Here is a 117,994-nt window from a genome sequence, read left to right as displayed (position 1 = left end):
TTTTTGTCAACAATTTATTCAAAATACTCTGTCAAAGTGGAAGAAAAATTCTAACATCGTTTAAAGATTAATTAAAATTAAAACACTAATATGCCTTGATTACATAAGTATTCACCCCCCATGAGTAAATACTCGTTAGAAACACCTTTGGTAGTGATTACAGCTGTGAGTCTTCTTGGGTAAGTCTCATGAGAGCTTTGCACACCTGTCGGCTATTGTGCAATATTTGCCCATTATTCTTCTTAAAATTATTCAACCTCTGTCATGGTGTTGGGGATCATGGCTAGACAGCAATTTACAAATCTTCCCCTATGTTTTCAAGCAGATTTAAGTCAAAACTGTAACTTCGCCACTCAGGAACGTTCACTGTCTTCTTGGTAAGCAACTTATGTGTAGATTTGGCTTTGTGTTTTGGGTTATTGTCCTGCTGAAAGGTGAATTCCTCTCCGAGTGTCAGACTGAAGCAGGTTTTCCTCTAGGATTTTGCCTGTGCTTAGCGCCATCCTGTTTCTTTTAATCCTGAAAACCCCCAGTCTTTGCTGATGTCAAGCATATCCATACCATGATGCAGCCACCACCATGCTTGAATATAAGGAGGCAGTTACTCAGTCATGTGTTGTATTTGCACCAAACATAAGGCTTTGCATTTAGGCCAAAAAATGTATTCCTTTCCTGTGTTTTTTTTTTTTTACAGTATTACGTTAGTGCCTTGTTGCATATAAGATGCATGTTTTGGAATATTTGTATTCTTCTTTTCATTCTGTCATTTAGGTCAATATTGTGGAGTTACTACAGTGTTGATCCATCCTCAATTCTCCCATCTCAGCCATTAAACTCACCAATGAGTTTTAAAATCACCAATGGCCTCATGGTAACATCCCTGAGCATTTATTCCTGTCCTGCAACTCAGTTCAGAAGGATGACTATATTTGATGTGTCTGGGTGGGTTAATACATAATCCACAGCATAATTATTAACTTGACCATGCTTAAAGAGATATTCAATATCTGATTTGTTATTGTTACCCATCTACCAAATCACTGCCCTTCTTTACGAGGCTTTCGAAATTCAATACTTGACTGAGGGGACCTTACATATATGTTGTATGTATTGGGGACAGAGGAAGGGTTAGTCATAAAAAAAGAATGTAATCCCCTTGTAACTTGTGATTTGTCAAGCGACATTTTTACTTCTGAACTAATTTATGCTTGACTAAACAAAGGGGCTGAATACTTATGCAATGATTACTGTATATTTTAGTTATCTAATTTTTAAATTTATAAAAAAAATCTTCCACTTTGACAGAGTATTGAGTAGATTGTTGACAATTTAAAAAAATTAAATCAATTTTAATTCCAGGTTGTAACAATAAAATGTGGAAGTCTGAAGGGGGGTGAATGTTTAGTTGACCCCTTCTTTCTTTACCTTTATTTAACTAGGCAAGTCAGTTAAGAACAAATTCTTATTTACAATGACGGCCTACACCGGCCAAACCCGGACGCGCGCCGCCCTATGGGACTCCAATCACGGCCGGTTGTGATAAAGCCTGGAATCGAACCAGGGGGTCTGTAGTGACGCCTCAAGCACTGAGATGCAGTGCCTTAGACCGCTGTGCCACTCAGGAGCCCTCTGTGCATTCAAATTGCCATCAATTGTGTTCGTTGTCCGTAGCTTATGCCTGCCCATAACATAACCCCACCACCACAGGGCACTCTGTTCACAACATTGACATCAGCAAATCGCTCGCCCACATACACGTAGTCTGCGGTTGTGAGGCCGGTTGGACGTACAGGAAAATTCTCGAAAATGACGTTTGAGGCGGCTTATGGTAGAGAAAGGAACATTCAATTCTCTGGCAACAGCGCTGGTGGACATTCCTGCAGTCAGCATGCCAATTGCACACTCCCTCAAAACTTGAGACATCTGTGGCATTGTGTTGTGTGACAAAACTGTACATTTTAGAGTGGCCTTTTATTGTCGCCAGCACAAGGTGCACCTGTGTAATGATCACGCTGTTTAATCAGCTTCTTGATATGCCACACCTGTCAGGTGGATGGATAATCTTGGCAAAGGAGAAATGCTCACTAACATGGATGTAAACAAATTTGTGCACAACATTTGAGAGAAATACGCTTTTTGTGTGTATGGAACATTTCTGGGATCTTTTATTTCAGCTCTTGACCAACAAGTTACGTTTATATTTTTGTTCAGTGTATGAAATGGTTGAAAAACATTACACCTATAATAAGAATGAATATTGTGCATCAGTTTACATCACTTTCTATTTATTTTATAAAATTTAAAAACATCAACCTGAGTTTGTAAAACATGAAAATAGATTATTTGGATATTGTTGCTAGCAAATTACATTACTAATTATATATGCACATTTCATTACAATTACTTACATTAGGCTATGTAACTGTAATTCGTAATTTGCAACAAATATGTATCTAAATATACATAAAATATATTTTTCAAATTCAAATAGATATTGACATTAGTCATTTATTTGCCATCTTTTCTAACAACATTTAACCACAGTTAGGTGTATAATCCTAACAGGGTGGACATTTTGAGCCTCCATATCTCAGTGGGTGATTGAGATTGAGCTAGCATAATGGTAAACACTTCAAGAGGATTTTAACTTCTATATCAAAAGTATACAGTACCAGTCAAAAGTTTGGACACCTACTCATTCAAGGGCTTTTCTTAATATTTACACTGTAGAATAATAGTGAAGACATCAAAACTATGAAATAACACATATGGAATCATGTAGTAACCAAATAAGTGTTAAACAAGTCAAAATATATTTTATATTGAGATTCTTCAAATAGCCGCCTTTTGCCTTGATGACAGCTTTGCACACTCTTGGCATTCTCTCAGCCAGCTTCATGAGGTAGTCACCTGGAATACATTTTAAGTAACAGGTGTGCCTTAGGTTAATTTGTGGAATTTCTTTCCTTCTTAATGCGTTTGAGCCAATCAGTTGTGTTGTGACAAGGTAGGGGGGGTATACAGAAGATAGCCCTATTTGGTAAAAGACCAAGTCCATATTATGGCAAGAACAGCTCAAATAAGCAAAGAGAAACGACGGTCCATCATTACTTTAAGACATGAAGGACAGTCAATACGGAACATTTCAAGAACTTTGAAAGTTTCTTAAAGTGCAGTCGCAAAAACCATCAAGCGCTATGATGAAACTGGCTCTCATGAGGACCGCCACCGTAATGGAAGACCCAGAGTTACCTCTGCTGCAGAGGATAAGTTCATTAGAGTTACCTGCCCAAATAAATGCTTCACAGAGTTGAAGTAATAGACACATCTCAACATCAACTGTTCAGAGGAGACTGTGTGAATCAGGCCTTCGTGGTCGAATTGCTGCAAAGAAACCACTACTAAAAGGACACCAATAATAAGAAGAGACTTGCTTGGGCCAAGAAACACGAGCAATGGACATTAGACCGGTGGAAATGTGTCCTTTGGTCTGGAGTCCAAATTTGAGATTTTTGGTTCCAACCGCCGTGTCTTTGTGAGATGTGGTGTGAGTGAACGGGTGATCTCTGCATGTGTATTTCCCACCGTAAAGCATGGAAGAGGAGATGTTATGGTGTGGGGGTGCTTTGCTGGTGACACTGTCTGTGATTTATTTAGAATTCAAGGCACACTTAACCAGCATGGCTACCACAGCATTCTGCAGCGATACGCCATCCCATCTGGTTTTGGCTTAGTGGGGCTATCATTTGTTTTTCAACAGGACAATGACCCAACACACCTCCAGGCTGTGGAAGGGCTATTTGACCAAGAAGGAGAGTGATGGAGTGCTGAATCAGATGACCTGGCCTCCACAATCCCCCGACCTCAACCGAATTGAGATGGTTTGGGATGAGTCGGACCGCAGAGTGAAGGAAAATCAGCCAACAAGTGCTCAGCATATGTGGGAACTCCTTCAAGACTGTTGGAAAAGCATTCCAGGTGAAGCTATTGAGAGAATGCCAAGAGTGTGCAAAGCTGTCATCAAGGGAAAGGGAGGCTATTTGAAGAATCTCAAATATATTTTGTTTTGTTTAACTCTTTTGGTTACTACATGATTCCATGTGTTATTTCATAGTTTTGATGTCTTTACTATTATTCTACAATGTAGTAAATAGTAAAAATAAAGAAACTCTTGAATGAGTAGGTGTGTCTAAACTTTTGACTGGTACTGTGTAAACATTTCAAAATGTAAAATGTTCTCTATAATTTAGCTTAAGTGGGTGGAAATGTATGAGTGAGACAAACAGACTAACACCATGACACAAAATAGATAAAACCGAGAGTTTATAATTTTGCTTTACACCGTTTTTTTCCCACCAACAAATTATGACATTTCCTGAACGTGGTTCCATTGTGGGAATGGGCTGTTTTAAAAAAAGGGGAATTCAGTGTTTCCTCTATATTCATTTAGCAGCGGTGGCTGCTAAATTCTTGCCACCTCCGCAAAATATATGATGTACATTTATATCTTTTTGCAGAGACAAGCTTTTAAATGGATAGTTGTTGGCTCAATGACTAGAAGTCTACGGGAAGAGCTAGCATGTATTTGCGCTAACGCTAGTAGCAATGCATCCCCTGTTTCAAATGACAAGTTAACAAAAGGGTTAATGAGGGGTATGTGGTTAATTACTCTCTTACCTCAAGACACTTCATATGATAACTATATTTCATCTAAATACTAGTTCCCAGACATCCCCTGCGTACATCTCAAGTGACACGATTTCTTCCAATTATTAGACACTTATATGTCTGATAAGGCTACTCCTGCAGTGCATACAGCGAAACGGCATCTCCGGTGTGGACCTTCAGGTGCACTTTCATATTGTGCTGGTGGGAGAACCTCTTCGCACACTGGGGGCAGCTGTAGGGTTTCTCCCCTGTGTGGACCCTCTGGTGCCTCTTCAGGTTGGACGATCGGGAGAAACTGGCCGGGCACAGGTGGCAGCCGAACGCTTTCTCCCCCGTATGCATCCTCTGGTGGATCTCCACCTGTTTGGGGAAACTGAAGGCTTTCCCAGAGAACGAACACGGGAAGCGCTTCTCTTTGGCGCTGCCAACTTTACTGATTCTGCCTCTACTACTGTCATTTGTCAATGGGCTTGTGTAGCCATTTAGTGTTGAGGCACTGGCATTGTCTGAGGTTTGATTTAACATTAGGAGATTGTGAGGAGGCTGAAGGCCAGGAAGTGTCTGTGTTGTCACAGGGTCCATGTTCCAGTTGATAGATCCTATAGAAGGCAGGCTGAAGGCAGCACCTGTTAGGGGGGTAACCTGAGGTGCAATCAGTCTCTCTGAATCACAACTATAGGAGCAGGACGGAGCATCGCTAGCCGAGTCTGTTCTCTTCAGCCGCATACGGACACCTGCCAGTCCCCGTAGACCAATTCTACGCCTTGGCCTGGTCTCAGCCAGTCTGTTGTCGTGGAGACTAAATTCAGTTGTTGTTTTGTGTTCGATTGCCTGTTTCTGGTTGTGGTTAACAGAGTTGATCCCAGGCCCAGAGTTGAGTACACTGTCCCATCCACTGACCTCCACTATGTCGCCTCTGGTCCTGACCTGCTCAGTGACATTGTCCCCTGGGCCCTCGGCTGCACCGGTCTGGGTCTTGGAATCCAAGATGGCCACCCAGTCTCCTCTGTTAGCCTCCAGCCAACCACCTACAGGAAGAGGTTACAAAATACTTTCCAAACATGGCAGATAAAACGTATCGTTATGACTATAACTACTGGTCCCTGAAGGAGGGAAACAAGATACAACATACTATGGGGAGTCGCACATTCGCGACTTCGGTTGACAAGGTCAATGAAATCCGCACCTCGCCTTCCACAAGATTAATTATTTCAATTTAATACCGCTCTCAGGGCTTGACATTAACTTTTTTAGCCACTTGTCCTTTGGACAAGTAGGACAGATTTTTTACTTGTCCGAAAGCTCAAGTCACTTGTCCCCCACCCATCACAAAAAAGTTCTAACACTATGTTGTATGATGCAAGGAACCAATTCACAAAATAACATTCAATATTATCACTGGTATTGACAATGGAAGGCTGCTGGTCTCTGGTCCCATGTATTATACAGTATATCTTGCGGTTGTGGCCTTGAGCAAGGCACTTAACCCCCCACAAAGTAAAATACTGCACTGATAGGCTACTGTTTAAAACACATGTGGTCCGTCAACCCTCCATCTGGAGAGCTACTGGATGTGCAGGCTTTTGATCCAACCCTGCTCAAACACACCAGTCAGCTTATCAAGGTCCTGTTGAGCAGCTGATTTTTTTACAATGTGGTGCGTTCGAGCAGGGCTGGAGCAAAAGCCTGCACCCCCAGTAGCTCTCCTGGAATCTCCTGGAGGATGGTTGGCCACCCTGCAACATTACAATTACAACCAAATATTGATGTCTTTAAAAAATAATTCCCTCATTCAATGAACCAGGGATCAAATGGCTAAGGTTGGCGAGGTAACTAACAAAGATGTATATCTATTTGTACGGTTATTCAGTATTCAGGGGAGATATTGACAGCATAGGAGTTACTTGTCAATTAGGCTATTCCAGCGGTTTCCAAACTAGGGGTCGCCTGATATGAAAACGGGGTCGCGGAATAATTTCCAAAGCCCCCCCCCCCCCCCCAAATATATATAAATATATTATAATATTGTCTTTGTATCTCAAAATCATTGTAATGTGGTTCATTTTAAAAATGAAAATGATTCATTTTTGAAAACGCATAGGGGATGTGCTGCGTGTCTACATTGACGAAAAACATATTTCATATGGGATCAAATGGTGGGCTTTTGCACAGATGGGGCTCCAGCTATGGCGGGACGGCAGGCAGGCCTCTGCACTCTAGTTATGAATGTGTCTCCCTCTGCCATATGAACGTGTTGTAAGATACACCGAGAGCAACTGGCGACAAAAGAGCTGAGCACAGAACTCTGAAATATTCTGCAGCAGGTAACTTCGATTGTAAACTACATCAAACCACATCCATTGCGAGCACGCCTGTTCGCAAAACTACAGTTGAAGTCGGAAGATTACATACACTTAGGAGTTGGAGTCATTAAAACTCGTTTTTCAACCACTCCACAAATTTCTTGTTAACAAACTATAGTTTTGGCAAGTCGGTTTGGACATCTACTTTGTGCATGACAAGTAATTTTTCCAACAATTGTTTACAGACAGATTATTTCACTTATAATTTACTGTATCACAATTCCAGTTGGTCAGAAGTTTACATACACTAAGTTGACTGTGCCTTAAAACAGCTTGGAAAATTCCAGAAAATGATGTCATGGCTTTAGAAGCTACTGATAGGCTAATTGAAATCATTTGAGTCAATTGGAGATGTACCTGTGGATGTATTTCAAGGCCTACCTTCAAACTCAGTGCCACTTTGTATGACATTATGGGAAAATCAAAAGAAATCAGCCAAGACCTCAGAAAAATAATTGTAGACCTCCACAAGTCTGGTTCATCCTTGGGAGCAATTTCCAAATGCCTGAAGGTACCACATTCATCTGTACAAACAATAGTACGCAAGTATAAACACCATGGGACCACGCAGCCGTCATACCGCTCAGGAAGGAGACGCGTTCTGTCTCCTAGAGATGAACGTACTTTGGTGCGAAAAGTGCAAATCAATCCCAGAAAAACAGCAAAGGACGATGTGAAGATGCTGGAGGAAACAGGTATAAAATTATCTATATGCACAGTAAAACGAGTCCTATATCGACATAACCTGAAAGGCCGCTCAGCAAGGAAGAAGCCACTGCTCCAAAACCGCCATATAAAAGCAAGACTACGGTTTGCAACTGCACATGGGGACAAAGATCGTACTTTTTGGAGAAATGTCCTCTGGTCTGATGAAACAAAAATAGAACTGTTTGGCCATAATGACCATCGTTATGTTTGGAGGAAAAAGGAGGATCGCTTGCAAGCTGAAGAACACCATCCCAACCGTGAAGCACGGGGGTGGCAGCATCATGCTGTGGGGGTGCTTTGCTGCAGGAGGGACTGATGCACTTCACAAAATAGATGGCATCATGAGGAAGGAAAATGATGTGGATATATTGAAGCAACATCTCAAAACATCAGTCAGGAAGTTAATGCTTGGTCGCAAATGGGTCTTCAAAATGGACAATGACCCCAAGCATACTTCCAAAGTTGTGGCAAAATGGCTTAAGGACAACAAAGTCAAGGTATTGGAGTGGCCATCACAAAGCCCTGACCTCAATCCTATAGAAAATGTGTGGGCAAAACTGAAAAAGCGTGTGCGAGCAAGGAGGCCTACAAACCTGACTCAGTTACACCAGCTCTGTCAGGAGGAATGGGCCAAAATTCACCCAACTAATTGTGGGAAGCTTGTGGAAGGCTACCCGAAACATTTGACCCAAGTGAAACAATTTAAAGGCAATGCTACCAAATACTAATTGAGTGTATGTAAACTTCTGACCCACTGGGAATGTGATGAAAGAAATAAAAGCTGAAATAAATCATTCTCTCTACTATTATTCTGACATTTCACATTCTTAAAATAAAGTGGTGATCCTAACTGACCTAAGACAGGGAATTTTTACTAGGATTAAATGTCAGGAATTGTGAAAAACTGAGTTTAAATGTATATGGCTAAGGTGTACAGTGAGGGAAAACAGTATTTGATCCCCTGCTGATTTTGTACGTTTGCCCACTGACAAAGACATGATCAGTCTATAATTTTAATGGTAGGTTTATTTGAACAGTCCAGAAAAACGCATGTCAAAAATGTTATATATTGATTTGCATTTTAATGAGGGAAATAAGTATTTGACCCCTCTGCAAAACATGACATAGTACTTGGTGGCAAAACCATTGTTGGCAATCACAGAGGTCAGACGTTTCTTGTAGTTGGCCACCAGGTTTGCACACCTCAGGAGGGATTTTGTTCCACTCCTCTTTGCAGATCTTCTCCAAGTCATTAAGGTTTCGAGGCTGACGTTTGGCAACTCGAACATTCAGCTCCCTCCACAGATTTTCTATGGGATTAAGGTCTGGAGACTGGCTAGGCCACTCCAGGACCTTAATGTGCTTCTTCTTGAGCCACTTCTTTGTTGCCTTGGCCGTGTGTTTTCGGTCATTGTCATGCTGGAATACCCATCCACGACCCATTTTCAATGCCCTGGCTGAGGGAAGGAGGTTCTCACCCAAGATTTGACGGTACATGGCCCCGTCCATCGTCCCTTTGATGCGGTGAAGTTGTCCTGTCCCCTTAGCAGAAAAACACCCCCAAAGCATAATGTTTCCACCTCCATGTTTGACGGTGGGGATGGTGTTCCTGGGGTCATAGGCAGCATTCCTCCTCCTCCAAACACGGCGATTTGAGTTGATGCCAAAGAGTTCGATTTTGGTCTCATCTGACCACAACACTTTCACCCAGTTCTCCTCTGAATCATTCAGATGTTCATTGGCAAACTTCAGACAGGCCTGTATATGTGCCTTCTTGAGCAGGGGGACCTTGCGGGCGCTGCAGGATTTCAGTCCTTCACGGCGTAGTGTGTTACCAATTGTTTTCTTGGTGACTATGGTCCCAGCTGCCTTGAGATCATTGATAAGATCCTGCCGTGTAGTTCTGGGCTGATTCTTCACCGTTCTCATGATCATTGCAACTCCACGAGGTGAGATCTTGCATGGAGCCCCAGGCCGAGGGAGATTGACAGTTCTTTTGTGTTTCTTCCATTTGCGAATAATCGCACCAACTGTTGTCACCTTCTCACCAAGCTGCTTGGTGATGGTCTTGTAGCCCATTCCAGCCTTGTGTAGGTCTACAATCTTGTCCCTGACATCCTTGGAGAGCTCTTTGGTCTTGGCCATGGTGGAGAGTTTGGAATCTGATTGATCGATTGCTTCTGTGGACAGGTGTCTTTTATACAGGTAACAAGCTGAGATTAGGAGCACTTCCTTTAAGAGTGTGCTCCTAATCTCAGCTCGTTACATGTATAAAAGACACCTGGGAGCCAGATATCTTTCTGATTGAGAGGGGGTCAAATACTTATTTCCCAGTTTCAGTTTATAACATTTTTGACATGCGTTTTTCTGGATTTTTTGTTGTTGTTATTCTGTCTCTCACTGTTCAAATAAACCTACCATTAAAATTATAGACTGATCATTTCTTTGTCAGTGGGCAAACGTACAAAATCAGCAGAGGATCAAATACTTTTTCCCCATTGTATGTAAACTTCCGACTTCAACTGTATGTGGAGATATGGGATCAGAGCATGACAATGTTCTATTTCACACAGAGGCTTGGTGGTTATCAAGGGGGAGTGTTGGAATGATTTTTCGCATTGAGAGAGGAACTGTTGTCATTCACAATTGATGTAAAAAAAATAAAAAATTAAAATTCTGGACTTGGTTGACTTTCTGTGTAATGAAAAGAAAATAATAGAAAACAGCATCAGTAAGTGTCCAACAAGAGTGATGACTGCTCACCTCCAACGCTTGGAAGAGCACTTTGGGACCTACTTCCCAATCCGTTTGACTGTGGCTCAGGATCACAGTCAAATGCTGGTAAGTGAAATCGAACAGCTGATCGAGCTGCCATGTGACCAAATGCTGCAGACAATGCATTCACGAGTCACTACAGAGGAGTTTTTGGTTCCTGACTCAAAGGGAATACCCTGCCGTCTCCCTCTGAGTATTAATGCCGCATTCAAAACAACTAGGAACTCGGAAATCTCAGACTTCAGTGCATTCAAGACAAGCCGCAGCACAAATATCTCCTATATTCAACCCTTTAAACAACGCCCAAGACGCTGCCAGACCCCTGGTGAAGTGGGCGCGTAACCCTTGCCCCTTGCTGCTATATGCCAGGGAGATAGCTTCCACAATCCAGTGGGAGTGGCGCTGCTTAGAGAGCGCCCTGCCGCGAGCTGGATTAGCAAAACAGGCAAAAAGCTGGTCACATAACCGGATCTCCATAAAGCTCACACCGGACACAGGGCATGTGACCTCTGTTGGTGTCAGAAAGCTCCTTTCCTGGTTTACAATAAAACCTAAAGAATGAACATGGGGCACTAGCTTCGATGTGTGTAACACTGCTTGTTCCCTTGACTGCTATTAGCAAATTGTCCAGATAGGCCAACACCATCAGCCCCTGGCCCCTCATGGAGTACCAAAAACGATGCGTTGGATACCAGGGTTTCCCCCGCTACTGTCGAAGCATGATGAGGTGGCTCTTCATCACCCGAGAAACCCCCGGAGCCGTCCAGAGACACCAAGTAGTCATCTGAACATGGGCCCTGTATGTCACCGTAGGAGACCGAACCAACCGGCTCCCTGGCAATGCGCACATGGAATGGTTCGAACTAGTATAACCGTATGACTGGCGGCATGTTCGCGACCCCGAACCCGGCTTAGTTATCGTCGTCTCGGTCGCTTTCTTAGCCATCTTACTCATTGCTCCAGCAAACTGAAGAATAATGAATTGTTTGTGATTAGGAAACTTATGATAACAAATACAAACTTCAGCACACAACGTCCAGGGGGTGAGCACGCTCTACCAGTATGGGACAGTTTAAGACAGTCTCGTTATCCAATTGTTTGCTTTAGTAGCGTGAATCGTTCCTGTTCACACCAAGGTAAAGAGTGGAATAGTTGAAGGAATGAATTCGAGCCTCACGATCATCACCTGTGGAAGGCGGGGCTTCCAGCGAGGTGCAGATTTCAATGGCCTTGTCAGGCGTGATTGTAGATCCTTCAACCGGTCACGAGAGTGTGACTCCCCATAGTATGTTGTACCGAAGTTGACTGACTGAAGGGGAACTCGTATACATTTTTTTTGTCAATTACCTGGTGAAGTTCATACATTATAATGTGTGTTTTTGTATGTCAACATAAGTTATATTCATTTAAATTTTATGAATGAAGAAAATGAAGAAAGAAAATATCTAGGCGCATCACTATTCCCATTGAACAGGACTCTACGCTGAACTTTTTTTTTACAATATGCGCCTAAGTTGAAAAATGTAGGCACACAAAGAAATGTAGGATCACAATGACAAATATTTCAGGTATTAAAGCTAGAATCTTTCATTTTTCTAAGCACACTGGTGCTCCTAAATTAAAATTCCAGGTCGCACAGCAACATTTTCTGAAACATATGCGAGTAAAATGGACGCACTGTAGAACCCTATTGAAGATCTATAGGTTATACGTATTTCTTCCTTACCTTGCTCCCCCATCTTTAGTCCACTCAGCAGGTCAATGCTCTCTGGTCCATCTTCTATGGTCTCCTCTTTGACCAGCAGCAGATCAGGCTTCCCATCATCCATGTCTACTGACTGTAAGAGATACAGAGAGAGAGGATGTTGGATCAAGAAATCTGATATGAGCACCCTGCTATGGAGCATCTTCTGCAATGAAGGATTGCTATGAGTACTATGCAAACATGTTAGTTGATTTGATAAAATGCAAACATGTTAGTTGATTTAATTTGATACTGTTTAAAATGGTTTGATAATTCAAAAGGCATGGTCCCACCCGTCTGACAAAATTAATCAAGACCTGGGCCCATATCCACAAAGAATCTGAGTAGAAGTGATGATAGAGGATCAGGTCCCCACCTGTCTACATAATCTTATTTATTATGATCTAAAAGGCTAAACTGATCATAGATCAGCACTCCTACTCTGAGAGGCTTTGTGGATACGGGCCCTGACCTAATACCATTCAGACAGTAGTTCACAGTGGGCTCACCTCATTGAGACTGTGTGTGGTCCTGTGCTGCTCAGCTGGTTCCTCTGTGGGTTCAGGAGGTGGTGTAGTCTGGTTGTCCTCCATGACCATGGTCCCCTCAGGGTTCCCCAGACCCTCCCCACACCCCTCCTCCTTCACCAGCAGCACCTCTGGACCCTCCTCCTCCTGGAAGAGAGAGGTGATACAGATTACACAGACATACACTCCCTCAGGTACGTACACACAGATAAAAACATGTTCAATATGGAGTGTTTACCCATCCCCACTACATGAATCCTATACTGTAGTTACAGAATTACTTAATTGTTGTTAAACCCATCATGGTGGACATAAGAGATGTGGGTAAAAAGTCAGCTATGATAAGTCAAAAGTCATCATCAGACAAACCTGACTAAACTATTTTGAAGTGTTCAGTAGGTATTTCTTAGTGTGTGGATAGGTGTAGGTATATTTATAGTCCTTAAGTGTGTATTGATTATAAAGCGCTGTCGGGTGTATGCAGAATAGGGTGAGATCAGATGTATACTAAAAGAGAGTCTCAATGAAAGTCTTAGAATGAAAAGTCCCATTGTGTTTATTAAACATAAACAAGTGTTAAATACACCATATGAAAACCACACATACACACGTCTCAACTAACAATCTGCATTCACTTGATAAACTGCATTCATTTTCTCATGAAAAGTGTCTTGGGGGGAAAAAAATAAGTAGTTGAATGAAAGTAATTAAATAGGCATTTGTGAACATCATATAGCCTACACAGATGACTTCCTGCCATCCAGGACCTCTATACCAGGCGGTGTCAGAGGAAGGCCCTCAATTGTCAAAGACTCCAGCCACCCTAGTCATAGACTGTTCTCTCTGCTACCGCACGGCAAGCGGTACCGGAGTGCCAAGTCTAGGTCCAAAAGACTTCTCAACAGCTTCTACCCCCAAGCCATAAGACTCCTGAACAGCTAATCATGGCTACCCGGACTATTTGCACTGCCCCCCCACCCCATTTTACGCTGCTGCTACTCTGTTAATTATTAATGCATAGTCACTTTAACTCTACCCACATGTACATATTACTTCAACTACCTCAACTAGCCGGTGCCCCCGCACATTGACTCTGCACCGGTACCCCCCTGTATATATAGCCTCCCTACTGTTATTTTATTTTACTTCTGCTCTTTTTTTTCTCAACACTTTTTTTTGTTGTTGTTTTATTTTTTACTTTTTTTGTTAAAAATAAAATGCACTGTTGGTTAAGGGCTGTAAGTAAGCATTTCACTGTAATGTCTGCACCTGTTGTATTCGGCGCATGTGGCCAATAAAATGTGATTTGATTTGACAGTACAAACACAATTTGTAACAGAATTTGTAGGCATATATATATATATAGTATCTCACAAAAGTGAGTACACCCCTCACATTTTTGTAAATATTTGAGTATATCTTTTCATGTGACAACACTGAAGAAATGACACTTTGCTACAATGTAAAGTAGTGAGTGTACAGCTTGTATAACAGTGTAAATTTGCTGTCCCCTCAAAATAACAACACACAGCCATTAATGTCTAAACCGCTGGCAGCAAAAGTGAGTACACCCCTAAGTGAAAATGTCCAAATTGGGCCCAGTGTCAATATTTTGTGTGGCCACCATAATTTTCCAGCACTGCCTTAACCCTCTTGGGCATGGAGTTCACCAGAGCTTCACAGGTTGCCACTGGAGTCCTCTTCCACTCCTCCATGACGACATTACGGAGCTGGTGGATGTTAGAGACCTTGCACTCCTCCACCTTCTGTTTGAGGATGCCCCACAGATGCTCAATAGGGTTTAGGTCTGGAGATATGCTTGGCCAGTCCATCACCTTTACCCTCAGCTTCTTTAGCAAGGCAGTGGTCGTCTTGGAGGTGTGTTTGGGGTCGTTATCATGTTGGAATACAGCCCTGCGGCCCAGTCTCCGAAGGGAGTGGATCATGCTCTGCTTCAGTATGTCACAGTACATGTTGGCATTTATGGTTCCCTCAATGAACTGTAGCTCCCCAATGCCGGCAGAACTCATGCAGCCCCAGACCATGACACTCCCATCACCATGCTTGACTGTAGGCAAGACACACTTGTCTTTGTACTCCTCACCTGGTTGCCGCCACACACGCTTGACACCATCTGAACCAAATAAGTTTATCCTGGTCTCATCAGACCACAGGACATGGTTCCAGTAATCCATGTCCTTAGTCTGCTTGTCTTCAGCAAACTGTTTGCAGGCTTTCTTGTGCATCATCTTTAGAAGAGGCTTCCTTCTGGGACGACAGCCATGCAGACCAATTTGATGCAGTGTGCGGCGTATGGTCTGAGCACTGACAGGCTGACCCCCCACCCCTTCAACCGCCGCAGCAATGCTGGCAGCACTCATACGTCTATTTCCCAAAGACAACCTCTGGATATGACGCTGAGCACGTGCACTCAACTTCTTTGGTCGACCATTGCGAGGCCTGTTCTGAGTGGCAATCTTCTTATAGCCCAGGCCATCTTTATGTAGAGCAACAATTCTTTTTTTCAGATCCTCAGAGAGTTCTTTGCCATGAGGTGCCATGTTGAACTTCCAGTGACCAGTATGAGGGAGTGTGAGAGCGATGACACCAATTTTAACACACCTGCTCCCCATTCACACCTGAGACCTTGTAACACTAACGAGTCACATGACACCGGGGAGGGAAAATGGCTAATTGGGCCCACTTTTGTTGCCAGCGGTTTAGACATTAATGGCTGTGTGTTGAGTTATTTTGAGGGGACAGCAAATTTACACCGTTATACAAGCTGTACACTCACTACTTTACATTGTAGCAAAGTGTCGTTTCTTCAGTGTTGTCACATGAAAAAATATACTCAAATATTTACAAAAATGTGAGGGGGTGTACTCACTTTTGTGAGATATATATATATATATGTATGTGTGTGTGTATATGTATATGTATATGGGTGCGTCACACAATATCTGGATGCAATATTCTACCCAGGAACATTCAACACTGAAATCTGTGGATATTTTCTGCTGACAATAATGAAAATTCATCTTTCACTTTAATGCAGGGTTTGCTCTAAACGTCAGAAGCTATAGAGTGGAATGGTTACTTTCTATGTTATAGAGTGGAATGGTTTTTCAGTTGGTGTATCCTGAGGTATCTCCTCTCTGAGAACCTCTTTCCGCAGTCCGTACAGGCGAAAGGCCTTTCTCCTGTGTGGACCTTCAGGTGCATCTTCAGCTGGTTCTGGTGGGAGAACATCTTCTCACATTGGGGGCAGCTGTAGGATTTTTCCCCTGTGTGGACCCTCTGGTGCCTATTCAGGCTGGACGAGTGGGAGAAGCGCATATGACACTGGCTACAGCTGAAGGGTTTAACTCCTGTGTGGACCCTCTGGTGGATCTTCAGGTTGCCAGCCTGGGCGAAACGCATGTGACACTGGGTACAGCTGAAGGGTTTCACCCCTGTGTGGACCCTCTGGTGGATCTTCAGGTTGCCTGCCTGGGCGAAACGCATGTGACACTGGGTACAGCTGAAGGGTTTCTCCCCTGTGTGGACCCTCTGGTGGATCTCCACCTTCTGGAGGCAGCTGAAGTCTTTGTTACAGAACATGCAGAGGAACAGTTTCTCTTTACGATTGCCTGATGCTGCTCCCCCTCCCAGAGCCTTGGCCCTTTGGTCCTTTGAGTTCAATACTTGATTGTGTGAATCGGAAGGCCCCATCGAAGTGGACACTGGGTTGCAATCCCTGAGAATGTGTAAAGGGGACTGGGTCGCAACATTTGGATTTGTCTCTAAGCTTTCGCTATAATCTAAGAAATCTCTGCCTTGTGAGTGTCCTTCTCCTAAGTGAGTCTCATCTGCATTCCATGTGGGAGGAGCGTCGCCCTCCACTTTCACACGACGCTCCTCCACTTTCACAGTCACCTCATCTACAAACACACCCTCCCTTTTCTTATCTAGGCACCCTTCAGTGTATACACTACTACTGTACTGGTTCCAGTCCCCTCTAGACAGATCAGTTTGTGTCTCTAAACCAAAGGATATGTTGCCAGGGTCCACCTCTGTAGCGTAAGAACAAGACAGATCATCACCAACAGTGTCTAACGTGGCACCATCTCTAAGGGAATGAACCGTCCTCGGGCTCTGGTGAAATACCGGAAAGTACTCTGAGCCGGGAGCAGGAGGACAGCCCAGTGGCCCCAGCTCCAGTCTCTCTGGGTCTGATCTGTGGTCAGATCCTGTGTGTAAGAGCCTGTGTGTTACAGTTAAAGTCTCCGTGTCTGTCTCTGACTTGAGGACCGCGTTCGGCATTCCACTGACCTCCGTGATGCTACATTGGGTCCTGGGCAGCGCTGGGGCGGTGGTGGAGTCCCCCATGGCTACATGGGGTGCTCCCGCCGCTCCAGTCTGGATGTCTCCGCTTTGCAGTGGGTCCTCCTCTCCTTCAGACCCCTCCAGCTTCACCCCAGGACCTGCAGCCTCTGCATCTGCAGACTGACAAGAAGAGAGAAGGTGATTATTATTACCGGCACATGAGTTGAACTGGATAACAATGTCATAGGGAAGTCTCACAAGCTCCCCTATGGCAGATAAATCAAATCAAATCAAATGTTATTTGCCACATGTGCCGAATACAACAGGTGTAGACATTACAGTGAAATGCTTACTTACAAGCCCTTAACCAACAATGTAAAAAAATATATAAAAAGCAAATAATTAAAGAGCAGCAGTAAAATAAAATAACAGTAGGGAGGTTATATACAGGGGGTACCTGTACAGAGTCAATGTGCGGGTGCACCGGTTAGGGAGAGTGAGAATGTACATGTAAGCAAGTGAATAGCTGAGGGGAGCCTTTCTGAAATAAACTGGCCACATTTGATGTACTGTCATTTTGTTGTAATACTATTACACTAACCTCTATCACGATAACGTGCTGGGTTGAGGTTCCACTCCCCTCATCAACAGTGATTGGTTGGTCATCTCTCCATGTATTGTGTCCTGCTGGCTTCACAAAGCTCCTGTGGCCTCCAATGAGATGTCCTTCACCCGAGAGTGTGATTGGGGGAAAAGACGTGGTTAGGTTAGCTACTGTCAATGCTCAACGGTATAGTGTACACTATTGACACTGTCTAGAATTGGCATGAATGTAACGTAACACTTCTCATAACTTCTTGATATACTATTATTCATCTATGTATTATGTTCCATGTATCACATTGTTTTTAATGAGTAAATAATAGGACATGTAGTAAATCAAATATCTAGTTAGAATATTATATTTTGTCTTTATGCAAGATAGCGAAGTAATCAGGGGAATTCTTACAGACTATCCAAAAACGGACCAAAAACAATTATGGTTAACACAGCGTTTCCAAGACTCGGCCCTCGGGACCCTAAGTGGTGCCCTTCTTTGTTTTTGCCATAACAGTACACAGCTGATTAAAATTATCAAAGCTTGATGATTGGTTGACTATTTGAATCAGCTGTGTAGTGCTAGGGCAAAAACCAAAACGTGCACCGAGTTCGGGAAACGCTGGGTTAACACATCTAAAGTCACACATGCGCATAGGAGAACGGGGCGACAGGCCCCGCAGCCTCGGTCTTCTGCAAAATGTACCTCTTCCCATTCCTCTGTTTCGGTCGTGGATCTTGACGCTACTGGGCCGACTGGCGAGGACGCGCTCTCGCATTGTCCTTTCTGCGCGCTCCCGTGCCACCTTCAGTTCCTGTAGCTGTAGTTTCCTCCGCAATGAGCTGTTTTCTTTCCGGCTTTGTGTTATTTCCAAACGAAACACTGCATAGTCGTCGTCTACGAGTTTACATATCTCTGCCACGGCTGCATTCGCTAGCACCTCCATGATGGAGGCAATTTGAGTGTGAAAAACCATACAGTTAGCCATTGTTAGCAGCTAGCTAGCGTTACCTAGATAACATCTACCAACCAAGTCCTGTCTCCAACGCGAATTAAACACTACCTGGGAAAAGTATGTGATGTGCATTTGAATGTCATATTTTGAGTTCCGTGGTGTTAATAAACGTCTAAATAACAACAATAAAAACGGAAATTGTTCTTAGTCACTGTTCACTTCCGTTTAAACTGAAGGGAAATGATCTTATTGGTTTGCGTCTTCTTCTTCTTTGATGAGGTTTAACGGCAGTTGTCATCCAATTTGTTTCATTACCGACTCCTACTAGACTGGAGTACAACTCCCTTATGTTTTGCTTGAAAAATCAAATAAAGAAATACCCTACCATCTAACACTACACTCACAAATTCAAAAATGTTGTTAATAATTAACACCACCCTACTCCACTATTTAAATATATTAATTCCTACCTCATGCCCTCAACCTGAAATGATGGGACATCACCACTTAACACTCCCTGTAACTTTTACATTTTTAGTCATTTAGCAGATGCTCTTATCCAGAGCGACTTACAGTTAGTGAGTGCATACATTTACTCTTCTGATGTCAAGTCTCGCACACCCAAATACCTATCTGCAGCTGCCACCACAACCTCAATTTTCTTCGACTTACGTTCCATCACTGCAGTACAATTAATAACCATTGCTATAAATGCTAAAAATCCAATCTTACTGAAACATATATCACTTGTTGGCCTATCCCTCTGTACTGGTACTACTCTCACCACTCCTCCCCCTTCACCCATCTTCCTCTACTTTCTTCACTGCCTCAGCATATGACAACTTCTTCACTACTCTTACCCTGGAAACCTCAACCTGCCTCTCTCGCACGGGACAGTTCTGATCCCCAGCCCCATGGCCACCCCTACAATTAGCACATACCACTACTTTCCCCAATGCTACACATTCCTTTGTCTCATGCCCTTCTGCACACTTCTCACACCTTGGAACCTCCCTCCTACACACTGCTGCCACATGCCCATAAGTTTGACACCTGTAACATCGTAATGTATTCGGCACATAAGCTGGTACAGGATAACTTATATATCCTAACTTCACTTTGTCAGGCAAAGACTCAACTTCAAAACTCAAAAGAACAGACAATGACTCTTCTGTTTACCCAATCTCACCACCCTGTTTGCGTCGCACCAAAAACGACGAGCATCACAAACACCGAGAATCTTACCCTTCAGTTGGTCAACTTTTACATTTACTGCTACCCCAGTAATCACTCCTTTCAATGGCGCCCTTTCCTTGAGAGCAAAACAATTCACAATTGTTTTTGGTTTGGGTCATAGGTTTGGGTGTGGTTAAATGAAAAATGTTGGTGCGCTGTTCTTTGAATTACGGTACTGTTTTGACGTTACACATCAAATCTCCTATGATCAGTATCGTTCAAGCTGAGAGCAGACTTGTTTAGAAAGATCAGTGTGTTAGCAAGAATAGCATAGAAAATAATAGAATGGAAGGACTTTATTCCACCTACATCACCTCAGTAAGGTAAATATTCAACTGTCCGTGTTCTAGCCTAGATCCGTCCTAATATACGTTTGTCAAAATGTTTATGTTTAGTTGACCGCTTATATCTCTACAAGTTACCACAGAAATATACACAATATTTGGTATTGTTAAATTATTATTTTAAAATACCGACCAAGGTAGCTAGATAGCACTCACTCACATGGCTAACTTTAGTGCTGTCATGAAAAGGGGCATGAGGGAAGCCCTACAATATTAAGTTTTTCTAAGTATTGAGAATGCTTGGAAGCAGGCAATGTTGAAAAGTAATCTTTAGACATGTTGTAAGTATGCATGCGCCTGCAACCCATATTCTCCGCAAAATGCTCTCATGGTCAACAGAGTTGATCATGAACTGTTGGATATCAGACAAACAGCAGCAATACACAATTGCATTTCTATTGTTTTGTAACTAATTACAGAATACAAATCACTGATACACTTCTTCACAAGAATTAGCAAAGCCTGAGTCACATTAGAAGCTTAGACATAAGGAAATGTACATGAAAACAGCATACAATAAGTGTACTGGACAATTTATCGGTGCTCCTGCATTAGCATTATAAATGACAATGTGTTCAGAATTGTATGTATTGATCAGACATTTATTTGATCATTTACAGTACGCCAGCATAGCCAAAATATTGATCAACATGAACACTCATGAGAAATAAAGGTGAGAAATAATGTTGAGACGTTTGACATAAAAAACAGTGTGCAGGATCCCATTGATTCGTACAATTTGTAACACTCATCTCCCATCCGAATGCTTGAAAAAAACAATACAAAGTAACAAAATGTGATATGATATCACGTAAAAGTGAATGACTTAGTCTTTAGGAAATGCAACCAACTACAGAGATTGATGGGGAGGGGAGGGGAGCAGGAGAGGTGGGGGACCCATGTACCCTGCTTCAATCAAGCAGGCTTCAGTCACGCCCAAGATTGAAGCGGGAGACAAATCCAGCCATGGCCTCCTCCTTGTCAGGCCTCTCACTCTGGGCAGGCAGGGGTCCTGGGATGGACAGCTCACACAGCTTCCCCACACACGGCGTTGGATCAAAGGTGATCTCGTTGAAGAGCAGATCCAGGAGCCTGTCTACGTATCCTGTAATGTTTTTGAAAAGGGAAATGTTTGTTGAATGGGTAGTGAATTTAATTTACTTTTATTTAGTTATGATGCTATCAATTTCTTGATGTAGTGATCTACCCATTCTACAATGTGTTTTCTGGTGTTTTTGAAATACTCAATTAGAAATATGCAGTATTTGGTCGTGCACTTTTTTGTGAAACTTTTCAATGTTTATATTTGGAATTTTTGTGTGGCTAAAATGCTCAATTAATTTGAGATTAATAACTATGACTTGTAGTATGTTGGGTCTGTCTTCACAGGCTTCACAGCATACTCCTCTTCTTTGCCTTGGGAAAGCTGAGGTCTCCAACCTTTTCTAACATGAGAACTACTTTTAAAACATGAAACATGCAACTCTTCCCCGGGTCCTTAGTGTACAAGAGAAAGTAGTGCACCGTTTTTTTGTCAATATACCTGGTAAAATAATAGTTAATAAATAACTCTAAGGGGGCCCCTATAAAATCTGCAATTTGTTCCCCCAAGATTTTTTTATATTTTCCCAAATTTTGTATTTCTCAGTTGTATTTTTCCTGGTTTTTGATTTTTTTTCACTCTCAAAATTACAATTGTTCATAGAGAAACAACAAAATTGGATGTTCTGAGTCCATGTCAATTTTTATTTTGGTCAGGAAGTAGTGTATCTGGCCCTTTAATTGCGCATCTAGCGAGTGAGGATTGTGCCATCTAGGGATGGTTCTGTACTGCTGCTGCTCATTTCATGACAAAACTTGCAAATAACAAATAATAGATACAAGTTCTATACTTACTCATTATATACTTCTGCCAGGTAAGCCTACTTTGCAGTTAACATTTAATTGAGAAGGCTTTGGGGGAAGTATTTCTGTCAACCCACAAGACAGCTATCACACCAACTGGCTACACACAGAGTGATAGACAAACCTGTGCACCACACAGACAGACAGACGGGCAATATTGCTGGAAATTAATTGGCAGATATTGTGTTAGGTTTGGCTTTTCTTTCACCAGGGGTGGGATAATGTCAATGTGGCATTGATTAGTTAGTTGCTGGGTGCTTGCAGTGTCTGATACTTGTGAGTTTTGTTTATGACAGTTTGTGGTGGAACACGTGAAAATTGCATGTACTTTCAGAATTGTTTGGCAAGCTACTCATAGGTCGGCTGCGAGCTACTGGTAGCTTGAGATAGACCTGTTGTAGACCCCTGCTCTAAGGTGCACGGAAGAGTCCCGGATGGTAGCCGGCTAATGACAGTGTCTAAGGTTCAGGGCATGGTACCAGGCGAAGGAGATAGAAGCTGTTTTTCAGTCTCTTGGATTTACCTATACGGTTTCCGCCTTCTAGATGGTAGGGGGGTGAACAGTTCGTGGCTTGGGTGGCTGAGGTCCTTCATCTTGGCCTTCCTGTGACACCGGATGCTGTAGATGTCCTGGAGGGCAGGCAGTGTGCCCCCAGTGATGTGTTGGGCTTGCCTGACGACTCAAACTGAATTCTTCCCTTGCTCTATCATTTGCTACATACTTCAGTCCGAGACCGAGTCATTTGTGGTGAAGTCAAAATGAGAGGTGTTGTTCAATACAAAGTCATCAGCAGTTGGATCATCTCCAACCAATCAGAGTATCAAAGTCAATTACACATTTTCTAAATGTTGCATTATCCACGTGTTCTGTCTCTGGCCCAATCCCTCAGTTTCTGGGACCAATCAGACAGTCTAGAACGTATTTAGATTCTAGAAATCGTAGGGGAGGTACTCGGATCCAAACTCATTGCGGAGAAGAAACAAACGTCCGTGGGCGTGGCGTAACGTTTGGCCGGAGCAAGGAATTTGGGTAGCCAGGCAAGTGTTTGGCTGACTGCACCACCCTCTGGAGAGCCCTGTGGTTGCAGAAGGTGCAGTTGCCATACCAGGCGGTGATACAGCCCGACAGAATGCTCTCGCTGGTGCATCTGTGGAATTTGTGAGGGTCTTAGGGGCCAAGCAGAATTTCTTCAGCCTCTTTCTTCACCACGCTGTCGGTGTGGAGGGACCATTTCGGGTCCTCAGTGAGGATGTACATGCTGAGGAACTTAAAGGTCCTGAACAGCCATTCTGATTCCCATGTAAAATAGCCTTTTGAGTGACAAAAATGTCACCCATAATATTTTTAGGGGATGGAAATGCTAAAAATTTTAGACAAAGTCATTTCTCTCTCATGGCTAACTACCAGGAGGTTTGAAAAGACAGGCTGAGTGAGCAGGGAGCATATATTAATGAGCTCGCCTTACTGACAGTTCTTTGAAACGCCTATGTCAAGAAACTTGGATGCAGTGAGCAGTGTTGCAGTAAAGTCATCTCCAGCTAATTTGGTGATACACAAAGCAATGATGTCATTTTTTTTACACATCTCCTGTTTGGCATGTCTCTTGTGATGTGGTTCACAGCAGCACTGACAGATGTGTTGACATGACAACTGCGTCAGAGTTTTGAACAACCAATCCCTTTTGTTCCATGCTGGCTGAAGACCTAGCTAGCCAGTAACTAGCTAACACCAGACACAGGTGAAAGGGGAAACATATAAGTATCTTTGCCATAGATGAATAGGGTAAACTTTTAATTATATTTGCTGAAACCCTACAGTCAAATTTTGGCACCAGCAGAGTAGCTATCTAGCAGTGGAGGCTGCTGAGGGGAGGACGGCTCATAATAATGTCTGGAACGGCGCAAATGGAATGGCATCAAACCAGGTGTTTGCTGTATTGGATACCATTCCACTGATTCCGCTCCAGTCATTACCACGAGCCCGTTCTCCCCAATTAAGGTGCCACCAACCTCCTGTGCTATCTAGGTATATAAACCTCGCCCCTCTGCAAAGAAGCCTTCTCCAATGTTGGTTACAAGGCGGTACTTATTTAAATTAGGTAAGTGAATATCATGTTACCATTGGTGTATTAAAATGAAAGTTTGGGTGATGATGACACCCTATCACCTTAATAATCCCGCTTCTAAATCCAAGTGTTTGATATGGGGGAGGGGATCAGTAACTTTATGATCAAACTTGATCAATGTAGAAGCAACAGTCATTTTTCACACTTTGGTCATCATACTTTGATCTGGTTTTATCCAAATATCATCCAATTTCATGAAAAACAATGATTTTGACTGTTCATGACCTTTAAAGCTTTTGACTCTCTCCACCTCAACCTTTGACTGAGGTTGTTCAGTTCACCTGTCCGCTGGTTGTGTTCTGTACGGTGGTGGAGTCTCTGTCCCTCATGGTTCGGTCCCGGTTCGGGAAGGTATAGCGATGGCTCCTGATCCAGGGACCTGATCCGGGGTCAGGGTTTGTGACCAGCCGCTTAAGAGGTCCAGTCTTTCCTGTCAGCAACACTTGGATATCAGCAGGTCCTCATGGACTGCAGAATGTAAACACAAATTGTACAGAAAAGCATATAAAAGGTTTTGTCCGGCTACCCAGACTCCTTGCTCCAGCCAAACGCTACGCCACGCCCAAGGACATTAGTTTCTTCTCCGCAATGAGTCTGGATCTGAGTACCTCTGAGTACCTTTCCAACCCTTCACCAATGCGAACGCATTCGGTTCCATCTGATTTGCCCAGAAACTGATGGGTTGGGCCAGAGCCAGAACACACTTGGGTAAAGCCATGGTTTGAAAATGTATCATTGGCTTTGATACTCTGGTTATATCCACTCGCTAAGGAGTTTTGTTTTGTAATACTTTCCTCATCACCACAAACAAATTCATTGACGGCAGTCTCAGACTAAAGTATGTAGCGAACGACAGAGCATCGAAATAATTATTAGTGAGTCGTCAGGCTAAGGTTTATATAAGAAACTCGTTGCTGTACACACAGAAACATTACAAGATATTATGAAATATTAACCACAGTCAAGCCTGTTACAAATGCACAGAGGCTTGTTGTGCAATTAAACTGAACATCTTTACTTCAGATCAACATGTTAACAACTCATACCAAACTCACTCATCCAATCCTCACTCCTCCGTTCATGCACAACGTGCCTGATACATTCTTAAAGCAACAGTATTTAATTCTCAACTGAGCCACGACACCATATTACTGAACACAACATCCCCCCCTCTAGTTCACATAGTCTTTAAGCCACAAGGGAGGAGCTATGACCCGTTGGGGTCTCCCAGTGTTCAGAGGTGCGGCTGGTGGCAGGGGAACTGCAAGCATTTGAGGCCTGACTGGTGGAAGGGCCCTGAACTGAGCCTGGTGTAGGGTTGGAGGTGCGTGAGCCCATTGACCTTGCTCCTGCCCATGGTGAGTTGTGGACAGACGGGTCAGGAAAGGATCCCCCACAGGCGAATGGACCTTTCTGAGGCAATTTGCATGCCAGCGGGATCCATCCTGAAGTTGGAATGTTGCAGGCCCTAGCTGTCATTCCACTCTCAGGGGCTTGGACCAAAATGAGGAGAACTTGTTCCGATGGTTGTCAGTCCTGATCCGCACCAAGTCCTGGGCCTTCAGGCTTGGTTGTTTCACTGTGTGAGACGTGTCATAACGTTGTTTCATCCGTTGCTGTGCCGCTCCAACATAAGCTTGCCTTGCTGCAGCAGGCTTGTTCTTTTGTTTTGGGCAGAGGCAGTCCAAAGGGAGTTTCAGTTCCCTGCCAATCATCAGGGAGGCAGGAGACACCCCAGTTGTGGAGTGCTTGGTAGCCTTTATGTGAAGTAGTGTAAGGCACAGAGCCACATCAAAGGGTCGTCCCTCAGCCAAGTAGGCCCATATTCCTTCCTTCAGGGTCCTGTTCAAGCGTTCCATCCCCCCGTTTGCTTGAGGGTGGTACACAGCCGCCCGGATGTGCTTGATGGATTGCTTTTCAAGGTACACAGACAGATCATTCAAGACAAACTGGGGGCCATTGTCTGTTGTAATGGTGCTGGGCAACCCCCACTGACAGAACAGCTTATCCAGTGTCCTCTACCACCTCACAGATGGTCATCCAAACAACGGCACGGCTTCTGCACATTTCGAATGCAAGTCATGAATGACCAGTAGGTATCTTGCATGTGCTGGGGCCCCGTGCAACTCTCCACAGATATCCACCTCCAGGTGGTCCCAGGGAGCCTTTGGCCATTCCACTGGTGTCAAGGGTGGAGGAGTGGGTCTGCCCAATTTCCCACTCATCAGGCATGCTGTGCAGTCCTTCACAAGGGTCTCAATGTCTCTGTCAATATTTTGCCACCAGACAGTGTCCCTGCATCGTTGCTTCACCTTAACGATGTCCTCTGGAATCAGTGTGCGATGTCCTCTGGCGATGCACACTTCCTCCGAGCATGAGATCTCATCTCTCACCCTGTAGAATGGCAGTAGGTCTCCATCCACCATAGCAGGCCATCCTTCTCTGATGTAGGTGCGAAGCCTTGTGAGCAGTTCATCATCCTGTGATGCCTGTCTGAGTTCCTGCATTGTGACTGTAGCTTTCAGTGGGCCATGTAGCATGTGGACCCAGTTGTCGTCGTCCCCCTCTGTTGCCATGCACACCATTGATGCAGGTGAGATCGCCCTGGACAGCAGGTCAGCCACAACGTTGTGTCATCCCGGGGTGAACTCAAGATCAAAATAATACTGGTTCAGATGGTCTGCCCATCTGAAAAGCCGTAGAGGCTTGTGTCCAGAGCCCTGTGTGGCCAGCAGTGCTGTGAGAGCTTGATGGTCTGTGCAGAGTTTGAATGGTCTGCTGTACAAGTACAATTGCCAGTGCTCGCATGCCCACATGCAAGCCAGGGACTCCCGCTCTCAAACAGAGTACTTTTGTTCAGTCGGAGACAAGGCCTGTGAGGCAAAAGCCACTGGCCGTTCCACGCCTCCATTCAGTTGAGACAAAACAGCTCCAAGGGCGAGTGCCAAGGCATCACAGGTGACAATTGTTTGTGCTGATGTGTCGATATGAGCTGCACCTTGAGCTCCTGCACAGCATCCCGACAGTCCTGAGTCCATGTCCATGGTGCGTCTTTTTTCAGAAGCCGTCGAAGAGGAGCAGTTGTCTCAGCATAGTTTGGAAGAAACTGTAAGTAGTATGTTGCCATGGCGAGGAATTATGCCAGCTGTGCTGCGGACTGAGACTCAGGCAAGGTGAGAATGGCATCCACATGGGACAGGTTGGGGGTGATGCCCTGGCTGGAGAGCCTGTATCCAAGAAACTCAACGTCTGACACCCCAAACACACACTTTTCAGTGTTGAGTCTGGCCCCGTTCTCGAAGAGCTGACGAAACACCTGCTGCAAGCGAGAATCGTGCTCTGTCTGTGATGCACCGTGCACCACAATGTCATCCAGATAGATTGACACTCCAGGGATGCCTGCCAGGAGAAGAGTCATAATCTTCTGGAAACAGCTGAGCGCAGAGCTGAGTCCGAATAGCATGCATTTTACCTGAACAGCCCCCTGTGTGCTATGAACGCAGTGAGATCTCGACTCTCATGTGCCATGGGAACCTGGAGGTATCCCTGCCTCAGGTCTAGTTTGCTGAATACTGTGGACCCATAAAAATAAGTTGTGAGCCCCTCAGAGGTTGGTAGCGGGTACTTGAACAACCTATGGGAAGATAGTGTAGTTTCACAGAAACAACATTTTAAACCATAGCCAGGATTATATATTGTGCCTATGCTAGTGTCGGATCCCAAATTCCTGTCCCTACCTGCACTAGCATTGACGTACTAGAAAATGAAAAAAATCAGAGATAAATAAGGTGTCCAGTAGAGGTCGGTGTATGAAAGCAACTTTGTATTGACAGAAATCAGTGAGATTGCGCATTTTGCAACGCATGGTTCGAAAAAGCACCTGACCAAACGAAGCATCGGACGTCATTGATCACGTAGTAATGTTACTTTGAAACTTCAGAAAGATTGTGAGAAAAAAAAAGTTGTTTCCAGTCATTCCTATTATAGTTTTTATTTGCTCAAGATACAAGAACTTTCAACTGGAATGATAAGTGGATCATTTATTTTGGCATGTCCATGCGAAGTCGTGACAAAAAGAGAAAGGAAGAAGCTAGCCGTTCTATTGCTAATCAACAAGAGAGGAACGTGTTTATAGACAACTTGTCACGTCTCCCGTTGCTCCCCTCCGGCGCTCTGAGTCGCCGGGCTACTGAGCCACGGGTCTGAGCGCGCCACCTCGGCAAATACAGGAATGGAAACCCAGCGCACCCTAATCACCTCCAGCGCACCTGCACCTCATCACCAACACTATGTAGCCCTGGACTGTTCGTTCGTTGTTGTGTGTGATTGTTAGCGTTGTGTCGTTTACGCACTCTTTGTTATTCTCTTTCTCATTGTTAAGTAAACCTTTACCTTGTTTATTCCTGCCTCTTCGTATACTCAGTACTCGTCACACAACTGCCATAACTACGCATGCCCTATGGATAATCTCACGCTTTCGAAGGCTGTTGAAGATGACGAGTTCCCCTCTTTACCGGTTACTCCGTTACCTCCACCCTCCAAAAAACCCAACATGGACTCTGACATCGTGGCTACCCACTCCTTACTCATCAACTCCAGGTTGGACGCCATTGAGAAAATGGTAGGCGCAAACACCATGGTAATCAAAGGCTTGAAAAAGACTGGAGTTTGCATGTGGTGAAATCAAGGATGTGAAAATGAGGGTGGCTAAAGTTGAAAAGGTGGAACAGAATAACAATGTCTACCGTAGACGTCTCACTGATCTGGAGCAAAACACAAGAAGATGGATCCTGAGACTCTACGACATGCCCGAGGTGGAGAATGAGAATGAGGATGTGCGACGCGAGGCTATCCGCATCTGCCAAGAAGTAATGCCTGCAGAGAAGAACAAAGTTGGTGATACCGTCGACGTTGTGCATCGCCTCGGCAAGAAGAAACAGAAAAACGATTCAAGACCAAGGGGTATCATCATCCTCTTCACTGCCAGATTCTACAGGGATGCTGTCTGGAAAGCTGCTAGGAAGAACGCGTTCCTTCAGAGCCATTATCTGCGTTTCGCCGAGCATCGCAGCTCGGAGGACATACAGTGAGGGAAAAGGTATTCGATCCCCTGCTGATTTTGTACGTTTGCCCACTGACAAAGACATGATCAGTCTATAATTTTAATGGTAGGTTTATTTGAACAGTGCGAGACAGAATAACAACAAAAAAATCCAGAAAACCACATGTCAAAAATGTTATAAATTGATTTGCATTTTAATTAGGGAAATAAGTATTTGACCCCTCTGCAAAACATGACTTAGTACTTGGTGGCAAAACCCTTGTTGGCAATCACAGAGGTCAGATGTTTCTTGTAGATGGCCACCAGGTTTGCACACATCTCAGGAGGGATTTTGTCCCACTCCTCTTTGCAGATCTTCTCCAAGTCATTAAGGTTTCGAGGCTGACATTTGGCACAGATCTTGCATGGAGCCCCAGGCCGAGGGAGATTGACAGTTATTTTGTGTTTCTTCCATTTGCGAATAATCGCACCAACTGTTGTCACCTTCTCACCAAGCTGCTTCGCGATGGTCTTGTAGCCCATTCCAGCCTTGTGTAAGTCTACAATCTTGTCCCTGACATCCTTGGAGAGCTCTTTGGACTTGGCCATGGTGGAGAGTTTGGAATCTGATTGATTGATTGCTTCTGTGGACAGGTGTCTTTTATACAGGTAACAAGCTGAGATTAGGAGCACTCCCTTTAAGAGTGTGCTCCTAATCTCATCTTGTTACCTGTATAAAAGACACCTGGGAGCCAGAAATCTTTCTGATTGAGAGGTGGTCAAATACTTATTTCCCTCATTAAAATGCAAATCAATTTATAACATTTATGACATGCGTTTTTCTGGATTTTTTTGTTGTCATTCCGTCTCTCACTGTTCAAATAAACCTACCATTAAAATTATAGACTGATCATTTCTTTGTCAGTGGGCAAATGTACAAAATCAGCAGGGGATCAAATACTTTTTTACCTCACTGTAGTTGAAGAGATTAACGAGTCTATCAAACATCTAAAGAACAATAAATCCCCAAGTATTGATGAAATTACGTCAGAATTTTACAAGTTATTTTCTGAACAAGTAGCTCCCTTCCTACTTGAAGTATTTTTTAGAGAGTATTAAAAACAATGTTCTCCCTCCTACAATGAGTCAGGGGTTAATAAGACTGATACCTAAGCCTAAAAAATAAGTACTGCTCATCGATAACTGCCATCCAATTTGTCTTCTTAATAATGACTATAGGATATTAGCCTTACTACTTGCAAAAAATAATTAAAGAAGTCCTGAATGCAATCATTGATGAAACTGTCTGTCTTTATGAGGAACAGACATATTTCTAACAATATCAGACTAGTATTAGACATACTTGACTACTCAGACCTAATAACCGAGGATAGCTTAATTTTAGTTTCAGATTTTTATAAAGCATTTGACACAGTAGAGCATCAGTTCCTCTTCCACTCCCTTGAGAAATGTGGCTTTGGGGACTTTTTCTGTAAGGCTATTAAGACTCTATACGAATGGTAACAGCTCTATCAAACTGAAACATGGCACCTCACCTAGATTTGAGTTAGGACAACATTGCTTAATTTTTCTCTCTCACCGTATCTGTTTTTATTAATCATCCAACTTCTTACAAATTCTTTAAATAATAATCCTGTACAAGGTATTTCCATAGCTGGTAAATAAATTATTATAAGCCAGCTGGCTGACGATACTACACTTTTTCTGAAAGACGCTAGTCTGATTCCCATATCAATCAATGTGATAGACCAGATGTTTTGGAAAAGGATTCTATGTCTTAATATTAATACATGTGAACTCATGGCTGTCAAAGATTGTGTGACACCTTCATATTATGGTATTCCAGTGAAAGGCGAACTTACATATTTAGGCATAAACATTACTAAGGATCAGAAGTCTATAGGCTTACTACATTTGAACCCTCTTATTAAAAAACCCCAGAAGAAGCTAAACCAATGGCTGCAGAGGGACATCTTTAAAAGGAAGAGTCCTAATAACGAAGGCTAAGGGTATCTCTAGGCTAACATATGACAGTAAAAAAAGCAAAGAGATAGACCAGATGCTTTTCAACTTTCTGTGGCGAAACCATACTCATTACATTAGGATAACTGTTGTAATGAACACTTATGAGTATGGTGGGCTGAAGTTTCTGGACTTTACTACCTTAAATAATACTTATAAGATCAATTGGATAAAACAATTCCTAAGAAGACCCACTTCTATGTGGAACTTTATTCCTCATCGTGTCTTCTCTACTTTTGGTGGCATTAACTTCATGTAGGTTTGCAATTATAATATTGACAAAGTTCCAGTGACACTCTGCTTTTCATCAGCAGGTCCTTAATTTATAAGCATAATTTTTCTCCACACAGATATTAAACTCAGCAAAAAAATAAACGTCCTCTCACTGTCAACTGTGTTTATTTTCAGCAAACTTAACATGTGTAAATATTTGTATGAACATAAGATTCAACAACTGAGACATAAACTGAACAAGTTGCACAGGCATGTTGTCACGGTTTCGGCCGAGGCTGCTCCTCCTCCTTGTTCGGGCAGGCTTCGGCGGTCGTCGTCCCCGGAGTACTAGCTACCACCGTTCGATGTTTCATGTTTGTTTGGTTTTGTCTGTTTGTACACCTGTCCCTTGTTAGTGTTTGATTTTGTTTCCTATTTAGTTATCGTGTGTTGGGTCAGGTGTTATGTGTGATTGTTATGTCAGCTGTTGCTGTTGATGGGTTTTCTCTCTCGTGTTGTTTGTGTCGAGAGTCCGCACTGCGTGCGCCTTTTCTTGTTTTTACGCACTGTTGTGTGTGTGCGTAATTTGTTCATGCCTCCCGGTTGGGTTGGCTATTCACCTGTTTGGAGATACTTTTGGATTACTAAAGTCTGTTGACGAACACCCTTGTTCCTGCGCTTGATTCCCTGCACCACATCCACACTCAGCGTTCTGACAGAATCACACATCTACCCATGGAATCAGCAGGAGCAACCGCGCCAACGGACATTATGGAGGACCGTCTTCGTGGGCAGGAGGACAGGATCAACCAGATCGGTCACGCCCTGGATCGGGTGATGAACACTCTCCACCGATGGGAAAGCAGCGGGGTACCCACGCCCCCACCTACCGGACCATCCCCATCGGTCAGTCCTCCTGTCCCCCTTCCGGAACCCAGCGGGATTCGGCTCTCGCTCCCGAGGGCGTACGACGGCTCCGCTGCCGGGTGTCAAGGGTTCCTGCTGCAAGTGGAGCTCTACCTCGCCACCGTACACCCGGCGCCCTCGGGACACGAGAGCGTCTCCGCCCTCATCTCCTGTCTCACCGGCAAGGCGTTGGAGTGGGCCAACGCCGAATGGAGGAGAATAGACGCCGCTACTATTACCTATGCGGAGTTCTCCCGCCGCTTCCGTGCCGTGTTTGACCATCCACCAGAAGGGAAGGCGGCGGGGGAGCGTCTGTTCTACCTCCGACAGGGGATGAGGAGCGCACAGGATTTTGCTTTGGAGTTCCGGACTCTAGCGGCAGATGCAGGGTGGAATGAGCGGGCCCTCATAGACCACTTCCGCTGCAGCCTCCGGGAGGAAGTCCAGAGAGAGTTGGCGTGCAGGGATACCACGTTGTCGTTTGACCAACTGGTCGACATGGCCATTCGGCTGGACACCCTGCTCGCCACCCGTGGACGTCCCGGGTGGGGGTTGCCCATTCCACCTTCCGGCACCTCCGAGCCGAGCCCTATGGAGCTCGGAGGTGCTGGCGCTAGAGAACGGAGGAGTAGGAACCCGAGGGGGGCCGTTCCCTGCACCAACTGTGGCCGTGGAGGGCACACCGCGGCTAGGTGTTGGGGAAGGTCCCCCGGTGGAGGTGAAGGCAGGCCACGCATTGGGGAGTCCTCCCAGGTGAGTAGGCGCCCTACTTACCCAGAGCTTTCTGTCGTTCACATAACCTTGCCTGTTTGTTTTCCACAGGTTGCACCTCGTTCCCAGCATAAGGCGCTAGTAGATTCAGGCGCAGCTGGGAATTTTGTAGATCGCCAGTTCTGTGTAGAGTTAGGGATTCCTCTCCTTCCCGTTGATAAGCCTTTCCCTGTACATGCCCTAGATAGCCGTCCGTTAGGATCTGGGTTGATTAGGGAGGTCACAGCGCCCCTTAAGATGGTGACGCAGGGGGGTCATGAGGAGACGATTCAGCTCTATCTGATTGACTCTCCTGCGTATCCGGTGGTGCTGGGGCTTCCCTGGTTGATTACCCATGACCCTACTATTTCGTGGCGAGAGAAGGCTCTTAAAGGGTGGTCTGCTCAGTGTGAGGGGCTGTGTCTGGGTGTTTCCATAGAGGCGACCTCGGTGGAAAGTCCGAATCTAATGCCAGCACTGCATATTCCCCCCGAGTATGAGGATTTGAAACTGGTGTTTAGTAAGACTAGGGCGGCGCAGCTGCCGCCTCATAGACAGGGGGATTGTGCGATAGATCTCCAGTCAGGAGCAGCCCTCCCGCGGAGCCATGTGTATCCCTTGTCTCAAGAGGAGAGGAAGGCGATGGAAACTTACATCGCCGAGTCTCTGAGACAGGGATACATACGGGCCTCCACTTCACCCGCTTCCTCAAGCTTCTTTTTTGTGAAGAAAAAAGATGGAGGTTTGCGCCCGTGTATTGATTACCGCGGTCTCAATCAGATTACGGTGAAGTACAGTTATCCACTTCCTCTGATTGCGACTATGACGGAGTCATTACACGGTGCTCAGTTCTTCACAAAATTGGATCTCAGGAGCGCAAATAACTTGGTGCGCATTAGAGAGGGCGATGAATGGAAGACAGCATTTAGCACGACCTCCGGTCATTACGAGTATCTCGTCATGCCATATGGGTTAATGAATGCTCCCTCAGTCTTCCAATCCTTTATAGATGAGATTTTCCGGGACATGCAGGGGCAGGGAGTAGTCGTGTACATAGACGATATTCTGGTGTACAGTTCTACCCGAGCTGAGCATGTAGCCCTGGTGCGCCGAGTGTTGAGGAGACTGTTGGAGCATGACCTATATGTCAAGGCAGAGAAATGTATATTCTTTCAGAAGTCGGTCTCCTTTTTGGGTTATCAGTTGTCTGCGTCAGGGATGAAGATGGAGGTTGACCGGGTGTCAGCTGTGCGTAATTGGCAAACCCCAACCACTGTGAAAGAGGTGCAACAGTTCTTGGGTTTTGCGAATTATTACCGGAGGTTTATTCGGGGTTTTGGACAGGTGGCAGCTCCCATAACGTCTCTGTTGAAGGGGGGTCCGGTGCGCTTGCGGTGGTCTGCTGAGGCGGACAGGGCTTTTGGGAGACTGAAGGACCTGTTTACCTCGGCGCCGGTGTTGGCACATCCGGATCCCGCTTTACCATTCCAGGTAGAGGTAGACGCGTCCGAGGCCGGTATTGGGGCCGTCCTCTCACAACGGTCTGGCACACCACCTAAGCTCCGCCCCTGTGCCTTTTATTCTAAGAAGCTCAGTCCGGCGGAGCGGAATTATGACGTAGGGGACAGGGAGCTGTTAGCCGTGGTACAGGCCCTAAAGGTGTGGAGGCATTGGCTTGAGGGGGCTCAACACCCTTTCCTCATTTTGACGGACCACCGTAACCTGGAGTACATCCGGGCAGCTAGGAGACTGAATCCTCGCCAGGCCCGCTGGACTATGTTTCTAGCCCGGTTTGTGTTTAAAATCACTTACATCCCTGGGTCCCAGAACGGGAAGGCAGATGCCCTGTCTCGGCGGTATGACACGGAGGAGAGGTCCGTTGAGCCCACTCCCATACTACCAAAGTCTTGTCTGGTGGCACCGGTGGTATGGGAGGTCGATGCAGAGATCGAGCGGGCGTTACGCACCGACCCAAGTCCTCCACAGTGTCCAGTGGGTCGGACGTACGTTCCGCTCGAGGTACGCGATCGCCTCATTTATTGGGCTCATACGTCCCCCTCCTCTGGACATCCAGGTATCGGCCGGACAGTTCACTGCCTTAGCACTAAGTACTGGTGGCCAACGTTAGCCAGGGATGTGAGGGTTTATGTCTCCTCCTGTTCGGTGTGTGCACAGTGTAAGGCGCCCAGACATTTGCCCAGGGGTAAGCTACAACCCCTGCCCGTTCCACAACGACCCTGGTCCCACCTCTCGGTGGACTTTGTTACAGACCTTCCCCCCTCACAGGGGAATACTACCATCCTAGTCGTTGTGGATCGGTTCTCGAAGGCCTGTCGTCTCCTTCCCATGCCGGGTCTCCCTACTGCCCTACAGACCGCTGAGGCTCTGTTTACCCATGTCTTCCGGCATTACGGGGTACCCGAGGATATAGTGTCTGATCGAGGCCCCCAGTTCACCTCCAGAGTGTGGAGAGCCTTTATGGAACGGTTGGGGGTTTCGGTGAGCCTTACCTCGGGTTACCACCCGGAGAGTAATGGGCAGGTTGAACGTGTCAACCAGGATGTGGGTAGGTTTCTGAGGTCTTATTGCCAGGGCCGGCCGGAGGAGTGGGCGAGATACGTTCCGTGGGCCGAGATGGCGCAGAACTCTCTCCGCCACTCCTCCACCCAACTAACCCCTTTCCAGTGTGTGTTAGGGTACCAGCCGGTTCTGGCACCTTGGCACGAGAGCCAGATCGAGGCCCCTGCGGTGGATGAGTGGGTGCGGTGCTCGGAGGAGACATGGAACGCTGCCCACGTCCATCTGCAGCGGGCCATCCGTCGGCATAAGACGAGCGCCGATCTCCACCGCAGTGAGGGGCCTGTATACGCACCTGGAGATCGAGTCTGGCTCTCGACCAGAAACCTGCCCCTCCGCCTGCCCTGCCGGAAGCTGGGTCGGCGGTTTGTGGGGCCATTCAAAGTCCTGAGGAGGTTGAACGAGGTGTGTTACAGGTTAGAACTGCCTATTGATTACAGGAATATTAACCCCTCGTTCCATGTGTCTCTCCTCAGGCCGGTGGTAGCTGGTCCACTCCAGGACTATGAGATAGAGGAGACTCCTCCGCCCCCGTTGGACATCGAGGGGGCTCCGGCGTACACTGTGAGGTCCATCCTTGATTCGAGACGCCGGATGGGGGGTCTCCAATATCTCGTGGAGTGGGAGGGGTACGGCCCGGAGGAGCGGTGCTGGGTGCCGAGGAGGGACATATTAGACCTGTCCCTGCTGACCGAGTTCCATCGGGGTCATCCTACGCGCCCTGCTCCGCGTCGTCCTGGTCGGACCCGAGGCCGGGATCGGCGCACGGCTGGGGCCGCGCGTCAAGGGGGGGGTACTGTCACGGTTTCGGCCGAGGCTGCTCCTCCTCCTTGTTCGGGCAGGCTTCGGCGGTCATCGTCCCCGGAGTACTAGCTACCACCGTTCGATGTTTCATGTTTGTTTGGTTTTGTCTGTTTGTACACCTGTCCCTTGTTAGTGTTTGATTTTGTTTCCTATTTAGTTATCGTGTGTTGGGTCAGGTGTTATGTGTGATTGTTATGTCAGCTGTTGCTGTTGATGGGTTTTCTCTCTCGTGTTGTTTGTGTCGAGAGTCCGCACTGCGTGCGCCTTTTCTTGTTTTTACGCACTGTTGTGTGTGTGCGTAATTTGTTCATGCCTCCCGGTTGGGTTGGCTATTCACCTGTTTGGAGTTACTTTTGGATTACTAAAGTCTGTTGACGAACACCCTTGTTCCTGCGCTTGATTCCCTGCACCACATCCACACTCAGCGTTCTGACACATGTGACAAACATAACTGGAATAATGTGTCCCTGAACAAAGGGGAGGTCAAAATCAAAAGTAATAGTCAGTATCTGGTGTGCCCACCAGCTGCATTAAGTACTGCAGTGCATCTCCTCCTCATGGACTGCACCAGATTTGCCAGTTGTTGCTGTGAGATGTTACCCCACTCTTCCACCAATGCACCTGCAAGTTCCCAGACATTTCTGAGGAGAATGGCCCTAGCCCTCACCCTCCAATCCAACAGGTCCCAGACGTGCTCAATGGGATTGAGATCCGGGCTCTTCGCTGGCCATGGCAGAACACTGACATTCCTGTCTTGCAGGAAATCACGCACAGAACGATATCTTCCCTGTAACGCACAGCATTGAGATTGCCTGCAATGACAACAAGCTCAGTTCAATAATGCTGTGACACAACACCCCAGACCATGACGGACCCTCCACCTCCACCTCCAAATCGATCTCGCTCTAGAGTACAGGCCTCGGTGTAACGCTCATTCCTTCGACGATAAACGCGAATCCGACCATCACCCCTGGTGAGACAAAACCGTGACTCGTCAGTGAAGAGCACTTTTTGCCAGTCCTGTCTGGTTCAGCGACAGTGGGTTTGTGCCCATAGGCGACGTTGTTGCCGGTGATATCTGGTGAGGACCTGCCTTACAACAGGCCTACAAGCCCTCAGTCCACCCTCTCTCAGCCTATTGCGGACAGTCTGAGCACTGAGGGAGGGATTGTGCGTTCCTGGTGTAACTCGGGCAGTTATTGTTGCCATCCTGTACCTGTCCCGCAGGTGTGATGTTCAGATGTACCGATCCTGTGCAGGTGTTGTTACACGTGGTCTGCCACTGCAAGGACAATCAGCTGTCCGTCCTGTCTCCCTGTAGCGCTGTCTTAGGCGTCTCACAGTATGGACATTTTGGCCAAATGTCATATTAGAAAATGTAAATTTACAAACAAAACACATTTTCTTACCTTACAAAATTTAATTTAACTATATTTTAGTCTCTTAAGGTCCTTGTGTAATGTGATATTGTACCCCCTAGCCCAATTGTCCTTTTGTATATTTTTTAAAATATATACTTGTGTTCCCCCATGTACTTTTTGTATTAATTTGTTGTTAATAATCATAAAAAATATATAAGAATAATAATAAAACAATTAAAAATACAATTAACAAAAATGTGTGAAACTTTTTTTTTTTAATTGCAACTTTAGAAAAGATGGGGGCTCTGTTGATTTAGGATGTTAAATAAAAAACGGAACAGCCTATGCTTATCTAAACTCAGAATTTAAAAGTTAGAAATACAATGTAGCCAGTGTTTGAAATAAAACTATTTACAAAAAAAATAATTTTATAGGGGAATTAAATCCTGTGCCTTCAGAAGATGAGAGACTTGCACTGCTCTACAGGCTGAGACACCTGTCAGGTGACAAAAGTAGAATAATGTCTAGACAGCTGGGTTTGAATCCTCATACTAACTGCACTAACCATACTATTTGTGACTTAAATTGAGTATGTAGTATGCTTATTGGTCATAGTATGGATATAGTTAGTATGCCAAAAGATCCCAGATATCGTACTAAATTTGCCAAAATACTAAGGATACAAGTCAAATGGGATTGGTGTCTAGCTAGTCATTTGTTATGCTAACAATTTAGCAAGAGGCTGCATAGCAACAGCATCAACTTCCGGTAGACAAGCGACGCGCCAGTATGCTCAACTAAAACGATACCGTTCGTTTACAGTATACTAAAATGAACTAATAGTATATAGTATGTAGTATATACTCATTAAGTATGTAGTATAAAATGTAATGTAAATGTAAAAATGTAGTATACAGTATGTTGGTATGGGTATTCGAACACAGTTTATGTCTGTAAGTACTGTCCAGCAGAGGTCGCTGTTTTCGAAGCTACTGACTGAGGGATCAAACAAAGCTTTGTACGTCATTTATCACGTGGTAACTGCTTGCCAACTTTGCCTTGGGTTTGAATTAAACTTTTTAAACTCAATTTTACATATTGACAACAAACTTTGGATACATAATTAGGTCATTATCAATAACAACTATGATAGGTGTTTCATTTACAATCAATGTTTTGAGAAATAAAAAAGGCTCTCAAGATTCGATACTGTGTTATGGTTTCAGGATAGATTCATCTGCCATGTGGCTCTATGTCCTGAACTATCTTTCCATCTGATAAGACTGAATTATCTAGACAAAATGCAAAGATTTTTGAAAGCTTCCAGCAGAGGTCGGCGCTCTCATGCCTTGTTCAGAACAACCGGAAACTCGAAACTGGGAAAAAACGTCAGACTTCAGTGCATTCAAGATAAATGGGTACTCTGGAACAAAACATGCTCCGACTGGAAATCCAAGTTGAGAACTTGGGCCTCTTTCTACAGCACCGACTTTCCGACCTGAAGATCACTGACGTCCTGATTAGACCTATTCTTTTTCTCAGAGTTCCCAGTTGTCTTGAAGGCACCGTCAGTTCCAAGTTCCGACACCTGTCAGATGGTACTGTGACGTCCGAAGCTTTGAACGTCATCATCACGTGGTATTGTTACTTTGATACAAGCAGCGATACGTTGTCGAATCAGTAGTGCTTTGAAAACGGCATCGGAGCTCTTGTATCAATCATCCCATCACTACCCTCAGGGATCCCCAGACCCCTCTTCCTTCACCAGCAGCACTTCTAGACCCTCCTGGAAGAGACAGGTGATAGAGATTACACAGACTAAGGTACATACACACCCGCACACACAGATAATAAACACACTTTCAACATGGAGTGTTTACCTATCCTCACATTTGAGTCCTATAATGTCGTTAAATAATGACTTAATTGATGCTAAACCCATTATGGTGGACATAAATATGTTGTGGGTAAAAATAACTATTGTTATGATAAGTCAAAAGTCATCATCAGACAAACCTGTACAGTAAGTGTTTGTTAGTGTGTGGGTATGTGTATGTATATTTAGTATGTGTATATTGGTTATAAAGTGATGTCGGGTGTATCCAGAATAGGGTGAGATCAGAAGTGATATATACTAAAGAGCGTCTCAATGAAAGTCTTAGAATGAAAAGTCCCATTTTGTGTTTATTAAACATTAACAAGTGTTAAATATACCATATGACAACCACACATCTATGTGTGCCTAGCAGACATCTCAGCTTGGATGTCGGCCCACCACCTCAAGCTCAACCTCGACAAGACATAACTGCTCTTCCTTCCGGGGAAGGCCTGCCCGCTCCAAGACCTCTCCATCACGATTGACATCTCCACGGTGTCCCCCTCCCAGAGTGCAAAGAACCTTGGCATGACCTTGGACAACACCCTGTAATCCTCTGCAAACATCAAAGCAGTGACTAGCTTCTGCAGGTTCATGTTCTACAACAGTAGAGCACAATCCTTCCTCACACAGGAAGCGGCGCAGGTCCTAATCCAGGCTCTTGTCATGTCCTGTCTAGACTACAGCAGCTCTCTGTTGGCTGGGCTCCCTGCTTGTGCCATCAAACCCCTGCAACTTATCCAGAATGCCACAGCCCGCCTGGTGTTCAACCTTCCCAAAGTGTTCAACCGCTCCTCGGCACACTCCACTGGCTTCCAGTCGAAGCTCGCATCCACTCAAAGACCATGGTGCTTGCCTACAGAGCAGAAAGGGGAACTGCCCCACCCTACCTTCAGCCTATGCTCAAACCCTACACCCCAACCCGAGCATTCTGTTCTACCATCTCTGGTCTCTTGGCCGTCCCACCCCGATGTGGGATCAGCTCCCGCTCAGCCCAGTCAAAGCTCTTCTCTGTCCTGGCACCCCAATGATGGAACCAGCTTCCCACTGATGTAAAAACAGAAGAGTCCCTGCAACCAACCCCACCCCCCACCCAAACTAGGGGCAGCTGTATCGTTTCTTCCCTGTGTGGACCCTCTGGTGCCTCTTCAAGCTGGACGTGTGGGAGAAGCGCATGTGACACTGGGTACAGCTGAAGGGTTTCTCCCCTGTATGGACCCTCTGGTGGCTCTTCAGGTTCCAAGCCTGGGAGAAGCACATGTGACACTGGGTACAGCTGAAGGGTTTCACCCCTATGTGGACCCTCTGGTGGATCTTCAGGTTGCCAGACTGTGTGAAGCGCATGTGACACTGGGTACACCTGAAGGGTTTCTCCCCTGTGTGGACCCTCTGGTGTCTCTTCAGGGTGCCAGCCTGGGTGAAGCGCATGTGACACTGGGTACAGCTGAATAATTTCTCCCTTGTGTGGACCCTCTGGTGGATCTCCACCTTCTGGGGGCAGCTGAAGCCTTTGTTACAGAACATGCAGAGGAACTGTTTCTCTTTACTATTGCCTGATGTTGCTCCCCCTCCCCGAGTCTTGGCCCTTTGGTCCTTTGAATTCAATACCTGATCAAAAAGGACGCAGCCGTGTGAATTGGAAGGTGCCATCAACGTGGACTCTGGGTCGCGATCCCTGAGCGTGTGTAAAGGGGAGTGGGTTGCGACATTTAGATTTGTCTCTAAGCTTTCCCTGTAGTCTATGAAGTCACTAGTGCTGCCCTGCGAGTGTCCTTTTCCTAAGTGAGTCTCATCTACATTCCATGTCAGAGGAGCGTCGCATTCCACTTTCACCTCATCTATAACCAGACCCTCCCCTTTCTTATCTAGGCACCCTTCAGAGTATACACTACTACTGTACCGGTTCCAGTCCCCTCTCATTGGATTAGTCTGTGTATCTAAGCCCACAGGCATGTCACCAGGTATCATCTCTGTCTCTGTAGCGTATGAATAGGATGGATCATTGCCATTCTGTAATGTGTCACTTGAGTCCTGATGGGACAGAACCGTCCTCGGTCTCCCATAAAGTAAATACTCTGAGTGGCGAGCAGGAGGACAGCTCTGTCGCTCCAGCACCGTTAAAGTCTTATTGTCTGTCTCTGACTTGAGGACGTCGTTCAGCATTCCACTGACCTCCGTAATGCTGCTTTGGGTCCTGGGCGGCGCTGGTGCAATGGTGGGGTCCTCTGTTGCTACGGGGGGCGCTCCAGCCACTCCAGTCTGGATGTCTCTGCTGTGCCGTGGGTCCTCCTCTCCTTCAGACCTCTCCAGCTTGACCCCAGGACTTGCAGCCTCTGCATCTGCAGACTGACACAAGAAGAGAGGAGGTTATTACCGGTACATGAGTAGAATTGGATAACAATGTCATAGGGAAGTCTCACAAGCTCCCCTATGGCAGATAACTGAGGATGTACATGTAAGCAAGTGAATAGCTGAGGGGAGCCTTTCTGAAATAAACTGGCCACATTTTATGTACTGTCATTTTTTATGTTAAACTATGACACTAACCTCTTTCACGATAACATGCTGGGTTGAGGTTCCACTCCCCTCATCTATAGCTATGGGTTGGTCATCTCTCCACGCGTTGTCCCCCGCTGGCTTCACAAAGCTCCTGTGGCCTCCAGTGAGATATCCTTCACCTAAGATAGTGATTGGGGGAAAAGGGGTGGTTAAGTTAGCTACTGTCAATGCTCAACGCTATATTGTACACTTTTGACACTGTCTAGAATTGACAAGGATGTAAGGTAACACTTCTCATAACATCTTGATATACTATTTATTGATTGATTGATTGATCATGTTCCTTGCATCACATTATTTTAATTGAGCATGACAATTAGAATATGGTATTGTGTTTTTGTGCAAGAATTTGTTCTTAATTGACCTGCCTGGTAAAATTAAAATGTTTTACAAGATCAGGGAAGTATTGCATACTATCCAAACACTGACCAAGACCCAATTCTGGGTAACACATCTGAACACATGCGCTGAGGGGAACGGGGCGACAGGCCCCAGAGCCTCTGCCTTCTGCAAAATCAAAATGTACCTCTTGCCATTCCTCTGTACTGGTCGAGGATCTTGACACTACAAGGACTACTAGCAAGGACGCGCTCTTGCGCTGTCCTTTCTCCGCGTTCCCGTGCCACCTTAAGTTCCAGTAGCTGTAGTTTGCTCCGCAATGCCCTGTTTTCTTTCTGGCTTTGAGTTATTTCCAAACGAAACACTGCATAGTCGTCGTCTACGAGTTTACAGATCTCTGCCACGGCTGCATTCGCTAGCACCTCCATAATAGAGGCTATTTGAGTGTGAAAAAACATCAATTTAGCCTTTGTTAGCAGCTAGCTTGCATTACCTAGATAACACCTATCAACCAAATCCCGTCTCCAACGGTAATTAAATATGTGATTCTTTGCTGATCAATTAGTCATATGTTGAGTTCCAGGGTGTTAATAAACGTCTTAATAACAACAAAAACACTAACATACAAAATTGTTCTTGTTAATGTTCACTTCCGTTAACACTGGAGAGAAAGGATCCAATTGGGAGGCGTCATAGCTCAAAGGGTGTGGTTAAATGAAAAATGTATGAGCGCTGTTCTTTGAAATGCGGTACTGACACATCAAAGATCCTATTCATGATCAGTATCTTATCGTTCAAGCTCAGAGCAGACTTGATTAGAAAGAAGTGTGTTAGCAAGAATATAGTAGAAAAGAATAGAATGACTTTATTCCATCTACATCACGTCAGTAAGGTAAATATTAAACTGTCCTTGTTCTAACCTAGGTTTACTGTCTCTATAAAAACGGTTATTTACACAAGCCTGTTTCAAATGACAAGTTAACAAAGGGTTAATGAGGGGTATGTGGTTAATTATCCTCTTAGCCCTAGTGTTAGATGCTAGGTACCTTTTGTGGTGAATGCCCATACTGACCCTGTCTGTATTCATATGGTAACCATGAGGTAGCTAAGGAAGGCTAGACCTAGTTCCAGGCCCTTCTATGAACCCAGTCACCAGGCATTAAACACAAGACTCTGAAGGAGAAGACAGACCTGCTGATAGACTACCATCAGGGGGGTCTCCCACCACTTTCTGTGAAGTCTGAAGCCCAGGATGACCTGCTCTGTTCATCATGGATACTGTGGTGTTTGTATCATAGGAACAGGAGGGTCTATCTCTATCAGCCCCAGGCCCTGCTCCATCCCTGCACTGAGACTGTGAAGAGAAGAGTCTGGGCTGCAGACTGGATCCCTGACTGGAACCTCGGTCTCTCTGATGACTAGCAGGACTGAGGATCTGTCTACTTGTTGTGTGGTGGTGGAGTCTCTGTCCCTCGTGGTTGGGTCCTGGTTTTGACTTGGGAAGGAAGAGCAAAGGCTTCTGATCCAGGGTTCTGATCCAGGGCCTGGGTTTGTGACAAGGATCCCAGAGGTCCAGTCTTTCACGCCAGCAACACTGGATATCAGCAGGTCCTCATGGACTGCAGACTGTAAACACAAATTGAACAGAAAAGCATATAGGTTTGTATAAGAAACTCTTTGCTGTACACAGAAACATGTTGCCCACAGTCAAGCCCATCTCTAACACTGTGGTTCAATTACCTAACAATATGGAGCTATTGGAGTTTATTAAATGTGTTGATTCAAGAATTAAGTATAATGTTTTGGTTTGACTGAGATCAGGGAAGCTCAGTCCCTGCAATGATACAAAAATAACTAAGTCAGTCAGCACAGAGTCCATTTTGTATTTCAATTTCAATAAAATGGTCATATACTCATAACTTTGAAGTACAGTACTTTTATTGCACAAAACGATACGAAAAAAACAAAAAGTAGAATAATCTTTCTCACTATGGTAACACTACATTTTCTGTAAATCTGGTATCCTCGCTTTGATAAAATCAATTTTAGAAAACGTTGGAAATTATTCAACATTACATTACACAGCTTCACTACATTATGTCAAGTAAACATGAATTAAGGCACTATCATTTCCTCATTATAAAACACCAGCATCAAACAACAGGACAAGGTTGTCACTTTTCATCAATGAAGACCCCATCACACCAACCATCACCATATCATCTACTCTGCCTCATCATACTCATTCTTTCCTCAGTTCTCCTCATCCAGTTCTCTACTACATCCATAACCAACATAATTAACTACAAACAAACTAGTCCTACATTACATATCAGTATAGTCTGAGTAGATATTCACGTAATAATAAGCAATTCCCCTAGACCGTGCCCACAAATTGGGGAAAACAAACATTCTTTCCCATTCACCCCCATTGTGAAAGAGACGATTTCGTCGTCGATTTTGTTGTTATACAGAAATGAACAAAATATGCCAAAAAGTTGCTGTGTTTAACTGGCCAAAAATCCTGACCTACGGATTGCAATGCTCCCACATAGGGAAATAGAGCCTGCGAGAAGAGCCCTATATGGCTTCTGGCTATTCGGTGTGGGAAATGTGGGGGCCCGGTGTCCAAGCAGGCTACACGTAGCCAGATATGTGTGTGGAAAACATGTAATCACAGGTTAGACATTTAACTTGTTTAGTATAGTCAATTTGTAAATCCACTCACTACTTGTAGCTGTTTGTTTGTGTTGTTGGTCTTGGCTAGTTTAATGTTCCGGTCGGTAGCTAGCAAGCACTCACTCACGTGGCTGGTATCACCGTTATGAAAAGGGGCATGAGGGAAGACCTACAATATTACATTTTTCTAAGTAGTGAGAACGCTCTGGAGGAGGAAATGTTGAAAAGTAATCTTTAGACATGTTGTACTTTTCTTGAATGTAGTTTTGTAATTCACTAAAACAAGCAGACAACAAGAAAATTGCGTTTGAACCTAGGTTGTTTTCCCCACAGGCGGGCGTTCTATCTAAAACTGACTGGAACTATACACTATACATGGGCCGTGTGCACTTTCTGCTGGTATATCTTGAGGTAGCTCCTCTCTGAGAACCTCTGCCAGCAGTGCTTACAGGCAAATGGCCTCTCTCCTGTATGGATCTTCAGGTACATCTTCAGTTGGTGCTGGTGGGAGAACCTCTTCTCACACTGGGGCAGCTGCAATATTTCTCCCCTGTGTAAGAAATCCTTTGGTGCCTCTTCAGGTTGGACGAGTCGGAGAAACTGTCCGGGCAAATGTGGCAGCCGATTGCTTTCTCCCCATGTGCATCCTCTAGTGGATCACCACCTGTTTGTGGAAACTGAAGGCTTTCCAACAGAACGAACACGTGAAGCGCTTCTCTTTGCCACTGGATCTACTGATAGCGTTACTACTAGTGTTAAGGCACTGGCATTGTCTGAGGTCTGGTTTAACATTAGGAGATTGTGAGGAGGATGAAGGCCAGGGAGTGTCTGTGTTGTCACAGGGTCCATGTTCCAGTTGATAGATCCTATAGAAGGCAGGCTGAAGGCAGCACCTGTTAGGGGGTTAACCTGAGGTGCAATCAGTCTCTCTGAATCACAACTATAGGAGCAAGATGGAGCATCGATAGCAGAGTCTGTGTCTGTTCTCTACAGCCGCATACAGAAATCTCCCAGTCCCCGCAGACCAATTCTACACCTCGCCCAGGTCTCAGCCAGTCTGTTGTCATGGAGACTAAGTTCAGTTGTTGTTTTGTGTTCGACTGCCTGAGTCTACAATCACGCCTGACAAGGCCAATGAAATCTGTGCCTTGCTGGAAGCCCCGCCTTCCACAGGATTAATTCCTTCAATTTAATATCGCTCTTTAGGAATGGGCGGCCCGGGTCTGAACAGGTGTTTTACCTCGTTTCCCTCCTTCAGGGAACAGTAGTTATAGTCATAACGTTACGTTCCCTTTCAGTCAGTCAACTTCGGTAAAACAAACTATGGGGAAATATAATCACTCCCCAAGTGACCCCAACAGATACTAAATGAAACGGCCCATGGCAGACCGCCTAGGCCTGACCCTGCCACATGCGGCAGTCTGGGTATTGTACACACAGCGCACTGCCTAGTGACTTTCCCCTGTCCCAGCCGTAAGCACATTGTGGGCTACACTGGGAGCAGTGACATCCAAGCGATAAAACCAAAACAAATGTGTGGTGTTGCCCAACTCGCTGCAGCACAAATATCTTCTATTGTCAACCCTTTAAACTATGCCCGAGACGCTGCCAGACCCCTGGTGAAGTGGGTGTGTACACCGCTAGGTAACCCTTGCCGCTATATGCCAGGGAGTTAGCTTCCACAATCCAGTGGGAGAGACGCTGCTTAGAGAGCGCCCTGCCGCGAGCTGGATTAGCAAAACAGGCAAAAAGTCTGTTCAATTTACAAGCATAAAGCTCACACCGGACACAGGGCATGTAACCTCTGTTGATCTTCAGAAGCAAAAGGAGGAGGTGAAAAGGGAAATGGCTCGAAGGATAAGGACCTGTAGGACATAGCCATGACTTTCGGGGCGAAGGCCGTGTAATATTCATATGTGTCACCATACTGAATTGTAATTGGATGCATCATACTGTGCAATGATTGGTTAAGACCACCCAGGTGGTGAGGTCATTCTAGGATGATCATGGCCAGAGACACATGGACATGCACGTTATAGCTAGTTAATAAAGAGCTACGTTTATAAATATCCTGTCGTCCTGCATTTTATTATTGTGTACAAAGCGTACAAAACAAGACATGGTGTCAGAGTAAAAGGACTAAAAGATGGATTTTGCTGGAGTTCCTTCACCTCGAATGGATTGGGGGTCTACAAATCTACCCGATGCATGGCGTAAGTTCAAACAGCATGTGGAGCTGATGTTCACAGGTCCTCTGAAGGAAAGAGGAGAAGAGGGAAAGTGCAGCTACCTGCTCCTCTGGATCGGTGAAAAAGGGAGAGACATTTACAACACATGGACACTTACCGAGGCTGAATCAAAGGTACTGAAAACATACTACGATCGTTTTGAAGCATATGTTTTGCCAAAGACCAATACAATTTTCGCTAGGTACAAATTCCATGAGAAAGTACAAGGCGCTAGTGAATCGTTTGAACAGTTTGTCACTGAGCTGCGTCTGCTTGTGAAAGACTGTGATTATGCAAACAAGGATGAGATGGTCAGGGACCGTATTGTATTTGGAATACAATCACCGCGAGTGAGAGAGAAACTTTTGAATGTTGGATCAGAGTTAACGCTGGACAAAGCTATCGACATAGCCAGATCTCACGAGCTAGCACAGGTTCAGATGAAAACCATTTCAGGCGGCAGCATGAGCGCATCACGTGAACAAGCAGTGCACGCAGTCAGGCAGACATCAAAGCACACCTCCAGTGCCCAGAGAGCATGTTTCAGAGCGGAGACAGACAGAACTCCAAAACAGAGCGACACAGACTCCAAACGCCCCAAAACATGTGGATATTGTGGATACAAAGTGCATGGCGAACAGGGGAATTGCCCAGCTAAAGGCAAACAGTGTACTAAATGTGGAAAATGGAATCACTTTGCAAAAGTGTGCAGAGTTTACCGTGGAAAAACAGTACATACAGTGAGTGAAGATGAAATGTCAATCAAAGAGTCAAATGCTGATGAACTGTTTATTGATTCAGTGACACAGAAAAGTCAGATATCAGAGACAGAGCAAGCCTTTGCTGACATTGAGATAGGAAGACAAGGCACAGAGCTAAAATTCAAACTAGACACTGGTGCACAAGTAAACATTATTCCTCTGAGTAAGTACAGAAGCTTGACATCTGAGTGTGAGCTACAGCCCACCACGCGCAGACTGACTGGTTATGGTGGTGAACAGCTCCCAGTAAAAGGCACATGCACTCTCAAATGCAAATACAAGGAAAGGGACATGATGTTGGACTTTTACGTTGTTGACACTCGAGCACCTGCAGTGCTAGGTCTTAAAGCATGTTTAGACATGGACCTTATCAAGCTAGTTTTATCAGTGACAGCACCAGTAGAGATAGAGAATGTCATGGAGGAGTTTGCTGATGTTTTTACAGGAATAGGACTATTCCCAGGAGAATGTACCATTCACCTTAACCCAGACGCAACCCCTGTGATCTACCCACCGAGAAAGATTCCACTTGCTCTCCGCGCCCGTCTGAAGAAAGAGTTGGAGAGCATGGAGCAATCTGACATCGTCACCAAGGTTACAGAACCGACGGATTGGGTCAACGCGTTAGTGGTGGTGGAGAAACCACGGACAGGCAAGCTCAGAGTATGTCTCGACCCAAGAGACTTGAACAAGGCTATCAAACGCCCCCATTACCCCTTACCGACGCTAGATGGCATCACACACAAGCTAGCGGGTGCACGCTACTTCAGTGTCATGGACGCCAGATCAGGCTACTGGGCTATCAAGCTCACAGAAGAGTCATCTAAGCTCACAACGTTCAACACACCGTTTGGACGCTACAGGTTCCGTCGCCTGCCTTTCGGGATTATCTCAGCCCAAGACGAGTTTCAGCGAAAGATCGACGAGGTGTACGAAGGCCTCGACGGAGTCGTGGCAATTGTGGACGACATCCTTGTCTATGGTCGAACCAAAGAGGAACACGACAGAAACCTCAGCGCGATGCTGCAAAGGTCCCGCGAGAGAGGAGTCCGGCTCAACCCCGAGAAGAGCACAGTCGGCGCTACAGAGGTCAGCTACTTCGGGCATCTTCTCACAGCGAATGGAATCAAGCCAGATCCGCAGAAGATCTCAGCCATAAAGGAAATGGAGCCACCAAAGAACCGCGCAGAGCTGGAAACAGTGCTTGGCATGGTCAACTACTTAGCCAAGTTCGCACCCAGCCTCTCCAATGCTAATGCACCCCTGCGTCAGCTGCTAAAGCAGTCCAGTGAGTTCCTCTGGGACAACCAACACGACATCGCTTTCCAGAAAGTGAAAGACTTGATCACGAGAGAACCAGGACCAATCCTTGCCTACTACGACCCCAACAAAGAGCTCAGACTCCAGGTGGACGCGTCAAAGTATGGACTAGGGGCAGTGCTACTGCAAGAAGGAAAACCCATCGGCTACGCTTCCAAATCTCTCACAGACTGTGAAATCAACTACGCTCAAATCGAAAAGGAGCTGTACGCCATTCTGTTCGGATGTAAGCGTTTCCATCAGTATGTCTATGGACGACAAGTCATTGTGGAATCAGACCACAAGCCCCTCGAGTCAATCATGAGGAAACCGTTAGCCGCAGCCCCGCCAAGGCTACAGAGAATGATCCTTCAACTACAAAAATACGACTTCACAATCACTCACCGTCCAGGCAAAGACATCCCTGTCGCAGACACACTCTCCAGGAAGTTTCTTACCTACAAGGACAGCAGCCTCAGTGAAGGCATGGACATGCAGGTGCACACTGTGTACAGCAACTTACCAGTTAGTGACACAAAACTGAAGGAGATCCGAGCAGAAACAGAAAAAGACACACAACTCACACAGCTGAGGAAAGTCATACAGTCAGGATGGCCTGAGGAGAGGAGAAAATGCCCTCAGAGCGTCTCAGAGTTCTGGAACCATCGTGACGAACTATCACAGATCAACGGAATCATTTTCAAAGGAGAGAAAATCATCATTCCTACCAGTCTCAGAGAAGAGATTTTGACAAAGATCCATGCTGGACACATGGGCATGGAAAAGTGCAAACAGAGAGCACGGGACATTTTGTTTTGGCCCGGAATGTGCAAACAAATAGAGGACATGGTTGGTAAATGCCCCACCTGTCTTGAACGACGCCCCTCGAACACCAAAGAGCCAATGTTACCTCACCGTATCCCAGACCGACCCTGGCAGGTCGTGGCAACCGATCTGTTCACGTGGAACAACGAGGACTACATTATAACAGTGGACTACTACAGCAGATACTTCGAACTCGACAAGCTTCACAGCACCACATCTGCAGCTGTGATACACAAGCTGAAAGCAGCCTTTGCCAGGCATGGCATTGTAGAGACTTTAATATCTGACAATGGGCCCTGTTACAAATCAAATGAGTTTGAATCCTTCACAAAAGCATGGGAGTTCACACACGTCACCACAAGCCCACATTACCCTCAAAGTAATGGCCTTGCTGAAAAATCTGTGCAGATCGCTAAATCACTCATGGACAAAGCAAAAGCAGACAAGAGAGACCCCTACCTCAGTCTCCTTGAATACCGCAACACTCCAGTTGACAACTTCAAATCACCAGCCCAGCTGTTGATGAGCCGCAGACTTCGCTCAATCCTCCCCAGCACCAACCAGCAGCTGCAACCTGAGGTCGTCAGCTACAAGGAAGTGCATGCAAAACGTGCACAGAGACAGCAACAGCAAAAGCGATACTACGACAGGTCAGCCAGACCACTGCCACCACTGAACGACGGAGAGTCAGTTAGAATCCAGGAGCATGGCTACTGGAAGCCAGCAGTCGTCATCCAACCAGCTGACACTGAACGTTCATATCACGTTCGCACCGCAGAAGGAGCGGTGTACCGCCGCAATCGTCGTCACCTACTGAACACAAAAGAACAACACACTGACGAGATGAACTGTTCCCCTGAAAGAGAACGGGATGGACTAAACACAGACACAACACAACATACACCATACTTACCTGCAACACCACAAGAACTGTTGACTGACACAGAAGCATGCTCAGCTTCATATCACACAAGGTCAGGAAGAGAGGTCAAGCCTAGAGCTGTCCTAGACCTGTGAAATGTCAAAGGGTGTAGGCGGATCGCTGCCCTAAAAGAGTTTCCAGACTGTAAACTTGTTATTGAAAGTTAACTTGAAATGCTTTGGTATTGTATTTGTTTGATATGTTGAGATGTCATTGCTACAGTGAAAAGCTGAGTTGCTGAGAAATATTTGTTCTAAAAATAACAATATGCTGAATCATTGTTTGTCTGTTATGTTGATGCAGTTGGTGCAGTTTAAATGGTTACTTACCTCGAGTTCAAACTACAGAGCATATATTCAAAAGAAACGCTTTATTGTTCCACATATTTTTTCTTTTTTTTTAAAAGAAGGGGGATGTAATATTCATATGTGTCACCATACTGAATTGTAATTGGATGCATCATACTGTGCAATGATTGGTTAAGACCACCCAGGTGGTGAGGTCATTCTAGGATGATCATGGCCAGAGACACATGGACATGCACGTTATAGCTAGTTAATAAAGAGCTACGTTTATAAATATCCTGTCGTCCTGCATTTTATTATTGTGTACAAAGCGTACAAAACAAGACAGGCCGCATTTGGACGCAACGTCACCTTAGTCGCCTGGGGCAAACTGAGTACAGGAAGATTGTATGGAAAACGCGGAGGTCCCCAACACATTTAGCCGAGGCCAAAGCCATGAGCAGGGAGGTTTTGTAGGAGAGGATCTTTAGTTCACCGATTCCAGAGGTTCATTTGGGGCTGCACACAGTGCCTCCAAAACCAGCGGCAAGTCCCATGCTTCCAAAGCGAACCACTCAATTTCGTCCCTACGTTATATCGGCATCGAACATGTCACCCTCCATAGGAGAGGGGGTGACCTCGACAACTTATTGTTCAAACGAGAGGCTGCCTGGATCTTTAATTTAAAGACCCTTGCTCCCGTCGGTCTCAACGTAGACTTTGATCTGAACCCATTCTTGTGATTATTGTGATTTTGCTATTCATTGTAAATGTTTGTAGGCCTATGTGTAGGCCTATGTAGCCAAATTGTATCTATGATCATATGCTATCCGTTCATGTTTTTTGTATGTTCTGTTTATCTGTGAATTAACCAATGATATCAGGCCACAGACACCTGTGTGTGTCCTTTGACACTATATAAACTAGGGACCTGCAGTGTTTGTCATTATATCCTGATGAAGACAGCTTGTCTATCAAAACGTTGGTTATTAAATTATTGCATCTGAGCTCCTAGAGTGTTCGGTTCTCCTTTTATTTTTCAAGTGTTCTACTCCGTTAGCCAGCACCTCGCCTAAACAGGTGTGCGTTTCTTTCACCTCCAAATCAATCAATTGAATTTACCACAGGTGGACTCCAATGAAGTTGTAGAAACATCTCAAGGATGATAAATGGAAACAGGATGCACCTGAGCTCAATTTCTAGTCTCATAACAAAGGGTCTGAATACTTATGTATCTGTTTTCTATTTTTTATTAATTTGCAAACATTTCTAAAAACCTGTTTTCGCTTTGTCATTATGGGGTATTTTGTGTAGATTGATGAGGAAAAATAATAATTCAATCAATTTTAGAATAAGGCTGTAACGTAACAAAATGTGGAAAAAGTCAAGGGGTCTGAATACATTCCGAATGCACTGTATGACCCTAAGCATAATGGGATATTAATTGCTTAATTAACTCAGGAACCACACCTGTGTGGAAGCACCTGCTTTCAATATGCTTTGTATCCCTCATTTACTCAAGTGTTTCCATTACTTTGGCAGTTACCTGTACATACAGTACAATTCCTACTGAACTTAAAACACAAAACAAAAATCATTGAGTTAAACAACTTATCTTGTCGCGTCTTCCAAGCTTTGGAAATAAAATTTGCAACCAGGAACATTTATTTTCTGAATAGCATTTCAAGTCTTTCTTCATCACTACTCCAGAATAGTTCTGGTTTCTGTCGTTGCATTTTTTCAATCAAGGTTACTATTAACTCAGCATATAAAGTTCAGTAAAATAGAAAGTGCCCTTCATTCTCAACCTAAATTTCCAACAGAACGAACACGTGAAGCGCTTCTCTTTGCCACTGGATCTACTGACTGTACATAGTCACTCTTCTTCACCTATTGCGTTGAATCTACTTAAATTGCCAGAGGCAGTAACCCGGTTCTCAACTGGGCACACAAGTGACATAGGGTGGTTTTAACCATGTATCGTTTGACAATTTTAAATGTTTTCTTTGTAGCTAAGGGTTATCATGTGTTTGATCATGTTGACTTTGCATCGTAACTTATTTTTAAAAAATATGTGTTGTAGATCAGCTATCTAAATATGTCATTGAGTTCCTTTGTCCAAGGGTAATTGTATGTTTTATTCCAGTTGAAAACCTTCCATCAAATCATGCTAAAATAAGTAAATGTCAGAGAAATATAAAATTAGAGTTTATATGCAAATTAATCTGAGACTTTATATAGAAATTAAGAGTTGCTCCTTCTCTCAAATTCACTAAAAACAAAAAATACCTCAAACCTCACTCCTGTATGTAGGGTCAGAGTATTTGTAGAAAGTCAGTTGGCTGGTCCAGAGGATGCTCCAACATGTACCTGGCGACTTCCGTGTTCTCACCTCCCTTGTCACTTCGGACTCGAGAGGGCAAGCCATGCCTCTGCACAGCACTGAGGAAACTTTTAAGCACAGTCATGGGTCTATTGTTGTTTGAGGCTTCCGTGAACATTGTCTTCCGACTGTAGCCGTCAATACCCCAGTATACCACAATCCCCCACCTACAGGTAAACATAGTGCTAACAGTTCTTTAATATTGACACTACAAAAATTACATCTCACAATCTTTAGAAGGACAACAAGGACAAAATACAAATAGTGAAAATCAGATATGCTAAATGTACTTACCGTACCAACTTGTGGTACCCATCGATGTGCCACAGTAACAAGGCAGCAGGTACTGAGTAGGGTTTTCTTTTAACGACAGCAATACCAAGCCTGCATAACGCTGATCCAACTGGATCCACTGCTCTCAGTGTCCAGTGCTCTCGATTGTTGCACCCTATTCAAATGAGAGGTTAGTATTGTACAGCTGATATGCTGTAGAACAAATGTGAACAAAACACTATCCTTAAGCAATTTAGTTGAGGAGAGTAAAGGAAGACTTTCACACACACACGTGTGATTCGAATCATTAGTCCTGTTACCTTTCTGTGCCAACCCAGTAAACTGTGTGTGTGTATGTGTGTTTGTATCTTTCTAACCTCAATACAGCTGTGTGTGTGTCTGGGTATGTCCTGTAGAAAATGGCCCTCATGTTGAACTCTAGAAAGGGAGTTGGCTAAACGTTGCGGTGACATGCTTACTCAGGCGCTCTTCTTAACAGTGACACATCCACCATGATACTGTAATAACAATGTCCCAGTGATGTGTATACCTGTCTGGTTAGGCTGGTTAAGAGGACAGTGGTCACTAGACTGGACTGGGAAAGACACTCATGTATGATGCAGAGACATGTTGTAAGCTTGTGTCTGTAAACTTGTGTGTGACCTGACAAAAGCTAAAGACTGGTTCCCCTGGAAATACTTTAGAAATAATATATTCTATGGATATATATATCCATAGAATATATTATTTCTAAAGTCACATATTGTCCTGAGAACAGAACGACTTTATACTTACAACTGGTATAGTATTAAAGGGGTGTTATACAGATTATCTGTTCTATAAGACATATCTGTATTTCTGCTTCTGTCTACACAGGATTATCCATGCCATCCTACTGCGATAAATGCAATTTTGTCTTGGCTTCAGCTGATGCCCATTCCACCTGTATGATGTGCCTAGACCTAGAGCATGCAATTCAGGCTGTGGATCCACCCCTTCAGCTGCATGTATTGTGCTACTCTTGGCCCACGACTATATGAAGCACGATTAGGTATGATGAAGGAGACAAATGCTAGAGGCTCCGGGTGTGAACTCAAGCGTAAACAACCCTTCTCATTGGTGGGCCCAAGAAGGACAGGGGACCTACCCAGTTTCCCAGTCCCTGCCGATGAAAAATAATCTCAGCTGTGGAGCTTTGCAGCTCCTTCAGGGTAATCTTGGTCTCTTTGTTGCCTCTCTGATTAATGCCCTCTTTGCCTGGTCCGTGAGTTTTGGTGGGCTGCCCTCTCTTGGCAGGTTTGTTGTGGTGCCATATTCTTTCCATTTTATAATAATGGATTTAATGGTGCTCCGTGGGATGTTCAAAGTTTCTGATTTTTTTTATAACCCAACCCTGATCTGTACTTCTCCACAACTTTGTCCCTGACCTGTTTGGAGAGCTCCATGGTCTTCATGGTGCCGCTTGATTGGTGGTGCCCCTTGCTTAGTTGTGTTGCAGACTCTGGGGCCTTTCAGAACAGGTGTATATATACTGAGATCATGTGACAGATCATGTGACACTTAGATTGCACACAGTCCTGTGTAGCTCAGTTGGTAGAGCATGGCGCTTGCAATGCCAGGGTTGTGAGATCGTTTCCCACGGGGGGCCAGTATGAAAAATGTATGCACTCACTAACTGTAACTGTAAGTCGCTCTGGATAAGAGCGTCAGCTAAATGTCTAAAATGTAAAAAAACATTTAACTAATTATGTGACTTATGAAGGTAATTGGTTGCACCAGATCTTATTTAGGGGCTTCATAGCAAAGGGGGTGAATACATCTGCACGCACCACTTTTCTGTTATTTATTTTGTCGAATTTTTTTTAACAAGTTCTTTTTTTCATTTCACTTCACCAATTTGGACTATATTGTGTATGTCCATTACATGAAATCCAAATAAAAATCCATTTAAATTACAGGTTGTAATGCAACAAAATAGGAAAAACGCCAAGAGGGTGAATACTTTTGCAAGGCACAGTATTATGCAACTCTATTGTGACATTGCCTTATCAGTTGTTAGTTGAATATTACATGTTAAAATGTACAATATGGCTTCATACATAATGGCTCAATGGATTGGTGTGAGAATTGGTCAACTACATTTAGTTAGAACGAGGGAACACTGGGGATTTGCATCCCACATCCTACCTATTCTTTTTGCCGCCAGTTAAAAAAATAAAATACAACTGTGCATCCTTGGTATTATTTAGATTGCTGAAGACAAAAGATGATCATAGGCTACACAAAAAAAGGCAAAAAATGTATACTGAACAAAAATATAAACGCAACATGTAAAGTGTTAATCCCATGTTTCATGAGTTGAAATAAAAGATCCCAGTAATTTTCCATATGCACAAAAGGCTAATTTCTCTAACATTTTGTGCACAAATTTGTTTACATTTCTCCTTTGCCAAGATAATCCATCCATCTGACAGGTGTGGCATATCAAGAAGCTGATTAAACAGAATGATCATTACACAGGTGCATCTTGTACTGGGGACAATAAAAGGCCTCTCTAGAATGTGCAGTTTTGTCACACAACACATTGCCACAGATGTCTCAAGTTTTGAGGGAGCATGCACTTGGCATGCTGACTGCAGGAATGTCCACCAGAGAGGTTGCCAGAGAATTGAATTGATGCCAGTCACCCTTACAGTTGATGAAAATGAGGAGTATTTCTGTCTGTAATAAAGCCCTTTTGTGGGGAAAACCTCATTCGGATTGTCTGGGCCTGCTTCCCCAGTGGGTGGGCCTGGCTCCCAAGTGGGTGGGCCTATTTCCTTCCAGGCCCACCCATGGCTGCACCCCTGCCCAGTCATGTGAAATCCATAGATTATGGCCTAATGAATGTATTTCAATTGACTGATTTCCTTATATGAACTGTAACTCAGTAAACATTTTGAAATTGTTGCATTACATTTTTTTTACATTTAAGTCATTTAGCAGACACTCTTATCCAGAGCAACTTACAGTTAGTGAGTGCATACATTTTTCATACTGGTCCCCCGTGGGAATCGAAACCACAACCCTGGCGTTGCAAGCGCCATGCTCTACCAACGGAGCTACACGGGACAACACTTGCATGTTGCGTTTATATTTTTTTCCAGTGTAGAATAATATCTAGACTAAGTCTGTAAGTACTGTCCAGCAGAGGGCACTGTTTTGGAAGCTTATGACAGGGATCTAACAAAGCTTTGTACTTGCTTGGGTTTGAATTAAAACTTTTTCAACTCACTTTTACATATTAACAAAAAAACTTTGGGTACATAATTTGATAATTATCAATAACAAATACTATAGCTGTTCCATTTACAATCACTGTTGGAGAAAGAGAAAATATCTAAATAGACTCTCTCAAAATGTGATCCTGTGTTATGGTTTCAGGATGGATTCATCTGCCATGTGGCTCTACGCCCTGAACTATCTTTCCACCTGCTAAGAATGTGAAATATCTAGACAAAGATTTTTTAAAGCTTCCAACAGAGATCGCTGCGTTCACATGCTAGTCGAAGCTCTTCTCTGTCCTGGCAGCCCAATGGTGGACCAGCTTTCCCTGAAGCTAAGACAGAAGAGTCCCTAACCATTTTCTGACCGCTGCTGATAACTACTTTAGAGGGAAAATGTACTTGTTATGTGGTTGTCTCACCCAGTTTTCTTAAGATGAATGCACCAATTGTAAGTCCCTCTGGATAAGCGCGTCTGCTAAATGACTAAAATCTCAAATGTAATGTCTCAACAAAAAATCAGCATGAACTTGATAAACTGCATTGATTTTCTAATTAAGAGTGTCTTGGGGGAAAAATTAAGTAGTTGAATGGAAGTAATGAAATAGGCATTTGTGAACATATCATATAGCTACACAGTACAAACACAATATGTAACAGACTTAGGCTTATATATGCCTTATATATCACACAATGGCCGTGTCCGAATACCCATCCTTGCGTACTAAATAGTAAAGTTCTATAGTATGTGAAATGTTGAAAATAGTACGACGAATGCGCCATCTAATGTGCGATTACATTGATTACATTGACTCCCGCCATTTGTTCATTTTGGTACAGTGCGTTAATTTATCTGTTTATCACGTGAGTGGGAAAATATTTGTGAATTCTACTAGATCCAACACCAAAATTAGTATGCAGTTTAAGTATGTAGTACGCTAGTATGGGTATTCGGACATGGCCACTGTCTGGATGCGATATTCTACCCAGGAATATTCAACACTGAAATCTGTTACTCTTGTTATTGCAAATGAAAATGTATCTTTGTCTTTAATGCAAGGTTTGTTCTAAACATCAGATGATATCGAGTGGAATGGTTACTTTCTATGTTATAGAGTGGAATGTTCTTTCTGCTTATGTATCCTGAGGTAGCTCCTCTCTGAGAACCTCTTCCCGCAATGCGTACAGGCAAACGGCCTTTCCCCCATGTGAAGCTTCAACTGCATCTTCAGCTGGTTCTGGTGGGAGAATCTCTTCCCACACTAGGAGCAGCTGTATTGTTTCTTCCCTGTGTGGACCCTCTGGTGCCTCTTCAGGCTGGATGAGTGGGAGAAGCGCACAAGACACTGGCTACAGCTGAAGGGTTTCTCCCCTGTGTGGACCCTCTGGTGGATCTTCAGGTTCCAAGCCTGGGAGAAGCGCATGTGACACTGAGTACAGCTGTAGGGTTTCCCCCCTGTGTGGACCCTCTGGTGGATCTCCACCTTCTGAGGGCTGTTGAAGCCTTTGTTACAGAACATGCAGAAGAACCGTTTTTCTTTATTACCGCCTGATGTTGCCCCCCCTCCCCGAGTCTGGTCTCTAGCCCTGTCGTTTGAGATAAATACCTCATCGAAAAGGATGCGGTCGTGTGAATCGGAAGGTGCCATAGACATGGACACTGGGTCACGATCCCTGAGCGCGTGGGTTGCCATATTTGGATTTGGCTCTAAGCTATCCCTGTAGTCTATGAAGTTACTCTTGTTTCCCTGGGAGTGCCCTTCTCCTAAATGAGTCTCGTCTGCATTCCATGTCAGAGGAGTGTCACCCTCCACTTTCACAGTCACCTCATCTACAACCAGAACCTCCCCTTTCTTATCTAGGAACCCTTCAGAGTATACACCACTACTGTACTGGTTCCATTCCCCTCTCATTGGATTAGTCTGTGTATCTAAGCACACAGGCATGTCACCAGCTATCATCTCTGTCTCTGTAGCATATGAACAGGATGGATCATTGACATTCTGTAATGTGTCACCTGAGTTCTGATGGGACAGAACCGTCCTCTGGCTTGTGTTACCGTAAAGTAAATACTCTGAGAGGGGAGCAGGAGGACTGCCCAGTCGCTCCAGCCCCGTTAAAGTCTCAGTGTCTGTCTCTGACTTGAGGACGGGGTTCAGCGTTCCACTGACCTCCGTGATGCTGCATTGGGCCCTGGGCAGTGCTGGGGCGAGGGTGGGGTCCTCCGTGGCCACAGGAGGCGCTCCAGACCCTCCAGTCTGGATGTCTCTGCAGTGCTGTGGGTCCTCCTTTCCTTCAGACCTCTCCTGCTTGACCCCAGGACCTGCAGCCTCTGCATCTGCAGACTGACACAAGAAGAGAGGAGGTTATTATCGGTACATGAGTAGAATTGGATAACAATGTCATAGGGAAGTCTCACAAGCTCCCCTATGGCAGATAAATGAAGATGTACATGTAAGCAAATGAATAGCTGAGGGTAGCCTTTCTTAAATAAACGGGCCACATTTGTAATTTTTTAAGTTACACTATTACACTAACCTCTATCACAATAACATGCTGGGTTGAGGTTCCACTCCCCTCATCTATAGCTATGGGTTGGTCATCTCTCCATGTATTGTGTCCTGCTGGCTTCACAAAGCTCCTGTGGACTCCAGTGAGATGTCCTTCACCTAAGACAGTGATTGGGGGAAAAGGGGTGGTTAAGTTAGCTACTGTCAATGCTCAATGCTATATTGTACACTATTGACACCGTCTACAATTGGCAAGGATGTAAGGTAACACTTCTCATAACATATTGATATACTATTTATTGATGGATTGATTATGTTCCTTGCATCACATTATTTTAATTAAGTATGACAATAGGAAATTCAGTAAATCAAGAATATGGTATTGTGTCTTTCTGCAAGAATAATTTGTTCTTAATTGACCTGCCTGGTCAAATAAAGGTAAAATAAAATAATTGTGCAAGGTAGCTAAGTAATCAGGGGAAGTATTCCATACTATCCAAAAACTGACCAAGAACCAATTCTGGGTAGCACATCTGAACACATGCACAGAGGGGAACGTGAAGATAGGCCCCACAGCCTCGGCAAAATCAAAATGCACCTCTTGCCATTCCTCTGTATCGATCGAGGATTTTGAAACTGCTGGGACGACTAGTGAGGACTCGCTCTCGCGTTGTCCTCTCTGCGCGCTCCCGTGCCACCTTCAGTTCCAGTAGCTGTAGTTTCCTCTGCAATGCCCTGTTTTCTTTCTGGCTTTGAGTTATTTCCAAACGAAACACTGCATAGTCATCGTCTACGAGTTTACAGATCTCTGCCACGGCTGCATTCGCTAGCACCTCCATAATGGAGGCTATTTGAGAGTGAAAAACCATACATTTAGCCATTGTTAGCAGCTAGCTACCATTACCTTGAGGTTATCTATCAACCAAGTTCTGTCTCCAACGCGAATTAAATACTACCTGGGTGTAAGTATGTGATGCTATGCAGTTAAATTAGTCATGTTCTGAGTTCCAGGGTGTTGATAAACGTCTAAATAACAACAATAAAAACACTAAGGTACGAAATTGTTGTTGGTCAATGTTCACTTCCGTTTACACTGAAGAGAACGTATCTAATTGGTCGGCGTCATAGCTCAAAGGGTGTGGTTAAATAAAAAATGTATGCGCGCTGTTCTTTGATATACGGTACTGCTTATTACATTACATACAAATCTCCTATGATCAGTATCTTTCAAGCTCAGAGCGGACTTGTTTAGAATGAACAGTGTGTTAGCAAGAATAGAGTAGAAAATAAAATTATTACTTTATTCCATCTACATGACCTCAGTAAGGTAAATAAACTCAGCAAAAAAAGAAACATCCTCTCACTGTCAACTGCGTTTATTTTCAGCAAACTTAACGTGTAAATATTTGTATGAACATAACAAGATTCAACAACTGAGACATAATAAACTGAAACACTTCCACAGACATGTGACTAACAGAAATTGAATAATGTGTCCCTGAACAATGGGGGGTCAAAATCAAAAGGAACAGTCAGTATCTGGTGTGGCCACCAGCTGCATTAAGTACTGCAGTGCATCTCCTCATGGACTGCACCAGATGACACACCGCCCCAGACCATGACGGACCCTCCACCTCCAAATCAATCCCACTCCAGAGTACAGGCCTTGGCGTAACGCTCATTCCTTCGACGATAAACGCGAATCCGACCATCACTCCTGGTGAGACAAAACCGCGACTCGTCAGTTACAACAGGCCTACAAGCCCTCAGTCCAGCCTCTCTCAGCCTATTGCGGACAGTCTGAGCACTGATGGAGGGATTGTGCATTCCTGGTGTAACTCGGACAGTTGTTGTTAACATCCTGTACCTGTCCCGCAGGTGTGATGTTCGGATGTACCGATCCTGTGCAGGTGTTGTTACACGTGGTCTGCCACTGCGAGGACGATCAGCTGTCCGTCCTGTCTCCCTGTAGCGCTGTCTTAGGTGTCTCACAGTATGGCGCCGACGAAGATGGCGGCCTCGCGACTAGCTCTTAGGAAACTTTGCAGTATTTTGTTTTTTTTAATCTATTATTCTTTACATTATTAGCTCAGAAAGTGTTTTGTATCATTACATACAGCCAGGAAAACTATTGGATATCAGAGCGGCGGTAACTCACCAGCATTACGAACAGGAATACGACTTTCCCGAAGCAAATCCTTTGTTTGCTCTCCCCAGGGCAACTGAACTGATTACAGCGGCTGACCCAAAACATTGCCGGCGGAGGAGAGGCACTCGGAGCGGCCTGCTGGTTCGACTTAGGAGGCACGCACACCACCCACCGCTTCCAAGTATACTACTCGCTAATGTTCAGTCTTTGGTTAACAAGATCGATGAACTCCGGGCAAGGATTTCTTTCCAGAGAGACATCAAGGCCTGTAAGATACGTTGTTTCACGGAAACATGGCTCTCTTGGGATATTCTGTCGAAATCGGTCCAGCCAGAGGGGTTCTCAGTTCATCGCGCAGACAGGAATAAATATCTCTCTGGGAAGCAGAAGGGCGGAGGTATGTGTTTCATGATTAATAACTCATGGTGTAATTGTAGTAACATACAGGAACTCGAGTCCTTTTGTTCACCCGACCTAGAATATCTCACAATCAAATGCTGACCGTATTATCTCCCAAGATAATTTTCTTCGGTTATAGTCACGGCCGTGTATATCCCCCCTCAAGCCGATACCACGACGGCCCTCAAAGAACTTCACTGGACTTTATGCAAACTGGAAACCACATATCCTGAGGCTGCATTTATTGTAGCCGGGGATTTTAACAAAGCAAATTTGAGGACTAGGCTGCCAAAGTTCTATCAACATATCGACTGTTGTACTCGTGCTGCCAAAATCCTCGACCATTGCTATTTGAACTTCCGGGATGGTTATAAGGCCCTCCCCATCCTCCTTTCGGAAAATCTGACCACGACTCCATTTTGCTCCTCCCTTCCTATAGGCAGAAACTCAAACAGGAAATACCCGTGCTAAGGACTATTCAACACTGGTCTGACCAATCGGAATCCACGCTTCAAGATTGTTTTGATCACGCGGACTGGGATATGTTCCGGGTAGCTTCCGAAAATAATTTAGACAAATGGTGACTGAGTTTATCAGGTAGTGTATAGGTGATGTTGTGCCCACTGTGACTATTAAAACCTACCCTAACCAGAAACTGTGGATAGATGGCAGCATTCACGCCAATCTGAAAGTGCGAACCACCGCATTCAACCATGGCAAGGTGACTGGGAATATGGCAGAATACAAAACAGTGTAGCTACTCACTCCGCAAGGTAATTAAACTATCATAACATCAGTATAGAGACAAAGTGGAGTCGCAATTCAACGGCTCAGACACGAGACCTATGTGGCAGGGTCTACAGACAATCATGGACTACAAAAGGAAAACCAGCCACATCGCCGACACCGACGTCTCGCTTCCAGACAAGCTAAACACCTTCTTTGCCCGCTTTGAGGATAACACAGTGCCACTGACGAGGCCCACTACCAAGGACTGTGGCCTCTCCTTCTCTGTGGCCGACGTGATTAAGACATTTTAAGCATGTTAACCCCCTCAAGGCTGCCGGCCCAGACGGCCCTAGCTGCGTCCTCAGAGCATGCGCAGACCAGCTGGCTGGTGTGTTTATGGACATATTCAATCTCTCCCCTTCCTAGTCTGCTGTTCCCACATGCTTCAAGATGGCCACCATTGTTCCTGTACCCAAGAAAGCAAAGGTAACTGAACTAAATGACTATCGCCCTGTAGCACTCACCTCTGTCATGAAGTGCTTTGAGAGACTAGTCAAGGATCATATCACCTCTACCTTACCTGTCACCCTAGACCCACTTCAATTTGCTTACTGTCCCAACAGATCCACAGACGATGCAATCGCCATCACACTGCACACTGCCCTATCCCATCTGGACAAGAGGAATACCTATGTAAGAATACTGTTCATTGACTATAGCTCAGCATTCAACACCATAGTACCCTCCAAGCTCATCATCAAGCTCGAGGCCCTGGGTCTGAACCCCGCCCTGTCTTCCTGACGGGCCGCCCCCAGGTGGTGAAGGTAGGAAACAACATCTCCACTTCGCTGATCCTCAACACTGGGGCCCCACAAGGGTGCGTGCTCAGCCCCCTCCTGTACTCCCTGTTCACCTATGACTGCGTGGCCAAGCACGCCTCCAACTCAATCATCAAGTTTGCAGATGACACAACAGTAGTAGGCTTGATTACCAACAATGACGAGACCGCCTACAGGGAGGAGGTGAGGGCTCTGGGAGTGTGGTGCCAGGAAAATAACCTCTCACTCAACATCAACAAAACAAAGGAGATGATCGTGGACTTCAGGAAACAGCAGAGGGTGCACCCCCCTATCCACATCGACGGGACAGCAGTGGAGAAGGTGGAAAGCTTCAAGTTCCTTGGCATACACATCACCAACAAACTGAAATGGTCCACCCACGCAGACAGTGTGGGAAAGAAGGCGCAACAGAGCCTCTTCAACCTCAGGAGGCTGAAGAAATTCGGTTTGGCACCTAAAACCCTCACAAACTTTTACAGATGCACAATTGAGAGCATTCTGTCGGGCTGTATCACCACCTGGTACGGCAACTGCACCGCCCACAACCGCAGGGCTCTCCAGAGGGTGGTGCGGTCTGCCGAACGCATTATCGGGGGCAAACTACCCGCCCTCCAAGACACATACAGCACCCGATGTCACAGGAAGGACAAAAAGATCATCAAGGACATCAACCACCCGAGCCACTGCCTGTTCACCCTGCTATCATCCAGAAGGTGAGGTCAGTACAGGTGCGTCAAAGCTGGGACCGAGAGAATGAAAAACAGCTTCTATCTCAAGGCCATCAGACTGTTAAATAGCCATCACTAGCACATTAGAGGCTGCTGCTGCCTATTGAAATCACTGGCCACTTCAAGAAATGGAACACTAGTCACTTTAATAATGTTTACAGTCACTTTAATAATGTTTACATATCTTGCACTACTCATCTCATATGTACAGTGAGGGAAAAAAGTATTTGATCCCCTGCTGATTTTGTACGTTTGCCCACTGACAAAGAAATCATCAGTCTATAATTTTAATGGTAGGTTTATTTGAACAGTGAGAGACAGAATAACAACAACAAAAATCCAGAAAAACGCATGTCAAAAATGTTATAAATTGATTTGAATTTTTATGAGGGAAATAAGTATTTGACCCCTCTGCAAAACATGACTTAGTACTTGGTGGCAAAACCCTTGTTGGCAATCACAGAGGTCAGACGTTTCTTGTAGTTGGCCACCAGGTTTGCACACATCTTTGTACATGGCCCCATCCATCATCCCTTTGATGCGGTGAAGTTGTCCTGTCCCCTTAGCAGAAAAACACCCCCAAAGCATAATGTTTCCACCTCCATGTTTGACGGTGGGGATGGTGTTCTTGGGGTCATATGCAGCATTCCTCCTCCTCCTCCAAACACGGCGAGTTGAGTTGATGCCAAAGAGCTCAGTTTTGGTCTCATCTGACCACAACACTTTCAGGATTTCAGTCCTTCACGGCGTAGTGTGTTACCAATTGTTTTCTTGGTGACTATGGTCCCAGCTGCCTTGAGATCATTGACAAGATCCTCCCGTGTAGTTCTGGGCTGATTCCTTATCGTTCTCATGATCATTGCAACTCCACGAGGTGAGATCTTGCATGGAGCCCCAGGCCGAGGGAGATTGACAGTTATTTTGTGTTTCTTCCATTTGGGAATAATCGCACAAACTGTTGTCACCTTCTCACCAACCTGCTTGGCGATGGTCTTGTAGCCCATTCCAGCCTTGTGTAGGTCTACAATCTTGTCCCTGACATCCTTGGAGAGCTCTTTGGTCATGGCCATGGTGGAGAGTTTGGAATCTGATTGATTGATTGCTTCTGTGGACAGGTCTTCTATACAGGTAACAAACTGAGATTAGGAGCACTCCCTTTAAGAGTGTGCTCCTAATCTCAGCTCGTTACCTGTATAAAAGACACCTGGGAGCCAGAAATCTTTCTGATTGAGAGGGGGTAAAATACTTATTTCCCTCATTAAAATGCAAATCAATTTATAACATTTTTGACATGCGTTTTTCTGGATTTTTTTGCTGCTATTCTGTCTCTCAGTGTTCAAATAAACCTACCATTAAAATTATAGACTTATCATTTCTTTGTCAGTGGGCAAATGTACAAAATCAGCAGGGGATCAAATACTTTTTTCCCTCACTGTATATACTGCATTCTATTCTATACTATTCTACTGTATCTTTGTCCATGCCGCTCTGTCATTGCTTGTCTACATATGTATATTTTCTTAAATTCCATTCCTTACTAGTTTTGTGTGTATTAGGTATATGTTGTGAAATTGTTAGATATTACTTGTTAGATATTACTGCACTTTCGGAGCTAGGAGCTAGAAGCACAAGCATTTCGCTACACTCGCTATAACATCTGCAAATAACATTTGATTTGATCTGATTGATTGCCCTGGCCACATCTGCAGTCCTCATGCCTCCTTGCAGCATGCCTAAGGCACGTTCACGCAGATGAGCGGGGACCCTGGGCATGTTTCTTTTAGTGTTTTTCAGAGTCAGTAGAAAGGTCTCTTTAGTGTCCTAAGTTTTCATAACTGTGACCTTAATTGCCTACCATTTGTAAGCTGTTAGTGTCTTAACGACCGTTCCACAGGTGCATGTTCATTAATTGTTTATGGTTAATTGAACAAGCATGGGAAACTGTGTTTAAACCCTTTACAATGAAGATCTGTGAAGTTATTTTGATTTTTACGAATTATCTTTGAAAGACAGGGTCCTGAAAAAGGGACATTTCTTTTTTTGCTGAGTTTATTAATATTAACATCCCATATCAGCGGTATTCAAAGAGCCTCTGAACAAGCTGATTGGCACGTGTGTTTTTCTGTTGCTCATTAGGAAAAACGAGATTTTGGTCTTAGAGGTGTGTGTCCTGACCTATTCCGCATTTGGTTAATGATTGTCCCCTATGAAACACTGTAGATGCAGAAGGCTATTTCACGTCCTCAAAATCCCCAGAATGAATCTAACTAAGATAACTAAAAAAATATTTAATTCATTTTGACGTTTTTTGCCGAGGGTGTTTAGTTGCACAATTTTACATCTAACTAAGGTGTTTGGTGCAGTATTTCTCAAGTAAAAAAATGAACGAGGTGTTGTCTTATGTAAACAAAGTCGGAGCTGCTGGGCAGGTCTGTCTCAATGTCTAGCTATGCTATTGGATAGAGCGCAGCCACTGCAGCTGTTCACCCCATGTTAGTGGGCAAATGGCCATTGTCAAATCAAAACCCAACCGTTGTGATGCACGGATGTTCCAAACTCCGTTTTAGAAGAGACTGACTTTATGTCCAAAATCATCCTATTTACACTTTGTAGTGCATTTTGACACTAGAATAACGGTTTCAAATCAAATCAAATCAAATTGTATTTGCCACATGCGCCGAATACAACAGGTGTAGACATTACCGTGAAATGCTTACTTACAGCCCTTAACCAACAATGCATTTATTTTTTAATAAAAACGTAAAATAAAACAACAACAACAAAAAAGTGTTGAGAAAAAAAGAGCAGAAGTAAAATAAAATAACAGTAGGGAGGCTATATACAGGGGGATACCGGTGCAGAGTCAATGTGCTGGGGCACTGGCTAGTTGAGGTAGTTGAGGTAATATGTACATGTGGGTAGAGTTAAAGTGACTATGCATAAATAATTAACAGAGTAGCAACAGCGTAAAAAAAGATGGGGTGGGGGTGGGGGGGCAGTGCAAATAGTCCGGGTAGCCATGATTAGCTGTTCAGGAGTCTTATGGCTTGGGGGTAGAAGCTGTTGAGAAGCCTTTTGGACCTAGACTTGGCGCTCCGGTACCGCTTGCCGTGCGGTAGCAGAGAGAACAGTCTATGACTAGGGTGGCTGGAGTCTTTGACAATTTTGAGGGCCTTCCTCTGACACCGCCTGGTATAGAGGTCCTGGATGGCAGGAAGCTTGGCCCCAGTGATGTACTGGGCCGTACGCACTACCCTCTGTAGTGCCTTGCGGTCGGAGGCCGAGCAGTTGCCATACCAGGCGGTGATGCAACGAGTCAGGATGCTCTCGATGGTGCAGCTGTATAACTTTTTGAGGATCTGAGGACCCATGCCAAATCTTTTCAGTCTCCTGAGGGGGAATAGGCTTTGTCGTGCCCTCTTCACGACTGTGTTGGTGTGTTTGGACCATGATAGTTCGTTGGTGATGTGGACACCAACGAACTTGAAGCTCTCAACCTGTTCCACTACAGCCCTGTCGATGAGAATGGGGGCGTGCTCAGTCCTCTTTTTTTCCCTGTAGTCCACAATCATCTCCTTTGTCTTGGTCACGTTGAGGGAGAGGTTGTTATCCTGGCACCACATGGCCAGGTCTCTGACCTCCCTATAGGCTGTCTCATCGTTGTCGGTGATCAGGCCTACCACTGTTGTGTCGTCGGCAAACTTAATGATGGTGTTGGAGTCGTGCCTGGCCATGCAGTCATGGGTGAACAGGGAGTACAGGAGGGAACTGAGCACGCACCCTTGAGGGGCCCCCGTGTTGAGGATCAGCGTGGCAGATGTGTTGTTACCTACCCTTACCACCTGGGGGCGGCCCGTCAGGAAGTCTAGGATCCAGTTGCAGAGGGAGGTGTTTAGTCCCAGGATCCTTAGCTTAGTGATGAGCTTTGAGGGCTCTAAGTCCCCTGTAGCTCAGTTGGTAGAGCATGGCGCTTGCAACACCAGGGTTATGGGTTCGTTTCCCACGGGGGGCCAGTATGAAAATGTATGCACTCACTAACTGTAAGTCGCTCTGGATAAGAGCGTCTGCTAAATGACTAAAAATGTAAAAATTTGTTGAACGCTGAGCTGTAGTCAATGAATAGCATTCTCACGTAGGTGTTCCTCTTGTCCAGGTGGGAAAGGGCAGTGTGGAGTGCAATAGAGATTGCATCATCTGTGGATCTGTTGGGGCGGTATGCAAATTGGAGTGGGTCTAGGGTTTCTGGGATAATGGTGTTGATGTGAGCCATGACCAGCCTTTCAAAGCAGTTCATGGCTACAGACGTCAGTGCTACGGGTCGGTAGTCATTTAGGCAGGTTATCTTAGTGTCCTTGGGCACGGGGACTATGGTGGTCTGCTTGAAACATGTTGGTATTACAGACTCAGTCAGGGACATGTTGAAAATGTCAGTGAAGACACTTGCCAGTTGGTCAGCACATGCTTGGAGTACACGTCCTGGTAATCCGTCTGGCCCTGCGGCCTTTTGAATGTCGACCTGCTTAAAAGTCTTACTCACATCGGCTAAGGAGAGCGTGATCACATAGTCATCCGGAACAGCTGGTGCTCTCATGCATGCTTCAGTGTTGCTTGCCTCGAAGCGAGCATAGAAGTGGTTTAGCTCGTCTGGTAGGCTTGTGTCACTGGGCAGCTCGTGGCTGTGCTTCCCTTTGTAGTCTGTAATAGTTTTCAAGCCCTGCCACATCCGACGAGCGTCAGAGCCGGTGTAGTACGATTCAATCTTAGTCCTGTATTGACTCTTTGCCTGTATGATGGCTCGTCGGAGGGCATAGCGGGATTTCTTATAAGCGTCCGGGTTAGAGTCCCGCTCCTTGAAAGCGGCAGTTTCTGACTCGTATCGATGCCACATAGGCCATTTTCAAAGAGATTCATTGCTTTTTAAAGGAGGTCGCTCTTTAACTCCTACCCTACGAGGTCCGGAGCCTGCTGGTTTTCTGTTCTACCTGATAATTAATTGCACACACTTGGTGTTCCAGGTCTAAATTAGTCCCCAATTAGAGGGTAACAACGAAAAAGCACAGTGGAATTGGCTTCGAGGTCCAGAGTTGAGTTTGAGTGCCCTATATTATAATAATATGCCATTTAGCAGACGCTTTTATCCAAAGCGACTTACAGTCATACGTGCATACATTTTTGTGTATGGGTGGTCCCGGGGATCGAACCCACTACCTTGGCATTACAAGCGCCGTGCTCTACCAGCTGAGCTACAGAGGACCACATTATGTTCTGTATAATGACAGTCACCTCCAAAATTATTAGCACCCTTGATGAAGATGAGCAAAAAAGACTATACAATTAATAATTCAAATGTTGAGCTACAGTGCCTTCAGAAAGTATTCACACTCCTTGACTTTTTACACATTTTATTGTGTTACTAAGTGGGATTAAAATTGATTTAATTTAACGATCTACACAAAATACTCTGTCAAAGTGGAATAAAAATTCTAACTTTTCTTTATTAATGGTAAATAAACAATAATATATATTGATTAGATAGGTATTCAACCCCCTGATTCAATACATGGTAGAATCACCTTTGGCAGTGATTACAGCTGTGAATCTTTCTGGGTAAGTATTTATACATTTTACATTTTAGTCATTTAGCAGATGCTCTTATCCAGAGCGACTTACAATTAGTGAGTGCATACATTTTTCATACTGGCCCCCTGTGGTCTCTAAGAACTTTGCACACCTCGATTGTACAATATTTGCCCATTATTCTTTTTTAAATTCTTCAAGCTCTGTCAAGTAGGTTGTTGATCATTGCTAGATAGCCATTGTCAAGTCTTGCCATAGATTTTCAAGCTGATTTAAGTCAAAACTGTAACTTGGCCACTCAGGAACATTTCATGTCGTCTTGGTAAGCAACTCCAGTGTATAGTTGGCCTTGTGTTTTAGGTAATTGTCCTGCTGAAAGGTGAATTTGTCTCCCAGTGTCTGTTGGAAAGCAGACTTAACCAAGTTTTCCTCTAGGATTTTGCCTGTGCTTAGCTCTATTCTGTTTCTCTTTATCCTACAAAAACTCCCTAGTCCTTGCTGATGACAAGCATACCCATAACATGATACTGCCACCACCATGCTTGAAAATATGAAGAGTGGTACTCAGTGATGTGTTGTGTTGTATTTGCCCCAAACATAATGCTTTGTATTCGGGACAAAAAGTTACTTTCTTTGCCATATTTTGCAATATTACTTTAGTGCCTTAATGCAAACAGGATACATGTTTTTGAATATTTTTTATTCTGTACAGGCTTCCTTCTTTTCACTCTGTCATTTATGTTAGTTCATGATGCCGTGGACCTTAACAAGGGCCCCAGGACCAGTGGAAGCAAATTAGCCCCATAACATCAAAGATCCACTACCATATTTTACAGTAGGTATGAGGTCGTTTTCTGCATATGCTCTATTTTCAAGTCATCTCACCATAGCACCGCCTGGAGTTTGCTAAACGGTATTGGCACTTGGATTGTAACTGGTGCTATGAGGGGGAACGAGCATTGTAAGACTATATGGGCTATATGCATTTCTCCCTTACCTTGCTCCCCCATCTTTAGTCCACTCAGCAGATAAATGGTCTCTGGTCCGTCTTTTACTGTCTCCTCTTTGACCAGCAGCAGATCAGGCTTCCCATCCTCCATGTCTACTGACTGTAAGAGATACAGAGTGAGAAGATGTTGGATCAAGACATCTGGTATGAACACCCTGCTATGGAGCACCATCTGTTTGTGAAATTAGGGATTGCTATGTGTACTATGCAAACATGTTAGTTGATTTGATACTATGCAAACGTGTTAGTTGATTTGATTACTAGACACTCTTTTTAATGGTTTGATAATTCAAAGGCATGGTCCCACACTTAAGACAAAATTAATCAAGACCTGGGCCCATATCCATGAAGAGTCTCAGATTAGGAGTGCTGATCTAAGAAACTAAGGAATTAACATGGTCCACACACACCCACACAGTTGTGAAGAGGGCACGACAGCTCCTCTTCCCCCTCATGAGGTTTACAATATTTTCAGGAGGCCCTCAGATCCTCAAAAAGGTCTACAGCTGCGCCATTGAGAGCATTTTGACTGGCTGCATCACCGCTTGGTACAGGAACTGCAAGGGAGCCAACCACAAAGCGCTACAGAGCGTGATGAGTACGGCCCAATACATCACTGGGGCCGAGCTCGCTGCCATCCAGGACCTCTATACCAGGCGGTGTCACAGAAAGGCCCAGAAACTTTTCAAAGACTCCAGCCCACAAGCCATAGACAGTTCTCTCTGTTATCGCACGGCAAGCGGTACCAGTGCACCAAGTCTGCAACCAACAGTACTAGGGATGGACGATATGGCCTAAAAATCATTGCTCTATTTTTTCCAAACCGATACATGATATACACTACCATTCAAAAGTTTGGGGTCACTTAGACATTTCCTTGTTTTTGAAAGAAAGGCAATTTTTTTGTCCATTAAAATAACATGAAATTGATCAGAAATACAGTGTAGACATTGTTAATGTTGTAAATGGCTATTGTAGCTGGAAACGGCTGATTTTTAATGCAATTTCTACATAGGCCAGTGCTTCTCAATTATTTTCTGTTACGCCCCCCCCTAGGAAGAAATAAACATTTCACGCCCCCCAACTCTCCGCCGCAACTGTAAATAGTATCATTTGTCTATAAAATTGTTATAAGTACACCTCTGCATAACATTGTATCCTTATTAACATTAAAGAAAACAAAAAAACAAATAGAAAGAAATATAGATCAACTTACAAAAAGAATAACTTTATTAACACTGCCCTAAGAGTGGATACTGCCTCTCTACACTCAGCCAGAATTCACTCAGTGTCTGTGATGTGAACCTCAGTCTCAATGTGGAGTCAGACGTCATATCAATGAACTGGTCCTCCTCTGCAGAGCTGAAACCAGTTGGAGCTGGTGCATTGAAAGGATCTCTCACCCAGTTATATTGGGAACTGTTTTCAGGGAAGTACTTTTTAAAGAATCCCATCAGTGATGAAATATGCTCCTTAATATATGGAATCACTGAGGTGGCATCATAGTCAGTAGTGTCAACAAATTCATGCAGGTTCTCGAATGAATCAGTATTTCCTTCATCAAGTCGCCTGCCCCACATTGCAAGCTTTCGAGTGAAAGAGCTGATCTTGTCTGTGACCTGAGGGAGGTGTTTATCTTTCCCTTGAAGCTGTAGATGTAGTTAATTTAGCTTTCCAAATATGTCACTCAGGTAGGCCAGTTTTGCCAGGAAGTTCTCAGCACTAAAATTTTCTGCGAGGTCATACTTGTGCTCCTGCTCCGAAAACATTCTTATCTGCTCACTGAGCTCAAAAACTCGGGACAAGACTTTTCCTCGTGACAGCCACCTTGCTTCACTGTGAAACGGCACAGCTTGATGTTCAGCTACCATCTCCTCACAGATAGCAGAGAAGACTCTTGTTTTTAGTGGTCTGGTCTTTATAAAATTGACTACACCTACAATGTCAGTCATAACCTCACTTAATTCAGAGGAAAGGTGCCTTGATGCCAGTGCTTCTCTGTGTATAACACAGTGTGTCCTCTCAGCATTAGGTGAGGCCTTCTTGATGAGTGCCCGAAGTCCTTTTCTCATCCCTGCCATAGTGTGTGCACCATCACTGCAAACACCAATGCAGTTCTCCCACTTTAGCCCATTCTCAGTCAGGAAGCAGTCCAGCATTTTGAATAGCTCTTCAGCTGTGGCTATGTCTCTGACATATTTACAAAAAAGTAGATCCTCACACAGGGAGTTTGTCATGTCAAAACGTACATAAGCGATAAACAAACAGTCTTTGTTGCTGTCAGTTGCTTCATCGAACTGTAAGGCAAAACGTTTGTCTTTGAGTTTATCTACCAGCTGTTCTTTAAGATCGTTAGCAATGTCATTTATACGTCTGGCGACAGTGTCATTGGACAGAGGGATAGTTTTTATTTTTGCAGCACTTGCGTCATCCAGCATGACAGAGACCATGTCTAATGCTGCAGGCAGTATCAGCTCCTCTGCTATGGAGTGTTTTTTTTTGCACTGAGCAATTTGGTACGCCACCTTATATGATGCTAACAGTGCTCGCTGGTTTACTGAAGTAGCATTCACAAAGCGGGACGATTGTTGGCAATATTCGGCACGTTTTCGCAGAAAAAACTCAAGTGGCTTATCAGTGTGATTGGGGTGTAATGTCTTTAAGTGACGCCTTAATTTATTTGGCTTCATGCTGTCCGCTGCCAACATTTTTAGACACAGTAAACATACCGGTCTTTCCCCGTCTCCCACCGTAGTCACAGTGAAGCCAAGCGCTACATACGCTTCGTCATTTTTCCTTGTCTTAGCTTTCGGGAGACTTACGTTTGTCTCATGATCTCCGTCTCTCTCCGCCTTTCTTTTCATCCCTGTTAAATATTTTTCCATGGTGTCTCTTAAGGGTTTGTTATCTGCACTTCATATCTCCTGCTCTGTGCTGTGTGCTCTTGTTCGGTGCAAAAAAACCCTACTCCCTGCGGCAAAAAAAAGCATGTTCCCCGGAGTCACACGCGCCCCCCCTGGCATCGCTCCGAGCCCCCCAGGGGGGCGCGCCCAACTATTTGAGAAGGACTGATAGGCGTACAGAGGCCCATTATCAGCAACCATCAGTCATGTGTTCCAATGGCACGTTGTGTTTCTAATCCAAGTTTATCATTTTAAAAGGCTAATTGATCATTAGAAAACCCTTTTGCAATTATGTTAGCACAGCTGAAAACTGTTGTGCTGATTAAAGAAGCAATAAAACGGGCCTTCTTGAGACTAGTTGAGTATCTGGAGCATCAGCAATTGTGGGTTCGATTACAGGATCAAAATGGCCAGAAACAAATAACTTTCTTCTGAAACTCGTCAGTCTATTCTTGTTTTGACAAATGAAGGCTATTTCATGTGAGAAATTGCCAAGAAACTGAAGATCTCGTACAACGCTGTGTACTACTCCCTTCACAGAACAGCGCAAACTGGCTCTAACCAGAATAGAAAGAGGAGTGGGAGGCCCCGTTGCACAACTGTGCAAGAGGACAAATACATTAGAGTGTCTAGTTTGAGAAACAGACGCCTCACAGGTCCTCAACTGGCAGCTTCATTAAATTGTACCTGCAAAACACCAGTCTCAACCTCAACAGTGAAGAGGCAACTCCGGGATGCTGACCTAGGCAGAGTTGCAAAGAAAAAGTCCAGTGTCTGTGTTCTTTTGCCCATCTTAATCTTTTCTTTTTATTGGCCAGTCTGAGATATGGCTTTTTTTTTGCAACTCTGCCTAGGTCAGCATCCAGGAGTCGCCTCTTCACTGTTAACGTTGAGACTGGCGACGAACTCCGCATTCATTTTCCAGAATCAATGTTCATTGATACTCTCGTTTTAGTAGTGTCTGCTTTGCGAGCAGTTAGAGTAGTTGAGACATAAAAAGGGTATCGTTTGAAAAGTTAACTTCTCCTCTATTACAGTAAGATAATGTCTCAATGTGTTTTGGTGTACATATGACCGATTCTGGTGTACCAACCCTCAAATGCAAATTGCTAGTTGAAACCGCTTGTCGGTGAGAACAAGCGTACATAAACGCTCATAAAAACGAAAAATAACAAAATCTTGATTCTTGCGATACAGGCATTTGGAATATCGCGCAAAAACGTAACTTCGAATTAATGGAATTAAGTCAATATATCGCTCAGCCCTAAACAGGACCCTGAACAGCTTCTACTCCCGAGTGGCGCAGTGGTCTAAGGCACTGCATCGCAGTTCTAGCTGTGCCACTAGAGATCCTGGTTCGAGTCCAGGCTCTGTCGCAGCTGGCCGCGACCTTGAGACCCATGGGCGGCGCACAATTGGTCCAGCGTCATCCAAGGTAGGGGAGGGTTTGGCCGGCAGGGATGTGGGTTCGTTTCCCACGGGGGGCCAGTATGAAAAAAAAAACATAAAAATAAACATGTATGCATTCACTAACTGTAAGTCGCTCTGGATAAGAGCGTCTGCTAGATGACTAAAATGTAAGCCACAAGACTGCTAAATAGCTATTCAAATGGCTACCTGCTACTGTTTATTATTTATCCTGTTGCCTAGTCACTTTAACCCTACCTAAATGTACATAGGCACATCGGCTCGGTACTGGTACTCCCTGTATATAGCTATATTATTTTTACTCATTGTTATTCACTGTGTAATTATACCTCGTGTCACTATTTCAGTTTTTTATTATATGTTTTATCTTGAACTCTACATTGTTGAAAAAGGACCCGTAAGTAAGCATGTGACAAATGACATTTGATTTGGTTTTGAGTTCACAGTGGGCACACCTCAGTGAGACTGTGTGTGGTCCTGTGCTGCTCAGCTTGTTCCTCTGTGGGTTTAGGAGGAGGTGTAGTCTGGTTGTCCTCCATGATCATGGTCCCCTCAGGGTTCCCCAGACTCTCCTCACACCCCTCCTTCACCAGCCGCACCTCCTCCTCCTGGAAGAGTGATACAGATTGCACAGACGTACACTCCCTCAGGTACATACACATACACACACAGATAAAATACATTTTAAACATGGAGTATTTACCATTTGTGTTTGTATGTGTAGGTATATTTAGTAGGCCTGGGATGGGCAATTTGCAGAACCCCTTTTGTAAGCCCGCGGATAAATCCCCCCCCCCCCCCCCCCCCCCCCCAAAAAAAAAAAAAACAATGAGTGGGGAACTCAGGCGGGTCTCAACTTAATGTTGAGAGTTAGTACAGTAGAATACACGAAGGTTCAATTTCCAAGGTTCAACTTCTCTCCACCCCCATGGCAAAATGTGTAGAAATGCATAAAACATCCTTTAAAACTGCAACATTTTTGTAAATGAACTAGCCTACAGCCTAGGCTGTCGTTGGCATGGCAATTCTGAGTCGGCCTACTGTATGTTACTGATCTGGCTATGCCATGCCAACGACAGCCTAGGCTGTAGGCTAGTTCATTTACAGCAGACAAGATATGCTTATAATTCCCGTGCCATTATTTTATTATATTAAATATATTATATATATTTCATATATATTATATAACTTTATAGTAAGAAGAATAAGTGAACATAGCTGAATAAAATAAAGGATATTTTTATCTAATGATTGCCAAGCGAGTACGCACATGGAGCGGCTATTTATTCTGTGTTGAATGTAAAAAGTGATTATTTGAAACAGGTCCTATACACTCATTTAGAGTTATTTGGATACTTTAGTTGTGGTACAAACCTTAGAATGTCTTACAAATCAAAAGATATGGGCTGCATGATGCGACTATTGTCTGATGATTTGAAAGTCGCAAAAAAGGCATGCGCTCTGTTTCTTGCCTAGACCGTGTACACTGTTCATTAGTCTCTTATTCTGTGCATTCAGATTGCCATCGATAAAATGCAATTGTGTTCGTTGTCTGTAGCTTATGTCTGCCCATACCACAACCCTACCTCCACCATCGGGGCGCTCTGTTCATGACGCCATACTCTGCCATCTGCCTAGTACAGTTGAAACCGCGATTCATCCATGAAGAGCACATTTCTCCAGCGTGCCAATGGTCATCGAAGGTGAGCATTTGCCCACTGAAGTCAGTTACGACGTCGAACTGCAGTCAGGTCAAGACCCTGGTGAGGACTACGAGCACGCACATGAGCTTCCCTGAGACGGTTTCTGACAGTTTGTGCAGAAAGTCTTTGGTTGTGCAAACCCACAGTTTCATCAGCTGTCCAGGTGGCTGGTCTTAGAAGATCCCACAGCTGAAGAAGCCGGATGTGGAGGTCCTGGGATTTGGACGTATTGCCAAATTCTTTAAAATTAGTTTAGAGGTGGCTTATGGTAGAGAAATGAACATTGGTATGTTCTGTGGCAACAGCTCTGGTGGACATTCCTGTGCAGTCACCATGCTAATTTCAGGCTCCCTCAAAACTTGAGACATCTGTGGCATTGTGTTGTGTGACAAAACTGCACATTTTAGAGTGGCCTTTTATTGTCCCCAGCACAAGGTGCATCTGTGTAATGATCTTGCTGTTTAATCAGCTTCTTGATACGCCACACCTGTCAGGTGGATGGATTATCTTGCAAAGGATAAAAGCTCACTAACAGGGATGTAAACAAATTTGTGCACAGAATGAGAGAAATTTTTTAATAAGCTTTTTGTGCTTATGGAACATTTCTGGGATCTTTTATTTCTGCTCATAAAACATGGGACCAACACTTTACATGTTGCGTTTATATTTATGTTCAGTGTATCAATCTGAATGATAGTATAGCCTTAATATGATTGTACTTGACAGTGTTAATGAAATACGAACGCTATAATAGGTGTGTTGGAAAAATGACCAGCTCCCGACACGCATCATTCATTCATTATGAATATGATTTATTTGATTTCATTCTTCATTAATGTGATCACAATGTTCAGTTGAAATGACAGATGCACTCACCAACAGTAGGGACATCTTATTGATAAAATATGGAGTTGGGATAATTCACCATCTGAAACTCAAAGGGACCGATTCAGACATAGGAAATGTACGGCTTTCCTATGCACTTCTGAAGCCTCAATCAGACCGATAGCTCATTACATCAATGCTGCGTAATACATTCTGCAGTCAAACATTTTTCAATATGTAATCCAACATGTTTAGTGGATATGTATGCGTCAAAAGTTCAACATTCACATTTTCCTACTATTTCTGTGAAGTCTAGCATACAATTTGATGCATACATTGGGGTGCACCACCCAGAACGCACTGCAACTGCCTCTGCAATGCAAACTGCAAGGCAAACGCAGCATTCCATTGGAAATTAATGTATTTCTGATGTGCCAAAACGCAATGATGCTGTCGGTGTCAGTATTTGGTATTCAGAGTTACCTTATTCAGTCGCGTAACGCGCTCTGCAGGTGCGGTTACTTTGCACGCTCTGAATACATTTCATTCAACCGCTGAAAACCCTCCCACTTGCTGGCCAACAGCTTTTCTCGTGGAGTTTCCATTCAATAGGGTTTTCAGTACATTTATCTTAAGCCATCTCTTTAAATACGGTGTACTTTTTAGTTAGAACTTTGTCAACAGACTCACTAGAATATATCGAGAGAACGAGTTCAGAATATCAGGGGTCAATGAAAGAAAGCCATCTAAATATGTATATTCGCCTCCGTTTCAGCACCAATTGGTAGATTTAAAAAATACTCAGATCTTGTAGATTATTTAGGGTAAGGAAAGTATTTATGAATCACAAAAAACAGGTTTGGAGAGCCTTTACACACAAAATATTGATGAATAAAAAATTGTGGTTTGATTCATCCTGAAAGTTGCCATATTCAAGTTCAATCGATGAGATATTGGAAGGTGAGAAAATTGTACAATAGGGTTTCAACAGTATTCCTATAAATACGTTATTCCTCACTAATCATGGAACTGTAGCCTAATGACAACAGTCCAGTAATCATGAACCGTGCTCCAGGATTAAACTGCTAAGTGTGGTCTCAGTTCCATAATGATTCAAATAGGCTACATGTCCCACATTATTGCACCACGTTAGCTTAATATGATCCACTATTGATAGCCACTCTCTGGAACAACTACATGGAGGTGACAGAGGAAAGAAAGGTAAATGGAATGGTGTGAAATGTAGCCTACAAATTGAAGGAAACTAACACTGAAGTGACAGTTATAAATGAATGTGGGTATTACTGCCAGTGGTTCCCGATAATGGATAATATTTAACATGATACAAACTGTAAAAATAAAAAAGTAAATGGAGAAAAGCCTGGGCATATAATTAAAACATTCTATAGCGCATAAATCAGGTAAATTGGTAGGTTCGGCGTTACAGAAGCCTATAGCTTGGGTCTCCAAATTTCATCCCCCGAACTAGGAGGACATAGGCCTACAATTAACATGTTGGATAATGACACAGCTATTTTTTAGGTAGGCTAAGTTTTCATGAACCCTTGGCACTCGTGGAAAAAAATTGATTGGAGAGCCTTACCGCACGAAAGAAAGAAAACAGTGCTTTGATTCATTCGAAAAATTGCCACATTCAGTTCTTCAACCCATGGTAATGTTGGAAGATTAGTGTACATAGAATTATAATAGGGAGAATAGTGTACAATAGTAGGCTATACCATCGTCTATTGCCTGCACCCATCATGGGAACTGTATGATGACACGGCCAAGTATTGCGCCATGCGTCGGGTTCAAACTGTTACGGCTTGGTCTGCGCTCCATTCCATAATGATTTAATTAGCCTACATGTCATTTTTAAAAACATGATCAACTGTTACTAATGATCCTCAGCAACAAACACACGGCCGTGATGGTGTTTACAGAGGAAGCAAACGAAGGTAAACGAAACTATGTAATTAAATGGAATGATTATGTAGGCTATACCAATTGAAGGGAACTAACAGTAAATTGGCAGTTGAATATGTGTAGTTATTAGGCCTACTGAGGGTCAATACTGATAGTGGCTAATATTTAACATGATAGAAATAGGAAACAGAAGGTTGGAGTAGCCTATCATATTAAGACATTAGAGAGTGCCCATCTCTGAAAGTTAAAAGGCTGTACAATTTAAATTCTGCATAATGGCACATTTCATCAACTTTACTCTGGGAACGTTGATATGTAGATATGATTCAGTACCGCCATATGACTGGTTTCACATTTGCCTCCAGCGATTATTAGGTCAAATAGATCTAGATGCTATTCTCATACTTAAGGGAATTACATTCCATTCACACGGGCTTAACTGGGGTTGGAATTCCCCCTATTTTGCATTAGCTAGATTGCTAAATATAATATGCTGCTAGTTAGCTGTGTAATTGATTAATCTAACAGTTAATGTAGTTAGTTAACAGTTAATCTAATGTCCTAAAAACATTGCAGCATACCCAATGATGTATATAGGCCTATGCAATCACTGCAAATGGCAGATGTGCACATCCTGCGCACTACTCCATATAAGCTATATCTCAAAGCCATAGCCTACCAGATACTTTGGTTAAAAAACGGTGCTCCAGTGGTCCATATTGAGAGTTGAGAAATAAATGTAATACCTACAGAAAGTTGAGACCCTCCTCTCTCCAACAGTCACAACAGTAGGCCTATTTGGGCGGCAGGTAGCTTAGTGGTTAAGAGCGTTGTGCCAGTAACCGAAAGGTCGCTGGTTCTAATCCCCGAGCCGACTAGGTGAAAAATCTGTCGATGTGCCCTTGAGCAAGGCACTTAACCCTAATTGCTCCTGTAAGTCGCTCTGGATAAGAGCGTCTGCTAAATGACTAATTATAATTATAATATTTGCTTTCAAAACTGTCATTTTCCCACAATTGCAATTTGAAATGTTGCAATCACAATGCATTTTACTCTCCTCTCAGAGAGAGAGTGTGGTTTGGAGGATGGATGAGACGTTTCGGATAACAGCAGCGACTCTATTTAAATATAAAAATGTGGAACTTGAAATTGAATGTCATGGTCAATACACCTGCGTTTTCAGAATGCAAGACTTTATAATTTTTTTGCTGCTATTGTGACCTCTGCTGATTATTCAAATTCAATCATGTTATTTTTCGACTGCATTTCCATTGATGTCAAAGTGATTAGAGGGACACTAGAGCGGTGAGCATCAGGCTATTAGCAAATTGACGGCCGTTAGCAAGTTTGGTAGGCTTCTAACGGCAATCAGCGCCATTAATTTACAGAGCGCAGTTTTGAAGCAGCCTAGTTACCGTGAGAGTCACATGGAAGTAAACTGCGGTCATGACTCGTGACCGCTAGTCTGGGGGTAATACTGGGCCCTCTCTCCCATGTGGACCTTCAGGTGCATCTTCAGCTGGTGCTGGTGGGAGAACCTCTTCTCACACTGGGGGCAGCTGTAGGGTTTCTCCCCTGTGTGGACCCTCTGGTGCCTCTTCAGGTTGCAAGTCTGGGCAAAGCGCATGTGACACTGGCTACAGCTGTAGGGTTTCTCCCCTGTGTGGACCCTCTGGTGGATCTTCAGGTTCCAAGCCTGGGAGAAGCGCATGTGACACTGAGTACAGCTGAAGGGTTTCACCCCTACGTGGACCCTCTGGTGGATCTCCACCTTCTGGGGGCAGTTGAAGCCTTTGTTACAAAACATGCAGAAAAACCGTTTCTCTTTACTACCGCCTGATGTTGCTCCCCCTTCCAGAGCCTGGACTCTAGCCCTGTCGTTTGAGTTCAATACCTGATCGAAAAGGATGCGGCCGTGTGAATCGGAAGGTGCCATCGACGTGGACACTGGGTCGCGATCCCTGAGCGTGTGTAAAGGGGAGTGGGTTGCGATATTTGGATTTGGCTCTAAGCTTTCCCTGTAGTCTAAGAAGTCACTAGTGTTGCCCTGCGACTGTCCTTCTCCTAAGTGAGTCTCGTCTGCATTCCATGTCAGAGGAGCGTCACCCTCCACTTTCACAGTAACCTCATCTACGACCAGACCCTTCCCTTTCTTATCTAGGAACCCTTCAGAGTATACACTACTACTGTACTGGTTCCAGTCACCTCTCATTGGATTAGTCTGTGTATCTAAGCCCACAGGCATGTTACCAGGTATCATCTCTGTCTCTGTAGCGTATGAACAGGATGGATCATTGCCAGTCTGTAACGTGTCACCTGAGTCCCGATGGGACAGAACCGTCCTCAGGCTCGGGTTACCGTAAACTAAATACTCTGAGCGGTGAGCAGGAGGACAGCCCAGTCGCCCCAGCCCCGTTAAAGTCTCTGTCTCAGACTTGAGGACGGCGTTCGGCGTTCTACTGACGTCCCTGGGCTGCGCTGGGGTGGTGGTGGGGTCCTCCGTGACTACATGGGGCTCTCCAGTCTGGATGTCGCTGCTGTGCTGTGGGTCCTCCTCTCCTTCAGACCTCTCCTGCTTGATCCCAGGACCTGCATCATCTGCATCTGCAGACTGACACAAGAAGAGAGGTGGTTATTACCGGTACATGAGTTTAATTAGATAAAAATGTCATAGGGAAGTCTCACAAGCTCCCCTATGGCCAAGGCCGTGCACAGACCCCCCAAATGCTTCGGTAGTGAAAATAAATCAATAATGAGCATAGGCCTATTTATTTCTGCAACGACACACTCATCATCACAAATTGTAAGCAAGCTAGTTACAGTGACTCCTAAAGACATGATTGGCATCGGGAAAAGAGGTTGGGCTATCAGCTGATCATTGATGTTGATGATTGATGTAAATCTGCTAGTTAGCTAGCTCCAGGTAGAGCCCTATCTGTGCACGTGCTTGCTTATGGCAGATAAATGAGGATGTACATGTAAGCAAGTGAATAGATGAGGGGATAAACTGGCCACATTTGATTTACAACTAACATATTTTCAAATCAACACTATTACACTAACCTCTATCACAATAACGTGTTGGGTTGAGGTTCCACTCCCCTCATCAACAGTGATTGGTTGGTCATCTCTCCATGTATTGTGTCCCACTGGCTTCACAAAGCTCCTGTGGCCTCCAGTGTGATGTCCTTCACCTGAAAGAGTGATTGGGGGAAAAGAGGTGGTTAGGTTAGCTACTGTCAATGCTCAACACTATATAGTGGATGTAATGTAACACTTCTCATAAGTTCTTGATATAGGCCTACTATTTATTAATCTATGTATTATGTTCGATGCATCACATTGTTTTCAATGAGTAAATAATAGGAAATGCAGTAAATCAATAATCTGGTTAGAATATGATATTGTGTCTTTGCGCAAGTTAGCTAAGTAATCAGGGGACTGGGGGAATTATTGCATACTTTCCAAAAACGGACCAAAACCCAATTCTGGGTAACACTTCTGAACACATGTGCAGAAGGGAACGGGGTGACAAGCACCGCAGCATCGACCTTCTGCAAAATGTACCTCTTGCCATTCCTCTGCATCTGTCGACGAGCTTGACACTACTGGGACGACTGGCGAGGACGCGCTCTCGCGTTGTCCTCTCTGCGCGATCCCGTGCTACCTTCAGCTCCAGTAGCTGTAATTTCCTCTGCAATGCCCTGTTTTCTTTCTGGCTTTGAGAAATGTCCGAACGAAACACTGCATAGTCGTCGTCTACGAGTTTACAGATCTCTGCCACGGCTGCATTCGCTAGCACCTCCATAATGGAGGCTATTTGAGTGTGGAAAACCATACAGTTAGCCATAGCTAACTTTAGCAGCTAGCTAGCGTCACCTAGATACTATTTATCACCAAGTCCTGTCTCCAACGCAGATTAAAGACTACATGGGGTAAGTATGTGATGCTGTGCAGTTAAATGAGTCATATTTTGAGTTCCATGGTGTTAATAAACGTCTAAATAACAACAAGAAAAACGCTAACGTGGAAATTGTTATTGGTCATGGTTTACTTCCGTTTACACTGAAGAGAAAGGATGTTATTGGTTTGCGTCATAGCTCAAAGGGTGTGGCTAAATGAAAAGGATATGCGTGTTGTTCTTTGAATTACGGTTCTCGTCTGTGCAGTCGGCTATGAATGCCCTCACTCGCTAGTACTAAAATTAAGAAAAAAATATAGGCAGGTGCATCACTACTCCCATTGAAGATCTATTACTGTATGTAGGCTATTTCTCCCTTACCTTGCTCCCCAATCTTTAGTCCACTCAGCAGATCAATGCTCTCTGGTCCATCTTCTATAGTTTCCTCTTTGACCAGCAACAGATCAGGCTTCCCATCCTCCATGTCTACTGACTGTAAGAGATAGAGATTGAGAGGATGTTTGATCAAGAATGATATGAGCACCCTGCTATGGAGCATCTTCTGATTGGGCAATGAGGGAATGCTATGATTACTATGCAAACATGTTAGTTGATTTGATTACTTTACACTCTTTAATGGTTTGATCATTCAAAGGCAGGTATAGACTTAAGACACATTTAATCAAGACCTGGGCCTGTATACACAGAGTATCTCAGAGTAGAAGTGCTGATCGAGGATCAGGTCCCCATCTGTCTGCATAGTCTTATTTATTATTATCTTTTCACTATTAGTCTACACCTGTTGTTTACAAAGCATGTGACAAATTACATTTGATTTGATTTTGAGTTCACAGTGGGCTCACCTCAGTGAGACTGTGTGTGGTCCTGTGATGCTCAGCTGGTTCCTCTGTGGGTTCAAGAGGAGGTGTAGTCTGGTTGTCCTCCATGACCATGGTCCCCTCAGAGTTCCCAAGACCCTCCTCACACCCCTCCTCCTTCACCAGCAGCACATCCTCCTCCTGGAAGAGACAGGTGATACAGATTATACAGACATACACTCCCTCAGGTACGTACATACAGATAATAACCACACTTTAAACATGGAGTTTTCACCCATCCCCACTATGTTTAAGTCCTATACTGTTACAGAATGACTTCATTGTTGTTAAACCCTACACGGTGGACATAAATATGATGTTATGGGTAAATATGAGTCAGCTATGATAAGTCAAAAGTCATCATACAAACCTGACTATTTATGTGTACAGTAGGTGTTTGTTAGTGTGTGGATATGTGTCGGTACAGTACCAGTCAAAAGTTTGGACACCTACCACTCATTCAAGGGTTTTTCTTTATTTTTACTATTTTCTACATTGTAGAATAATAGTGAAGACATCAAAACTATGAAATAACACGTATGAAATCATGTAGTAACCAAAAAAGTGTTAAACAAATCAAAATATATTTTAGATTCTTCAAAGTAGCCACCCTTTGCCTTGATGACAGCTTTGCACACTCTTGGCATTCTCTCAATAGCTTCACCTGGAATGCTTTTCCAACAGTCTTGAAGGAGTTCCCACATATGTTGAGCACTTGTTGGCTGCTTTTCCTTCATTCTGCGGTCCAACTCATCCCAAACCATCTCAATTGGGTTGAGGTCTGGTGATTGTGGAGGCCAGGTCTTCTAATGCAGCACTCCATCACTCTCCTTCTTGGTCAAATAGCCCTTACAAAGCCTGGAGGTGTGTTGGGTCATTGTCCTGTTGAAAAACAAATGATAGTCCCACTAAGCGTGAACCAGATGGGATGGCGTATTGCTGTAGAATACTGTGGTAACCATGCTGGTTAAGTGTGCCTTGAATTCTAAATAAATCACAGACAGTTTCAGCAGCAAAGCACCATCACACCTCCTCCTCCATGCTTCACGGCGGGAACCACACATGCGGAGATCATCCGTTCATCTATTCTGCGTCTCACAAAGACACAGCAGTTGGAACCAAAAATCTCAAATTTGGACTCATCAGACCAAAGGACAGATTTCCACCGGTCTAATGTCCATTGCTCCTGTTTCTTGGCCCAAGCGAGTCTCTTCTTATTATTGGTGTCCTTTAGTAGTGGTTTCTTTGCAGCAATTCGGCCATGAAGGCCGAATTGAACAGTTGATGTTGAGATGTCTGTTACTTGAACTCTGTGAAGCATTTATTTGGGCTGCAATTTCTGAGGCTGGTAACTCTAATGAACTTATCCTCTGCAACAGTGGTAACTCTGGGTCTTCCATTCCTGTGGCGGTCCTCATGAGAGCCAGTTTCATCATAGCGCTTGATGGTTTTTGCGACTGCACTTGAAGAAACTTTCAAAGTTCTTGACATTTTTCGAATTGACTGACCTTCATGTCTTAAAGTAATGATGGACTGTCATTTCTCTTTGCTTATTTGAGCTGTTCTTGCCATAATATAGACTTGGTCTTTTACCAAATAGGGCTATCTTCTGTATAGCACCCCTACCTTGTCACAACACAACTGATTGGCTCAAACACATTAAGAAGGAAAGAAATTCCACAAATTGACTTTTAAGAAGGCACACCTTAATTGAAATGCATTCCAGGTGTCTACCTCATGAAGCTGGTTAAGAGAATGCCAAGAGTGTGCAAAGCTGTCATCAAGGCAAAGGGTGGCTTCTTTGAAGAATCTCAAATATAAAATATATTTGGATTTGTTTAACACTTTTTTATGGTTACTACATGATTCCATATGCATTATTTCATAGTTTTGATGTCTTCACTATTATTCTACAATGTAGAAAATAGTAAAAATAAAGAAAAACCCTGGAATGAAAAGGTATGTCCAAACTTTTGACTGGTACTGTATATTTAGTAAGTGTATATTGGTTATAAAGCGCTGTTGGATGTATGCAGAATAGGGTGAAATCAGATTATGTATACTAAAGAGTCTCAATTAAAGTCTTAGAATGAAAAGTCCCATTTTGTGTTTATTAAACATAAACAAGTGTTAAATACACCATATGAAAACCACACATACACATGTCTCAACTAAAAATCTGCATCAACTTGTTAAACTGCATTAATAGGCATGAAATCAGAATTTGTGAACATCATGTAGCCTACACAGTACAAACACAATATTTAACATACTTTTTATGTTTATATACAATTTCTAAATGCAACACTCTACCCAGGAATATTCAACACTAAAATATGTTACTCTCATTATTCCAAATGCATCTGTGGATCTTTTCTGCTGACAACAATGAAAATTCATATTTTCTTTAAAGGGGAACTCCACCTGCTGATTTGGCCACGTTTTTTGTCCCTCAAGAAATGCTGGCGGCCATTACAAAAGCCAAACATGAGATGGCTTGGGGGTGTGGTTAGATGTGGTTGTTTCTTGGGTGTGTCCTTGCCACCACCAAGACACACCCATATGTCAGAACCTTGCCCGCAGCTCTTTCCCCCCACTCAATCACAACAAACAAACCTCCTGCAGGTTGAGTTCAATAACTACAGGCAGATGTACAGTGGCTTGCGAAAGTATTCACCCCCTTGGCATTTTTCCTATTTTTTTTTGCCTTATAACCTGGAATTTGTATATTTGATTTACACAACATGCCTACCACTTTGAAGATGCAAAATAAACTATATTGTGAAACAAACAAGAAATGAGACAAAAAAACAGAACTTGAGCGTGCATAACTATTCACCCCCCCAAAGTCAATACTTTGTAGAGCCACCTTTTGCAGCAATTACAGCTGCAAGTCTCTTGGGGTATGTCTCTGTAAGCTTGGCACATCTAGCCACTGGGATTTTTGCCCATTCTTCAAGGCAAAACTGCTCCAGCTCCTTCAAGTTGGATGGGTTCCGCTGGTGTACAGCAATCTTTAAGTCATACCACAGATTCTCAATTGGATTGAGGTCTGGGCTTTGACTAGACCATTCCAAGACATTTAAATGTTTCCCCTTAAACCACTCAAGTGTTGCTTTAGCAGTATGCTTAGGCTCGTTGTCCTGCTGGAAGGTGAACCTCCGTCCCAGTCTCAAATCTCTGGAAGACTGAAACAGGTTTCCCTCAAGAATGTCCCTGTATTTAGCACCATCCATCATTCCTTCAATTCTGACCAGTATCCCTGTCCCTGCCGATGAAAAACATCCTCACAGCATGATGCTGCCACCACCATGCTTCACTGTGGGGATGGTGTTCTCGGGGTGATGAGAGATGTTGGGTTTGCGCCAGACATAGCGTTTTCCTTGATGGCCAAAAAGCTCAATTTTAGTCTCATCTGACCAGAGTACCTTCTTCCATATGTTTGGGGAGTCTCGCACAATGCTTTTGGCGAACACCGAACGTGTTGCTTATTTTTTTCTTTAAGCAATGGCTTTTTTTCTGACCACTCTTCCGTAAAGCCCAGCTCTGTGGAGTGTACGGCTTAAAGTGGTCCTATGGACAGATACTCCAATATTACATGTTAAAATTGACAATATGGCACATATAACGCTTCATACATAATGGCGCAATGGATTAGTGTGGGAATTGGTAAACTACATTTAGTTAGAATGAGGGTACACTGGGGATTTGCATCCCACATCCTACCTATCCTTTTTACCGCCAGTAAAAAAAAAAAAATACAACTGTGCATCCTTGGTATTATTTAGGATGCTGAAGACAAAAGATTATCATAGGCTACACAAAAAAAAGAAATATTTGAACAACAATGGGAAGATAGATGCCAAGCAGTTGCTTGGGCAGTATGCATATCAGAGTGAGTCGAAGGTGTCTGGGATGATGGTGTTGATGTGAGCCATGACCAGCCTTTTAAAGTATTTCATGGCTACAGATGTGAGTGCTATGGGGCGATAGTCATTTAGACAGGTTACCTTGGCATTCTTGGGCACAGGGCCTATGGTGGTCTGCTTGAAACATGTAGGTATTACAGACTGGGTCAGGGAGAGGTTGAAAATGTCAGTGAAGACACTTGCCAGCTGGTCAGTGCATGCTCTGAGTACGCATCCTGGTAATCCATCTGGCCCTGCTGCCTTGTGAATGTTAACCCTTTTAAACTCCTAAGGATCGGACCCTTTTTTTCAATTTTTGCCTAAAATGACATACCCAAATCTAACTGCCTGTAGCTCAGGACCTGAAGCAAGGATATGCATATTCTTGATACCATTTGAAAGGAAACACTTTGAAGTTTGTGTAAATGTGAAATTAATGTAGGAGAATATAACACATTAGATCTGGTAAAAGATAATACAAACCAAAAAACATGCGTTTTCAATTTTCTATTTTGTTCTATCATCTTTGAAATGCAAGAGAAAGGCCACAATATAATATTGCAGTTTAGGCGCAAATTAAATTTTGGCCAATAGATGGCAGCAGTGTGTGTGCAAAGTTTCAGATTGATCAAGTGTGCCCAAATGTGCCGAATTGGTCAATTGATACATTTTCAAGTACATAACTATAGAGAACATACAAAAATGATATGGTAATACAAAATGTAAGTTTACACACTCCCAGGAATGTCATACATGATGGATCATTAGCTTATACACTAACTTTCACACATCTAGATGGCCGGGCAGGGTGGGTGTGGAGCCAGAGACAGTATGGGTTCAAACTGTAGAACCCAGTTCCTACAAATTGATTTTATCAAACAAAACTATGCTGCATTTTATCTCTGGGACCCTTAGGATGGCAAATCAGAGCAAGATTACTGAATGTAAGTACATCATTTACCTTCAGAGGTGAATGTATCAAACCAGTTGCCATGATATGTTTTTTGTTGTTGTGCACTCTTCTCAAACAATAGCATGGTATTTTTTCACTGTAATAGCTACTGTAAATTTAACAGTGCAGTTCGATTAACAAGAATGTAAGCTTTCTGCCCATATAAGACATGTCTATGTCCTGAAAAGTTTGCTGTTACTTACAACAGTCATGCTAATCACATTAGCGCATGTTAGCTCAACGGTCCCATATATGGGACACCGATCCTGTAGAGGTTAAAGGTCTTACTCACATCGGCTATGGAGAGTGTGATCACACAGTCGTCCGGAACAGCTGGTGCTCTCATGCATGGTTCAGTGTTGCTAGCCTCGAAGCGAGCATAGAAGGCCTTTAGCTCATCTGGTAGGCTCACATACAGTGGGGGAAAAAGTATTTAGTCAGCCACCAATTGTGCAAGTTCTCCCACTTAAAAAGATGAGAGAGGCCTGTAATTTTCATCATAGGTACACGTCAACTGTGACAGACAAATTGAGGGAAAAAAATCCAGAAAATCACATTGTAGGATTTTTTATGAATTTATTTGCAAATTATGGTGGAAAATAAGTATTTGGTCACCTAATAACAAACAAGCAAGATTTCTGGCTCTCACAGACCTGTAACTTCTTCTTTAAGAGGCTCCTCTGTCCTCCACTCGTTACCTGTATTCATGGCACCTGTTTGAACTATCAGTATAAAAGACACCTGTCCACAACCTCAAACAGTCACACTCCAAACTTCACTATGGCCAAGACCAACGAGCTGTCAAAGGACACCAGAAACAAAATTGTAGACCTGCACCAGGCTGGGAAGACTGAATCTGCAATAGGTAAGCAGCTTGGTTTGAAGAAATCAACTGTGGGAGCAATTATTAGGAAATGGAAGACATACAAGACCACTGATAATCTCCCTCGATCTGGGGCTCCACACAAGATCTCACCCCGTGGGGTCAAAATGATCACAAGAACGGTGAGCAAAAATCCCAGAACCACACAGGGGGACCTAGTGAATGACCTGCAGAGAGCTGGGACCAAAGTAACAAAGCCTACCATCAGTAACACACTACGCCGCCAGGGACTCAAATCCTGCAGTGACAGATGTGTCCCCATGCTTAAGCCAGTACATGTCCAGGCCCGTCTGAAGTTTGCTAGTGCATTTGGATGATCCAGAAGAGGATTGGGAGAATGTCATATGGTCAGATGAAACCAAAATATAACTTTTTGGTAAAAACTCAAATCGTCGTGTTTGGAGGACAAAGAATGCTGAGTTGCATCCAAAGAACACCATACCTACTGTGAAGCATGGGGGTGGAAGCATCATGCCTTGGGGCTGTTTTTCTGCAAAGGGACCAGGACGACTGATCCGTGTAAAGGAAAGAATGAATGGGGCCATGTACCGTGAGATTTTGAGTGAAAACCTCCTTCCAACAGCAAGGGCATTGAAGATGAAACGTGGCTGGGTCTTTCAGCATGACAATGATCCTAAACACACCGCCCGGGCAACGAAGGAGTGGCTTCGTAAGAAGCATTTCAAGGTCCTGGAGTGGCCTAGCCAGTCTCCAGATCTCAACCCCATAGAAAATCTGTGGAGGGAGTTGAAAGTCCGTGTTGCCCAGCGACAGCCCCAAAACATCACTGCTCTAGAGGAGATCTGCATGGAGGAATGGGCCAAAATACCAGCAACAGTGTGTGAAAACCTTGTGAAGACTTACAGAAAACGTTTGACCACTGTCATTGCCAACAAAGGGTATATAACAAAGTATTGAGAAACTTTTGTTATTGACCAAATACTTATTTTCCACCATAATTTGCAAATCAATTCATAAAAAATCCTACAATGTGATTTTCTGGATTTTTTTTTTTACAGGCCTCTCTCATCTTTTTAAGTGGGAGAACTTGCACAATTGGTGGCTGACTAAATACTTTTTTCCCCCACTGTAATTGGGCAGCTCGCGGCTGGGTTTCCCTTTGAAATCCGTGATAGTTTGCAAGCCTTGTAACATCTGACGAGTGTCAGAGCCGTTGTAGTAGGATTCGATCTCAGTCCTGTATTGATGTTTTGCCTGTTTGATGGTTCGTCGGAGGCTGTAGGGGGATTTCTTATAAGCGTCCGGATTAGATTCCAGCTCCTTGAAAGCGGCAGCTCTAGCCTTTAGCTCAGAGCGGATGTTGCCTGTAATCCATGGCTTCTGGTTGGGATATGTACGTACAGTCACTGTGGGGATGATGTCGTTGATGCACTTATTAATAAAGCTGATGACTGATGTGGTAAACTCCTCAATGCCATCGGATGAATCCCAGAACATATTCCAGTCTGTGCTAGCAAAACAGTCCTGTAGCTTAGCATCCACTTCATCGGACCACTTCAGTATTGATATTTCCTGTTTGAGGTACTTCCTGTTTGAGTTTTTGCTTGTAAGCAGGAATCAGGAGAATAGAGTTATGGTAGGCTTTGCCAAATGGAAGGCGAGGGAGAGCTTTGTATGCGTCTTTGTGTGTGGACTAAAATGTAAATGTAATGTAAATGAGTAAATGTGATCTAGAGTGTTTTTGCCTCTAGTTGCACAGGTTACATGCTGTTAAAAATGAGGTAAGATGGATTTCAGTTTTCCTGCGTTAAAATCACTGGCCACTAGGAGCGCCACCTCTAGGGGAGCATTTTCTTGTTTTTTTATGGCTCTATACAGCTCATTGAGTGTGGTCTTAGTGCCAGCATCGGTAACCAATGGTGGTTATTATTAGCCTGGTGGAACCAACCTGATCGCTGCGTTCACCTTTCTATTTCACTTCAGATATCATAAAATGTGAAGTGAAATAGAATGGTGAACACAGCGATCAGGTTGGTTCCACCAGGCTAAGTTATGCCCTGGACATTATATTCATCTAAGAAGTAGAAAATAAGCAACAATTAATGTCAGTTTACATAAATAATGTTTCAAATCAAATGTATTTATAAAGCCCTTTTTACATCAGCAGATGTCACAAAGTGCTTATACAGAAACCCAGCCTAAAACCCCAAACAGCAAGAAATGCAGATGTAGGAGCATGGTGGCTAGGAAAAACTCCCTAGAAAGGCAGGAGCGTAGGAAGAAACCTAGAGAGGAACCAGGCTCTGAGGGGTGGCCAGTCCTCTTCTGGCTGTGCCGGGTGGAGATTATAAGAGTACATGGCCATTAAGGCCAGATTTTTCTTCAAGATTTTCAAACGTTCATAGATGACCAGCAGGGTCCAATAATAATCACACTGGTTGTAGAGGGTGGAACAGGTCAGTACCTCAGGAGTAAATTGGCTTTTCATAGCCGAGCATTCAGAGGTCGAGACAGCAGGTGCGGTAGAGAGAGAGAGAGAGCGAGAGAGAGAGTCGAAAACAGCAGGTCCAGGACAAGGTAGCACGTCCGGTGAACAGGTCAGGGTTCCATAGCAGCAGGCAGAACAGTTGAAACTGGAGCAGCAGCATGACCAGGTGGACTGGGGACAGCCAGGAGTCATCAACCAGTAGTCATTGTGTTATGAAATGTATCAAAGTAATGAAGTGGGTTACCTTCTGTATTTGTACAAATTATGAGCCTGTGAAAGTCATTGCCGCTGACAGGTGAAGGTTGCTGGCCGGATACTTGCCAACATCTGGGATAGGAATGCTCATAGCGAGGGCATGTCTGCATGATGATGATGAGGGCTCCCTTGCTGGTCTTCTCTATGCTGCATGTTCGACTGAAAACTGGACATCTCTCGAACAACTGCAGCAGGCGATCTTATGAGTTGTAGTTGACTTGGAGGGCCTGTGGCATGGCGATATAATAGACAGCCAAGGACAAAGCTTTTTGCTAATGCACTTCTCAACCAAAATGACTCTACTAGTTGTATCTGCTTGGCTGGTGAATTTTATCAAGCTGGGTATTTTTTAATACAACTTTTCACAATTCACATAACACACATTACATGTCGTAGTTGGTGAAGCCATCTGTGTCATCCAAGCAGTAACTCAGGTTACTATCAGAGGCCTCATGCATCCTGCTGGAAGCATGCAATGCATGGTCAATCCGTATATGGCTTTTTAGTCTCAAATGGCCGTGATTTTTTTAACGTGTTGGTTTGGGGTGGCAGGTAGCCTAGCGGTTAAGAGCGTTGGGCCAGTAACCGAAAGGTCGCTGGTTTGAATACCCGGGCTGACTAGATGAAAATCTGTCTGTGCCCTTGATTTGCACGTGGAGCTTGGCAAAAGGGGCTTTTTTTCATAATTGTAATCCTATTCCAACCTCCATTTACTTGTGACTGAGCTTACAAACTCAGTTTTAGACAAGACTGACTTTGACCAAAATTATCCTATTTACACTTTGTAGTACATTTTGAGACTAAAATAAATGTTTGACTCATGTCGATGCCACATATGCCTTTTTCAAAGGGGTTAGTTGGTTTTTAGGGGCAGTCGCTCTTTAAGGTTCTGACTCACTACAAGCTGTCCACCAAGAACAAGCAGATGTGTCCATATCCCCAGTTTTATTGGCTCTTGGTCACCACCACACGTTAGCACACACACAGACTAAAAGTGATCGTCATGGTTACAATTAGGAATGGATGTGAATAGCAGTTGAACTGTTGTGGTTCTATAAGGCAAGAATATGCACAACATGTGAACAGTAGTTAAAGCATTATAAATATGCAATATAAATAGGATATATACACATGAATGAATAACCATAGCATTACACTAATATAACACAGCTATAAACAAGGCTATAAACATAGCAGCATAAACATTAACCTGAACGATAAACACGAGTGGGAAACCAATTACTCAGATAGACAAGAGAAAGATTTATGGCACTCTCTCCAGCCTGGTGAAGCTGTCATCTGAATCTGCCGGGTTAAAGATCTGATCTGCCTGGCGCCACAGAGTCGTAAATGACAGTGCACAACAGCAACAGTAAGTGGCTACATTGAGAAGCACCACGGTATTCTGCTTATATGACACTCTATTTACCAGTACAATCAATAACAGTACACTTGTGCATAACCACCTGTGCAACCAATGCAATAACAGGCACTTACACTGAACAAAAATAGAAAAGCAACATGTAAAGTGTTGGTTGCATGTTTCATGAGCTGAAATAAGATCCCAGACATTTTCCATATGCACAAAAAGCTTATTTCTCTCAAATGTTGTGCACAAATTTGTTTACATCCCTGTTGGTGAGCATTTCTCCTTTGCCAAGATAACCCATCCACCGGACAGGTGTGGCATATTAAAAATCGGATTAAACAGCATGATCATTACACAGGTGCACCTTGTACTGGGGACAATAAAAGGCCACTCTAAAATGTGCAGTTTTGTCACACAACACAATGCCACAGATGTCTCAAGTTTTGAGGGAGTGTGCAATTGGCATGCCGACTGCAGGAATGTCCACCAGAGCTGTTGCCAGAGAATTCAATGTTCATTTCTGTACCATAAGCCGCCTCCAACATCGTTTTAGAGAATTTGGCAGTACGTCCAACCGGCCTCACAACCACAGACCACGTGTAACCACGCCAGCCCAGGACCTCCACATCTGGCTTCTTCCGCTGCGGGATCGTCTGAGAACAAAAACACAGACAGCTGATGAAACTGGGGGTTTACACAACATACATTCTTTTGGCACAAACTGTCAGAAACCGTCTCAGGGAAGCTCATCTACGTGCTCGTCGTCCTCACCAGGGTCTTGACCTGACTGCAGTTTGGCGTCGTAACAGACTTCAGTGGGCAAATGCTCACCTTCAATGGCCACTGGCACACTGGAGAAGTGTGCTCTTCATGGATTAATGCCGGTTTCAACTGTACCGGGCAGATGGCAGACCGCGTGTATGGCGTCGTGTGGGCGAGCGGATTGCTGATGTCAACATTGTGAACAAAGTGCCCTGTGTTGGCGGTGGGGTTATGATATGGGCAGACATAAGCTATGAACAACGAACACAATTGCATTTTATCAATGGCAATTTGAATGCACAGAGATACCGTGATGAGATCCCGAGGCCCATTGTCGTGCCATTCATCCGCCGCCATCACCTCAAGGATCTGTACACAATTCCTGGAAGCTGAAAATGTCCCAGTTCTTCCATGGCCTGCATACTCACCAGACGTCACCCTTTGAGCATGTTTGGGATGCTGTGGATCGACGTGATCCAGTTCCCGCCAATATCCAGCAACTTCGCACAGCCATTGAAGAGGAGTGGAACAGCATTCCACAGGCCACAATCAACAGCCTGATCAACTCTATGTGAAGGAGATGTGTCATGCTACATGAGGCAAATGGTGGTCACACCAGATACTGACAGGTTTTCTGATCCACGCCCCTACCTTTTTTTGTAAGATGCATATCTGTATTCCCAGTCATGTGAAATCCATAGATTAGGGCCTAATGAATGTATTTCAATTGACTGATTTCCTTATATGAACTGTAACTCAGTAAAATCGTTGGAATTGTTAAATATTGCGTTTATATTTTTGTTCAGTGTATCTATAGACAATATGCATAGCAGTTTTGGCAACATACTTACATTACAGACTAGTTTGGTAGTACAGTAGAAAATATGGCTGCAAGCTTATCAAAGTAACTAAGTAATTACTCACTATTACACAGCATGTCAAACCCCCCGATAAGAACCCATGCAACTTACATTTCAATGCACGCACAACATTCAGGTATTCGTGTTAATGTCCACAATAAAAAGTCCTCCGAAAAACGTGCATCTTCTCCCTTTGGACAACGATAACAGTCTTTTGGAGACTGGAACATCTTCACTGTAGCCAGAACCAGGCAATACTTAGGACCCTGAAATAACGGTTAGCTGGAGCTCATCTGAGCGGTCGGCTGTGAATGCCCTCACCCGCTAGTACTTAATGCTGAATGTTAAGGTTCTGACTCACTACAGGCTTTCCGGCAGGAACAAGGCAGATGTTTTATTGGCTCTTGGTCACCACCACACATTAGCACACACACAGACTAAAAGTGATCTTCATGGTTACAATTAGGAATGGACAGCAGTTGAACTGTTGTGGTTCTATAAGGCAAGAATTTGCACATGTAAACAGTATTAGTTAAAGCGTTATAAATATGCAATATAAATAGGATATATACACTAGTCATTCAGAGTATCACAGCAGTTATTCCAAGATCCATTGTTAATAACCGAAGTGTGTGTGCCACATTTGTGGTGGTGACGAAGAAAAGGAATAAAAGCCCTGAAAGGAGAAGCATCCGCCTTGTTCTTACCGGGGATCCTGCAGAGGATCAGACCCCGAGTCAGCATGAAGTTTACTAGCGGGTGAGGGCTCAGAAGCCAACCACTCAGACAAGCTCTAGCTAGCGGTTTTTTAAAGACGGTGTGTTAGCAAGAATGGAGTAGAAAATAAAATACAATACAATTGAATTACTTTATTCCACCTACATCATCTCAGTAAGGTAAATATTAAACTGTCCTTAATCGAGCCTATATTTACTGTCTCTCTAAAAACAGGTATTTACACAGTTAAAAGGGTTAAGGAGGGGTATGTGTTTAATTAACACTCTTAAGATTTCTCCCCATTGTGGACACTCCTATGTCTGATAAGGTTACTCAGGAAGGAGAAGCTCTTGTAACATAGTTTGCACTTCAAGGGCCTCTTCTTGGTGTGAACGGTCTGGGGCGTTATTACATAGTTCGCCACAGCGAAGCGTTTCCCACACGTGGGTCAGGCGTACGGCTAATTGGCGTCCGTCTTAATGCTCGGCCTCCCACGTTGTGACCCAATGACACCAGAGGAGGTAGAAGCAGGAGCCACCACCCTCAGGTGGTTAGTCTTTGAGCTCCCTCCTTGACCTCTAGCCATTGTTTGGGTGTTGTATGATGTGTTATAGGCTAGGTACCTCTTGTGGTGAACGCCCATCCAGACCCTGTCTGTATTCATGGGGTAACCATAAGGTAGCTGTGAAGGCTAGACCAAGGTCCGGGCCCAGGCCTTCTATAAAGCCATTCACCAGGCATTAGAAGACAGACTTCCTGATAGACTCCCCACAGGGGGGGGTCTCCCACCACTCTCTGTGAAGGCTGAAGCCCAGGGTGACCTGCTCTGTTCATCATGGATACTGTGGTGTTTGTATCATAGGAACAGGAGGGTATAGCTCTATCAGCCCCAGGCCCTGCTTCATCCCTGCACTGAGACTGTGAAGAGAAGGGTCTGGGCTGCAGACTGGATCCCTGACTGGAGCCTCTGGGTAAAATCATTTACATTCAATAAATTTTTTAAGCAACCCTTTTGATTTGAACGAAACCATCCATACATATTTGCCCATTGTAGAAGTGTTCAGAAAGTGACTTTTTGAACCTGAATGCCAAAACATTCAAGAGATAAAGGTGCTCAAATTTGACCCATTTTGCATACCCCACCATTCTATGAGACATCCATGTCTTCATCACAGGAAAATATAAACGGTTGAGATGCATATAATTTAAAAGCTTACAAACGGGGTTGTCAAACTATTTCATCGTTTTTATTTTATTTTATAAAAACTGTCTTTTTTAACGTCAATTATCTATCTACTTTACATCATCTAAGGTTTTTGTGTGGTGCCCAACATCGTTTGAGACCAGGCCTGAACTTTCGTGATTTTAGGGGCAAGGCCATTTGGCCTTCAGGAGGTGCCCAATCTGCCAGTTCACCAAGGCCATTAACCAAAACAGCCAATTAAATTGATTTGAAAACCACAAAAAACTAGCTATTCTGTTAAGAAAAACATAAGTATGTAAATGTACATAAATAATTTGCCTACATGTGAAAGTGCAGGTGATCATTATTATTATCTAAAGGCTTGATTCTGTCGACATACTTGAGGCACTGCCTGTTGTGCACTGCAACATCACCCACCTTGCAATCTGAGCGGAGGCAGTCAATATTTTGAAACGATTTAACCATAAACGTAACTGTTTAAAACCTGGATGTTCTTTGTCATTTTATGAGGCATGTCTTACCATGTTCCAACCATAGGAATGTTAAGGGGATTATTTAACAAACACTTACTCATATCCCATTGAAACCAGTAGGACCTATTTCTCTCATGTCCTTAACTTTCATTCATTGTCCAGCAGCCAAAGACACAATCCTAGTCATATTAACAACCCATGCTTGTTGTTGCATCTTTAAATCTTCCCCCTTTCTAAAGGATTTTTCAAAAATATTTTCATCTCTGTCATATGAAACAACTCGCATTTGCAGTGCACTTTTGAGAACAGTGTTTTCCTGCTAAATGCATTTTGGAACATTCACGCTTATAGCCTACTGCTGTGTGCGTATTGCTGCAGTCATAATGTGAAGAAATAGCCTAATAGTTTAGCAACATTTTAAACGAAACCTTCTGATCTGTTGCATCAGCCTCATTGCTTTTAAAAGGGTTTTTAACATCCCACAACATGTTCGGAATATATATTTCTCGCACAGAAGGACAAGCTGACCAATAGAATGTGTCAACTTTTATACTATGTAGGATAGTAGATTGACATATGCTGCTCGTTAGGCCGACTCATCTTGTTGGCTGACGAAAAGTAAATGTGGACAGTTCTAACATCTTCAATATGCGCCTCGGAATTTGATAAGAAGGACGTGCTGTTGCATCCCAAATGTGTCTCTCTGATGACCACCAGGACTGATGTTGTTCTGTCCACTGGTTGTGCTCTGTGTGGTGGTTGTGATGGAGTCTGCCCCTCATGGTTCGGTCCTGGATCTGGGGCCAGGGTTTTCCGCCAGCAACACCGGATATCAGCAGGTCTTCATGGACTGCAGACTGTAAACACAAATTGTACAGAAGAGCATATAAAGGTTTATATAACAAACTCGTTACTGTACACACAGAAACAGGACATGATATTTTAAATGTTAACCACAGTCAAACCCATCTCTAACACTGTGATTCAAGTACCAAACAATATGGAACCATTGGAGTTTATTATAGAAAATGTCCATATGTGTTGATTCAAGAATGAAGTATAATGTTTAGGTTCGACTGAGATAAGGAAAACTCAGTCCCTGCAATGACACAAAAATAACCAAGTCAGTCAGCACTGAGTTCATTTTGTATTTAATTTCAACAAAATAGTCATACACTCACATAACGTAGAATTACACAGAAGTAGAATAACTGTTATCACTATGGTAACAGTTTACGTTTTCTGTAAATCTGGTACCCATGCTTTGATCAAATTAATTATAGAATACTTTGGAAAAGGTTCAACATTACATTACACACATCTTCATCACGTTGTCAAGTAAACATGAATCAAGGCACTCATTTCGCATTATAAAACACTAGCATCAAACAACCGGACAAAGTTGTCACTTTTTATCAGTGAAGCATTTTTACAGACACCATCACACCAACCATCACCATATAATCTACTCTGCCTCATCATACTCATTCTTTTCTCAGTTCACCTCATCCAGTTCCCTACTACATCCAAAACCAACAGAATGAACTACTAAGAAACAAACTTGTACTACACTATGTGCAGGGGTTAAAGCAAAAAGTAATCCCATGACAAAAACTCAAGTCGATCTCAGATCGATTGCCTTGGGCCAAGTTAATCTCCCTTTCATGTAAAAAAGTCACGACCATCATGCTTTTAGGGAAAGAGGATAATTTTGTACATGTATTAAACTGCGAGTTTGACCAATTCCAGTCCCCTTGCTTAGGGGTCCGGGGTCCTCCCTGTGATAATTTGTATGTAGAAAGACTGAGAAGCTCAGTTCTGGTAACTTTTTAAAAGGCCATCCTACTCCAAAATTATATAAAATAAAATGATTCTGACTCCATCTAAAATATAATTCCCACCTCCAGAAATGGCCCAATAACATTTAGGTAAAAATGATATAAATATTTTTACATATTGGACCATGCATTTAGCCTATGCATGGTCTATATTATAAGATGTGCTACCATCAATAAGCATTATTACCTGTAGGCCAACTGATGTAGCATAGAGGCTATAAAATATGCATAGGCTGAAGCATTTTTTAACAAATGCCAAAACTGCTTTGAAAATACATTTTACAAAACTGCTTTCAAAAGTGTTTTCCCGCGATTGCACTAAGAATTGTTGTGCATTGACTGCTTGCCAGAATGCATGTATCCCTCCTATGGCTCTTGCAACTTGAATGAGCCTGGAGAGGAATATGTATCTCGCATAGAAAGGAAAGGGGATACCTAGGCAGTTGTACAACTGAATGCATTCAACTGAAATGTGGCATTTAACCCAACCCCTCTGAATCAGAACACACAAGGTAAATAGGTACAATGCTTAATTTTGGACTGTTTTGTTCGGGAAGCTATTTGGCATGATCCCGTACCTCTCGTGGCATTGCATTTTGTCTCTCATTTTTTTGCATTGTAAAAAAAAAAAGGTAAAAGTTCATTCGAGTTGCCTCTTCGTTAATTCTCCTGCCCCCACAAAGAAACGTAATGTGAAAAAGTAGATTTTCAACCCGGACCTAATATTCTAAGAGTTGATTTGGGTTGGGCCGGCCGGGGTTTATGGTTTGCGCAACATTGTAACCTGTTTGAGACCAACGCTTGGCTGTGTGAGAAGCGCGCCAGTATCTCTCAGATAACTAGAATGAGATTCACTTTCTATAATCTCTCTCCCTGTGCTCTGATAGACATGAGCCTGCAACTCTCATCTCTCAGCGTTGCACTTTTTCATTTATTACCTTATAGAATCATAGCTGCGCGAAGGGTTCTGGGGGAACTGCAGCACCAGTGGCGGCTCCTGAACAAATTCTCAGGGAGGGCAATTTTTCTGATGATTTAGGTGACCTACACACATTTTTAAAAAGATATGTCCAGCAACAACATGAAGACAGGGGCAGCATATAAGTCAATACCAGAAGCATTTATTGACTGATCTCAAAAGTGTTGGCTTACAAAAGCAAAATAAGTTATCACAGTAAAAATAATCAAGGGTGTTCTTTCACATTCCTCAACACTGCATAAACAATATGCATTTCCATAAACAAATGAAATATCAGCTGAAAATACAGCATCTTGGTATTTGTTCAGATTGCAGGATCAACAAGAGCTTTTACCACATTTTTTGATATCTGTTTAATCTTACCTTATGGCCTGCACTTGCTTGTGAAGCTGTCGAGGGCACGTTTGATAGAGACAGCATCGATGTCCTTCTTCTGTAGCTTCTGGTACAGAATGTCGACGTGGGGCATGATTTTGTGAAAAAGCCGCAGGAAAAAAATTAAATCTTCATCATGTAGTATCCTCACGTAGCCAGCTGCCTCTCTCAAGGTGTGCTGGTCAAATGAACCCAATGAACCCGTCCGGATGGCTTCAAAACATTATATGAGGTCGTCTCGATTCTCGTAGACAGTGTTCACGACTCTGCTGTTGCTAACCTCATCGTTGTGGCGGCGGACAGCTAGCCTGTATCCCTCATCCAGTTGAGTGGCAATATTCACTCTCCCAAAAGCAGACAATCTCAAACAGCTATATGTGGGTCTTTGACAGCTAATTTTTCTTAATCTTTTCTGAAAGATGGTGCATGTCGGTTACACCAGTCGCTGTCCAAGCGGTGCTGTCTGCTGTGCCGCCTTCAGGGTGGAAGAGTAAGCAGGGGTAGCAAAAAACTGCATTAGCTACATCGCAGCCTGCTAGCCAGGTTTTCCGTTCATACCAATTTTTGGAAAATCCTCGGGTGTAGGACTTCCCCCCTTTAGTAGACACCTGTTGAATTATTAAATTTGGTCTGGGGGGTCCTAATTGTTTCGTTGCCAATTTATCTTCATTTGTTCGCCGACAAAAAGGAACTTCTTTCAAACACACAATCGAGTTGGACTGAAGCCTAGCCATTTTGATAGTAGTAGTGAATTGAATGAGGCTGCTACCTGGTCTTTTCTTAGTTACGTTCATTCGTGGTTACGTTATGTATGACGAAAGCGCGTAAGTGCAAGCCCACAGACACCCATAGAGAATGTATTGAAAGCTTTGAAATGTGACAAAACTAGATTTTACATGGGAGTCTATGACAGACTTCTGGGCGATTTTCAACCTGACTGAAATCGCCCAAAAAACGGGCGGGGCCATTTGAAGCACGACTTTAGCCTGATTTGACATTTAGTGGCTGGCAGATCAGACGTGAACACTGATAACTGCTGTTGCCGTGATATAATTTTTTATAAATTTATAAAAAAAAAATATTTTTTTTTATTTAATTTTTTTTTTAATAATTGATTAGAAGAAAAATCCCTTCCTTTTCCCGTTTGGCAGTGCGTCGCCCATATCGCCCTATTGAACAAGCCGTCCCTGTGCAGCACCCCTGATAAATTGAAATACATTTGCCAAAAAGTTATAGAATTACTGCTGTCTGTTCAGAAATAAATTAAATCATTCAGAATAGCCTACTACACAATGAGAAGGCCTATAATTTAGCCACAGAGGATCATTAGCTTATGTTTTTAAATAGCCTAGATGTGAATTGTAGCCCAAAAACAAGGAATAGCCTACAGTCGGGAACGCGCGGCAAATCTGTCTGTGAGCAAACAGCATGCAGATAAAACAGGCCTTTCGCAATATTTCAAATACAATCGAAGGAAAACACAGGTTGGAAAGCCAATGGCTCATGCTGAAAAGATAAGACTATGCTGTAGGCTACCAAAATATTCGACCAACTTCCAAATATTGTTTACAAAAGAGAGAGAGAGAGATAGGCTTTTGGCACGAGCACATCGACAATCACCAGCGAGTGAGCTGCGCATCATTGGGTGAGTCAGTGAAACTGGAAAGCATTTTTAGGACTATAATTTCCTCCTCATATAGTAGCCTACAATATGTGTCTCCACACCTAGGCCTAGGCTATTGATGGATTCAAGACAAGGCTGTTTTTATTGATCTCAGATTGTCAGTGTCAAAGTAGCCTGCCATTTCGATAATTTGTGCGGTATTAAAAAAGATTCTGCCAAAGTCTCCAGTCATGTAAAATGACGTAGAATTGCATGAAATGCGTTTATAAAAGGCCAACATTTTCCCGGACCCTAGGCTACTAAAAATGTTTCCCCATGTGTGCAACTTCTGTAAGTGCCTCTACTCTACTGCTCTGTGCCACTACTCAAATGCGATGATATGCTTGCAACGCTTTATTATAAAGGTGATTCTTTTCTCACATGTTCTGGTACCTCAGAACTCCCAAGGTCACCCCCCTTGGGATGGTAGTAGGTACCAGGCACACCGGATTGAGTGTGTCAAGAACTGCAACGCTGCTGGGCTTTTCATGCTCAACAGTTTCCCGTGTGTAACAAGAATGGTCCACCACCCAAAGGACATCCAGCCAAAGACAGGCCATTGGTCGAAAACGGGTCATTGATGAAACGGGACAAAGGAGGATGACACAAATTATGCAGAGCAACAGACGGGCTACAGTTAGTTAACTGACAGTCCAGTACAACATTGGTGCCCAAAGAACCACAAAATAATGCACAGCTCATCGTGTCAAGGTACTAAGGGGTTATGGCTGCCCGACAACCTTACAGAGTTCCACTTCTTTCAGCAAAAAACAAGAAACTGCGGTTGCAATGGGGTAAGGAATGAAAACACTGGACACTGGAGAATTGGAAAAACATTGCCTGGTCTGATGCATCCCCGGTTGCTGCTGTTTTACACTGATGGGAGGACTAGGGTATGGAGAAAACCACATGAGTACATGCATCCATCATACCGCATGTCAACATTGCAGGCTTGTGGTGGTGGTGTGATGGTGTGTTCATGGCACATATTTGGGCCCTTGATAAAAGTGGAGCAACATTTGAATACCACAGGATATCTGAACATCATTGCCAATCAGGTGCATCCCTTCATGGCAGCAGTGTATCCATCTGCAAATAGATTTTTTCAGCAGGATAATGCCCAATGCCACAAGGCTAGGATTGTCTAGGAATGGTGCCATGAACATGACAGTGAATTCAGCTTACTGCAGTGGCCTGCCCAGTCACCAGATCTCAATCCAAGTGAGGATCTGTGGGATGAGATGGAACGAGCTATTCAGAGTAGAGATCCACTACCAGCCAAATTGACACAACTGTGGGAAGCATTGGAGTCAACATGGACCAGCATCCCTGTGGAACGCTTTCGACACCTTGTAGAGTCCATGCCCTGACGAATTGAGGCTGTTCTGAGGGCAAAAGGGGGTGCAACTCAGTATAAGGAAGTTGTTCATAATGTTTTGTACACTCAGTGTATATAGACAGGTGTGTTTCTTTCTAAATCATGTCCAAACAATTGAATTGGTCACAGGTGGACTCCAATCATGTTGTAGTGACATCTCAAGGATGATCGAAGGACAATGGATGCACCTGAGCTCAATTTGGAGTGTCATAGCAAAGGGGTATGAAAACTTACAGTACCAGTTAAAAGGTTGGACACACCTACTCATTCAAGGGTTTTTCTTTATTTTTACTATTTTCTACATTGTAGGATAATAGTGAACACATTAAAACTATGAAATAACACATATGGAATCATGTAGTAACCAAAAAAGTGTTAAACAAATCAGTGTGCAAAGCTGTCATCAAGGCAAAGGGTGGCTATTTGAAATATATTTTGATTTGTTTAACACTTTTTTGGTTACTACATGATTCGATATGTGTTATTTCATTGTTTTGATGTCTTCACTATTATTCTACAATGTAAAAAATAGTAAAAATAAAGAAAATCCCTACACCAGTAGTGTATGTAAATTAGATATTTCTGTATTTCACTTTCAATAAATGTGAAAACAATTCTAAAAACATGTTTTCACTTTGTCATTATGAGGTAGTGTGTGTAGATGGATTAGAAAAATAATCATTTTAATCAATTTACAATTCAGGCTGTAACACAACAAAATGTGGAATAAGTCAAGGGGTATGAATACTTTTTGAAGACACTGTATATTAAGTTCTGCATATGTACATCTCCCTTACCTTGCTCCCCCATCTTTAGTCCACTCAGCAGGTCAATGCTCTCTGGTCCGTCTTCTATGGTCTCCTCTTTGACCAGCAGCAGATCAGGCTTCCCATCCTCCATGTCTACTGACTGTAAGAGATACAGAGTGAGAGGATGTTGGATCAATAAATCTGATATGAGCACCCTGCTATGGAGCATGTTGTGATTGGGAAATTAGGGATTGCTATGAGTATTATGCAAAAATGTTAGTTGATTTGATTACTTGACACTCTTTAATGGATTGATAATTCAAGGGCATGGTCCCACACTTAAGATAAAATGAATCAAGACCTGGGCCCATATCCACAAAGATTCTCAGAGTAGAAGTGCTGATCGAGGATCAGGTCCCCACCTGTCTATATAATCTTATTCATTATGATCTAAAAGGCTAAACTGATCATAGATCAGCACTCCTACTCTGAGAGGCTTTGTGGATACGGGCCCTGACCTAATATCATTCAGACAGTAGTTTACATTGGGTTCACCTCAGTGAGACTGTGTGTGGTCCTGTGCTGCTCAGCTGGTTCCTCTGTGGGTTCAGGTGGTGTAGTCTGGTTGTCCTCCATGACCATGGTCCCCTCAGGGTTCCCCAGACCCTCCCCACACCCCTCCTCCTCCACCAGCAGCACCTCTGGACCCTCCTCCTGGAAGAGAGGTGATACAGATTACACAGACATACACTCCCTCAGGTACGTACACACACACACAGATAATAAACACAGTTTCAACATGGAGTGTTTACCCATCCCCACTACGTTTGAGTCCTATACTGTAGTTACATAATTGTTGTTAAACCCATCATGGTGAACATGAATATGATGTTGTGGGTAAATATGAGTCAGCTATGATAAGTCAAAAGTAATCATCAGACAAACATGACTAAACGATTGTGACGTGTACAGTAGGTGTTTGTTAGTGTGTGGGTATGTGTAGGGATATTTAGTAAGTGTATATTGGTTATAAAGCGCTGTTGGGTGTATGCAGAATAGGGTGAGATCAGATGTGATGTATATTAGACATGCTCCGGTACTTTGGCGACTAGTAAACTTCCCGCTTTGGGCTGGATGTGTCAATGTGTGGTTCAAACATGCATAATCTATGATCAGAATTACTGTCTTACCTCAATTAGCCACGAAATCCCTAGTTTGAAAGCGACAAACAGTTTTCTTGAAGCTGTGCTGCGCCATTTTCCCTACATTTCCCCCCACATGGACCAGCCCCCTAGCAATTCGAGTTCCAGCCAATGACATCCAGCCCCTCGCCATTTGAGTGACAGCTTGCAAGAATCACACACAGCAGAGGAAGAGAGAGAGCAATGACATGGTGCACATAGACTATATATTAAAAAGTATGTGGACACCCCTTACTTACAATTAGTGGATTCGGCTATTTCAGCCTCACCCATTGCTGACAGGTGTATAAAGTCGAGCACAACGCCATGCATCCTCCATAGACAAACACTGGCAGTAGAATGGCTTTACTGAAGAGCTCAGTGACTTTCAACGTGGCACCGTCATAGGATGACACCTTTCCAACTAGTCAGTTCATCAAATGTCTGCCCTGCTAGAGTTGCCCCGGTCACCTGTAAGTTATTGTTATTGTGAAGCGGAAACGTCAAGGAGCAACAACGGCTCAGCAGCGAAGTGGTAGGCCACACAAGCTCACAGAACGGGACTGCTGAAGCATGTACAAATCGTCTGTCCTCGGTTGCAACACTCACTACTGAGTTCCAAATTGCCTCTGGAAGCAACATCAGCACAACAACTGCTCTTCGGGAGCTTCATGAAATGGGTGTCCATGGCCAAGCAGCTGCACACAAGCCTAAGATCATCAGGCGCAATGCCAAGCGTCGGCTGGAGCGGAGTGGTGTAAAGCTCGCCGCCATTTAACTCTGGAGCAGTGGAAACACATTTTCTGGAGTGATGAATCACGCTTCACCATCTGGCAGTCCAACAGACAAATCTGGTTTTGGCGGATGCCAGGAGAACGCTGCCTACCCCAATGCATAGTCCCAACTGTAAAGTTTGGTGGAGGAGGAATAATGGTCTGGGGCAGTTTTTTCATGGTTCGGGCTAGGCCCCTTAGTTCCAGTGAAGGGAAATCTTAATGCTACAGCATACAATGACATTCTAGATGATTTTGTTCTTCCAACTTCGTGGCAACAGTTTGGTGAAGGCCCTTTCCTGTTTCAGCATGACAATGCCCCCATGCACAAAGCGAGGTCCATACAGAATGTTTTGTCGCCTCCCGAGTGGCGCAGCAGTCTAAGGCACTGCATCACAGTGTTGCGGCGTCACTACAGCCGGAGTTCGATCCCAGGCTGTGTCACAACCGGCCGTGACCGGGAATCCCATATGGCGGCGCACAATTGGCCCAGCATCGGGTTAGGGGAGGATTTGGCCGGGGGGGGCTTTACTAGGCTCATCGCACTCTAGCGACTCCTTGTGGCGGGCCGGGCGCCTGCAGGCTGACTTCGGTCGTCAGATGAACAATATTTCCTCCGACACATTGGTGCATCTGGCTTCCGGGTTAAGCGAGCGGGTGGTAAGAAGCACGGCTAGGCGGGTCATGTTTCGGAGGACGCATGACTCGACCGTCGCCTCTCACGAGCCCGTTGGGGAGTTGCAGCGATGATACAAGATCGTAATCACGAAATTGGGGAGAAAAAAATACAAAAAAATGGGGTTTGTCGAGATCGGTGTGGAAGAACTTGACTGGCCTGCACAGAGCCCTGACCTCAACCCCATCGAACACCTTTGGGATGAATTGGAACGCAGACTGCGAGCCAGGCCTAATCGGCCAACATCAGTGGCAGACCTCACTAATGCTCTTGTGGCTGAATGGAAGCAAGTCCCCGCAGCAATGTTCCAACATCTAGTGGAAAACCTTCCCAGAAGAGTGGAGGCTGTTACAGCAGTAAAGGGGGCGACCAACTCCATATTAATGCCCATGATTTTGGAAAGAGATGTTCGACAGGCAGGTGTCCACATACTTTAGGTAATGTAGTGAATGTGAGGTAGTATGCAATTTTAAGGGGACCACTTTTGGCTCGTGGGCGCTACTTTCAGAACTACTGGCTAAAAAGTATAATAAGTCTTAGAATGAAAAGTTCAATTTTGTGTTTATTAAACATAAACAAGTTTTAAATACACCATATGAAAACCACAAATGTCTCAACTAAAAATCTGCATGAACTTGATAAACTGCATACATTTTCTCAATAAAAGTGTCTTGGGAAAAAAATGTAGTAGTTGAATGGAAGCATTTGTGAACATCATATAGCCTACACCAGGGCTCTCCAACCCTGTTCCTGGAGAGCTATCGTCCTGTAGGTTTTCACTCCAACCCTAATCTAGCACACCTGATTCTAATAATTTGCTGGTTGAGAAGCTGAACCAGACTAGAAACAACTGGGCTTGGAGCGAAAACCTACAAGAGACCCCTGGCCTACACAGTACAAACACAATATGTAACAGACTTTTTAGTCTTATATACTGTATGCCTTATATATCTACCCAGGAATATTCAACACTGAAATCTGTTACTCTAATTTTTCCAAATGCATCTGTGGATCTTTTCTGCTGACAACAATTTAAATTAATCTTTGTCTTTAATATAGGGTTTGATCTAAATGTCAGAAGCTATCGGGTGGAATGGTTACTTTCTATATTAGAGTGGAATGTTTTTTCTGCTGGTGTATCCTGAGGTAGCTCCTCTCTGAAAACCTCTTACTGCAGTGCGTACAAGCAAATGGCCTTTCTCCCGTGTGGACCTTCAGGTGCATCTTCAGCTGGTGGTGGCGGGAGAACCTCTTCTCACACTGGGGGCAGCTGAAGGGTTTCTCCCCTGTGTGGACCCTCTGGTGCCTCTTCAGGTTGCCAGCCTGGGCGAAGCGCATGTGACACTGGGTACAGCTGAAGGGTTTCACCCCTGTGTGGACCCTCTGGTGCCTCTTCAGGTCACCAGCCTGGGCGAAGCGCATGTGACACTGGGTACAGCTGAAGGATTTCACCCCTGTGTGGACCCTCTGGTGGATCTCCTCCTTCTGGGGGCAAGGGGAGTTTATCGCGACATTTGAATTTGTCTCTAAGCTTTCCCTATTATCTAAGAAATCTCTGCCTTGTGAGTGTCCTTCTCCTGAGTGAGTCTCGTCTGCATTCCATGTCAGAGGAGCGTCGCCCTCCACTTTCACAGTCACTTCATCTATGACTATAACCTCCCCTTTCTTATCTAGGCACCCTTCAGAGTATACACTACTACTGTACTGGTTCCAGTCCCCTCTAGACAGATCCGTCTGTGTCTCTAAACCAAAGGATATGTTGCCAGGGTCCATCTCTGTAGCGTAAGAACAAGACAGATCATCACCGCTAGTGTCTAACGTGTCACCATCTCCACAGGAATGAACCGTCCTCTGGCTCTGGTAAAATACTGGTACGTATTCTGAGCCGGGAGCAGTAGGACAGCCCAGTGGCCCCAGCCCTAGTCTCTCTGGGTCTGATCGGTGGTCAGATCCTGTGTGTAAGAGTCTGTGTGTTACAGTTAAAGTCTCTGTGTCCGTCAATGACTTGAGGATGGTGTTCGGCGTTCCACTGACCTCCGTGATGCTGCGTCGGGGCCTGGCCTGCGGCACAACGGCGGTGGCGAGGTCCTCCATGGCTACAGGGATCAGCACTCCAGCCACTGCGCCAGTCTGGATGTCTCTGCTGTGTCTTGAGTCCTCCTCTCCTTCAGTTCTCTCCTGCTTGACCCCAGGACCTGCAGCCTCTGTTGACTGACACAAAAAAAGAGGAAGTTATTACACATACATGAGTGGAATTGGATAACAATGTCAGAGCTCTCACAAGCTCCCTTATGGCAGATACATGAGGATGTACATGTAAGCAAATTAATAGCTGAGGGGAGCCTTTCTGAAATAAAATGGGCCACATTTAATGTACTGTCATTTTTTATGTCACACTATGACACAAACCTCTATCACGATAACATGCTGGGTTGAGGTTCCACTCCCCTCATCTATAGCTATGGGTTGGTCATCTCTCCACGAGTTGTGTTCCGCTGGCTTCACAAAGCTCCTGTGGCCTCCAGAGCGATGTCCTTCACCTAAGAGAGTGATTGGGGGGGAAAAGGGTGGTTAAGTTAGGTGCGGTCAATGCTCAACGCTATATTGTACACTGTCTACAATTGGCAAGGATGTAAGGTAACACTTCTCATAACTTCTTGATATACTATTGATGGATTGATTATGTACCATGCATCACATTATTTTAATTGAGTATGATCATAGGAAACTCAGTAAATCAAGAATCTGGTTAGAATATGATATTGTCTTTGTGCAAGAATAATTTGTTCTTAATTGACCTACCTGGTCAAATAAAGCAAAAAAAATAAAAAGCTAGATAATCAGGGGAAGTATTGGATACTATCCAAAATTGTACCAAGACCCAATTCTAGGTAACACATCTGAACACATGCGCAGAGAGGAAAGGGGCGATAGCCCCTGCCTTCTGCTAAATGTACCTCTTGCCATTCCTCTGTATCGGTCGAGGATCTTGACACTACTGGGACGACTGGCGAAGACGCGCTCCCGTGCCACCTTCAGTTCCAGTAGCTGTAGTTTCCTCCGCAATGCCCTGTTTTCTTTCTGGCTTTGAGTTATTTCCAAACGAAACACTGCATAGTCGTCGTCTACGAGTTTACAGATCTCTGCAACGGCTGAATTCGCTAGCACCTCCATGATGGAGGCTAATTGAGTGTGAAAAACCATACAGTTAGCCATTGTTAGCAGCTTCTAGCTAACTAGCGTTACCTAAATAACATCTATCAACCAAGTCCTAATTCCAACGCGAATTAAACATTACCTGGGGAAAAAATAAGTGATTTTGGGCAGTCAAATGAATCATATTTTGAGTTCCAGGGTGTTAATACACGTCTAAATAACAACAATAAAAACGCTAAGGCGGAAATTGTTCTTGGTCACTGTTCTCTTCCGTTTACACTGAAATGAAAGGATCTTATTGGGGCGCGTCATAGCTGGAAGGGTGTGGTTAAAGGGAAAACGTATGCGCGCTGTTCTTTGAAATACGGTACTGCTTATTACATAATGGGGTCTTTTTGGAGGCACAAACTGCGATGTTGGGCAATGCCCAAGGGGAAATTGTCGGGGTTTTGGGTAAACGCCGAAGAAAATAATGTCTGTGGGAAACATGCTTAGGAGATCTTCTACGCCCCCCATTTATCCTCAGAGTTCGTACTGCTTGGTGACCTAAATTGGGATATGCTTAATACCCCGGCCATCCTACAATCCAAACTAGATGCCCTCAACCTCACGCAAATTATCAACGAACCTACCAGGTACAACCCTAAATCCGTAAACATGGGTACCCTCATAGATATCATCCTGACTAACATACCCTCTAAATACACCTCAGCTGTCTTCAACCAGGATCTCAGCGATCACTGCCTTATTGCCTGCGTCCGTAACGGGTCCGCGGTCAAACGACCACCCCTCATCACTGTCAAACGCTCCCTAAAACACTTTAGCGAGCAGGCCTTCCTAATTGACCTGGCCCAGGTATCCTGGATGGATATAGATCTCATTCCGTCAGTAGAGGATGCCTGGTTGTTCCTTAAAAGTAATTTCCTCTCAATCTTAAATAAACATGCCCCATTCAAAAAATACAGAACTAAGAACCGATATAGCCCCCCCCCCCCCCCCCCCCCCCCCCCCCCCCGGTTCTCCTCAGACTTGACTGCCCTTGACCAGCACAAAAACATCCTGTGGCGTACTGCATTAGCATCAAATAGCCCCCGCGATATGCAACTTTTCAGGGAAGTTAGGAACCAATATACACAAGCAGTCAGGAAAGCAAAGGCTAGCTTTTTCAAACAGAAATTTGCATCCTGTAGCACTAACTCCAAAAAGTTTTGGGACACTGTAAAGTCCATGGAGAATAAGAGCACTTCCTCCCAGTTGCCCACTGCACTGAGGCTAGGAAACACTATCACCACCGATAAATCTACAATAATCGAGAATTTCAACAAGCATTTTGCTACAGCTGGCCATGCTTTCCATCTGGCTACCACTACCCCGGCCACCAACTCTGCACCCTCCGCTGAAACTTGCCCATGCCCCCCCCGCTTCTCCTTCACACAAATTCAGACAGCTGACGTTTTGAAAGAGCTGCAAAATCTGGACCCCTACAAATCAGCTGGGCTAGACAATCTGGACCCTTTCTTTCTAAAACTAGCCGCCGAAATTGTCGCAACCCCTATTACTAGTCTGTTCAACCTCTCTTTCATAACGTCTGAGATCCCCAGAGATTGGAAAGCTGCCGCGGTCATCCCCCTCTTCAAAGGGGGTGATACTCTAGATCCAAACTGCTACAGACCTATATCCATCCTGCCCTGCCTTTCGAAAGTATTTGAAAGCCAAGTTAACAAACAGATCACCGACCATTTCGAATACCACCGTACCTTCTCCGCTATGCAATCCGGTTTCCGAGCTGGTCATGGGTGCACTTCAGCCACGCTCAAGGTCCTAAACGATATTATAACCGCGATTGATAATAGACAGTACTGTGCAGCCGTCTTCATCGACCTGGCCAAGGCTTTCGACTCTGTCAACCACCGCATTCTTATTGGCAGACTAAATAGCCTTGGTTTCTCAAATGACTGCCTCGCCTGGTTCACCAACTACTTCTCAGATAGAGTTCAGTGTGTCAAATCGGAGGGCCTGTTGTCTGGACCTATGGCAGTCTCTATGGGGGTGCCACAGGGTTCAATTCTTGGGCCGACACTTTTCTCCGGGTATATCAATGATGTCGCTCTTGCTGCTGGTGACTCTCAGATCCACCTCTAAGCAGACGACACCATTTTGTATACATCTGGCCCTTCATTGGACACTGTGTTAACAAACCTCCAAACGAGCTTCAATGCCATACAACACTCCTTCAGTAGCCTCCAACTGCTCTTAAACACTAGTAAAACTAAATGCATGCTTTTCAATCGAACGCTGCTGGCACCCGCCCACCCGACTAGAATCACCACTCTTGACGGGTCTGACCTAGAGTATGTGGACAACTACAAATACCTAGGTGTCTGGTTAGACTGTAAACTCTCCTTCCAGACTCACATAAAGAATCTCCAATCCAAAGTTAAATCTAGAATCGGCTTCCTATTTCGCAACAAAGCCTCCTTCACTCATGCTGCCAAACATGCCCTCGTAAAACTGACTATCCTACCGATCCTTGACTTCGGCGATGTCATTTACAAAATAGCCTCCAACACTCTACTCAGCAAATTGGATGTAGTCTATCACAGTGCCATCCGTTTTGTCTCCAAAGCCCCATACTCTACCCACCACTGTGACCTGTACGCTCTTGTTGGCTGGTCCTCACTACATGTTCGTCGTCAAACCCACTGGCTCCAGGCCATCTATAAATCACTGCTAGGCAAATCCCCGCCTTATCTTAGCTCATTGGTCACCATAGCAGCACCCACCCGTAGTCATTTACAAAATAGCCTCCAACACTCTACTCAGCAAATTGGATGTAGTCTATCACAGTGCCATCCGTTTTGTCTCCAAAGCCCCAGGACTGGTCAGGACTGGTCAGGACTGGTCATTCAACTGAGACTGCTCTTCTCTGTGTCACTGAGACTCTCCGCACTGCTAAAGCTAACTCTCTCTCCTCTGCTCTTGTCCTTCTAGACCTGTCTGCTGCCTTTGATACTGTGAACCATCAGATCCTCCTCTCCACCCTCTCCGAGCTGGGCATCTCCGGCGCGGCTCACTCCTGGATTGCGTCCTACCTGACCGGTCGCTCCTACCAAGTGGCGTGGCGAGAAGCTGTCTCCGCACCACGTGCTCTCACCACTGGTGTCCCCCAGGGCTCAGTTCTAGGCCCTCTCCTTTTCTCCCTATACACCAAGTCACTTGGCTCTGTCATATCCTCACATGGCCTTTCCTATCATTGCTACGCTGACGATACACAACTAATCTTCTCCTTTCCCCCTTCTGATAACCAGGTGGCGAATCGCATCTCTGCATGTCTGGCAGACATATCAGTATGGATGACGGATCACCACCTCAAGCTGAACCCTGGCAAGACGGAGCTGCTCTTCCTCCCGGGGAAGGACTGCCCGTTCCATGATCTCGCCATCACGGTTGACAACTCCGCTGTGTCCTCCTCCCAGAGTGCGAAGAGCCTAGGCGTGACCCTGGACAACACCCTGTCGTTCTCCGCCAACATCAAGGCGGTGACCCGCTCCTGCAGGTTCATGCTCTACAACATTCGGAGAGTACGACCCTGCCTTACACAGGAAGCGGCACAGGTCCTAATCCAGGCACTTGTCATCTCCCGTCTGGACTACTGCAACTCGCTGTTGGCTGGCCTCCCTGCCTGTGCCATTAAACCCCTACAACTCATCCAGAATGCCGCAGCCCGTCTGGTGTTCAACCTTCCCAAGTTCTCTCACGTCACCCCCCTCCTCCGCACACTCCACTGGCTTCCAGTTGAAGCTCGCATCCGCTACAAGACCATGGTGCTTGCCTATGGAGCAGTGAGGTGAACGGCACCTCTGTACCTTCAGGCTCTGATCAGTCCCTACACCCAAACGAGGGCATTGCGTTCATCCACCTCTGGCCTGCTGGCTCCCCTTCCTCTGCGGAAGCATAGCTCCCGCTCAGCCCAGTCAAAACTGTTCGCTGCTCTGGCACCCCAATGGTGGAACAAGCTCCCTCACGACGCCAGGACAGCGGAGTCACTCACCACCTTCCGGAGACATTTGAAACCCCACCTCTTTAAGGAATACCTGGGATAGGATAAAGTGTTCCTTCTAAACCCCCCCCCCCCCCCCAAATTGTAAAGTGGTTATCCCACTGGCTATAGGGTGAACGCACCAATTTGCGAGTCGCTCTGGCTAAGAGCGTCTGCTAAATGACGTTAATGTGCCCTTGAGCAAGGCACTTAACCCTAATTGCTCCTGTAAGTCGCTCTGGATAAGAGCGTCTGCTAAATGACTAAAATGTAAATGTAAAATGTAGTCTGCGCTCCAGCAGGTATATCTCACTGGTCATTCCCAAAGCCAACACCTCCTTTGGCCGCCATTCCTTCCAGTTCTCTGCTGCCAATGACTGGAACGAATTGCAAAAATCTCTGAAGCTGGAGACTCTTATCTCCCTCACTAACTTTAACCATCAGTTGTCAGAGCACCTTACCGATCACTGCACCTGTACACAGCCCATCTGAAATTAGCCCACCCAACTACCTCATCCCTATATTGTTATTTATTTTGCTCTTTTGCACCCCAGTATCTCTATTTGCACATAATCTCTTGCACATCTAGCATTCCAGTGTTAATACTATTGTAATTATTTTGCACTATAGCCTATTTATTGCCTTACCTCCATAACTTGCTACATTTGCACACACTGTATATATATTTTATGTTGTATTTTTTGACTTTATGTTTTTTACCCCATATGTAACTCTGTGTTGTTTTTATCGCACTGCTTTGCTTTATCTTGGCCAGGTCGCAGTTGTAAATGAGAACTTGTTCTCAACTGGCTTACCTGGTTAAATAAAGGTGAAATAAAAAAATAAAAATAAAAATATTCTTAAATCAGCTAATGTAACTTTTTGTACATTTTAAAGCATTTGAGACTTGAAACATGTATGTAATCAATGCATGCACATTAAGGCTTAATAATTCATAAAGGTCATGTTAACTGACTGATATTATCTCATAGGGGTCGTTCCATGTCATTCAGCAAGCCATGACACACACCATCTCAGATTTTCCAGAAGTCCTTTCTGTAGTTAGAAACATATGATTACCATTCCTGCAACATTATTTTGATTAAATATAATTTGAAATTAAGGTAATTGATTGCACCCAAATTGGCCATTTTAATTTATAGGATTCATATAATATTCAATAAATATAGTACCTAACATCCGATTTGAACCAAACTTTTTTCTAACTCTAACCACGTTTCCATCCACAGTTTTTATGCGAGTAAAGTCATACCATATATATATATATATATATATATATATATAAAACAACAGCTGTGATGGAAGCAGGACGTTTCGGTACAATTTTATAAATGCCACAGATAATTTGTTCGTTTGACATGGTGGGATCTTTTTGTGTCATTCAAATGAATATGTGAGGAAATGCGGTGGAAACAACTTTATGCGCAAATATTAATATAATAACTATCATATCGAAGTAAACTTGGGAGTCACGAGATGATGATGTGGTCCTCCTACTACGACTCGGGAAACCATGCAGTTTATTAAACTACAGATTCAATAAATTATTCTGAACTTCACAGGGTGGTGAAAGTGCATGTTGATACAGTAAGTTTGATGCTCCTTTCCAATAAATATTGAGGGTCTTATTCTGGTGACATGTTGATCGATGCTTGACTGCTGTTTGACAAATAAAAATATTCTGGCTCTTATCCATAATAATCTCATCATGTAGACTCACTAGCCTAAAGGCACTGTATGTAAATCCGAGACACTCCATTTAGTATGATATGTTACGTTTCATATGGTATGTATTAATGTGTGGATTTCCATCACCCATTTGAATGATATGTTACTAATTCGTATTATATGTTACGAATTTGCAAAAACGTACTGTTACGAATTTTCTAAATGTACAATATGTTACGAATTTTCAAAATGTATGATACAGTATGTTACGAATTCTAGCTAGGTGCTAACGTGAGGTAGCTCACTAATGTTAGCTAGGTTAGGGGTTAGGGTTAAGTTTAGGAGTTAGGTTAAAATGTTAGGGGTTAAGGGTTAGGGGAAGGGTTAGCTAACATGCTAAGTAGGTGGCTTAGTGGTTAAGGGCGGCAGGTGGCTTAGTGGTTAAGAGCGTTGTGCCAGTAACCGAAAGGTCGCTGGTTCTAATCCCCGAGCCGACTAGGTTGAAAAATCTGTCGATGT

At 44.1% G+C, this 117,994-nt stretch overlaps 4 protein-coding genes across 7 annotated transcripts; all 4 read right to left on the bottom strand.

The window, feature by feature from the left end:
* Nucleotides 1–4,139: 4,139 nt before the first annotated feature.
* Nucleotides 4,140–112,028, bottom strand: LOC311110283 (uncharacterized protein). 3 transcript variants are annotated; one of them, XM_084188823.1, is made up of 6 exons: nt 111,549–112,028; nt 111,001–111,131; nt 110,626–110,802; nt 12,768–12,932; nt 12,241–12,352; nt 4,140–5,696 (listed from the first exon to the last, which is right to left on the bottom strand). In XM_084188823.1, the coding sequence occupies exons 1-6, from the start codon at nt 111,805–111,807 to the stop codon at nt 4,798–4,800; spliced, it is 1,743 nt and encodes a 580-aa protein (XP_084044949.1). In that variant the 5' UTR covers nt 111,808–112,028; the 3' UTR covers nt 4,140–4,797. The 3 variants fall into 3 exon arrangements, with proteins under 3 accessions (XP_084044949.1, XP_084044948.1, XP_084044950.1); XM_084188822.1 differs by lacking the exons at nt 110,626–110,802; nt 111,001–111,131; nt 111,549–112,028 and adding exons at nt 17,100–17,273; nt 17,695–17,819; nt 18,397–18,888; XM_084188824.1 differs by lacking the exons at nt 4,140–5,696; nt 12,241–12,352; nt 12,768–12,932 and having other exon boundaries at nt 109,135–110,802; nt 111,549–111,773; nt 111,890–112,028.
* On the bottom strand, nt 40,124–43,184 carry LOC311110299 (uncharacterized protein; the record flags this gene model as incomplete). Its single annotated transcript, XM_084188835.1, has 3 exons — nt 40,124–42,174; nt 42,376–42,506; nt 42,914–43,184. 3 exons carry the CDS (start codon nt 43,182–43,184, stop codon nt 40,927–40,929), a joined length of 1,650 nt encoding a protein of 549 aa, XP_084044961.1. The 3' UTR covers nt 40,124–40,926.
* On the bottom strand, nt 56,302–61,248 carry LOC311110288 (uncharacterized protein). Of its 2 annotated transcripts, XM_084188830.1 has the most exons (4): nt 60,752–61,248; nt 60,182–60,312; nt 59,815–59,988; nt 56,302–59,052 (listed from the first exon to the last, which is right to left on the bottom strand). In XM_084188830.1, exons 1-4 carry the CDS (start codon nt 61,032–61,034, stop codon nt 58,906–58,908), a joined length of 735 nt encoding a protein of 244 aa, XP_084044956.1. In that variant the 5' UTR covers nt 61,035–61,248; the 3' UTR covers nt 56,302–58,905. The 2 variants fall into 2 exon arrangements, with proteins under 2 accessions (XP_084044956.1, XP_084044955.1); XM_084188829.1 differs by having other exon boundaries at nt 56,302–59,988.
* Nucleotides 81,362–84,435, bottom strand: LOC311110287 (uncharacterized protein). Its single transcript, XM_084188828.1, has 3 exons — nt 83,936–84,435; nt 83,432–83,562; nt 81,362–82,979 (listed from the first exon to the last, which is right to left on the bottom strand). The coding sequence occupies exons 1-3, from the start codon at nt 84,216–84,218 to the stop codon at nt 81,813–81,815; spliced, it is 1,581 nt and encodes a 526-aa protein (XP_084044954.1). The 5' UTR covers nt 84,219–84,435; the 3' UTR covers nt 81,362–81,812.
* Nucleotides 112,029–117,994: the final 5,966 nt, after the last annotated feature.

This window comes from Coregonus lavaretus (assembly GCF_964263955.1).
Source record: "Coregonus lavaretus genome assembly, contig: SUPER_35_unloc_3, whole genome shotgun sequence".
NCBI lineage: Eukaryota > Metazoa > Chordata > Actinopteri > Salmoniformes > Salmonidae > Coregonus > Coregonus lavaretus.
This window is presented reverse-complemented; position numbering and strand designations above follow the sequence as displayed.

What these genes read in the sequence shown, in the direction of transcription:
- LOC311110287 (XM_084188828.1), bottom strand. Translation starts at nt 84,218, where the DNA reads ATGGCTAACTGTATGGTTTTCCACACTCAAATAGCCTCCATTATGGAG. An exon ending in ATGCAGAGGAATGGCAAGAG is followed by an intron (nt 83,563 to 83,935) that starts GTACATTTTGCA and finishes TCACTCTTTCAG; the next exon opens with GTGAAGGACATCACACTGGA. An exon ending in AACACGTTATTGTGATAGAG is followed by an intron (nt 82,980 to 83,431) that starts GTTAGTGTAATA and finishes TTCTTGTGTCAG; the next exon opens with TCTGCAGATGCAGATGATGC.
- LOC311110283 (XM_084188822.1), bottom strand. Translation starts at nt 18,679, where the DNA reads ATGGCTAACTGTATGGTTTTTCACACTCAAATTGCCTCCATCATGGAG. An exon ending in AAACAGAGGAATGGGAAGAG is followed by an intron (nt 17,820 to 18,396) that starts GTACATTTTGCA and finishes TCTCGGGTGAAG; the next exon opens with GACATCTCATTGGAGGCCAC. An exon ending in CCACACACAGTCTCAATGAG is followed by an intron (nt 12,353 to 12,767) that starts GTGAGCCCACTG and finishes TATCTCTTACAG; the next exon opens with TCAGTAGACATGGATGATGG.
- LOC311110288 (XM_084188829.1), bottom strand. Translation starts at nt 61,034, where the DNA reads ATGGCTAAATGTATGGTTTTTCACTCTCAAATAGCCTCCATTATGGAG. An exon ending in ATACAGAGGAATGGCAAGAG is followed by an intron (nt 60,313 to 60,751) that starts GTGCATTTTGAT and finishes TCACTGTCTTAG; the next exon opens with GTGAAGGACATCTCACTGGA. An exon ending in AGCATGTTATTGTGATAGAG is followed by an intron (nt 59,989 to 60,181) that starts GTTAGTGTAATA and finishes TTCTTGTGTCAG; the next exon opens with TCTGCAGATGCAGAGGCTGC.